The 144,179-nt window shown below is 43.3% G+C and overlaps 5 protein-coding genes across 6 annotated transcripts in view; 3 read left to right on the top strand and 2 right to left on the bottom strand.

The window, feature by feature from the left end:
* LOC311124501 (epidermal growth factor receptor kinase substrate 8-like protein 1) overlaps positions 1-7,933 on the top strand; it is a 25,410-nt gene extending 17,477 nt beyond the window's left edge. Inside the window, exons 13-15 of one of the 2 annotated variants that reach the window (XM_084198639.1) lie at positions 2,451-2,616; positions 3,771-3,903; positions 5,904-7,933. In XM_084198639.1, the coding sequence (XP_084054765.1) occupies positions 2,451-2,616; positions 3,771-3,903; positions 5,904-5,990 (386 nt within the window). In that variant the 3' untranslated portion in view covers positions 5,991-7,933. The remainder of the gene's footprint in view (positions 1-2,450; positions 2,617-3,770; positions 3,904-5,903) is intronic. The other variant, XM_084198638.1, reaches the window with a different exon arrangement.
* Positions 7,934-8,960: 1,027 nt separating this feature from the next.
* LOC311124513 (NLR family CARD domain-containing protein 3-like) lies at positions 8,961-32,390 on the top strand (the record flags this gene model as incomplete). The annotated part of the gene is made up of 10 exons (XM_084198645.1): positions 8,961-9,057; positions 9,657-9,800; positions 10,386-10,502; positions 17,750-17,820; positions 18,232-20,020; positions 20,279-20,452; positions 21,706-21,879; positions 23,965-24,138; positions 31,231-31,404; positions 32,201-32,390. Exons 1-10 carry the CDS (start codon positions 9,053-9,055, stop codon positions 32,388-32,390), a joined length of 3,012 nt encoding a protein of 1,003 aa, XP_084054771.1. The 5' UTR covers positions 8,961-9,052.
* A 1,869-nt stretch (positions 32,391-34,259) lies between these two features.
* On the top strand, positions 34,260-38,106 carry LOC311124512 (neoverrucotoxin subunit beta-like; the record flags this gene model as incomplete). Its single annotated transcript, XM_084198644.1, has 6 exons — positions 34,260-34,316; positions 35,087-35,260; positions 36,680-36,853; positions 37,022-37,068; positions 37,553-37,920; positions 38,080-38,106. The coding sequence occupies exons 1-6, from the start codon at positions 34,270-34,272 to the stop codon at positions 38,104-38,106; spliced, it is 837 nt and encodes a 278-aa protein (XP_084054770.1). The 5' UTR covers positions 34,260-34,269.
* A 15,066-nt stretch (positions 38,107-53,172) lies between these two features.
* LOC311124504 (uncharacterized protein) lies at positions 53,173-108,189 on the bottom strand. Its single transcript, XM_084198641.1, has 11 exons — positions 107,618-108,189; positions 85,014-85,130; positions 82,979-83,077; positions 65,767-66,002; positions 63,780-65,601; positions 63,385-63,558; positions 60,012-60,185; positions 58,185-58,358; positions 55,771-55,944; positions 54,965-55,011; positions 53,173-54,195 (listed from the first exon to the last, which is right to left on the bottom strand). The coding sequence occupies exons 1-11, from the start codon at positions 107,788-107,790 to the stop codon at positions 53,618-53,620; spliced, it is 3,768 nt and encodes a 1,255-aa protein (XP_084054767.1). The 5' UTR covers positions 107,791-108,189; the 3' UTR covers positions 53,173-53,617.
* On the bottom strand, positions 93,623-103,859 carry LOC311124503 (NLR family CARD domain-containing protein 3-like). Its single transcript, XM_084198640.1, has 7 exons — positions 103,589-103,859; positions 101,487-103,275; positions 101,048-101,221; positions 98,406-98,579; positions 97,405-97,578; positions 97,107-97,153; positions 93,623-96,650 (listed from the first exon to the last, which is right to left on the bottom strand). The coding sequence occupies exons 1-7, from the start codon at positions 103,797-103,799 to the stop codon at positions 96,097-96,099; spliced, it is 3,123 nt and encodes a 1,040-aa protein (XP_084054766.1). The 5' UTR covers positions 103,800-103,859; the 3' UTR covers positions 93,623-96,096.
* Positions 108,190-144,179: the final 35,990 nt, after the last annotated feature.

Below are 144,179 nucleotides of genomic sequence, written 5' to 3'. Positions count from 1 at the left end.
ATGGCTATTTAACAGTCTGATGGCCTTGAGATAGAAGCTGTTTTTCATAATGTAACTGCTATAACAAAGATATGACTGTCTTCTAGACATAATGTAACTGCTATAACAAACTGTCTGTTCTCTGTCTTCTAGACATAATGTAACTGCTATAACAAACTGTCTGTTCTCTGTCTTCTAGACATAATGTAACTGATATAACAAACTGTCTGTTCTCTGTCTTCTAGACATAATGTAACTGATATAACAAACTGTTCTCTGTCTCCACCACAACTCAGTATTGATGTGCAGTTCACTAACAATTAGATTTTACTGTGAAGAGACAGAATCATTAGATCATTTGTTTTGGTTCTGTCCATTTCTAGCTTGTTTTTGGACAAAAGTCCAGGAATGGCTAAAGGATTGCAAAATTTACCTGGAGCTAACCTTGCAGATAGCATTACTGGGTGATCTGAAAAGTCATAGTCAATCGATCAATAATATAATAATACTTTTAGCAAAATTATTTATTTTTAATTCACAATCTGTAGAAGCAATGAGAATAGAAATATTCAGAACTTTTGTAAAACATCACAGTACAGTTGAAATATATATGGCAAATAGAAATCCTATATGGATGGTGTTAAGAGATAGATGGGAGGTGTTGAATGGAGTTGAAGGATGGGACTAATAACAAATAACAACAAATATTAACAAGATAACTAATAATGTAAGCATACTGTGTCCATAATAAGTATATAGGTTGTATGTTGGGAGCTTTTGGGAAAGAGCACAGTTAGAAAGATATGGCATATAGAAGCAAACCGGATGGACATCATGAAAATGATCGGAGAGGTTGAGAGTAGAAGAAGTTCAGGAGCAAAAACAAATAAAATAGAATTATTGTAAAATTGACTGTGTCCATAAAATGTAGATAGTAAGTATAAGCTGGAAGTAGAGGCCTAAGCATTGTTGTTCACTAATTTACCCCAAGTAGGGAAAGGATGGCGGGGTTGAAAAGTAATAAAGGGGAGTATATATATAAAAAACATGGGGGATTGGAAGTGATGCAGAAAATTACATTGATGGAAGTTACAATCTATCTGCAATATTAAGCTGATCTACCACCCCCCCCCCCCCCCCCCCCCCCCCAAAAAAAAAAAAATGACTCGTTCATTTAACTATTTCGTTTGGCCTGCTAGTGCTGACCACAATGAGTGCTCAGCGGCTCCAGAGACGTACTCCGACCACCAACTGTCTGGCATATGTCGCAGGGAAATAGATCATGAGTATAGAGAAGAAAAATACATGTTTAGAACTGATCATTGATCTCATGGTGCAAGAATGAAGGTAAATAATTGATTATTGAATGGTATGATGGACACAGCTTTGTAGAACCAAAACATACACAGCCTCTGCTCAACAAACCAAAACTTTTGGGGGGCTGCAGTTTATGAACCACATTGTGCTTATCACCCTCAAGACAGTCAAGCAATGCATTCCGCCAAGAGTAGTTCACAATCTAGTCCAAGAGTTGTTCACAATCTAGTCTGGTTGCAGCCACAACTAGACCTTGTTTCAAATGGATCAATCATGTTTTTATTTGTATGCCTGGCAGTCAATAAATGTAGATGGTTTAAACCTTTGACATGTCTCAGTCACACAGCTCCAATGAGCCCCTTATGGTGAACGACATGTGAACGAGAGAGGCTTGTAGAATCATTACTCTTTTGAGTTTTCAGTTCATCGTTCGCTGGTAGGGGGTTCCTGCATGCTTTGGGCATTACTGACTCAAATGAACGAAATTAGTCGAAAGATTTGTTCTTTTGACTGAATGAGTCTAAAAGATCAGAGTCAGTAAAAAGAGCCAAACTTTCCATCACTACAACTCGCTGGCTGGAGGCGGGACTTACAACTAGCAGGTGGAAGAGAATATCTCTGATTGGGTAGAAACGTAGGGGTGATTGAATGATGAGCTGTCAGACATTCTAGCTAAAGGGACAAACTAGGGTTGGATAGGGAAATACTAAATCTGAATGTGTGGCCGTTTTAACAATCATACCAGGATAGTCCACAATGGCACCCTATTCCCTATATAGTGTACTACTCATTTTATTACCATTCAATACCAAAAATAGTGCACTATAAAGGGAATAGGGTGCCATTTGTGATCCACACTAGCACTCCTCTTATCAGGAACTCTCTGTGTTTTCTGTTCATAGCACTGCAGACTGTCTGGGTACTTCTAAAGGTTTAGTGGTTGTCTTATACCTGCATGTACTGTATCCTGATAATATATACCCACTCTAGATCCCTCTGGATAAAAGGGCTTCAATGACTACAATGTAAAGGCAATGTAATGCCTAACCCTAAAGCTGTGTAATCCAAGTCAATGTAGTCAATGTGATGCCTAAACCTAAAGCTGTGTAGTCAATGTGTGTGTGTGTGTGTGTGTGACCCCTGTGTGACCCCAGGCTTCATGGTGAATGATGAGCTCCTCCAGCAGCTGGCCAACAGCAGGGCGGGGTCCATCCGTCCCCTGGTGATCCCCCGCACCACAGACACCTCGGCCCCCCTGGACTACCAGTCCCCTCCTGCTGAGGTAGAGGGCTGGCTGAGAGGGAAGGGCTTCACTGAGCCGTGAGTGGTGTAGTGGAGCTAGTTCAGTCAACTACAGTATACTTCATATACACTATACTTATGTCTATCCTTTCTAGCATGGCCATTATGAAGACCACCTTGCCTTACTCTGCCCTATCTCTCTCTCTCTATTTAGGACAGTAACACTTCTGACCACCTTACTCTGCCCTATCTCTCTCTCTCTATTCAGGACAGTAACACTTCTGACCACCTTACTCTGCCCTATCTCTCTCTCTATTCAGGACAGTAACACTTCTGACCACCTTACTCTGCCCTATCTCTCTCTATTCAGGACAGTAACACTTCTGACCACCTTACTCGGCCCTATCTCTCTCTCTCTATTCAGGACAGTAACACTTCTGACCACCTTACTCGGCCCTATCTCTCTCTCTCTATTCAGGACAGTAACACTTCTGACCACCTTACTCTGCCCTATCTCTCTCTCTCTATTCAGGACAGTAACACTTCTGACCACCTTACTCTGCCCTATCTCTCTCTCTCTATTCAGTACAGTAACACTTCTGACCACCTTACTCTGCCCTATCTCTCTCTCTCTATTCAGGACAGTAACACTTCTGACCACCTTACTCTGCCCTATCTCTCTCTCTCTATTCAGGACAGTAACACTTCTGACCACCTTACTCTGCCCTATCTCTCTCTCTCTATTCAGGACAGTAACACTTCTGACCACCTTACTCTGCCCTATCTCTCTCTCTCTATTCAGGACAGTAACACTTCTGACCACCTTACTCTGCCCTATCTCTCTCTCTATTCAGGACAGTAACACTTCTGACCACCTTACTCTGCCCTATCTCTCTCTCTCTATTCAGGACAGTAACACTTCTGACCACCTTACTCTGCCCTATCTCTCTCTCTCTATTCAGGAAAGTAACACTTCTGACCACCTTACTCTTCCCTATCTCTCTCTCTCTATTCAGGACAGTAACACTTCTGACCACCTTACTCTGCCCTATCTCTCTCTCTCTATTCAGGACAGTAACACTTCTGACCACCTTACTCTGCCCTATCTCTCTCTCTCTATTCAGGACAGTAACACTTCTGATCACCTTACTCTGCCCTATCTCTCTCTCTCTCTATTCAGGACAGTAACACTTCTAACCACCTTACTCTGCCCTATCTCTCTCTCCATTCAGGACAGTTACACTGCTGGGGAGACTCACTGGTGCTGAGCTCTTTGCCCTGAGTAAAGAGGACCTGCGTATGTTTTCACCAGAGGAGGGTGCCAGAGTGTACAGCCAGATGATGGTGCAGAAGGCTTTACTGGAGGTACAAGCAACCCCATTGACTGGCCACCCTATTGATTGGCAACCCCATTAACTAGCAACCACATTGACTGACAACCCCATTGACTGGCAACCCCATTGACTTGAAGCCCCATTGACTGGTAACCCCATACACTGGCAACCCCATTGACTGGTAACCCCATTGACTGGTAACCCCATTGACTGGCAACCCCATTTACTGGCAACCCTATTGACTGGCAACCCCATTCTCACCTGATTTACGCACCATTCTCACCCCATTCTCACCCCATTCTTTCCCCGATTCAACCCTATTCTCATCACATCTCCTGACTTATAGTGTTGTATCAAAACACATCACTTCCTCAGTACTCTTATTTCTCCTCTCCCTCTGTCTTCCTTCTCTTCTGGTTGACACAACTCTCACATTATAGATAGATCCTTGGTTCCCATCCTCTTCCCTCTCTCCTTCTCTCCCTCTCTCTCCTCTTCTCTCTCTCCTTCTCTCCCTCTCTCTCCTCTTCCCTCTCTCTCCTCTTCCCTCTCTCCTTCTCTCCCTCTCTCTCCTCTTCCCTCTCTCCTTCTCTCCCTCTCTCCTCTTCCCTCTCTCCTTCTCTCCCTCTCTCCTTCTCTCCCTCTCTCTCCTCTTCCCTCTCTCCTTCTCTCCCTCTCTCTCCTCTTCCCTCTATCCTTCTCTCCCTCTCTCCTCTTCCCTCTCTCCTTCTCTCCCTCTCTCTCCTCTTCCCTCTCTCATTCTCTCCCTCTCTCTCCTCTTCCCTATTATGTGTGACTACAGGGAGTCTCTGGGAGTTTCTGGGTGCAGATGCAGCAATACTTCTAATGATGGACTTGTGTTAGATGTGTGCACACATTACATTTACATTTTCGTCATTTAGCAGACGCTCTTATCCAGAGCAACTTACAAATTGGTGCATTTACCTTATGATAGCCAGTGGGACAACCACTTTACAATATATATATATATTATTATTTTGTTGGGGGGGGGGGGGGGGGGGGGGTAGAAGGATTACTTTTATCCTATCCCAGGTATTCCTTAAAGAGGTGGGGTTTCAAGTGTCTCCGGAAGGTGGTGAGTGACACATGAATCTCATACAATATATTGTTGGATGGACAAGGTTGTTTAAAACGTTAGTTATGTTAAAATGACTTTCTGTTTTATTGAATGAAGGGAGTGAAGGGAGTAATGTTCCAGTTCTGAATCTAACCAATATATTGTAGGGACCTTAACCCAACACCTAGAAAACTTGGTCAAGAGGTTCGGAACTCTTGGTGTAATGGTTAGGGCGTTGGCTTGACAGTTGCTGGACCAGGGTTTGAGTCCCGGTTAGGGCTACCACTGGGTCTGGGACTACATGTCAGCAGGGGGATGGCGCAAGGAAGGCGTCTCCATCAGAGACGCGTGTACACATGAGGGACTTGGTAAAGAGAAGCGTGGGGACACACTCTCCAGAAGGAAGGGGGTAATGACCGTTACACCAAGAGGTCCGAAACCCTCTTGACGAGGTCGCTAGGTGTTGGCTTGACAGTCGCTGGACTTGGGTTGGAGTCCCAGTCTGGACTACCCCCTGAGTTCACTACAATATCACATCACATACTGTCTCACTGAAAGTCAGAGTAGTTCACTCACATTTCATAATTTCACCAACCAGTAGTGACTTGTACTTTGCTACAGACAACATAGGCTAACGTTAGCAAAGTAACTCTACCAGCTCCCTAACGTTAGCAAAGTAACTCTACTAGCTCCCTAACATTAGCAAAGTAACTCTACCAGCTCCCTAACGTTAGCAAAGTAACTCTACTAGCTCCCTAACGTTAGCAAAGTAACTCTACTAGCTCCCTAACGTTAGCAAAGTAACTCTACTAGCTCCCTAACATTAGCAAAGTAACTCTACTAGCTCCCTAACGTTAGCAAAGTAACTCTACTAGCTCCCTAACGTTAGCTAAGTAACTCTACTAGCTCCATAACAGACTGTATTTCCTCCTTTCTTTCTCCATTTCTATTAGGATGTCCGCAAATCCACAGAGCTGGAGGCAATGATGGAGAAACAGAAGCAGAAGGTGGACTTCCAGCTGGAGAGCAGGAGGCTGTGAACAACAACAAGCTATACACATGTATAACACTGATACACAGATATCACTAGTTGATGGACGCCAACACAATAACTTCACTGTCACTGATTAAGAGGACACACAAACTCACTAACATTGTCTGTATGGATACTCTGATACAGAGATTTACCTTTTAAAGGGATAGTTCACCCAAACTACAAAATGACTTGGTTTCCTTAAGGCGTCCACATGCTTCCCAGCTGAAACAGTTCAGAAGAGCTTGTGCATATATTATGATTACATTTTGTGACATTTTTGTTAGTTTTGGACTTCGGTGAGGTTTTCTTCGCCTGTTCGGGAAAATATTCATTGAGAAATACTGCACCAAAAATCTTAGTTAGATGTAAAATTGCGCAACTAAGATCTCCTCTGAAAAAATCTCAAAATTAATGACAGATTTCTTGAGTTACAGTATCTTAGATTAATTCTGACTATTTTGAGGAAGTGTATACTGGCTACGGCGTCTCAAAGTGGACAAACAGTACTATTGCCGCTTTTGTCTAGTTTTTCAAGTGAATGTCTTTTAATGGAGTATGCACACTCGTTCAGTGCGGCTAGACGAGTTCAGAAAACTGAAGCATGCTGACACCTTTACCCTGTAAGCAGTCTATGAACAAGGCAAGACAGCTATCCATGCTTTGGTTTTGTTTACTTGGCCATAGTCTCTAAATGCTAACTTCTTAGCATTTTTATCAAAGAAACAGGATGGCAATAGTCAAAACCAAGTCAATATCCCCAAATATTAGCATTTTATGTGTTTCATGGGGAAACTATCCATTTAGATTTGCCTTATTATTCTGTCTCACATAAGCTGCAAGACACTATTGCTCCTTTAAAATAATATTTATTTGATTTTGTTACATATCATGCTCCTTAACACTAGAAGCGCCTTTCCTTTCAGCCTATAAGAACCCACTAGAGAACATGGAGAACGTTTCCTGGAGTCCATTTAGCATATGTATCAGATGCAAATCAACCCTCAAGGTGGTCAAACATAAGAACCAAGGCTTGATAAATAGTGCATAAACTATTGTAAAAGGATTAATTGCATGAAGAAATATTTGTGGAAATATATCCATGAAAAAATATAACAACGATAGTTATTTGTTTAGATAGAGTAAAGGATATGTTTTGTATAATTCTACAAAGTCCTAGTGAAAAACGAAGGCCTAAAGCCAATTTTCAACACTTCCAGCCAATAATGCATCAACATTTTAACAGTCTAATAAATACATTTAATATATGCTTTCGGAAGAATAATACTTTGGTTGTGTTTATAAAGGTCTTAGGTAACATTAGAAAACTAAAAAACTTGTATTTCAAAGAACATAATAGCATTTTCATCAGTTTATGTTACTCTAGGCTATTAGTAAGTTGGGTTCAGTAGTTTATGTTACTCTAGGCTATAAGTAAGACATGTTCATTAGTTTATGTTACTCTAGGCTATAAGTAAGACATGTTCATTAGTTTATGTTACTCTAGGCTATAAGTAAGACATGTTCATTAGTTTATGTTACTCTAGGCTATAAGTAAAAACGAAAAACCACTAGTTCAAGTCCATTAAAATGAAGTCCATTATAATTTAGTTTAGGCAGGTCTAAAGAAACATTTAGGAAATAAGAAAATGTATTTAAAAGGAAACAGAATAGCAGGTTTTACATGTATTATGTTACTAGTCTTTGCTTAGTATCCAGAGCAATGCTGCCGCAGGAGTGGTCATGTGCTGAACATATGGACAGCACAGCTATTCTTGGAAACTGCAAAATATGTTCCTTCTGATACTATATATAAATCAAAAAGTTTTACCTGCATGTGACTCTGAAGGAGGATTTGATAAAGTGATGCTCCTTTCCCTGCATCTGTCAATTACAAGATGCACCCATCTCTTCATGTACAGTTTGACAACTGATAAACTGTCACTCATCAGACTATTGTCAATGTAATCTGGTCTATAGGCTAACTCTTATTATGTGTGAAATTAGTTTAGGTTTAGGTGTAGTTTGATTGGCCGGCTGTGCAGGTCATAGTTTGTTTCCCCTTGCTCATCAACTTTGATAGAGTCAAGGATATGTTTTGCATTATTCTAAAGGCCTACTGCAACACATAACATGTTTTAGTTGACCTTACAATACACGTGATTAGTAACAGAGTTATAGTAAATAAAACAGTCCTGTAACAGCTTTTTACAAAGTAAAACGTAAAAGGGAATGGTATCACGGTCAAATTATTAACATGAGCACCAACGCTGGTAATAGGCATAACACAAACTCCTCATTACAGTGTTGTTGTTCAACATTAAATCTACCTCTTCACCCTGGATACCAGTCCATACATTGGCTGTAAAAGTGGGAAAGAACAGACAAGCATATAACTGTAGCTATGTGGTCTTTACTTGAGTGTGTTTCAGCAGGGTGAGGTCAGACAGATGCTTCCCCAAGTCAGTGTTTTTCTGAACTCATAAAATCCTTTACACAATCTGATGGGATGGATGTTCAACCCCATTAAAATGACCATAGGGTATATATAAGTTACGGAATTATTATGGTGGATCAAACTGCACAGGTAGCCTACTTTTTGAAGTGATTTGTTTGACAATCAGATTAAAGCATCATCACACAACAGATAAATGAAACAGCCTGCGTACACCTCGAAAAACAACAGTAAACGGATAAGATGTTTACATGCCACAGTATCCCGTCTAAGATCAGCATTTTCCAGGCATCTTATCCTGGTTTCTCATAACCAGGATACAAGCTTTTTTGGGTTATTGTAAACGGGATATGATGTTTATATGGTTCAACTCAAAAACGGAATACTTGAGTATCGGAATGATAATGGGATATTGCGGTGTGCATGTAAACATGGTCACTGTTGTAAAGTCTAGTTACAGCAGGTGTTTACTGCCATCTAGTGGAATATATCAATAAAACACTTTATCAGGGTGGGGAGAAGGCTGAGCTGAAACAGAAAGTAGAATTGTTATTTTGTACAGGATCCATTTTGAGACGACAGAGCAGAAAACACTATATGGAGAAAAGTAAAAAATGAAGTAAGTATTTCTAAGTATTTCTGAACAAGTTATCAAGCGTGACCATGGTCACAATTCTATCGGAATTGCTGATCAGATGTTAGAATGCATTAGGCGGACGGTAACAGTCAGTCAGATTAGGCTAGCATAGGCCTATTCAGTTCATATCCATATTATTAATATTTGATTCAGGTGATTGAAATTACGACCCCCATCCTCAGCAGGCTACTGGGCAACAGAAGCACTTTTTACCTTGAAATCGCCTTGCTATTCATGTTAAATAAATTAATCTGACAATTTGAACTAAACCAGCTGCTAAATCGTTGACTTTACATCTAGCCTACATCTTGTCTAGGCTGCTGTAGGCTATCTGAAAGTAGATGTAGGCCTATCAGGGCTATCAGGTTGCTATTTTTTTGGGCTCGTTTTCAGGCCTTGTGGGCGAGTTTTGAGTAGCCTTGGGCTACAAAAAGTCATTGCATTAAATCACCGGACTGTTTGGATGTGGCTGTTAGTAAACGTTTTATTTCTAAGAGATAATGAATAAAATACAACAATAGACATTCAATAATTAGTTAACACTGTGTTAACCACAACCAACATGCTACATCTCTGTTTAGGGGTCAGTGCTCTAAAATTGGTCTTTCTGGGGAGAGAGAGGGGGGAGGCCCTGCCTCTAAAATGAGTCTCTCTGGGGAGAGAGAGGGGGGAGGCCCTGCCTCTAAAATGAGTCTCTCTGGGGAACATGACACCAAAGCTAAGAGGTGAGATGACAATATTGTTTAAGAATTTATATTCCAAAATGCTATATACTCTTTTTTTTCACATTTGTGTTTTTTCATCAGAAATGATTGCTTAATATAACTGTTCTGGATTTTAGATGTGTATGAAAATTTTTTTGTTGTTGTTGCACAACGCTATATATCCATTGTTTAGTTGGAATGGAATGTTCGTATCCTGTATATTTGACTGTGATATGTGGTTGTCTCACCTGGCTACCTTAAGATGAATGCATTTACAGATTACATCTTAATTTGACCCAGTTTCTCACAGCAGGAAAATAATCCTGCAGAAACAGCAATTATTATGTGGATCATAATTAAGGGACATTTTTTGTAGGGGTTGATCCATTTTTCATCAGGGCAACATTTCTAAGTGTAAATTACCCACTTTAGAAGCCTTCATAAAGCCTTGTAGTGGTTTAATAATTTATTTAACAAATAAAAGCTAATTTACCAATCATTTCTGAAAATGGATATATAGTGTTTTGGAATGAAACTCTTCTTATGTTTCCCAATCTGAGCTCAGAGTAAATGAGCAATCGAATGTTTGTCTCTGTTGTGTTGAAGCTCAATCAAGCAGGAGAGACCAGCCTCTCCTGTACCCAGCTGTGTGTCCATGAAGAGTGACAAGTCGATGCATCATCCTATAGTGTTTAGAGAGGGAGACTTTTCTAGTGAACAGAGGTAAGAAGAACTCATGGGTCATGGTCAGTGAGTTACAGTTTTTTACAATCACTTTGGCACTAATTTCAGAACCTTGACGTCATTTTTCAAAACTCTAGACACAAAACTCACAACCAATGATCAAAATGCACATTTTTCAAAACTCTAACACTTTTTTCAATTGCTTGGATACAATACACATAAAACTAAGATCATTTGTTCATTTAACAAAAATCACCTGTTCAATATGACACAACTTAACATCAAAGTACTACTATTTCAAAAGGCAATTCACACATTACATTTCAGATGAGTGTCTATTCATTTCATTACAATTATCCAACTATCAATTGATACAACTGCTCAAAATGATAAGTAACTGTTGCATTACTCTTAATGCATAGTTGTATGGAAACAGACAAAAAATATTCCATGATCATGAAAGTTTCAAGATAACGAGATTCATTGTCACCAATTAGCGTGGAGCATGAACCAATTAGACTACATTATCTATGGATGTAATATTATATCTATCATCATTCTTTATCAGACACCGTTTCTATGGTCCCATGTACCACCTTTTCAGACTATTTACAGTATTGACAGTACTGCACTGTATGGATGAAGGCCCTTGTAATTGCTTGTCCAATTCTGCCAACTTGTTACTGATGATTGAGTTCACATTATGGAACGAGTATATAAAGAATTGATTGGGATCCACTTGCAACAATATAGCGATACGTACTGTAACATGGAGCCGGCAGGTGATCCAGGTCACAATAGAGGTCATGCAGTGGTGGGAGGAAGACGAGGAAGACGTGTTGGTCAAAGGAATGGCAGGGGACAAGCATCCCTTCTGAGAGGTGGTCGTGGGCCTCGTTTGAGAGGTGTGGGGGAACGTGGTAGAGGACAAGGCCACGGACCAAGACAGCGGCAGCAACAGCAAAGAGTGTCCAATGAAATCAGAGCAAGCATGGTTTCAGGCCCATGCACAATTTACCACCCTGTATTTACCCCCATACTTTCCTTTCCTTAACCCGATTGAGGAATTTTTCTCCACATGGAGATGGAAGGTTTATGATAGGCGCCCTCATGAACAAGTCACTTTTCTCCAGGCCATGGATGACACATGCAATGACATCACGGCAGACCAGTGTCAGGCCTGGATTCGCCATGCCCGAAGGTTTTTTCCAAGATGTTTGGCTGTCACGCCCTGGCTCTGGGACTCTTATATGTTGAGCCAGGGTGTGTAGATTCTATGTGTTTGTGTTCTGTGTTTAAGATCTAGTTCATGTGTTTCTATGTTGGCCGGGTGGTTCTCAATCAGAGGCAACGTGAATCAGCTGTTGCTTGTTGTCTCTGATTGGGAACCATACTTAGGCAGCCGTTTGGCACTTGTGTTTTGTTACCAAGGACTTCACGTATCGTTTTGTTGTTTTTGTTAGTGTGGTTAATATTTAAATAAAGTATGTTCGCATTCCACGCTGCGCATTGGTCCGCTTCATTTGACGATCGTGACAGAAGATCCCACCTATACTGGACCAAGCAGCGTGTTTCGGAGCTAACGCCGGGTAAGGAGATGGAGAAGTTGGCGATGGCCCAGGTGGGCCAATGGTGGTCCTGGGAGGACATGTTTGAGGGCAGAGGATCATGGGCAAAGGTTAAAGCCTTGGCGAGAGAGGAGGTACGGCGCCAACAGTGTCGTCGTCGGACAGGCGAGAGGCAACCCCAATACATTTTTAGGGGGGGGGCACATGGCATGGACGACGGGGCTGCTGGAGGCAGATAAGGGGCGAGTTTGTGGACGAGGAGAGAAGGCCACCGGGTTACGGAAGCCATTGGTGATTAGAGGGAGGGAAAGTGTAGAGGCACGGCGAGAGGTACTGAAGTGTGTTGCCAGTCCGGTCCGGCCTGTTCCTGATCCCCGTATAAGGCCAGTGGTTTGTGTTCCCAGTGCGGTCCGGCCTGTTCCTGTCCCTCGCACCAAGCCTGTGATGCGCGTCGCCAGCCCGGTCCGGCCTGTTCCTGCCCCTCGCACCAAGCCAATGGTGCGTGTCGCCAGCCCGGGCCCGGCCTGTTCCTGCTCACCGCACCAAGCCAATGGTGCGCGTCGCCAGCCCGGCCCGGCCTGTTCCTGCTCCCCGCACCAAGCCAATGGTGCGCGTCGCCAGCCCGGCCCGGCCTGTTCCTGCTCCCCGCACCAAGCCTGTGGTGCGCATCGTCAGCCCGGTCCGGCCCGTTCCTGCTCCCCGCACCAAGCCAGGGGTGCGCGTCGTCAGCCCGGTCCGGCCCATTCCTGCTCCCCGCACCAAGCCTGTGGTGCGCATCGTCAGCCCGGTCCGGCCCGTTCCTGCTCCGCGCACCAAGCCTGTGGTGCGCGTCGTCAGTCTGGCACAGCCCGTGCCCGTTTCACCGGTGCCTGGTCAGGTACCGGTCAGCTGCTCCACACCGGAGCCTAAGCAATCCGCTCCACCGATGTCCAGTCCAGCTCCAGCCAGCGGGGCCAGACCAGACCAGGGGCACTACGGGGGGGGGGTTATTAGAGGGTGGTGGTCACGCCCGGAGCCGGATCCGCCTCCGAGGAGGAATGCCCACCCGGCCCTCCCCTGTTCGGTTTATGTTTGGCGCGGTCGCAGTCCGCACCTTTGGGGGGGGGGGTACTGTCACGCCCTGGCTCTGGGACTCTTATATGTTGAGCCAGGGTGTGTAGATTCTATGTGTTTGTGTTCTGTGTTTAAGATCTAGTTCATGTGTTTCTATGTTGGCCGGGGTGGTTCTCAATCAGAGGCAACGTGAATCAGCTGTTGCTTGTTGTCTCTGATTGGGAACCATACTTAGGCAGCCGTTTGGCACTTGTGTTTTGTTACCAAGGACTTCACGTATCGTTTTGTTGTTTTTGTTAGTGTGGTTAATATTTAAATAAAGTATGTTCGCATTCCACGCTGCGCATTGGTCCGCTTCATTTGACGATCGTGACAGAAGATCCCACCTATACTGGACCAAGCAGCGTGTTTCGGAGCTAACGCCGGGTAAGGAGATGGAGAAGTTGGCGATGGCCCAGGTGGGCCAATGGTGGTCCTGGGAGGACATGTTTGAGGGCAGAGGATCATGGGCAAAGGTTAAAGCCTTGGCGAGAGAGGAGGTACGGCGCCAACAGTGTCGTCGTCGGACAGGCGAGAGGCAACCCCAATACATTTTTAGGGGGGGGGCACATGGCATGGACGACGGGGCTGCTGGAGGCAGATAAGGGGCGAGTTTGTGGACGAGGAGAGAAGGCCACCGGGTTACGGAAGCCATTGGTGATTAGAGGGAGGGAAAGTGTAGAGGCACGGCGAGAGGTACTGAAGTGTGTTGCCAGTCCGGTCCGGCCTGTTCCTGATCCCCGTATAAGGCCAGTGGTTTGTGTTCCCAGTGCGGTCCGGCCTGTTCCTGTCCCTCGCACCAAGCCTGTGATGCGCGTCGCCAGCCCGGTCCGGCCTGTTCCTGCCCCTCGCACCAAGCCAATGGTGCGTGTCGCCAGCCCGGGCCCGGCCTGTTCCTGCTCACCGCACCAAGCCAATGGTGCGCGTCGCCAGCCCGGCCCGGCCTGTTCCTGCTCCCCGCACCAAGCCAATGGTGCGCGTCGCCAGCCCGGCCCGGCCTGTTCCTGCTCCCCGCACCAAGCCTGTGGTGCGCATCGTCAGCCCGGTCCGGCCCGTTCCTGCTCCCCGCACCAAGCCAGGGGTGCGCGTCGTCAGCCCGGTCCGGCCCATTCCTGCTCCCCGCACCAAGCCTGTGGTGCGCATCGTCAGCCCGGTCCGGCCCGTTCCTGCTCCGCGCACCAAGCCTGTGGTGCGCGTCGTCAGTCTGGCACAGCCCGTGCCCGTTTCACCGGTGCCTGGTCAGGTACCGGTCAGCTGCTCCACACCGGAGCCTAAGCAATCCGCTCCACCGATGTCCAGTCCAGCTCCAGCCAGCGGGGCCAGACCAGACCAGGGGCACTACGGGGGGGGGGTTATTAGAGGGTGGTGGTCACGCCCGGAGCCGGATCCGCCTCCGAGGAGGAATGCCCACCCGGCCCTCCCCTGTTCGGTTTATGTTTGGCGCGGTCGCAGTCCGCACCTTTGGGGGGGGGGGTACTGTCACGCCCTGGCTCTGGGACTCTTATATGTTGAGCCAGGGTGTGTAGATTCTATGTGTTTGTGTTCTGTGTTTAAGATCTAGTTCATGTGTTTCTATGTTGGCCGGGGTGGTTCTCAATCAGAGGCAACGTGAATCAGCTGTTGCTTGTTGTCTCTGATTGGGGACCATACTTAGGCAGCCGTTTGGCACTTGTGTTTTGTGGGATCTTGTTCCGTGTTGGTTTGTGGCTGTTACCAAGGACTTCACGTATCGTTTTGTTGTTTTTGTTAGTGTGGTTAATATTTAAATAAAGTATGTTCCCATTCCACGCTGCGCATTGGTCCGCTTCATTTGACGATCGTGACATTGGCTAATGAAAACATCCATTGTGATGTAGATGAGAACCTGTGGCCAAATCCACAAGACAGAGTTTATGAAAATGTAGAAGTACAGTAATCACTCCTATGTTTTGCTTTTTACAGTACAAGCAAGCAAGTTGAGGAACACTGCATTTGATGTTTTACAGTACTGTATCGTTTTTCATCAACATATTTCAGATTTTGTTCAATGATTCCACTGTGTCTGTAGTATTCTCTCTACTACAGCAGTACTTTTACAGGGATGTATTTACATGTAGTACCATAATGAAACATGTATCACCTATTTTGTACTACAATATCTAATGATTGTACGAACAATGACACAGTGAAACTATCGGTTGCTTGTGTGTGGGTGATCTAAATTAACGTTTCATTGGTATTTCACAATACATTTGTTTTTTGAACCAATGATTGTGCAAGTCAGGGGCGGTGTGTTCATTAGGGCGATATGGGCGACGCACTGCCAAACGGGAAAAGGAAGGGATTTTTTTTCTAATCAATTATATCACGGCAACAGTAGTTTTCAGTGTTCTAATATAGACGTCTGATCTGCCACTAAATGTCCAATCAGGCTAAAGTCGTGCTTCAAATGGCCCCGCCCCTTTTGGGGCGATTTCAGTCAGGTTGAAAATCGCCCAGGAGTCTCTCATAGACTATCATGTAAAATATATATTTTTTCAAATATCAGAGCTTTCAATACAATCTCTATGGGTTCCGGGAGGGCTTGCACTTACGCGCTTTCGTCATACGTAACATAAGTAACCATGAACATAACTAAGAAAAGAGCGGGTAACAGCGTCAATCAATTCACGTACAACTGTCAAGATGGCTAGCTTTGCGAGGCAAAGATGAAACTGAGGGCTCCACCAACCCTGGTATTTTTCTTGGACTTGTCAACTTTGTGGCACAATTAGATGAGGTGTTTGATGACCATCTTTAAAATGCTAAAGTTTTCAAGGGCACATCAAAGACCATTCAAAACGAGCTACTGGAGTGTATGCTAGCGGTCATGAGGGAACATATTGTGGAGGAGGTGAAGTCGGCGAACTTCGTAGCTATCCAAGCTGACGAGACCACGGACGTTTCTACACAGACACAGCTGGTGCTTGTGCTGAGGTACATAGATAGCAACCACAAAGTGCAGGAGTGCTTTTTTGAGTTCCTTCCCATCTCGGAATCAACCTCAGTCTCAATCGCCAGTGTGCTTTTGGAGAGACTGAACGGTCTGTTTGCCGACGACAAGAAAGTCAAACTCATTGCGCAAGCTTACGATGGAGCCAGTGTGATGAGGTGAGAGAAGGCTGGTGTGCAGCAAAAGGTGCGTGATCATTTCAAGAATGCCCATTACGTGCATTGCTATGCGCATCAGCTGAATTTGATCATGCAGCAAGCTAGCTAGAACAGTTTCAGTACAAGTAATGTAGCCTCTCTCTCTCTTTGTCCCTCCCTGTCTGTCTCTTTAACACACACACACCCAAATCAGTTCACAGTTGATGTTGTTTAAAATAGTTATTTTTCATTTTTAAAAAAAGTAAAAAATAAATAAAAAATCTGTTCATGTTCATTTTTACAAATCTATACAATTGGCCAGAATATGGTTGTTCATATTTACAAATCTATACAATTGGCCAGAATATGGTTGTTCATTTTTACAAAGCCATACAGATAGCTGTGTTTACCTTTTCTAGAAAAAAATTTCAAATTCTGTTTTCAGGCAAAATGTCTATCACTGTTCATTTTCACAAATCTATACAAGAGGGCAGAATATGGAAGTCTATAAAAATTTCTTATTACCAATAACTTGCATCAATGTTTTCAGTAGCCTCTATCAAAAGCTCCTGCTTGCTTGTTGTGAATTCATGCTCAGGTGCACATATTTCCAATTCAACCATGAGGCCTTTTTGAAGCAAGTAATGTGTATATAAGTATTGACTTATATGCTGCCCCTGTCTTCATGTTGTTGCTGGACATATCTTTTTTAAAATGTGTGTAGGTCACCTAAATCATCAGAAAAATTGCCCCCCCTGAGAATTTTTTCAGGAGCCGCCACTGGTGCAAGTGCAAGATTTCTTTAAAGAAATGAATGCACAATGCAATGTTTTGAACATTGGACAGCCTGTGTTACAAGTGATGACCGTTTTGAGTTTTGTGTCTAGAGTTTTGAAAAATTACATCAAGGTTCTGAAATTAGTGCCAAAGTGATTGTAAAAAACTGTAAACAACACTGTCTCTAGTCATTTCTCCTCTCCCATTTTCCCATTTATATTCATAATCCATAGGCTAATCCTTTTTTCCATTTTCATAATCCTAAAACAATATTAAACAAACACAACATTCCCTGTGTGTGCGTCTGTGTGTGTGTGTGTGTGTGTTTGTGCGTGTTTGTGTGTGTGTGTGCGTGTGGGTGTGTGTGCGTGTGTGTGTGTGTATCTGTGTTTTTGTGTGTGTGCATGTGTCTGTGTGTGTGTGCGTGTGCGTGTGTCTGTGTGTGTGTGTTTGTGTGTCTGTGTGTCTGTCTGTCTGTGTGTGTGTCTGTCTGTCTGTCTGTGTGTCTGTCTGTATGTGTGTGTGTCTGTCTGTCTGTCTGTCTGTCTGTCTGTCTGTCTGTCTGTCTGTCTGTCTGTCTGTCTGTCTGTCTGTCTGTCTGTCTGTCTGTCTGTCTGTCTGTCTGTCTGTGTGTGTGTGTGTGTGTGTGTGTGTGTGTGTGTGTGTGTGTGTGTGTGTGTGTGTGTGTGTGTGTGTGTGTGTGTGTGTGTGTGTGTGTGTGTGTGTACTCTCCATGTTCAGTGATCCTGTTATGAACATGGACGTCCTGAGGAAAATGAACCAGAAGGAGCTTGCTGACACACTGGAGAAAAGTAAGAGCTGTCTGCATCATATTGAATGCTGTTTTATAACAAACATTTAATAGCTGTAGCTAAAGTACAGCTAAAGTAGCTGTGTAACTCAATGATATGGTAGCAGCCTTAACACAACACCTAGTGACCTCGTCAAGTAGCAGCAGGGTTGTGTTAGTGAGAGAGAGAGAGAGAGAGAGAGAGAGAGAGAGAGAGAGAGAGAGAGAGAGAGAGACAAAACATTAATAATACCATCAATAATACCAATAATAATATAATCAGTCACACCAATGCATTATCGAACAATTTATACATTTATACAGTCAGTTAAGAGAATAAATTATTATAATGTAAAACCTTATAACACTGTCCTACAATACTGCAGGCATTAAAACAGACCTAATATGAATATCCTCAATATCCTTCATTCAGATGAGCTTGCTGTGATTTGCCAACTTAAACTCAAATCTAATCTAAAGAAGAATTTTCAATGTGTATTTGAGGGGATCGCTAAACAAGGAAACCCAACACTTCTCAATAACATCTACACGGAGCTCTACATCACAGAGGGTGGAACAGGAGAGGTCAATAATGAACATGAGCTGAGACAGATTGAGACAACAACCAGGAAACAAGCAAGACCAGAGACTGCAATCAAATGTAACGACATCTTCAAACCCTTAACTGGACAAGACAAACTTATCAGAACTGTGCTGACAAAGGGAGTCGCTGGCATTGGAAAAACAGTCTCTGTGCAGAAGTTTATTCTGGACTGGGCTGAAGGAAAAGCAAATCAGGATGTCCAATTTGTATTTTCATTCCCTTTTCGGGAGCTGAATTTGATGAAAGGGGAAAAACACACTTTGATTGAACTTCTCAATCACTTCTCAATGGAAACCAAAGAATCAAGAATCTCCAACTACGACAAGTACAAAGTTCTGTTCATCTTTGATGGTCTGGATGAGTGCCGACTGCCCCTAGACTTCCAGAAGAACAAGATATGTTGTGACGTCACAAAGTCAACCTCAGTGGATGTTCTGCTGACAAATCTCATCAAGGGAAATCTGCTTCCCTCTGCTCTCTTCTGGATAACTACCCGACCTGCAGCAGCCAATAAGATCCCTTCAGTGTGTGTTGACCAGGTGACAGAGGTACGAGGGTTCAATGACCCACAGAAGGAAGAGTATTTCAGGAAGAGATTCAGTGATGAGGACATGGCCAGCAGAATCATCTCACATATAAAGACATCAAGGAGCCTCCACATCATGTGCCACATTCCAGTCTTCTGTTTGATTTCTGCAATAGTCCTAGAACACATGCTGAAACATAAGAGAGAAGAGATGCCCAAGACTCTGACTGAGATGTACACACACCTTGTGGAGTTTCATACCAAACAGAAGAATGAAAAGTATCTTGGGAAAGAAGAGACAGGTCCACACTGGAATAAAGAGAGCATTCTGTCACTGGGAAAACTGACTTTTCAACAGCTTGTGAAAGGCAATCTGATTTTCTATGAAGAAGACCTGAAAGAGGCTGGCATTGATGTCAATGAAGCCTCATTGTACTCAGGATTGTGCACACAGCTCTTTAAAGAGGAATGTGGGCTGTACCAGGACAAGGTGTACTGCTTCGTGCATCTGAGCATTCAGGAGTTTCTGGCTGCTGTATATGTGTTCCTTTCATTCATCAACAACAATGAGAATCTAGTTGCCAATCCTCAATCAACGTCCAGAAACTTTTATGCGCTGTTCAGAGGCAAGCCTGAAGTTACTTTCTACAAGAGAGCTGTGGATAAAGCCTTACAAAGTGAGACAGGAAACTTGTACCTTTTCCTCCGCTTCCTTCTGGGCCTCTCACTGGAGTCCAATCAGAAGCACTTACGAGGTCTACTGACAAAGACAGGCAGCTCACAGAGCCATGAAGAAACAGTCAAGTACATCAAGAAGAAAATCAGGGAGAATCCCTCTCCAGAGAGGTGTATCAATCTGTTCCACTGTCTGAATGAACTGAATGACCATTCTCTAGTGGAGGAGATCCAAAGCTACCTGAGCTCAGGAAGTCTCTCAGAAGCCAAACTGTCACCTGCACAGTGGTCAGCTCTGGTCTTTGTGTTGCTGACTTCAGAAAATGAGCTGGATGTGTTTGACCTGAAGAAATACTCCAGATCAGAGGAAGGTCTTCTGAGGCTGCTGCCAGTGGTCAAATCCTCTAGAGCTGCTCTGTGAGTACATACAATGAAATTGAAGTACTAATCATCAGGAAGAAATATTCAGTTTGGAGAAAAATATATATTATTGAAAAACATATTGAATCAATGCATGTGATTAGAATTACAATATGACCATACAATTCTAGGAGACGGAAGATGAGTCTATATGTTGTTTAGGAGAATAAACCAAATGCATCTGCCATTGTCCTTCTACACTACTGGTGTTAAATTAACAGTGTGTTTGTGACATCATGATGATCTCTCTGTCAGGCTGTCAGACTGTGGAGTCACAGAGAAAGGCTGTGCTTCTCTAGTCTCAGCTCTGAAGTCAAACCCCTCACATCTGAGAGAGCTGGATCTGAGTAACAATAACCTGAAGGATTCAGGAGTGAAGCTGCTCTCTGCTGGACTGGGGAATCCCCACTGTAAACTGGAGACTCTGAGGTCAGTATTTCTGTAGTTGGTCAACAAGTGATAACTGTTCACCAGATCCACATGTGTTTACCAGGCACACATAGTCCACACCATATGTGTTTGGACAGTGAAGCTAACAGTTTTAAATTTGGCGCTATGCTCCAGCATTTTGGATTTAATATAGAATGTTTCATATTAGGCGACAGTACAGAATCTCACCTTTTATTTGAGGGTATTCATACATATCTGTTTCACCATTTATAAATACATTCTGAATTGTGAATAATGATGATTGAAAAAGTTAAAAAGAAATAAAGATCATACCCCCAAAATGCCAACCTCTCCTGTTATTGGTAATGGTAACATGTTTTGTTGTAGCCTCTGTAACTTTCTCACTCATTATTATTCATCATTCATTCATGATTTTCTTAATCTTGGCATATTTATTAATTTAGTTGTGTTTAGAAACATGTTATCTACTCAATTAGAAATACAATTATTCCAGTCATCCACCATTCAGTTATTATTGGGCAAAACATAACCCAAAACACAACCAAAATATACTGCAAATGCATCAATGTCACATCATATAAAACATTTGATCTCAAATCTAAAATGCTGGATTATAGAGCCACATTTAAAATGTTGGCTTCACAGCCAAAATAGATATGGTGTGGACTGTATACTCAATACAATCTAAATCGGATACCCCACTGTCTGTCTTTTGACTGATACTGGTTTTTAAACTGGTCTGGTCAGTCTACTCAAATATTTGTACTATATATTTTTGTCTCTACAAGCAGTACTTCGATAATTTGTCATTTTTAAAAATGATACATCAATTTATGAATAGATACAGTGGGTTTCATGTCATTGGTATATCTGAAAATATTACCATTGTATTTTTACCACCAAAGAATAGCAGTGTAATTTGAAATGATTTTACCCTTTGCAGCCTGTCATGGTGTCTAGTCACAGAGGAAGGCTGTGCTTATAATATAATTTGCCATTTAGCAGACGCTTTTATCCAAAGCGACTTACAGTCATGCGTGCATACATTCTTTTTTTTTTGTGTGAATGGGTGGTCCCGGGGATTGAACCCACTACCTTGGCATTACAAGCGCTGTGCTCTACCAGCTGATCCAAACATACAGAGGACATTCTCTGGTCTCAGCTCTGAGGTCAAACCCCACACTTTATTTGTGCACGGTAACAGTGTAAACAGGGAAAGCGTAACATTTTAATACAACCTGTCTGTCATTGTATTTCTTCTGTGTTGGCAGACTAACTGGCTGTGAACTCACAGACACATCCTGTGAAGTGTTCGCCTCAGCTCTCAGTTCAAACCCCTCACACCTGAGAGAGCTGGACCTGAGTAACAATGACCTGAAGGATTCAGGAGTGAAGCTGCTCTCTGCTGTACTGGGGAATCCCCACTGTAAACTGGAGACTCTGAGGTCAGTATTCATGTAGTTGGTCAACAAGTGAGAACTGTTCACTAGATCCACGTGTTTACCAGGCACACATAGTCCAAACCATATGTGTTTGGACAGTGAAGCTTACAGTTTTCAATTTGGCGCTATGCTCCAGCATTTTGGATGTAACTGAGTCAGGTTTGTAGGCCTCCTTGCTCGCACACGCGTTTTCAGTTCTGCCCACACATTTTCTGTATGATTGAGGTCAGGGCTTTGTGATGGCCACTCAAATACCTTTACTTTGTTGTCCTTAAGCCATTTTGCCACAACTTTGAAGTATGCTTGGGGTCATTGTCCATTTGGAAGACCCATTTGCGACCAAGCTTTAACTTCCTGACTGATGTCTTGAGATGTTGCTTCAATATATCCACATAATTTTCCTTCCTCATGATGCCATCTATTTTGTGAAGTGCACCAGACCCTCCTGCAGCAAAGCACCCCCACAGCATAATGCTGCCACCCATGTGCTTCATGTCAGTAGCTGAGTGTAGATGCGGTGTGGAAATCAAGCGCAGGAAACACGGGCGTTCGTGAACAGACTTTAGTAAACAAAAGCAGCACCAAACAGGCGAACAGCCAACCCAACCTGGAGGCAAAATACAAATTACGCACAATAAACACAGTGCGTAAAATGACGATAGCGCACACAGTGCGGACTGTCGAAAAACAACAAAACACGAGAGTAATACGGAGAGCAACAGCTTGACAATAAACAATACCACATAACACCTGGCCCCACACACGAAAACTAAATAGGCAACCAAATCAAACACTAACAAGGGACAGGTGTACAAACAGACAAAACCAAACAAACATGAAACATCGAACGGTGGCAGCTAGTACTCCGGGGACGACGACCGCCGAAGCCTGCCCGAACAAGGAGGAGGAGCAGCCTCGGCCGAAACCGTGACACTTCACGGTTGGGATGGTGTTCTTTGGCTTGCAAGCATCCCCCTTTTTCCTCAAAACATAACGATGGTCATTATGGCCAAACAGTTCTATTTCTGTTTCATCAGACCAGAGGACATTTCTCCAAAAAGTACGATCTTTGTCCCCATGTGCAGTTGCAAACCGTAGTCTGGCTTTTTTATGGCGGTTTTGGAGCAGTGGCTTCTTCCTTGCTGAGCGGCCTTTCAGGTTATGTCGATATAGGACTCGCTTTACTGTGGATATAGATCCTTTTGTACCTGTTTCCTCCAGCATCTTCACAAGGTCCTTTGCGGTTGTTCTGGGATTGATTTGCACTTTTCGCACCAAAGTATGTTCATCTCGAGGAGACAGAACGCGTCTCCTTCCTGAGCGGTATGACGGCTGCGTGGTCCCATGGTGTTTATACTTGCGTACTATTGTTTGTACAGATGAACGTGGTACCTTCAGGCATTTGGAAATTGCTCCCAAAGATGAACCAGACTTGTGGAGGTCTACATTTTTTTTCTGAGGTCTTGGCTGATTTCTTTTGATTTTCCCATGATGTCAAGCAAAGAGGCACTGAATTTGAAGGTAGGCCTTGAAATACATCCACAGGTACACCTCCAATTGACTCAAAAATGTACATTTTTCTTCTAAAGCCATGACATCATTTTCTGGAATTTTCCAAGCTGTTTAAAGGCACAGTCAACTTAGTGTATGTAAACTTCTGACCCACTGGAATTGTGATACAGTGAATTATAAGTGAAATAATCTGTCTGTAAACAATTGTTGGAAGAATTACTTGTGTCATGCACAAAGTAGATGTCCTAACCGACTTGCCAAAACTATAGTTTGTTAACAAGAAATTTGTGGAGTGGTTGAAAAACAAGTTTTAATGACTCCAACCTAAGTGTGTGTAAACTTCCAACTTCAACTGTATCTGACAATGTGGAAAAAATATACTGGAACTGTATTTTCACCACCAACGAATAACAGTGTAATTTGAAATGATTTTAGAGGAAGACTGTGCTTCTCTGGTCTCAGCTCTGAGGTCCAACCCCACACATTATTTGTGCACGGGAACAGTGTAAACAGGGAAAGCTAAGCGTAACATTTTAATACAACCTGTCTGTCATTGTATTTCTTCTGTGTTGGCAGACTTACTGGCTGTAAACTCACAGACACATCCTGTGAAGTGTTAGCCTCAGTTTTCAGTTCAAACCCCTCACACCTGAGAGAGGTGGATCTGAGTAACAATGACCTGAAGGATTCAGGAGTGAAGCTTCTCCCTGCTGGACTGGGGGATCCCCACTGTAAACTGGAGACTCTGAGGTCAGTATTCCTGTAGTTGGTCAACAAGTGATAACTGTTCACCAGATCCACATGTGTTTACCAGGCACACATAGTCCACACCATGTGTGTTTGGACAGTGAACAGTTTTAAATTTGGCGCTATGCTCCAGCATTTTGGATTTAATATAGAATGTTTCATATTAGGCGACAGTACAGAATCTCACCTTTTATTTGAGGGTATTCATACATATCTGTTTCACCATTTATAAATAAATTGTGAATTCTGAATAATGATGATTGAAAAAGTTAAAAAGAAATAAAGATCATACCCCTAAAATGCCAACCTCTCCTGTTATTGGTAATAGTAACATGTTTTGTTGTAGCCTCTGTAACTTTCTCACTCATTATTATTCATCATTCATTCATGATTTTCTTAATCATGGCATCATCAGGATATATTCAGTAGTGTTTAGAAACATGATATCTACTCATTTAGAAGGAAAATTACTCCAGTCATCATCCACCATTCAGTTATTATTGGGCAAAACATAACCTAAAACACAACCAAACAAACTGCAAATGCATCAATGTCAACTCATATGAAACATTTGATCTCAAATCTAAAATGCTGGAGTATAGAGCCAAATTTAACATGTTGGCTTCACTGTCAAAATAGATATTGTGAACTGTAGACTCATTACAATCTAAATCAAATACCTCACTGTCTGTTTTTTGACTGATACTGCTTTTTAACCTCTACGGGATCAGTGTCCCATATACGGGACGGTTGAGATAACGTGCACTAAAGTGATTATCATGACTGTTGTAAGTAACAGCAAACTTTCCAGGACATAGGCATATCTTATATGGGCAGAAAGCTTAAATTCTTGTTAATCTAACTGCACTGTCCAATTTACAGTAGCTATTACAGTGAAAAAATACCATGCTATTGTTTGAGGAGAGTGCACAACAACAAAAAATGTATCACGGAAAGTGGTTTGATACATTCACTTCTGAAGGTAGATAATGTACTTACATTCAGTAATCTTGCTCTGATTTGTCATCCTAAGGGTCCCAGAGATAAAATGTAGCATAGTCTTGTTTGATAAAATCCATTTTATATTCAAATGTAGGAACTGGGTTCTACAGTTTGAACCCCTGCTGTCTCTGGCTCCACACCCACCCCGACCGGCCATCTAGATCAAATCAAATCAAATCAAATTGTATTTGTCACATACACGTGTTTAGCAGATGTTATAGCGGGTGTGTTGAAATGCTTGTGCTTCTAGCTCCGACAGTGCAGTAATATCTAACAAGTAAAATCTAACAATTTCACAACATATACCTAATACACACAAAACTAGTAAGGAATGGAATTTAAGAAAATATACATATAGGGACAAGCAATGACAGAGCGGCATGGACTAAAATACAGTAGAATATTATAGAATAAGATGCAGTATATACATATGAGATGAGTAGTGCAAGATATGTAAACATTATTAAAGTGACTAGTGTTCCATTTCTTAAAGTGGCCAGTGATTTCAATAGGCAGCAGCAGCCTCTAATGTGTCTGTATGTGGGCAGCAGCCTCTCTGTGCTAGTGATGGCTATTTAACAGTCTGATGTCCTTGAGATAGAAGCTGTTTTTCATTCTCTCGGTCCCAGCTTTGATGCACCTGTACTGACTTTGCCTTCTGGATGATAGCGGGGTGAACAGGCAGTGGTTTGGGTGGTTGATGTCCTTGATGATCTTTTTGGCCTTCCTGTGACATTGGGTGCTGTATGTGTCTTGGAGGGCGGGTGGTTTGCCCCCGATAATGCGTTCGGCAGACCACACCACCCTCTGGAGAGCCCTGCGGTTGTGGGCGGTGCAGTTGCCGTACCAGGTGATGATACAGCCCGACAGGATGCTCTCAATTGTGCATCTGTAAAAGCTTGTGAGGGTTTTAGGTGCCAAGCCAAATTTCTTCAGACTCCTGAGGTTGAAGAGGCTCTGTTGCGCCTTCTTCACCACACTGTCTGCGTGGGTGGACCATTTCAGTTTGTCGGTGATGTGTACGCAAAGGAACTTGAAGCTTTCCACCTTCTCCACTGCGGTCCCGTCGATGTGGATAGGGGGGTGCACCCTCTGCTGTTTCCTGAAGTCCACGATCATCTCCTTTGTTTTGTTGACGTTGAGTGAGAGGTTATTTTCCTGGCAACACACTCCCAGAGCCCTCACCTCCTCCCTGTAGGCGGTCTCGTCATTGTTGGTAATCAAGCCTACTACTGTTGTGTCGTCTGCAAACTTGATGATTGAGTTGGAGGCATGCTTGGCCACGTAGTCATGGGTGAACAGGGAGTACAGGAGGGAGCTGAGCACGCACCCTTGTGGGGCCCCAGTGTTGAGGATCAGCGAAGTGGAGATGTTGTTTCCTACCTTCACCAACTGGGGGCAGCCCGTCAGGAAGTCCAGGACCCAGTTGCACAGGGCGGGGTTCAGACCCAGGGCCTCAAGCTTGATGATGAGCTTGGAGGGTACTATGGTGTTGAATGCTGAGCTATAGTCAATGAACAGCATTCTTACATACAGTGGGGAAAAAAGTATTTAGTCAGCCACCAATTGTGCAAGTTCTCCCACTTAAAAAGATGAGAGAGGCCTGTAATTTTCATCATAGGTACACGTCAACTATGACAGACAAATTGAGAAAAAAAATCCAGAAAATCACATTGTAGGATTTTTAATGAATTTATTAGCAAATTATGGTGGAAAATAAGTATTTGGTCACCTACAAACAAGCAAGATTTCTGTCTCTCACAGACCTGTAACTTCTTCTTTAAGAGGCTCCTCTGTCCTCCACTCGTTACCTGTATTAATGGCACCTGTTTGAACTTGTTATCAGTATAAAAGACACCTGTCCACAACCCCAAACAGTCACACTCCAAACTCCACTATGGCCAAGACCAAAGAGCTGTCAAAGGACACCAGAAACAAAATTGTAGACCTGCACCAGGCTGGGAAGACTGAATCTGCAATAGGTAAGCAGCTTGGTTTGAAGAAATCAACTATGGGAGCAATTATTAGGAAATGGAAGACATACAAGACCACTGATAATCTCCCTCGATCTGGGGCTCCACGCAAGATCTCACCCCGTGGGGTCAAAATGATCACAAGAACGGTGAGCAAAAATCCCAGAACCACACGGGGGGACCTAGTGAATGACCTGCAGAGAGCTGGGACCAAAGTAACAAAGCCTACCATCAGTAACACACTACGCCGCCAGGGACTCAAATCTTGCAGTGCCAGACGTGTCCCCCTGCTTAAGCCAGTACATGTCCAGGCCCGTCTGAAGTTTGCTATAGTGCATTTGGATGATCCAGAAGAGGATTGGGAGAATGTCATATGGTCAGATGAAACCAAAATATAACTTTTTGGTAAAGACTCAACTCGTCGTGTTTGGAGGACAAAGAATGCTGAGTTGCATCCAAAGAACACCATACCTACTGTGAAGCATGGGGGTGGAAACATCATGCTTTGGGGCTGTTTTTCTGCAAAGGGACCAGGACGACTGATCCATGTAAAGGAAAGAATGAATGGGGCCATGTATCGTGAGATTGAGTGAAAACCTCCTTCCATCAGCAAGGGCATTGAAGATGAAACGTGGCTGGGTCTTTCAGCATGACAATGATCCCAAACACACCGCCCGGGCAACGAAGGAGTGGCTTCGTAAGAAGCATTTCAAGGTCCTGGAGTGGCCTAGCCAGTCTCCAGATCTCAACCCCATAGAAAATCTTTGGAGGGAGTTGAAAGTCTGTGTTGCCCAGCGACAGCCCCAAAACATCACTGCTCTAGAGGAGATCTGCATGGAGGAATGGGCCAAAATACCAGCAACAGTGTGTGAAAACCTTGTGAAGACTTACAGAAAACGTTTGACCTGTGTCATTGCCATTAAAGGGTATATAACAAAGTATTGAGAAACTTTTGTTATTGACCAAATACTTATTTTCCACCATAATTTGCAAATAAATTCATTAAAAATCCTACAATGTGATTTTCTGGATTTTCTTTCCTCCTTTTGTCTGTCATAGTTGACGTGTACCTATGATGAAAATTACAGGCCTCTCTCATCTTTTCAAGTGGGAGAACTTGCACAATTGGTGGCTGACTAAATACTTTTTTCCCCACTGAAGGTAATCCTCTTGTCCAGATGGGATAGGGCAGTGTGCAGTGTGATGGCGATTGCATCGTCTGTGGATCTATTAGGGCGGTAAGCAAATTGAAGTGGGTCTAGGGTGACAGGTAAGGTGATATGATCCTTGACTAGTCTCTCAAAGCACTTCATGATGACAGAGGTGAGTGCTACAGGGCGATAGTCATTTAGTTCAGTTACCTTTGCTTTCTTGGGTAAAGGAACAATGGTGGCCATCTTGAAGCATGTGGGAACAGCAGACTGGGAAAGGGAGAGATTGAATATGTCCATAAACACACCAGCCAGCTGGTCTGCGCATGCTCTGAGGACACGGCTAGGGATGACGTCTGGGCCGGCAGCCTTGCGGGGGTTAACATGCTTAAATGTCTTAATCACTTCGGCCACGGAGAAGGAGAGGCCACAGTCCTTGGTAGTGGGCCTCGTCAGTGGCACTGTGTTATCCTCAAAGCGGGCGAAGAAGGTGTTTAGCTTGTCTGGACCGAGACGTCGGTGTCGGCGATGTGGCTGGTTTTCCTTTTGTAGTCCGTGATTGTCTGTAGACCCTGCCACATACGTCTCGTGTCTGAGCCGTTGAATTGCGACTCCACTTTGTCTCTATACTGATGTTTTGCCAGTTGAATTGCCTTGCGGAGTGAGTAGCTACACTGTTTGTATTCTGCCATATTCCCAGTCACCTTGCCATGGTTGAATGTGGTGGTTCGCGCTTTCAGATTGGTGCGAATGCTGCCATCTATCCACGGTTTCTGGTTAGGGTAGGTTTGAATAGTCACAGTGGGCACAACATCACCTATACACTTCCTGATAAACTCAGTCACCGGTTCAGTGTATTCGTCTAAATTATTTTCGGAAGCTACCCGGAACATATCCCAGTCCGCGTGATCAAAACAATCTTGAAGCGTGGATTCCGATTGGTCAGACAAGCGTTGAATAGTCCTTAGCATGGGTATTTCCTGTTTGAGTTTCTGCCTATAGGAAGGGAGGAGCAAAGTGGTGGTCAGATTTGCCGGATGGAGGGCGTGGGAGGGCCTTATAACCATCCCGGAAGTTCGAATAGCAATGGTCAAGGATTTTGGCAGCGCGAGTACAACAGTCAATATTTTGATAGAACTTCGGCAGCCTAGTCCTCAAATTTGCTTTGTTAAAATCCCCGGCTACAATAAATGCAGCCTCCGGATATGTGGTTTCCAGTTTGCATAAAGTCCAGTGAAGTTCTTTGAGGGCCGTCGTGGTATCGGCTTGAGGGGGGATATACACGGCTGTGACTTTAACCGAATAAAATTATCTTGGGAGATAATACGGTCGGCATTTGATTGTGAGATATTCTAGGTCGGGTGAACAAAAGGACTCAAGTTCCTGTATGTTACTACAATTACACCATGAGTCATTAATCATGAAACACACACCTCCGCCCTTCTGCTTCCCGGAGAGATATTTATTCCTGTATGCGCGATGAATTGAGAACTCCTCTGGCTGCACCGATTTTGACAGAATATCCCAAGAGAGCCATGTTTCCGTTAAACAAAGTATGTTACAGGCCTTGATGTCTCTCTGGAAAGAAATCCTTGCCCGGAGTTCGTCGATCTTGTTAACCAAAGACTGAACATTAGCAAGTAGTATACTTGGAAGCGGTGGGTGGTGTACCCGCCTCCTAAGTCGAACCAGCAGGCCGCTCCGAGTGCCTCTCCTCCTCCGGCGATGTTTTGGGTCAGCCGCTGGAATTAGTTATGTTGCCCTGGGGAGAGCAAACAAAGGATCTGCTTTGGGAAAGTCGTATTCCTGGTTGTAATGCTGGTGAGTTACTGCCGCTCTGATATCCAATAGTTTTCCCCGGCTGTATGTAATGATACAAAACACTTTCTGAGCTAATAATGTAAAAAATAATACATAAAAAAACAAAATACTGCAAAGTTTCCTAAGAGCTAGTCGCGAGGCTGCCATCTTCGTCGGCGCCAGATGTGTGAAAGTTAGTGTATAAGCTAATGATCCATCATGTATGACATTCCTGGGAGTGTGTAAACTTACATTTTGTATTACCTTATCATTTATGTATGTTCTCTATAGTTATGTACTTGAAAATGTATCAATTGACCAATTCGGCACATTTGGGCAGACTTGATACAAAATAGCGCTAGCTGTGCTAGCTGTGCCACTAGAGATCCTGGTTCAAATCCAGGCTCTGTCGTAGCCGTCCGCCACCGGGAGACCCGTGTAGGGGAGGGAATGGCCGGCAGTGATGTAGCTCAGTTGGTAGAGCATGGCGTTTGCAACGCCAGGGTTGTGGGTTCAATTCCCACGGGGGGCCAGTATGAAAAAAGTAAAATAATGTATGCACTCACTAACTGTAAGTCGCTCTGGATAAGAGTGTCTGCTAAATGACTAAAATGTAAGGTAAATGTAGTCCAGTATTGCAATGCTTCACTGGATAAATCTGAAATGTTACACACTGCTGCCCTCTAGTGGCCAGAATCTAAATTGTGCCTAAACTGCAATATTATGTTGTGGCCTTTCTCTTGCATTTCAAAGATGATGGATTACAAAAAAAAATATTAAAAAACGCATGTCTAATGTGTTATATTGTCCTACATTAATTTCACATTTCCACAAAATTCTAAGTGTTTCCTTTCAAATGGTATAAAGAATATGCATATCCTTGCTTCAGGTCCTGAGCTACAGGCAGTTAGATTTGGGTATGTCATTTTAGGCCAAAATTGGAAAAAAAAGGGTCCGATACTTAAGAGGTTAAACTGGTCTGGTCAGTCTACTCAAATATTTGTGCTTTACATTTTTCTCTCTACAAGCAATACTTTTATAATTTGTCCTTTTTAATAATGATAAGTCCATTTATGAATATATATGGCAGGTTTCAGCACACTGATATATCTGAAAATGCGGAAAAAATATACTGCCAGTGTAATTTGAAATTATTTTACTCTTTGCAGGCTGTCAGGCTGTCTAGTCACAGGGGAAGGCTGTGCTTCTCTGGTCTCAGCTCTGAGGTCAAACCCCTCACACCTGAGAGAGCTGGATCTGAGTAACAATGACCTGAAGGATTCAGGAGTGAAGCTGCTCTCTGCTGGACTGGGGAATCCCCACTGTAAACTGGAGACTCTGAGGTCAGTATTCTTGTAGTTGGTCAACAAGTGATAACTGTTCACCAGATCCACATGTGTTTACCAGGCACACATAGTCCACAGCATGTGTTTGAACAGTGAAGCTTACAGTTTTGAGATTTGAGAGATTTGAGATTGTTTCATATTAGGCGACAGTTCAGAATGTCACCTTTTATTTGAGGGTAATGGTGAGAGGTTAGCATGTTTTGTTGTAGCCTCTGTAACTTTCTCACTCATTATTATTCATGATTCATTCTTGATCTTTCTCAATCATGGCACCATCAGGATTAATTTAGTTGTGTTTAGAAACATGTTATCTACTCACTTAGAAAGAAAATGACTCCAGTCATCATCCACCGTTCAGTTAGTATTGTGCAAAACATAACCCAAAACACAACCAAAACAAACTGCAAATGCATCAATTTCACCTCATATGAAACATTTGATCTCAAGTTGAAAATATTGGATTATAGAGCCACATTTAAAATGTTGGCTTCACTGTCAAAATAGTTATGGTGTGGACTGTATACTCAATACAATCTAAATCTGATACCTCACTGTCTGTCTTTTGACTGATACTGCTTTTTAAACTGGTCTGGTCAGTCTACTCAAATATTTGTACTATATATTTTTCTCTCTACAAGCAATACTTTGATAATTTGTCATTTTTAATCATGATAAATCCATTTATGAATATATATATGGCAGGTTTCACCACACTGATATATCTGAAAATGTGCCACTATTTTCACCACCAAAGAATAGCAGTGTGGTTTTAAAATGATCTTACTTTTTGCAGGCTGTCAGGCTGTCTAGTCACAGAGGAAGGCTGTGCTTCTCTGGTCTCAGCTCTGAGGTCAAACCCCTCACACCTGAGAGAGCTGGATCTGAGTAACAATGACCTGAATGATTCAGGAGTGAAGCTGCTCTCTGATGGACTGGGGAATCCCCACTGTAAACTGGAGACTCTGAGGTCAGTATTCCTGTAGTTGGTCAACAAGTGATAACTGTTCACCAGATCCACATGTGTTTACCAGGCACACATAGTCCACACCATATGTGTTTGGACAATGAAGCTTACAGTTTTAAATTTGGCGCTATGCTCCAGCATTTTTGATTGGAGATTGTTTCATATTAGGCTACAGTACATAATGTCACCTATTATTTGAGGGTATTTTCATACATATCTGTTTTACCGTTTAGAAATGAAAGCACTTCATATATCTAGTTCTCCCATTTGAAGAGCTCATACTTATTAGGACAAATTAACTTATAGTGTATTAAAGTAGTCAAAAGTTTAGTATTTGGTCCCATATTCCTTGCCTGTAGTGATTACATCAAGCTTGTGAATCTACAAACTTGTTGTTTGCATTTGCAGTTTGTCTTGGTTGTGTTTTAGATGAAGTTTTTCCCAATAGTAACTGAATGGTGAATAATGTCCTGCTTCATTTTGGAGTCGCTTTACTTGTATTGTAAGTAAGAATAGAAGATGTTTCTGAACACTTCTACATTCATTTGGATGCTACCATGATTATGAATAATCATGAATGAATCGTGAATGATGATGAATGAGAACGTTACAGAGGCACAAGGATCATACCCCCTCTGTTATTGGTAATGGTGAGAGGTTAGCATGTTTTGTTGTAGCCTCTAACTTTCTCACTCATTATTATTCATGATTCATTCATGATTTTTTATTAATCGTTGCATCATTAGGATTCATTTAATGTTTTTTAGAAACATGTTATCTGCTCACTTAGACAGAAGATGAATCCAGTCATCATCCACCATTCAGTTACTATTGGGCAAAACATAACCCAAAACACAACCAAAACAAACGGCAAATGCATCAATTTCACCTCATATGAAACATTTGATCTCAAGTTGAAAATGCTGGATTATAGAGCCACATTTAAAATGTTGGCTTCACTGTCAAAATAGTTATGGTGTGGACTGTATACTCAATACAATCTAAATCTGATACCTCACTGTCTGTCTTTTGACTGATACTGCTTTTTAAACTGGTCTGGTCAGTCTACTCAAATATTTGTACTATACATTTTTCTCTCTACAAACAATACTTTGATAATTTGTCATTTTTAATCATGATAAATCCATGTATGAATATAAATGGCAGGTTTCAGCACACTGATATATCTGAAAATGTGGAAAAAATATACTGCCACTATTTTCACCACCAAAGAATAGCAGTGTGGTTTTAAAATGATCTTACTTTTTGCAGGCTGTCAGGCTGTCTAGTCACAGAGGAAGGCTGTGCTTCTCTGGTCTCAGCTCTGAGGTCAAACCCCTCACACCTGAGAGAGCTGGATCTGAGTAACAATGACCTGAAGGATTCAGGAGTGAAGCTGCTCTCTGATGGACTGGGGAATCCCCACTGTAAACTGGAGACTCTGAGGTCAGTATTCCTGTAGTTGGTCAACAAGTGATAACTGTTCACCAGATCCACATGTGTTTACCAGGCACACATAGTCCACACCATATGTGTTTGGACAATGAAGCTTACAGTTTTAAATTTGGCGCTATGCTCCAGCATTTTTGATTGGAGATTGTTTCATATTAGGCTACAGTACATAATGTCACCTATTATTTGAGGGTATTTTCATACATATCTGTTTTACCGTTTAGAAATGAAAGCACTTCATATATCTAGTTCTCCCATTTGAAGAGCTCATACTTATTAGGACAAATTCACTTATAGTGTATTAAAGTAGTCAAAAGTTTAGTATTTGGTCCCATATTCCTTGCCTATAGTGATTACATCAAGCTTGTGAATCTACAAACTTGTTGTTTGCATTTGCAGTTTGTTTTGGTTGTGTTTTAGATGAAGTTTTTCCCAATAGTAACTGAATGGTGAATAATGTCCTGCTTCATTTTGGAGTCGCTTTACTTGTATTGTAAGTAAGAATAGAAGATGTTTCTGAACACTTCTACATTCATTTGGATGCTACCATGATTATGAATAATCATGAATGAATCGTGAATGATGATGAATGAGAACGTTACAGAGGCACAAGGATCATACCCCCTCTGTTATTGGTAATGGTGAGAGGTTAGCATGTTTTGTTGTAGCCTCTAACTTTCTCACTCATTATTATTCATGATTCATTCATGATTTTTTATTAATCGTTGCATCATTAGGATTCATTTAATGTTTTTTAGAAACATGTTATCTGCTCACTTAGACAGAAGATGAATCCAGTCATCATCCACCATTCAGTTACTATTGGGCAAAACATAACCCAAAACACAACCAAAACAAACGGCAAATGCATCAATTTCACCTCATATGAAACATTTGATCTCAAGTTGAAAATGCTGGATTATAGAGCCACATTTAAAATGTTGGCTTCACTGTCAAAATAGTTATGGTGTGGACTGTATACTCAATACAATCTAAATCTGATACCTCACTGTCTGTCTTTTGACTGATACTGCTTTTTAAACTGGTCTGGTCAGTCTACTCAAATATTTGTACTATACATTTTTCTCTCTACAAACAATACTTTGATAATTTGTCATTTTTAATCATGATAAATCCATGTATGAATATATATGGCAGGTTTCAGCACACTGATATATCTGAAAATGTGGAAAAAATATACTGCCACTATTTTCACCACCAAAGAATAGCAGTGTGGTTTTAAAATGATCTTACTTTTTGCAGGCTGTCAGGCTGTCTAGTCACAGAGGAAGGCTGTGCTTCTCTGGTCTCAGCTCTGAGGTCAAACCCCTCACACCTGAGAGAGCTGGATCTGAGTAACAATGACCTGAAGGATTCAGGAGTGAAGCTGCTCTCTGATGGACTGGGGAATCCCCACTGTAAACTGGAGACTCTGAGGTCAGTATTCCTGTAGTTGGTCAACAAGTGATAACTGTTCACCAGATCCACATGTGTTTACCAGGCACACATAGTCCACACCATATGTGTTTGGAAAATGAAGCTTACAGTTTTAAATTTGGCGCTATGCTCCAGCATTTTTGATTGGAGATTGTTTCATATTAGGCTACAGTACATAATGTCACCTATTATTTGAGGGTATTTTCATACATATCTGTTTTACCGTTTAGAAATGAAAGTACTTCATATATCTAGTTCTCCCATTTGAAGAGCTCATACTTATTAGGACAAATTCACTTATAGTGTATTAAAGTAGTCAAAAGTTTAGTATTTGGTCCCATATTCCTTGCCTATAGTGATTACATCAAGCTTGTGAATCTACAAACTTGTTGTTTGCATTTGCAGTTTGTTTTGGTTGTGTTTTAGATGAAGTTTTTCCCAATAGTAACTGAATGGTGAATAATGTCCTGCTTCATTTTGGAGTCGCTTTACTTGTATTGTAAGTAAGAATAGAAGATGTTTCTGAACACTTCTACATTCATTTGGATGCTACCATGATTATGAATAATCATGAATGAATCGTGAATGATGATGAATGAGAACGTTACAGAGGCACAAGGATCATACCCCCTCTGTTATTGGTAATGGTGAGAGGTTAGCATGTTTTGTTGTAGCCTCTAACTTTCTCACTCATTATTATTCATGATTCATTCATGATTTTTTATTAATCGTTGCATCATTAGGATTCATTTAATGTTTTTTAGAAACATGTTATCTGCTCACTTAGACAGAAGATGAATCCAGTCATCATCCACCATTCAGTTACTATTGGGCAAAACATAACCCAAAACACAACCAAAACAAGGTTGATGTAGTCATTATGAGCAACATGGGACCAAATACTAAAAGTTGACTATTTTAATGCATAATAAGTGAATTGGTCAGAATACAGACTACATACATGAAGTGCTTTAATTGTTTTAAACGGTGAAACAGATATGTATGAAAATACCCTAAAATAAAAGGTGACATTATATTCTGTCACCTCATATGATCTCAAATCCAAAATGCTGGAATATAGAGCCACATTTAAAATGTTAGCTTCACTGTCAAAATAGATATGGTGTGGACTGTATACTCAATACAATCGAAATCTGATACCCCACTGTCTGTCTTTTGACTGATACTGCTTTTTGAACTGGTCTGGTCAGTCTACTCAAATATTTGTACTATATATTTTTCTCTCTACAAGCAGTACTTTGATAATTTGTCATTTTTAATAATGATACATACATTTATGAATAGATATGGCAGGTTTCAGGACACTGATATAACTGAAAATGTGTTTAAAAAATATTGCCACTATTTTCACCACCAAAGAATAGCAGTGTGATTTGAATATGATTTTACTCTTTGCAGGCTGTCATGGTGTCTAGTCAAAGAGGAAGGCTGTGCTTCTCTGGTCTCAGCTCTGAGGTCAAACCCATCACACCTGAGAGAGCTGGACCTGAGCTACAATCACCCAAGAGACTCAGGAGTCAGACTGCTCTCTGCTGGACTGGATGATCCACACTGCAGACTGGAGAAACTCAAGTATGTAGAGGGTTTACGTCAATGTTCATATCAGACATGTTTGAGTTATCAGGCTAGTTTTGACAAACATTCTTATCACCCCTTAGACAAAGTTATATGTGTGTGTGTGCGTGTGTGAGTTCACGTGTATCACTCAATGACTGTCTGTTCTTCTGCTTACCGCTACAGTGTGGAACATGGTGGAGAGTACACAATGAAACCTGGACTTAGAAAATGTGAGTGTTGACTGCTGTGAAGAATATGACTGAGAATAAGTCTTAATTCAAGTGAAGTCAAAGTCAAAGACCACTATCATTACTTACTTGGTCATATTAAATATAAGCTGTAGTTTTACAGAAGGAGAAATCAGGGACATCAAAGTTTAGAACGAGTTGCTTTGACAATGTGTGTGTCTGTGTATGTGTGTGGCATGTTCGTGTTACATAAGAAATGTGAGTGTGTGTGTTCATGCATACAGGTGTGAGTGTGTGTGTGTGTGTGTGTGTGTGTGTGTGTGTGTGTGTGTGTAATTAATGGGAATAAGTGTGTTTTATATTACCATACAGTATCACATATGATAATTCAACAAGTTTCAAGTTACCTTAACTTCTCCTTTAGATACCTAGAAACATCTTCATTAAATGAATTAGTGAAAAGTGAGTTAACATTCTAATGTGAATGATGATGATTTTTAATATTGTGTCTGGTTTCCTCCATCAGATGCCTGTGATCTCACACTGGACCCAAACACAGCAAACAGACACCTCTCTCTGTCTCAGGAGAAGAGAAAGGTGACACGTAGGACAGAGGAGCAGCCATATCCTGATCAACCAGAGAGATTTAAAGTCTGGGAGCAGGTGCTGTGTAGAGAGGGTCTGACTGGGCGCTGTTACTGGGAGGTAGAGTGGAATGGAGAGGCTGTTGTAGGAGTGACATATAATGGAATCAGGAGGAGAGGAAAGGGTAAGGACTGTGGGCTTGGATACAATGACAAGTCCTGGAGTCTGTTCTGCTCTGACAAAAGTTACTCTGCCAGGCACAATAAAAATGTCACTACCATAGACGTCTCCTCCTCCAGCTCCCACAGAGTAGGAGTGTATCTGGACTGGCCAGCCGGCACTCTGTCCTTCTACAGAGTCTCCTCTGACACACTGACCCACCTGTACACATTCCACACCACATTCACTGAGCCCCTCTATCCAGGGTTTAGGTTTTGGTATGATGACTCCTCAGTGTCCCTGTGTCAGGTGGTCCCTGTGTCAAACACAACATGATGTTTCACTCTAATCATGTGTTTTATGTTTGATCAGAATATGATATTTAAATACATGGAGTAACACACAGACACACCAGTTTGGGCCAGTTTATTCCTGTAAATAATAACCATGGTAACTCTGTGTATGTCTCCTTCCGTGATCCTGCACCCTGTGAGAACGGTTCAGATGCACCACACACACACACTGGACACCTACACACACTGGACACACACACACACACACACACACACACACACACACACACACACACACACACACACTGGACACACACACTGGACACACACACACACACACACACACACACACACACTGGACACACACACACACACACTGGAAACATACACACACTGGACACACACACACACACACTGGACACACACACTTGACACACACAAACACACACTGGACACACACACACACACAGGACACACACTCACACACACACTGGAAACACACACACACACACACACACACAGACACACACACACACACACACACACACACACTGGACACACACACACACACACACACACACTGGAGACAGATTCACACATACTGGACACACAGACACACACACACACACACACACACACACACACATTCACACACACTGGACACACACACAAACACACACTCTCCAGTGTGTGTGTGTGTCTAGTGTGTCTAGTGTGTTTGTGTGTCCAGTGTGTGTGTGTGTGTGTGTGTGTGTGTCCAGTGTGTGTGTCTGTGTGTCCAGTGTGTCTGTGTGTCCAGTGTGTGTGTGTCCAGTGTGTGTGTGTGTGTGTCAAATGAAATGAAATCAAATGTTATTTGTCATGTGCGCCAAATACAACAGGTGTAGACCTTACCGTGAAATGCTTACTTACAAGCCCTTAACCAACAATGCAGTTCAAGACAGAGTTAAGAAAATATTTACCAAATAATAAATAGTAACACAATAAAATAACAATAATGAGGCTATATACAGGGGGTACCGGTACCGAGTCAATGTCCGGGGGTACAGGTTAGTCGAGGTAACATACATGTAGATAGGGGTAAAGTGACTATGCATAGATAATAAACAGCGAGTAGCAGCAGTGTAAAAACAAATGGGGGGGGGGGGGGGGGGGGGGGTCAATGTAAATAGTCTGGGTGGCCATATGAATGTCCAACAGAGCTGTTGCCAGAGATTTGAATGTTCATTTCTCTAAGCCGCCTTGAACGTTGTTTTAAAGAATTTGGCAGTACATCCAACCAGACAAAAACCGCAGACCACGTGTATGGTGTCATGTGGGCGGGGGATTGCTGGTGTCAACGTTGTGAACAGAGTGCCCCATGGTGGCGGTGAGGTTATGGAATGGGTAGGCATAAGCTACGGACAACGAACACAAGTGCATTTTATCGATGGCAATTTGAATGCACAGAGATACTTGATGAGATCCCATAGTCATGCCATTCATCCGCCGCCATCACCTCATGTTTCAGCATGATAATGCACGGCCCGATGTCGCAAGGATCTGTACACAATTCCTGGAAGCTGAAAAAACCCTGTTATTCAATGGCCTGAGTACTCACCAGACATGTCACCCATTGAGCATGTTTGGGATGCTCTGGATAGACCTGTACGACAGCGTGTTCCAATTCCCGCCAATATACAGCAACTTTGCACAACCATTGAAGAGGAGTGGGACAACATTCCACAGGCCACAATCAACAGCCTGATCAACTCTATGCGAAGGAGACGTGTCGCGCTGCATGAAGCAAATGGTGGTGACACCAGATACTGACTGGTTTTCTGATCCACTCCCCTACCTTTTTTAAAAAGGAATCTGCGACCAACAGATGCATATCTGTATTCCCAGTCGTGAAATCCATTGATTAGGGCCTAATTAATTTATTTCAGTTGACTGATTTTCTTATATGAACTGTAACTCAGTAAATTTGTTGAAATTGTTGCATGTTGTGTTTATATTTTTGTTCAGTATAATAAAGAAGAGCAGTTCTAAATGTTTGATATGATGTTAGTCACACTAAGTCATTCCATTCTTTCACTAAAGCTCTAATGTAACTTTTTATTGACAGATGCCTCATTTCCATGTGTTGGATTTTGATGAAAGGAAATCCCATATAGTCTACTGGACAGGACTTTGCTATGGCATCTTCTGTTTGGGTGTCTCAGGTCAGGTCTGAGCCATGATCAGAATGTGTCTCTGTGTCTATTTCCAGTCCTGCTATTTCTACCTGTCCTGATCTAGTGTTTCACCCCTGACCTCCTCACACTGTCTCACTGTCCATGTCTGCTTTTAGCTCCCACCTCTACCTCACTGTGTTATATTGGACCTTATGCTTGTTATGTCAGTTATCAAACATACTGACCTTTCTGACCCTATCCCATGCCCCTACTTTCTAGAACTAAACATTTAAATTCCTCTATTAGTTATGTTTAGTGTCCATTTATTTATGTATTTGTTGTATATTGGGGTTGTGCCGCAGAGCATCATGGGGGTTTGTATGTGTTGAGATGATCACGTTCCAGATAAATGGTTGAACTGATTCCTGTTTCCTGTCTCATCATCATTTAATTGTTATACAGACGTGGTTATGAAACCCACGAGACATAACAACAGATTGGTGATGAGTAAGTCTGAATCTACAGGAACTATTCTGTCTGGAAGAAGTCAGACAGAACAGGTAATAAGACGTATGTGGATATTGTGGAGATACTTAAAGGACATTTTTCACCTGAACCACTAGTTAATGCTGAAAGGTTCAGGTTACACAGGAGAAGAGGGAGAATCTGTTACAATGTTTGCTGCTGCATTAAAGAAACTATCAGAACACTGAGTTTAATGCTGTTCTAAATGACATCATTAGAGACAGACTAGTATGTTGGCTACGGAGTGAAGCTACACAAAAGAGACTGTTGACTGAAAGTAATCTGACCTTGGTAAAGGACATTGAAATCAGTGTGTCCATGGAACTAGCTGCTAAAGAGGCTCACCAGTTGAGTTCATCAGGAACTTAGTGGGTTCATCTAACAATCCTAATCACCAGTTGATACATTTGAATCTCATACACAGGATATACCTTCCACCTAGAAAACATAATTTTATACAAATCATAACCTCTCCTCTGTGTGATCTATGTAATCAAGGTGCCGTTTGGCTCCTTTATGCATATACATACAGTGGGGAGAACAAGTATCTGATACACTGCTGATTTTGCAGGTTTTCCTACTTACAAAGCATGTAGAGGTCTGTAATTTTATCATAGGTACACTTCAACTGTGAGAGACGGAATCTAAAACAAAAATCCATAAAATCACATTGTATGATTTTTAAGTAATTAATTGGCATTTTATTGCATGACATAAGTATTTGATCACCTACCAACCAGTAAGAATTCCGGCTCTCACAGACCTGTTAGTTTTTCTTTAAGAAGCCCTCCTGTTCTCCATTCATTACCTGTATTAACTGCACCTGTTTGAACTCGTTACCTGTATAAAAGATACCTGTCCACACACTCAATCAAACAGACTCCAACCTCTCCACAATGGCCAAGACCAGAGAGCTGTGTAAGGACATCAGGGATAAAATTGTAGACCTGCACAAGGCTGGGATGGGCTACAGGACAATAGGCACGCAGCTTGGTGAGAAGGCAACAACTGTTGGCGCAATTATTAGAAAATGGAAGAAGTTCAAGATGATGGTCAATCACCCTCGGTCTGGGGCTCCATGCAAGATCTCACCTCGTGGGGCATCAATGATCATGAGGAAGGTGAGGGATCAGCCCAGAACTACACGGCAGGACCTGGTCAATGACCTGAAGAGAGCTGGGACCACAGTCTCAAAGAAAACCATTAGTAACACACTACACCGTTATGGATTAAAATCCTGCAGCGCACGCAAGGTCCCCCTGCTCAAGCCAGCGCATGTCCAGGCCCGTCTGAAGTTTGCCAATGACCATCTGGATGATCCAGAGGAGGAATGGGAGAAGGTCATGTGGTCTGATAAGACAAAAATAGAGCTTTTTGGTCTAAACTCAACCCCAAGAACACCATCCCAACCGTGAAGCATGGAGGTGGAAACATCATTCTTTGGGGATGCTTTTCTGCAAAGGGGACAGGACGACTGTACCGTATTGAGGGAAGGATGGATGGGGCCATGTATCGCGAGATCTTGGCCAACAACCTCCTTCCCTCAGTAAGAGCATTGAAGATGTGTCGTAGCTGGGTCTTCCAGCATGACAACGACCTGAAACACACAGCCAGGGCAACTAAGGAGTGGCTCCGTAAGAAGCATCTCAAGGTCTAAATACTTATTTCCCTCATTAAAATGCAAATCAATTTATAACATTTTTGACATGCGTTTTTCTGGATTTTTTTGTTGTTATTCTGTCTCTCACTGTTCAAATAAACCTACCATTAAAATTATAGACTGATCATGTCTTTGTCAGTGGGCAAACGTACAAAATCAGCAGGGGATCAAATACTTTTTTCCCTCACCTTATGTGTATGTATGTACAGTTTAAGTCTGAGGTTTACATACTCGTTAGCCAAATACATTTAAACTCCGTTTTTCACAATTCCTGACATTTAATCCTAGTAAAAATTCCCTTTCTTAGGTCAGTTAGGATCACCACTTTATTTTAAGAATGTGAAATGTCAGAATAATAGTAGAGAGAATTATTTATTTTCTGCATTTCTTTCTTTCATCACATTCCCCAGTGGGTCAGAAGTTTACACTCAATTAGTATTTGGTAGCATTGCCTTTAAATTGTTTAACTTGGGTCAAACGTTTCGGGTAGCCTTCCACAAGCTTCCCACAATAAGTTGGGAGAATTTTGGCCCATTCCTCCTGACAGAGCTGGTGTAAGTGAGTCAGGTTTGTGGTCTGGGCTTTGTGATGGCCACTCAAATACCTTTACTTTGTTGTCCTTAAGCCATTTTGGCACAACTTTGGAAGTATGCTTGGGGTCATTGTCCATTTGGAAGACCCATTTGCGACCAAGCTTTAACTTCCTGACTGATATCTTGAGATGTTGCTTCAGTAGTTCCACATAATTTTTCTTCCTCATGATGCCATCTATTTTGTGAAGTGCACCAGTCCCTCCTGCAGCAAAGCACCCCCACAGCATGATGCTGCCACCCCCGTGCTTCACGGTTGGGATGGTGTTCTTTGGCTTGCAAGTTTACCCCTTTTACCTCCAAACATAACGATGATCATTATGGCCAAACAGTTATATTTTTGTTTAATCAGACCAGAGGACATTTCTCCAAAAAGTACGATCTTTGTCCCCATGTGCATTGCAAACCGTAGCCTGGCTTTTTTATGGCGGTTTTGGAGCAGTGGCTTCTTCCTTGCTGAGCGGCCTTTCAGGTTGTGTCGATATAGGACTCGTTTTACTATGGATATAGATATTTTGTACCTGTTTCCTTCAGCATCTTGACAAGGTCCTTTGCTGTTGTTCTGGGATTGATTTGCACTTTTCGCACCAAAGTACGTTCATCTCTAGGAGACAGAATGCGTCTCCTTCCTGAGCGGTATGACGGCTAAGTGGTCCCATGGTGTTTATACTTGCGTACTATTGTTTGTACAGATGAACGTGGTACCTTCAGGCGTTTGGAAATTGCTCCCAAGGATGAACCAGACAATTTTTCTGAGGTCTTGGCTGATTTCTTTTGATTTTCCCATGATGTCAAGCAAAGAGGCACTGAGTTTGAAGGTAGGCCTTGAAATACATCCACAGGTACACCTCCAATTGACTCAAATGATGTAAATTATCCTATCAAAAGTTTTTAAAGCCATGACATCATTTTCTGGAATTTACCAAGCTGTTTAAAGGCACAGTGAACTTAGTGACCAACTGGAATTGTGATACAGTGAAATATAAATCAAATAATCTGTCTGTAAACAATTGTTGGAAAAATTACTGATGCACAAAGTAGATGTCCTAACCGACTTGCCAAAACTATAGTTTGTTAACAAGAAATGTGTGGAGTGTTTGAAAAACAAGTTTTAATGACTCCAACCTAAGTGTATGTAAACTTCTGACTTCAACTGTATACGTGTTTATTTTAGGCTTCGTCCTCGTCGTTGTTCATGACATACCTTGTGTTGGGTGGAGAAAATAAAACCCCTATTACGTATTCCTGCGCCTGTCTTCAAATCCTTATACAACATGACAAGAATAAGTTCATTAGAGTTACCAGCCTCAGAAATTGCAGCCCAAATAAATGCTTCACAGAGTTCAAGTAACAGACACATCTCAACATCAACTGTTCAGAGGGGACTGTGTGAATCAGGCCTTAATGGTCGTATTGCTGCAAAGAAACCACTATTAAAGGATACCAATAAGAAGATGAGACATGCTTGGGTCAAGAAACACGAGCAATGGCCATTAGACCGGTGGAAATTTGATCTTTGGTCTGGAGTCCAAATTGAAGATTTTTGGTTCCAACCGCCATGTCTTTGTGAGACGCGGTGTGGGTGAATGGATGATCTCTGCATGTGTATTATCCACTGTAAAGCATGGAGGAGGTGGTGTTATGGTGTGGGGGTGCTTTGCTGGTGACACTGTCTGTGATTTATTTAGAATTCAAGGCACACTTAACCAGCATAGCTACCACAACATTCTGCAGCGATACGCCATCCCATCTGGTTTGGGCTTAGTGGGACTATCATTTGTTTTTCAACAGAACAATGACCCAACACACCTCCAGGTTGTGTAAGGGCTATTTGACCAAGAAGGAGAGTGATGGAGTGCTGCATTAGATGACCTGGTCTCCACAATCCCCCGACCTCAACCCGATTGAGATGGTTTGGGATGAGTCGAACGGCATAGTGAAGGAAAAGCAGCCAACAAGTGCTCAGCATATGTGGGAACTCCTTCAAGACTGTTGGAAAAGCATTCCAGGTGAAGCTGGTTGAGAGAATGCCAAGAGCGTGCCAAGCTGTCATCAAGGCAAAGGGTGGCTATTTGAAGAATCTCACATTTTGATTTGTTTAACACTTTTGGGTTACTACATGATTCCATATGTGTTATTTCATAGTTATGATGTCTTCACTATTATTATACAATGTAAAGAATAGTAAAAATAAAGTAAAACCCTTGAATGAGTAGGTGTGTCCAAACTTTTGACTGGTACCTTATATACTGTATATTATATATACATCACATGCAACTCATAATAAGACTAAGCAATTAGCCTATTCAATAGCAATTAGCATTTTACATTAATTATCTTTATATGACTGCATAAGATCAATAGCAATATGCAAGGACACTATAGTTAAACCATGTGCAATCGAGTATTGTGCATTTGTCCTTTCATTGTGTTCCTGGACCATTTGCAGCTCCAGGTGTCAGAGAGCAGAGAAATTAGTGCCAAGCCTACATCACCATCATCACCATCACCATCATCACCATCACCATCACCATCACCATCACCATCACCAATACCATAATCATCATCCCACCTTGAATAAAAGTATAGGAACAGTCTCTTTATGTTCCTGGATTAGAGGGCATTGATCCACTTTTTACATTTTCAGGAAGATCCATGGACCAGTCACTGTTCATAGACAGACAGCTGGGTACTGGAGACTGATCTCTGAGTCTGGTTGGAGCATCAGGAATTATCAAGTGGATTTCCACAATGCATGTTTAGTTATTAAACCCCATAGTATTTCATACAGTAATGATGATCAGTAGTATGAGAAAGCACCCTGGATCATTATTAAACACCATAGTATTTCATACAGTCATGATGATCAGTAGTATGAGAAAGCACCCTGGATCATTCGATCATGTCAGACATTTCCCTCTATTTCTCCCCACATGGAACTGCTGATGTAAAAGGGCTTTATAAATAAATGATTGATATAACGTTGAACTCCCAACCAGGCTGCAGTCTGTTACATTCTCACATTCTCCACAAATCTTTGAGGATTTCCCATTTTATAATGTATCATGTATAGCAGTAGCCTTACTTTGGGTCAAAGGGCATTGGTCCACTGATAACATGCTTACAGGAGCTCTGGTCGGGTGAGATGTGTCGAGTAAAGCTTAAACCATGTATTTAGATTGTAGGTAGGTATTGTAGTTAGGTATTGTAGGTAGTTTATCTAGGTAGTTATTGTAGGTTATTGTAGGTAATTATTGTAGGTAAGTATTGTATTCGGCTGAGCCCGGTGAAGCACGAGGCTAGCTAACCCACCTGGACCAATAAAGCTAGCTAGCTAGCGGGTAGCTACTGGTAACTATTAGCAACTGTGGATAGTTGTTTCCAATGTTATTTCACGCTTAAGAGTACCTGTAATTATGCCAGCTAGCTACCTACCATTCAGCTGTTTTTCTAACCTCATTATCTGAAGCGTTAACGTTAGGTAGTTAGTAGCTACTGTACTCGAAATATAGCTAGCTTGTTGCTACCTGGATAGCTAACTAAACAATAGCTGGAACAACCTAGCTGCAATATTTGGAGACACTTTCTCTCCATTGGGACAGACGCGAACTGGCTGAATCGATTCAGTGGCTAGCTTTGCACTTAACTGGCTAACAGTAGCTACTAAGGGTAAGTTATAACCTACATTTATTTTTGTTTTGTTTTTACATACTGGTAACAAGAGTCGTTCAAGGGAATTCGGGACATGGGTGACTAGTCAACATTAGCTTGGCTCTCTCTGTGTGTTTCATGCCGTCGGAGGAGGGGTGGTTCATTGGCAGAGAGCAATGGCTAGCTAGTATGCTAACTATTCTAGCTAACTAACTGGTTGAATAAGTTGACGACGTACTCACTCAAACTGTCAATACTAACCCAAAACTTTACACAACGTTAGACACGGACACGAATAATCTGTTTGGCGTGTGTCACGCCCTGGCTCTGGGGACTCTAGTATGTTGAGCCAGGGTGTGAGTTTTCATTTGTGTTCGTTCTAGTATTGTGTTTCTATGTTGGCCAGTGTGGTTCTCAATCAGAGGCAACGTGAATCAGCTGTTGCTTGTTGTCTCTGATTGGGAACCATACTTAGTCAGCCTGTTTCCCACAGTATGGTGTGGGATCTTGTTCCTTTTGGTTTGTGTTTGTACCGTAGGACTTCACATATCGTTTGTTGTTTTGTTCGTGTAACATTAATAAAAAGCATGTTCGCATTCCACGCTGCGCCTTGGTCCTCTGTATACGACGATCGTGACAGAAGATCCCACCAGAACTGGACCAAGCAGCGGGTCCAGGAGCCATCGCCAGGGAAATCTCTAGCAGATATCCAGCGCCTCCTCGACTGGGTCAAGCCGTGTGAGCAAGAGAGGTCCATTCCTGCACTCCGCACCAAGTCAGTGGTGCGCTTCGTCAGCCCGGTCCGGCCCGCTCCTGCTCCCCGCACCAAGCCAATGGTGCGCGTCGCCAGCCCGGCCCGGCCTGTTCCTGCTCCCCGCACCAAGCCAATGGTGCGCGTCGCCAGCCCGGCCTGTTCCTGCTCCCCGCACCAAGCCTATGGTGCGCGTCGCCGGCCCGGCCCGGCCTGTTCCTGCTCCCCGCACCAAGCCAATGGTGCGCGTCGCCTGCCCGGCCCGGCCTGTTCCTGCTCCCCGCACCAAGCCTATGGTGCGCGTCGCCAGCCCGGCCCGGCCTGTTCCTGCTCCCCGCACCAGGCCAATGGTGCGCGTCGCCAGTCCGGTCCGGCCCGCTCCTGCTCCCCACACCAAGCCAATGGTGCGCGTCGCCAGCCCGGTCCGGCCCGCTCCTGCTCCCCGCACCAAGCCTATGGTGAGCGTCGCCAGCTCGGTCCGGCCCGTTCCTGCTCCCCACACCAAGCCAGTGGTGTGCGTCATCAGTCCGGCAGGCACCGGTCAGCTGCTTCACGCCGGAGCTAGAGCAATCCGCTCCACCAGTGTGCAGTCCAGCTCCGGCCAGCGGGGCCAGACCGGACCAGGGGTACTTTGGGGGGTTGGAGAGGGAGTGGGGATCAGGCCCGGAGTCGGATCCGCCGCCAAGGCGGAGTGCCCACCCGGTCCCTCCCCTGTGGTGTTTGGTTGGCGCGGCCGGAGTCCGCGCCTTTGGGGGGGGGTACTGTCACGCCCTGGCTCTGGGGACTCTAGTATGTTGAGCCAGGGTGTGAGTTTTCATTTGTGTTCGTTCTAGTATTGTGTTTCTATGTTGGCCAGTGTGGTTCTCAATCAGAGGCAACGTGAATCAGCTGTTGCTTGTTGTCTCTGATTGGGCACCATACTTAGTCAGCCTGTTTCCCACAGTATGGTGTGGGATCTTGATCCTTTTGGTTTGTGTTTGTACCGTAGGACTTCACGTATCGTTTGTTGTTTTGTTCGTGTAACATTAATAAAAAGCATGTTCGCATTCCACGCTGTGCCTTGGTCCTCTGTATACGACGATCGTGACAGCGTGTTAACACACTGGTTTGTTGTAACCGAGTATTGGTGCTAAACTATGGCTATGGCGTCATAGGATTCGGTGCCCTGGACGGTTTTCACGGAAGAATACTGTACCAAGTTAGCTAGCTGAATAAACTAAGTTAGAGTCTATTCCTAGAAAACATTGAACCGCTGTAGTTTACAACAATTATAATTTCAAAAGTGGAAGTTGGGAGAGTTATATTTGAGTGTTTTAGTGAAACGTGAGGGAGGCCCCGCTCTCTTGCTTTCCCAGATGTTTAGTTCATTTCATTCCGATCTCCTTTTCATTATTGTAGCCTTTTTCTGTAGCCTGTCAACTATGTGTCTGTCTATCCCTGTTCTCTCCTCTCTGCACAGGCCATACAAATGCTTCACACCGTGTGGCTGCTGCCGCTCTAACCTGGTGGTCCCTGCGCGCACGACCCACGTGGAGTTCCAGGTCTCTGGCAGCCTCTGGAACTGCCGTTCTGCGGCCAACAAGGCAGAGTTAATCTCAGCCTATGCTACCCTCCAGTCCCTCGACTTCTTGGCGCTGACGGAAACATGGATTACCACAGAAAACACTGCTACTCCTACTGCTCTTTCCTCGTCTGACCATGTGTTCTCGCATACCCCGAGAGCATCTGGTCAGCGCGACGGTGGCACAGGAATCCTCATCTCTCCCAAGTGGACATTCTCTCTTTTTCCCCTGATCCATCTGTCTATCTCCTCATTTGAATTCCATGCTGTCACAGTCACTAGCCCATTCAAGCTTAACATCCTTGTCATTTATCGCCCTCCAGGTTCCCTTAGAGAGTTCATCAATGAGCTTGACGCCTTGATAAGGTCCTTTCCTGAGGATGGCTCACCTCTCACAGTTCTGAGTGACTTTAACCTCCCTACGTCTGCCTTTGACTCAATTCTCTCTGCCTCCTTCTTTCCACTCCTTTCCTCTTTTGACCCCCCCCCCCCCCCCCCTACTCACAAGGCAGGCAATACGCTTGACCTCATCTTTACTAGATGCTGTTCTTCTACTAATCTCACTGCAACTCCCCTCCAAGTCTCCGACCACTACTTTGTATCCTTTTCTCTCTCGCTCTCCTCCAACACTACTCACTCTGCCCCTACTCCGATGGTAATGTGCCATCGCAACCTTCGCTCTCTCTCTACCGCTACTCTCTCCTCTTCCATCCTATAATCTCTTCCCTCTGCTAAATCCTTCTCCCTCCGATCTCCTGATTCTGCCTCCTCAACCCTCCTCTCCTCCCCTTCTGCATCTTTTGACTCTCTATGTCCCCTATCCTCCCGGCAGGCTCGGTTCTCCCCTCCAGCTCCGTGGCTTGACGACTCATTGCGAGCTCACAGAAGAGGGCTCCGGGCAGCCGAGCGGAAATGGAGGAAAACTAGACTCCCTGCGGACCTGTTATCTTTTCACTCCCTCCTCTCTACATTCTCTTCCTCTGTTTCCGCTGCTAAAGCCACTTTCTACCACTCTAAATTTCAAGCCTCTGCCTCTAACCCTAGGAAGCTCTTTGCCACCTTCTCCTCCCTGCTGAATCCCCCTCCTCCTCCCCCTCCCTCATCCCTCTCTGTGGATGTCTTCGTCAACCATTTTGAAAATAAGTTTTTTTATTTATTAAGTCAAATGACACCGCTGGTCCTGCTCACACTTCCCTACCCTATGCTTTGACTTCTTTCTCCCCTCTCTCTCCAAATGAAATCTTGCGACTTGTGACAGCCGGCCGCCCAACAACATGCCCGCTTGACCCTATCCCCTCCTCTCTTCTTCAGACCATTTCCAGAGACCTTCTCCCTTACCTCACCTCGCTCATCAACTCATCCTTGACCGCTGGCCATGTCCCTTCCGTCTTCAAGAGAGCGAGAGTTGCACCCCTCCTCAAAAAACCTACACTCGATCCCTCCGATGTCAACAACTACAGACCAGTATCCCTTCTTTCTTTTCTCTCCAAAACTCTTGAGCATGCCGTCTCTAGCCAACTCTCCTGCTATCTCTCTCAGAATGACCTTCTTGATCCAAACCAGTCAGGTTTCAAGACTGGTCATTCAACTGAGACTGCTCTTCTCTGTGTCACGGAGGCTCTCTGCACTGCTAAAGCTAACTCTCTCTCCTCTGCTCTTATCCTTCTAGACCTATCCGCTGCCTTTGATACTGTGAACCATCAGATCCTCCTCTCCACCCTCTCCGAGTTGGGCATCTCCGGCGCTGCTCACTCTTGGATTGCGTCCTACCTGACAGGTCGCTCCTACCAGTTGGCGTGGCGATAATCTGTCTCCGCACCACGTGTTCTCACCACTGGTGTCCCCCAGGGCTCAGTTCTAGGCCCTCTCCTATTCTCTCTATACACCAAGTCACTTGGCTCTGTCATATCCTCACATGGTCTCTCCTATCATTGCTACGCAGACGACACACAATTCATTTTCTCCTTTCCCCCTTCTGATAACCAGGTAGCGAATCGCATCTCTGCATGTCTGGCAGACATATCAGTGTGGATGTCGGATCACCACCTCAAGCTGAACCTCGGCAAGACGGAGCTGCTCTTCCTTCCGGGGAAGGACTGCCCGCTCCATGATCTCGCCATCACGGTTGACAACTCCATTGTGTCCTCCTCCCAGAGTGCAAAGAACCTTGGCGTGACCCTGGACAATACCCTGTCGTTCTCCGCTAACATCAAAGCGGTGACTCGATCCTGCAGGATCATGCTCTACAACATTCGCAGAGTACGACCCTACCTTACACAGAAAGCGGCACAGGTCCTAATCCAGGCACTTGTCATCTCCTTCTGGATTACTGCAACTCGCTGTTGGCTGGGCTCCCTGCCTGTGCCATTAAACCCCTTCAACTTATCCAGAACGCTGCAGCCCGTCTGGTGTTCAACCTTCCCAAGTTCTCTCATGTCACCCCGCTCCTCCGCACACTCCACTGGCTTCCAGTTGAGGCTTGCATCTACTACAAGACCATGGTGCTTGCCTACGGAGCTGTGAGGGGAACGGCACCTCCTTACCTTCAGGCTCTGATCAGACCCTACAAACGAGGGCACTACGTTCATCCACCTCTGGCCTGCTAGCTCCCCTACCTCTACAGAAGCACAGTTCCCGCTCAGCCCAGTCAAAGCTATTCGCTGCTCTGGCACCCCAATGGTGGAACAAGCTCCCCTACGACGCCAGGACAGCGGAGTCACTGACCACCTTCCGGAGACACTTGAAACCCTACCTCTTTAAGGAATACCTGGAATAGTATAAAGTAATCCTTCTTCCCCCACCCCCCATAAAAAAAAAGAAAAAAAAGAAAAAAGGTGGCTGTCCCACTGGCTATCATAAGTTGAATGTACCAATTTGTAAGTCACTCTGGATAAGAGCGTCTGCTAAATGATGTAAATGTAAATGAGAGGAGAGGATTGTCCATGGACCAGTCATAGACAGACAGCTGGGTACTGGAGACTGCTCTCTGGGTCTGGGGGTTGGCAGTGCCCCCCTCCTCTCTCTCCTCAGAGACACTCATCTTAGGGGTATGTTGTAACCTCCAGAATTACATCGCTAGAAAGAGTCACACACATTATTTGGGGGGCAAACACTTCCTTGATCAATCATATACTTACTAGTGTTTAATAGTCTATATAAAGATATGCACTACTACACAGACTGACACATCATAACTCCATTAAACACCCATCAAACAATAACACAAGTTGTCCCTGACTTCAGACTCTCTCTGCTCTGTCTGTTACATTATTGTTCTGAAATACAATACTTTACTGTCTTCTCCCCAGTTTAGAGTTTATAGAATATCCTGCTCTGTCCTCTCTCCAGTTTAGAGTTTATAGGATATCCTGCTCTATCGTCTCCCGTTTAGAGTTTATAGGATATCCTGCTCTGTACCCTCGCCAGTTTAGAGTTTATATGATATCCTGCTCTGTCCTCTCTCCAGTTTAGAGTTTATAGGATATCCTGCTCTGTCCTCTCTCCAGTTTAGAGTTTATAGAATATCCTGCTCTGTCCTCTCTCCAGTTTAGAGTTGATAGGATATCCTGCTCTGTCCTCTCTCCAGTTTAGAGTTTATAGGATATCCTGCTCTGTCCTCTCTCCAGTTTCGAGTTTATAGAATATCCTGCTCTGTCCTCTCTCCAGTTGAGAGTTCATAGGATATCCTGCTCTGTCCTCTCTCCAGTTTAGAGTTTATATGATATCCTGCTCTGTCATCTCTCCAGTTAAGAGTTTATAGGATATCCTACTCTGTCCTCTCTCCAGTTTAGAGTTTATAGGATATCCTGCTCTGTCCTCTCTCCAGTTTCGAGTTTATAGGATATCCTGCTCTGTCCTCTCTCCAGTTTAGAGTTTATAGAAAATCCTTCTCTGTCCTCTCTCCAGTTGAGAGTTTATAGGATATCCTGCTCTGTCCTCTCTCCAGTTTAGAGTTTATAGGATATCCTGCTCTGTCCTCTCTCCAGTTTAGAGTTTATAGGATATCCTGCTCTGTCATCTCTCCAGTTAAGAGTTTATAGGATATCCTGCTCTGTCCTCTCAAAATGCATCCTGTCTGGAAAAGAACAAATATACTTTCAGTTTCAGGTATGCTTTCTCCACACCATGAGGATGAACCATTAACGGTGGAGCTAAACGTTTTCTTTACTGACAACTGGGGTTAGAGACAGACAGAGACTGAGAGAGACACAGACATCAGATAACAGTTTTCTTTACTGACAACTAGGGTTAGAGACAGACAGAGACTGAGAGAAACACAGACATAAAATACTCATGATCTTTGACCTCCCATCATTTCAAGCTTTTTTCACAGAAATCGCATGGTAACACTTTACATGGCATATTATAGGCATTAAATTATAGGCATCAAATCTGACACATGTACATTTCATTCAGTGGAATTGAGTTCATACAGAAACAAGATGGTTGTGTCAAGAATTTGACAAATAAACATTCTACAGACAACAATATTTACAAACACCAAGAAGCCCAATAACAACCAGATCAATGATTTGTAAATGAAAACAGTTTTTACAACACAGTGTGGTGATTCATTCTATTAATGAATGACTCTAGTTGACAATGACTGTCAACTTCAATGGTGTGTATTCATGAATATTTACAATCATATGTTTACACACTAGAGAGCTATTCTAGATTGTTGCTCCAGTGTGTTTGACACAGAGACCACCTGACACAGGGACACTGAGCTGTCAAACCAAAGCCTGAACCCTGGATAGAGGGGCTCAGTGAATGTGGTGTGGAATGTGTACAGGTGGGTCAGTGTGTCAGAGGAGACTCTGTAGAAGGACAGAGTGCCGGCTGGCCAGTCCAGATACACTCCTACTCTGTGGGAGCTGGAGGAGGAGACGTCTATGGGAGTGGGATTTCCATTGTGCCAAACCATGTAACTGTTATCAGAGCAGTCCAGAGTCCAGGACTTGTCATTGTATCCAATCACAAAGTCATTACCCCTTCCTCTCCTGCTGATTCCTGTATATGTCACTCCTATGTAAGCCCCTATTCCACTCCACTCTGCCTCCCAGTAACAGCGCTCAGTCAGACCCTCTCTACACAGCACCTGTTTACAGTCCTCAAATCTCTCTGTGTGATCAGGATACGGCTGCTTCTCTCTCCTACATGTCACCTTTCTGTTCTCCTCAGACAGAGAGAGGTATCTGTTTACTGTGTTTGGGTCCATTGTGAGATCACAGGCATCTGATGGGGAAGACCAGGTATATTACAAATCATCTTCATATCACATCAGAATGTTAATGTTTCTAGTTATTAAAGGACCACATCAGAATGTTAATGTTTCTAGTTATTAAAGGACCACATCAGAATGTTAATGTTTCTAGTTATTAAAGGACCACATCAGAATGTTAATGTTTCTAGTTATTAAAGGACCACATCAGAATGTTAATGTTTCTAGTTATTAAAGGACCACATCAGAATGTTAATGTTTCTAGTTATTAAAGGACCACATCAGAATGTTAATGTTTCTAGTTATTAAAGGACCACATCAGAATGTTAATGTTTCTAGTTATTAAAGGACCACATCAGAATGTTAATGTTTCTAGTTATTAAAGGACCACATCAGAATGTTAATGTTTCTAGTTATTAAAGGACCACATCAGAATGTTAATGTTTCTAGGTATTAAAGGACCACATCAGAATGTTAATGTTTCTAGGTATTAAAGGGCCACATCAGAATGTTAATGTTTCTAGTTATTAAAGGGCCACATCAGAATGTTAATGTTTGTAGGCATTAAAGGACCAAGGAAAGGTTATATAAGACTTGCTGAATGATCATATATTCTACTGAATGGTAATATAAAACACACACAGCAAAATATAACCACAGAGTGAAGTCCTATTAGTGTAACCACACATAGATAGCTCACTTATCAAGCAAGCTCTTCTTTGAGTCAACTTGAATTTAGACTGAGTAATAACAGGCTAATTCTGAACAGTAGTCAAAACTCACATTCTCTAAGCCATGGTTTGATTGTGTTCACTCCTCCAGGTTTAACGCTGTAAGAGGAGCAGGAGAACAGACAGTAAATGTACACACTGGTTCTCTCTCTCTCTCTCTCTCTCTCTCTCTCTCTCTCTCTCTCTCTCTCTCTCTCTCTCTCTCTCTCTCTCTCTCTCTCTCTCTCTCTCTCTCTCTCTCTCTCTCTCTCTCTCTCTCTCTCTCTCTCTCTCTCTCACACACACACACACACACACACACAGTCAATGGTGTGTCTTGTTTACAGTCAATTTAAATTAACATACCTAACCTGATAACTATCAGTTATCATAACTAACCTGATAACTATCAGTTATCATAACTAACCTGATATCTATCAGTTATCATAACTAACCTGATAACTATCAATTATGATAACTAACTTGTTAACTATCAATTATGATAACTAACTTGATAACTATCAATTATCATAACTAATCTGATAACTACCAATTATCATAACTGCCCTGATAACTATCAATTATCATACCTAACCTGATAACTATCAATCATCATACCTAACCTGATAACTATCGTTATCATAACTAACATGATAACTATCAAGTATAATAACTAACCTGATAACTATCAATTATCATAACTAGCCTGACAACTATCAATTATCATAACTAACCTGATAACTATCAATTATCATAACTAACCTGATAACCATAAATTATCATAACTAACCTGATAAGTATAAATTATCATAACTAACCCAAACGCAGAACAATTTCTTACAGTATGTCACTCATCAACAGATTGACACATGTACATACTTGAGTTTCTCCAGTCTGCAGAGTGGATCCTCCAGTCCAGCAGAGAGCATTCTGACTCCTGAGACTCCTGGGTGATTGTAGCTCAGGTCCAGCTCTCTCAGGTGTGAGGGGTTTGACCTCAGAGCTGACACCAGAGAAGCACAGCCTTCCTCTGTGACTAGACAGCCTGACAGCCTGCAAAGAGAAAAATAATTTTGAAAAGAAAGAGTGGCAGCTGTATACTGTATATTTTGCAACTTTCAGAAATAGTTCTGTCCCCTGCCAAATCCATCCATAAACTGATTTATCTTTACAATATCTTATGTAGAGATTGAGAACATTTTACACATTTTCAAAAAGTAAATGGCTTCATATACTATATAATATATGGCTCCATATACTATACTGTATAATGTATGGCTCCATATACTATACCGTATAATGTATGGCTCCATATACTATGTAATGTATGGCTCCATATACTATACTGTATAATGTATGGCTCCATATACTATATAATGTATGGCTCCATATAATATGTAATGTATGGCTCCATATACTATACTGTATAGTGTATGGCTTCATATACTATATAATGTATGGCTTCATATACTATACTGTATAATGTATGGCTTCATATACTATATAATGTATGGCTCCATATACTATACTGTATAATGTATGGCTCCATATACTATATAATGTATGGCTCCATATATTATGTAATGTATGGCTCCATATACTATACTGTATAATGTATGGCTCCATATACTATACTGTATAATGTATGGCTCCATATACTATAACGTATAATGTATGGCTTCATATACTATACTGTATAATGTATAATGTATGGCTCCATATACTATACTGCATAATGTATGACTCCATATACTATACTGATAATGTAAGGCTCCATATACTATACAGGAAAATGTATGGCTTCATATACTATAATGCGTAATGTATGGCTCCATATACTATACTGTATAATGTATGGCTCCATATACTATACCGTATAATGTATGGCTTCATATACTATACTGTATAATGTATAATGTATGGCTCCATATACTATACTGCATAATTTATGACTCCATATACTATACTGATAATGTAAGGCTCCATATACTATACAGGAAAATGTATGGCTTCATATACTATAATGCGTAATGTATGGCTCCATATACTATACTGTATAATGTATAATGTATGGCTCTATATACTATACTGTATAATGTATGGCTCCATATACTATACCGTATAATGTATGGCTCCATATACTATGTAATGTATGGCTCCATATACTATACTGTATAATGTATGGCTCCATATACTATATAATGTATGGCTCCATATACTATGTAATGTATGGCTCCATATACTATACTGTATAGTGTATGGCTTCATATACTATATAATGTATGGCTTCATATACTATACTGTATAATGTATGGCTTCATATACTATATAATGTATGGCTCCATATACTATACTGTATAATGTATGGCTCCATATACTATATAATGTATGGCTCCATATACTATGTAATGTATGGCTCCATATACTATACTGTATAATGTATGGCTCCATATACTATAACGTATAATGTATGGCTTCATATACTATACTGTATAATGTATAATGTATGGCTCCATATACTATACTGCATAATGTATGACTCCATATACTATACTGATAATGTAAGGCTCCATATACTATACAGGAAAATGTATGGCTTCATATACTATAATGCGTAATGTATGGCTCCATATACTATACTGTATAATGTATGGCTCCATATACTATACCGTATAATGTATGGCTTCATATACTATACTGTATAATGTATAATGTATGGCTCCATATACTATACTGCATAATTTATGACTCCATATACTATACTGATAATGTAAGGCTCCATATACTATACAGGAAAATGTATGGCTTCATATACTATAATGCGTAATGTATGGCTCCATATACTATACTGTATAATGTATAATGTATGGCTCTATATACTATACTGTATAATGTATGGCTCCATATACTATACAGCATAATGTATGGCTTCATATACTATATAATGTATGGCTCTATATACTATACTGTGTAATGTATAATGTATGGCTCTATATACTAAACTGCATAATGTATGGCTCCATATACTATACTGTATAATGTATGGCTTCATATACTATATAATGTATGGCTCTATATACTATACTGTATAATGTATGGCTTCATATACTATATAATGTATGTCTCTATATACTATACTGCATAATGTATGGCTCCATATACTATACTGCATAATGTATGTAGGTCAGATGGTGAGGTATCAGATTGGCATTGTATTGTGTATTTTGGCCCTTTGTTAACATGTAGATCTGGTGAAAAGTTATCACTTGTTGACCAACTACAGAAATACTGACCTCAGAGTCTCCAGTTTACAGTGGGGATTCCCCAGTCCATCAGAGAGCAGCTTCACTCCTGAATCCTTCAGGTCATTGTTACTCAGATCCAACTCTCTCAGGTGTGAGGGGTTTGACCTCAGAGCTGAGCCAAGAGAAGCACAGCCTTCCTCTGTGACTTCACAGAGTGACAACCTGCAGAGAGTTTAACATGATTTCAAAATCACACCGCAATTCTTTGGCGGTGAAAAGAGAGAGTGGCAGCTGTATATATTTATATTCAGTGGGGTCCTGAATTATTGATAAAGATGAGCAAAAAATACAATAAAATAAATAATACAAATACTGAGCTACACTACACATGACCAAAAATATGTGGACACCTGCTCATCGAACATCTAATTCCAAAATCATGGGCATTAATATGGAGTGGGCCCCCCTTTGCTGCTATAACAGCCTCTACTCTTCTGGGAAGGCTTTCCACTAGATGTTGGAACAATGCTGTGGGGATCTTTCCATTCAGCCACAAGAGCATTAGTGAGGTCGGGCACTGATGTTGGGCAGTTAGGCATGGCTCGCAGTCTGCGTTCCAATTCCTCCTAAAGGTATTCGATGGGGTTGATGTCAGGGTTCTGTGCAGGTCAGTCAAGTTCTTCCACACCGATCTTGACAAACCATTTCTGTTTTGACCTCGCTTTGTACACGGGGGCATTGTCATATTGAAACAGGAAAGGGCCTTCCCCAAACTGTTGCCACAAAGTTGGAAGCACAGAATCGTCTAAAATGTCGTTGTATGCATCAGCATTAATATTTCCCTTCACTGGAACTAAGGGGCCTGAACCATGAAAACAGCCCCAGACCATTATTCCTCCTCCACCAAACTTTACAGTTGGCACTGTGCATTCAGGCTGGTAGCGTTCTCCTGACATACGCCAAACCCAGATTCGTCAGTCAGACTGCCAGATGATGAAGCGTGATTCATCACTCCAGAGAACGAGTTTCCACTGCTCCAGAGTCCAATGGCGGCCAGCTTTACACCACTCCAGCCGACACTTGGCATCGCGCATGGTGATCTTAGGCTACTCGGCCATGGAAACCCAATTCATGAAGCTCCCGACGGACAGTTCTTGTGCTGACGTTCCTTACAGAGGCAGTTTGGAACTCGGTAGTGAGTGTTGCAACTGAGGACAGACCATTTTTAAACGTTACGCGCTTCAGCATTCGTCAGTCCCGTTCTGTGAGCTTGTTTGGCCTACCACTTCGCGGCTGAGTCGTCGTTACTTCTAGACGTTTCCACTTCACAATAACAGCACTTACAGTTGACCGGGGCAGCTCTAGCAGGGCCAAAATTTGATGAACTGACTTTTTGGCATCCTATGACGGTGCCACGTTGAAAGTCACTGAGCTATTCAGTAAGGCCATTCTACTGCCAATGTTTGTCTGTGGAGATTGGCTGTGTGCTCGATTTAATACACCTGTCAGCAACAGGTGTGGCTTAAATAGCCAAATCCACTAATTTGAAGGGGTGTCCACATACTTTTGTATATATAGAGTATATTGTACGCTACATATTTCTTTTTTACAAATTAGATAATTCTATACTAAAGCCATTTTTTTGTTTCTTTTTACAATTTTAATTGAAAACAATCACTGTAAGGTACTTAACCGGAGATGATTTGATATTGAGATAAAAATGGCTGCATTGGACATTTAAAACTGTAGAGTTTAAGCAAAGTCTACATATACTGAGGTGTCAGATTTACATTGTATTGAGTATAATGCTGAGTTTGTTAACACTCAGATCTGGTGAATAGTTATCCCTTAATGACAAAACACAGGAACACTGACCTCAGAGTCTCCAGTTGACATTGTGGATTCCCCAGTCCAGCAGAGAGCACCTTCACTCCTGAATCCTTCAGGTCATTGTTACTCAGATCCAGCTGTCTCAGATGTGAGGAGTTTGAACTGAGAGCTGAGGCCAACACTTCACAGGATGTGTCTGTGAGTTTACAGCCAGTGAGTCTGTCAACACAGAGTAAATACCATGAGAGACAGGTTGTATTGTAATCCGTGATGTAGTGGTAAAAAAAATGGTGGGTGTTGGGTAAATGCTGATTGCTGTTAACAGAAAATAAAGTAAAGCTCCCCATATACTTCAATGCATTTTCAGACAAAAGATGCATACATGCTCACACAAAATGAAAAAGATGCGTAAACCGCATTTACATGCTTTATAATGCTTAGCTTACACTATTACCCAGACACAACTAAAGTGCATACATGGCTCAATGCATTTTCTAATCGGTTCGTATTAAAATTTCTTCAAGAGTTTTCAGCTGATAGAAAATCTAGTCAGCCAATAACCTTGTTTCCATCCAACTATTTTTATTCAAGTAAAGTACATTTCTGATAAAACAGTCATGCCACGCCGGGCAAAAACTGATTGATTCAAAGGGGTGACATTCGCAAAAAGTCATCAAAGTAAGGGCATTTTGTATTTTTGAACCCAACATTTCACCTAAATCCAAAGACATGGTGACATTTGTTATTCATTTCACGTTAAATTCACAGTCAACCAAATGTGACCGACCGGCTCGATTCGGTCTTATGTAGCAAAATTTGAAGTGCTGTTTTTTACATCGGATAAAAGTAGACTCAGAGCAAGAACATGGTATATCACACACTACAGTTGAGGAACAATTGGAAAGTAATTCTGTTTTGAAAGATGATAAACTTGTAACCTCACTTTTGAGAAAATGGACCTTCAATGTTTTGGTACCTACTGGAGAGCTTTTCTTTGTCTACACCCATTCAGCATCGTTCACACCCTTTTAAGCTTTAGCCACACCCATCTCTTTAAGGATTCAAGTGTGAGGCTATGTACTAAACAACCAAAGATTTCACACTATGGCTGGTTTTATAATACGGGTGTGTTCGTAAATTTAATCTGGAGTACCAGAGCGTGCTCCGGGCATTCGTAAATTCAGAGCGTTTTGCTCTCGGAGCGATCAGAGCGCACACTGGACGCCCTGGACGAAAAGTAGGGTTGATCCGAGTGGTCTGACCAAACAACAGCAGAAAAGCACGAAAGCTAACTGGCTAACGTTGGCTAGCTTGCTAGCTACTTCCAGACACAAATGAGAGAACAGTTCATTTTACTCGCCCTAGCAGAGCTGGTTAGGCTGTTTTCATGCGTTGTTAACTGCAACTGTGCTGCTGGCAACAATTTAATTACGCTTTTTTGCCAAAGTTTACTGACACCGCCCATATTCAACAGGTGTTGAGCATTCGTAAATTCATCATTTATTCTGCGCTCTGGCACACTCAGACGAGAGTGCTCTGAAATCGGAGTAGATAGAAGGAGCGAATTTACCAGTACACTACCAGTCAAAAGTTTTAGAGCACCTACTCATTCAAAGGTTTTTCTTTATTTTTACTATTTTCTACATTGTAGAATAATAGTGAAGACATGAAAACTATGAAATAACACATATGGAATCATGTAGTAACCAAAAAAGTGTTAAACAAATCTAAATAGATTTTATATTTCAGATTCTTCAAATATCCACCATTTGCCTTGATAACAGCTTTGCACACTCTTGGCATTGTCTCAATCAGCTTCACCTGGAATGCTTTACCAACAGTCTTGAAGGAGTTCCCACATATACTGAGCACTTGTTGGCTGCTTTTCCTTCACTCTGCGGTCTGACTCATCCCAAACCATCTCAATTGGGTTGAGGTCGGGGGATTGTGGAGGCCAGGTCATCTGAAGCAGCACTCCATCACTCTCCTTCTTGGTCAAATAGCCCTTACACAGCCTGGAGGTGTGTTGGGTCATTGTCCTGTTGAAAAACAAATGATTGTCCCACTAAGCCCAAACCAGATGGGATGGCGTATCGCTGCATTATGCTTAAGCAAAGCACCCCCACACCATAACACTTCCTCCTCCATGCTTCACGGTGAGAAATACACATGCGGAGATCATCCATTCACCCACACCGCGTCTCACAAAGACACAGTGGTTTGAACCAAAAATCTCCAATTTGGAATTCAGACCAAAGGACAGATTTCCACCGGTCTAATGTCCATTGCTCGTGTTTCTTGGCCCAAGGAAGTCTCTTCTTTTTCTTGGTGTCCTTTAGTAGTGGTTTCTTGGCAGCAATTCGACCATGAAGGCCTGATTCACACAGTCTCCTCTGAACAGTTGATGTTGAGATGTGTCTGTTACTTGAACTCAGTGAAGCATTTTTTTGGGATGCAATTTCTGAGGCTGGTAACTCTAATGAACTTATCCTCTGCAGCAGAGGTAACTCTGGGTCTTCCATTCCTGTGGTGGTCCTCATGAGAGCCAGTTTCTTCATAGCGCTTGATGGTTTTTGCGACTGCCTTGAAGAAACTTTCAAAGTTCTTGACATTTTCCGTATTGACTGACCTTCATGTCTTAAAGTAATGATGGACTGTCATTTCTCTTTGCTTATTTGAGCTGTTCTTGCCATAATATGGACTTGGTCTTTTACCAAATAGGGCTATCTTCTGTATACCCCCCTCAAACGCATTAAGAAGGGAAGAAATTCCACAAATGAACGTTTAAGAAGGCACACCTGTTAATTGAAATGCATTCCAGGTGACTACCTCATGAAGCTGGTTGAGAGAATGTCAGGAGTGTGCAAAGCTGTCATCAAGGCAAAGGGTGGCTATTTGAATAATCTCAAATATAAAATATATTTTGTTGTTTAACACTTTTTTGGTTACTACATTGACACAATGATCGATGCTTGGCTGCCAATTGACAAATATAAATGATATTGCTCTAATCTCATCATGAACCCTCTGCACTGTATCTGTGAGCTGTTGGCTAGAGTGCATGTGCCAAGACCAGTGGGAAAATGTTATGTTATCGCTAGACTTTGTGGCAAAACCATCGACAGAATAAAACATTTGATGGAAACTAAAATAACTTCAGTTTTTTATTTGGTAAATGAAAAGTTATACCACAAGGTGCAATTTTCTAGGGAAAGAAAATTGGTCTGCTAGATTCTAAAGAAAATATTATTCCCTACTGCAATGGTAACAAACTCTAAACCGAAGAGCTATCCCAGCAACCCATGCTGTTTCAACCCAGAGCCACAGCACCCGCTATCAAAATAAAAGACACTCAATTAAGGTCCCACACTCTTATTAGAAACACATGGATTTTCTCATCAACTACAGGAATACTGACCTTAGAGTCTCCAGTTTACAGTGGGGATTTCCCAGTCCAGCATAGAGCAGCTTCACTCCTGAATCCTTCAGGTCATTGTTACTCAGATCCAGCTCTCTCAGATATGAGGAGTTTGAGCTGAGAACTGAGGCCAACACTTCACAGGATGTGTCTGTGAGTTTACAGCCAGTGAGTCTGTCAACACAGAGTAAATACCTTGAGAGACAGGTTGTATTATAACGTTACGCTTAGCTTCCCCTGCTTACACTGTTACCCCTGCCCGACTAATATGTACGCAGTGCATTACTTTCTGATCAGTTTGTATTACAATATGTTCAAGAGTTTCAGATGATATAACTTTAGTCAGCTAATGAAAATACTGCTGTTCCTACATACAGTAAAGTTGGAGTACTTACAGAGCCTTTCTGCGGCACCTCACAGCTGGGAGCAGTCTCCTACGACCCTCCTGTGTTGTCTTGTATTCTTTCAGGTCAAACACATCCAGAACCTCCTCTGATATCTGCAGCATGTAGGCCAGCGCTGAACACTGAGCAAGTGTGAGGTTTACAGATCTTTTCTCTGACCTCAAGTACTCTTGGATTTCCTCCTGTACTGAATGGTCTTTCATCTCTATCAGACAGTGGAAGAGATTGATCCACCTCTCAGGGGAGATGTTCTTCCTCTGCATCACCTTAAGGGATCGGATTGTTTTCTGGATGCTCTCTGGACTGCTTTCTGTCTGTGTCACCAGACCTCGTAGGAGTTTCTGATTGGACTCCAGTGACATGCCATGAAGGAAGCGGACAAAGAGGTCCAGGTGTCCGTTCTTGCTCTCCAAGGCTTTATCCACGGTACTCTTCAGCAGCTCATGCAAGGTTAGCTCTTCAGACGCAGCTCTAGACTTTCTCTTGAGGAAGGGCTTCAGTGCATCCATGTTCTTGGTTGTGTAACAATGGTACATGTAGACAGCTGAGAGAAACTCCTGAATGCTCAGATGCACAAAGCAGTACACCACTCTCTGAAAAAACACAGACTCTCTCTGAAGTAACACAGACTCTTCTTTAAAGATTTGTGTGCACACTCCTGAGTACACTGACGCTTCTTTGACATCAATGCCGTACTCTCTCAGGTCTTCTTCATAGAACATGAGATTACCCTTCTCCAGATTTTCAAATGCCAGCTTCCCCAGCTTCAGAAGAACTTCCTTATGCGACTCCATGAGCTCCTCTTGATCCATCTCATCTCTTCCATGATACTTCTGGTTCTTCAGGTTGGTCTGAATGAGCACGAAGTGTGTGAACATCTCAGTCAGAGTCGTGGGCATCTCTCTCCTCTTGTCTGTGCTCAACATGTGTTCAAGGACTATTGCAGAAATCCAACAGAAAACTGGCATGTGGCACATGATGTGGAGGCTCCTTGATGTCTTTATGTGTGAGATGATTTTGCTGGCCAGGTCCTCATCACTGAATCTCTTCCTGAAGTAGTCCTCCTTCTGTGGGTCATTGAACCCTCGTACCTCTGTCACCTGGTCAACACACTGAAGGGGGATCTGATTAGTTGCTGCTGGTCGGGAGGTTATCCAAAGGAGAGCAGAGGGAAGCAGATTCCCCTTGATGAGGTTTGTCAGCAGAACATCTACAGATGATGTCTGTGTGACATCAGACACCATTTTATTGCACTGGAAATCCAATGGAAGTCTGCTTTCATCCAAACCATCAAAGATGAACATAGCTTTACAGGCAGTGAGTTTCTTTGCATTGCCTATGTTTAGTTTCGTGTGGAAGTCAATTAAAAGTCTGAGAAGACTGTACTGGAGATCTTTGATCAAGTTCAGCTCCCGGAAAGGAAGCACAAATATGATTTCCACATCTTGGTTTGCCTTCCCTTCAGCCCAGTCAAGGATGAACTTCTGGACAGAGACTGTTTTTCCGATGCCAGCGATGCCCTTCGTCAGCACAGTTCTGATGCTTCTCTCTTGGCCAGGTAAGGGTTTAAAGATGTCATTGCAGTGGATTGCTGTGTCATGTGAGGTTGGTGTCCTGGGTGCTGTCTCTAGCTGCCAAACCTCATGTTCATTGTTAACCCCTTCGCTCTTTCCTTCTGTGATGTAGAGCTCTGTGTAAATCCTATTGAGGGGAGTTTGATTTCCTGCTTTTTTAATGCCTTCTATCACACATTCATACCTCCTTTTCAGACTGTCTTTATGGTTTACTATAGCTCTCTGCAGGCTGTCATCCACTACAAGGGAAGAGTCAAAAGGATGTCTATCAGACACATTCATTGACAGGATGAAAAGTGGGCCTTCCACAACTACAGTAACTTATACTATCTCATCTTATTGTAGTTAACTACTTTAAATCATATTGTGGTATTGACTTAGCACACGTGTACAAGTAGTCTTACTGATTTCAGAGCCTCTTGCATCATTGGGTTCACTCAGGTGCTGTAGAACAGGATGTGTTCTGGATCTCTTTCTACACTGAGGACAGTCATAGTCTCCTGAAGGAGCAGGTTTCTCCCAGTATCTGGTGATGCACTGTCTGCAGAACCTGTGTCCACAGGTGATAGAGACTGGATCCCTCAGCACCTGCTGACACACTGCACACCTGGACTGATCCTCTGGCAGAGTAGACCATCCACTACAGAGATAAAGGAGAGAGAGAGAGAGAGACTTGTAGATGTTAATACTGATCCTCTAACAGAGTAAACCATCCACTACAGAGGTAAATAACTACACTGCCTGTAGTTATTGTAGGTTACTTTTGTATTCGGCGGTGCCGGATGTAGCACGAAGCTAGCTAGCTAACTCACCTCCTGGATTAGCTGGCGAGTTGCTATTAGCAACGGTTGCAACTAAAAACAATATCCTTTTAGCCAGCTACATTCGTTCGCAGCGACGCCGTTTTTCAAACAAAGTCAACACAGTAGCCATTGCTAGCCAGCCAACACTACCAGCAGGCTGTGGTAGCTAAATACAATATCTTTGTGCTAGCTACCCAACGTTTAATCGTTGCTGCGTTATGAAAGGTAAGCTTGGCTTCTTATATGGTGTTGAGTTAAGCTTAAACCATGTATTTAGATTGTAGGTAGGTATTGTAGTTTGGTATTATAGGTAGCTTACTCAGGTAGTTATTGAAGGTTATTGTAGGTAATTATTGTAGGTAAGGACTGTATTCGGCGGACTCCGGCGAAGCACGAGGCTAGCCTACCCACTACTTGGACCAACAAAGCTAGCTAGCTAGCGGGTAGCTACTGGTAACTTTTTGCAACTATGGTTAATTGTTTCCAATGTTATTTCATGCTTAAGAGTACCTGTGATTGAGCCAGCTAGCTGCTACCATTCAGCTGTTTTTCTAACCTCATCCGAGGCATTAACGTTAGGTGGTTGGTAGCTGCTGTACTTAATTACAGCTACTGATAACAGTCTGCTGTAGTTTACAACAATTCTAATTTCTAAAGTGGAAGTTGGGAGAGTTTTACTCGGGTGGTTCAGTGAAACAATTATAGTTTCTGAAGTGGAAGTTGGGAGAGTTATATATATATTTTTTTTTGGTGAGGGAGGCCTGCTCTCTCCTTTCCCTGATGTTTAGTTCATTTCATCCCGATCTCCTCTGCATTATTGTAGCCATCTGCTGCAGCCTGTCAACTATGCCTCTGCCTATCCCTGTTCTCTCCTCTCCGCACAGGCTACACAAACGCCTCACACCGCGTGGCTGCTGCCTCTCTAACCTGGTGGTCCCTGCACGCACCACACACCTGGAGTTCCAGGTCTCAGGCAGCCTCTGGAACTGCCGTTCTGCCGCCAACAAGGCTGACTTCATCCCAGCCTATGCCACCCTCCAGTCCCTCGACTTCCTGGCACTGACGGAAACATGGATTACCACTGAAAACACTGCTACTCCTACTGCTCTCTCCTCGTCTGACCATGTGTTCTCGCATACCCCGAGAGCATCTGGTCAGAGGGGTGGTGGCACAGGAATCCTCATCTCTCCCAAGTGGTCATTCTCAATTTTTCCCCTAACCCATCTGTCTATCTCCTCATTTGAATTCCACGCTGTCACAGTCACTAGCCCATTTAAGCTTAATATCCTTGTCATCTATCGCCCTCCAGGTTCCCTTGGAGAGTTCATCAATGAGCTTGACGCCTTGATAAGTTCCTTTCCTGAGGATGGCTCACCCTCCCCACGTCTACATTTGACTCATTTCTCTCTGCCTCCTTCTTTCCACTCCTCTCCTCTTTTGACCTCACCCTCTCACCATCCCCCCCACTCACAAGGCAGGCAATACGCTTGACTTCATCTTTACTAGATGTTGCTCTTCTACTAATCTCACTGCAACTCCCCTCCATGTCTCCGACCACTACTTTGTATCCTTTTCTCTCTCGCTCTCCTCCAACACTACTCACTCTGCCCCTACACAGATGGTAACGCGCCGCCGCAACCTTCGCTCTCTCTCTCCCACTACTCTCTCCTCTTCCATCCTATCATCTCTTCCCTCTGCTCAATCCTTCTCCCTCCAATCTCCTGATTCTGCCTCCTCAACCCTCCTCTCCTCCCTTTCTGCATCCTTTGACTCCCTGTGTCCCCTATCCTCCCGGCCGGCTCGGTCCTCCCCTCCAGCTCTGTGGCTTGATGACTCATTGCGAGCTCACAGAACAGAGCTCCGGGCAGCTGAGCGGAAATGGAAGAAAACTAAACTCCCTGCCGACCTGGCATCTTTTCACTCCCTCCTCTCTACATTTTCTTCATCTGTTTCTGCTGCTAAGGCCACTTTCTACCACTCTAAATTCCAAGCATCTGCCTCTAACCCTAGGAAGCTCTTTGCCACATTCTCCTCACTGCTGAATCCTCCCCCCCCCCCCCCCCCCTCCTCCCTCTCTGTGGATGACTTTGTCAACCACTTTGAAAAGAAGGTTGACGACATCCGATCCTCGTTTGTTAAGTCTAATGACACTGCTGGTCCTGCTCACACTGCCCTACCCTATGCTTTGACTTCTTTCTCCCCTCTCTCTCCAGATAAAATCTTGCGACTAGTGACTGCAGGCCGCCCAACAACCTGCCCGCTTGACCCCATCCCCTCCTCTCTTCTCCAGACCATCTCCGGTGACCTTTTCCCCTACCTCACCTCGCTGATCAACTCATCCTTGACCGCTGGCCATGTCCCTTCCGTCTTCAAGAGAGCGAGAGTTGCACCCCTTCTCAAAAAACCAACACTCGATCCCACTGATGTCAACAACTACAGACCAGTATCCCTTCTTTCTTTTCTTTCCAAAACTATTGAGCGTGCCGTCTTTAGCCAACTCTCTTGCTATCTCTCTCAGAATGACCTTCTTGATCCAAACCAGTCAGGTTTCAGGACTGGTCATTCAACTGAGACTGCTCTTCTCTGTGTCACGGAGGCTCTCCGCACTGCTAAAGCTAACTCTCTCTCCTCTGCTCTTGTCCTTCTAGACCTGTCTGCTGCCTTTGATACAGTGAACCATCAGATCCTCCTCTCCACCCTCTCCGAGCTGGGCATCTCCGGCGCGGCTCACTCCTGGATTGCGTCCTACCTGACCGGTCGCTCCTACCAAGTGGCGTGGCGAGAAGCTGTCTCCGCACCACGTGCTCTCACCACTGGTGTCCCCCAGGGCTCAGTTCTAGGCCCTCTCCTTTTCTCCCTATACACCAAGTCACTTGGCTCTGTCATATCCTCACATGGCCTCTCCTATCATTGCTACGCTGACGATACACAACTAATCTTCTCCTTTCCCCCTTCTGATAACCAGGTGGCGAATCGCATCTCTGCATGTCTGGCCGACATATCAGTATGGATGACGGATCACCACCTCAAGCTGAACCCTGGCAAGACGGAGCTGCTCTTCCTCCCGGGGAAGGACTGCCCGTTCCATGATCTCGCCATCACGGTTGACAACTCCGTTGTGTCCTCCTCCCAGAGTGCGAAGAGCCTTGGCGTGACCCTGGACAACACCCTGTCGTTCTCCGCCAACATCAAGGCGGTGACCCGATCCTGCAGGTTCATGCTCTACAACATTCGGAGAGCACGACCCTGCCTAACACAGGAAGCGGCACAGGTCCTAATCCAGGCACTTGTCATCTCCCGTCTGGATTACTGCAACTCGCTGTTGGCTGGGCTCCCTGCCTGTGCCATTAAACCCCTACAACTCATCCAGAATGCCGCAGCCCGTCTGGTGTTCAACCTTCCCAAGTTCTCTCACGTCACCCCCCTCCTCCGCACACTCCACTGGCTTCCAGTTGAAGCTCGTATCCGTTACAAGACCATGGTGCTTGCCTATGGAGCAGTGAGGGGAACGGCACCTCCGTACCTTCAGGCTCTGATCAGTCCCTACACCCAGGCGAGGGCATTGCGTTCATCCACCTCTGGCCTGCTGGCTCCCCTTCCTCTGCGGAAGCATAGTTCCCGCTCAGCCCAGTCAAAGCTGTTCGCTGCTCTGGCACCCCAATGGTGGAACAAGCTCCCTCACGACGCCAGGACAGCGGAGTCACTCACCACCTTCCGGAGACATTTGAAACCCCACCTCTTTAAGGAACACCTGGGATAGGATAAAGTAATCCTTCTACCCCCCCCCCCCCCCCGCACCACTGGCTTGGTGCGGGGAGCAGGAACAGGCCGGACCGGGCTGACGACGCGCACCACAGGCTTGGTGCGGGGAGCAGGAACAGGCCGGACCGGGCTGACGACGCGCACCACAGGCTTGGTGCGGGGAGCAGGAACAGGCCGGGCCGGGCTGGCGACGCGCACCACAGGCTTGGTGCGGGGAGCAGGAACAGGCCGGGCCGGGCTGGCGACGCGCACCACAGGCTTGGTGCGAGGGGCAGGAACAGGCCGGGCCGGGCTGGCGACGCACACCACAGGCTTGGTGCGGGGAGCAGGAACAGGCCGGGCCGGGCTGGCGATGCGCAACACAGGCTTGGTGCGAGGGGCAGGAACAGGCCGGGCCGGGCTGGCGACGCGCACCACAGGCTTGGTGCGAGGGGCAGGAACAGGCCGGGCCGGGCTGGCGACGCGCACCACAGGCTTGGTGCGGGGAGCAGGAACAGGCCGGGCCGGGCTGGCGACGCGCACCACAGGCTTGGTGCGGGGAGCAGGAACAGGCCGGGCCGGGCTGGCGATGCGCACCACAGGCTTGATGCGAGAGGCAGGAACAGGCCGGACCGGGCTGTGGAGACGGACTGGAGGTCTGGAGTGAAGAGCTGACACAACCCGTCCTGGCTGAATGCCTATTTTTACACACTCTGTGTGAGGCATCAGCACAGGACGTACAGGGCTGTGTACTCGTACTGGCACTACAGCACGTGGCACTGGCGCAGGATATCCGGGACCGAGGAAGGGTACTGGAGGCCACGAGCGTTGAGCCGGCACACTCCGTCCTGGCTGCATGCCCACCTTAGCACGACACGTGCGTGGTGCTAGCACAGGACGTACAGGACTGTGCCGGACCACTCGTGGCACAGTACGCAGCTCCGCATACCTCGGAACCTGCCCAGTCTCACGCTGCCTAGCCTGAGTACGGGGAGTTGGCTCTGCTCTGCCTCTAGGCTCCGTCAACCTCCCTTCCAGCCCCCCAAACCCGGTGGCCTCCTCTCCTAATCCACAAACCAGCCTGTAGCTGCCTCCAGCAGCCCCGTCGTCCATGCCGTGTGCCCCCCCCCAAAAAAAAATATTGGGGTTGCCTCTCGCCTGTCCGACGACGGCCCGGTTGGCGCCGCTGCTCCTCTCTATGGCGCGCCTCCACCGTCTCCTCCCACGGACGGCGATCCATTCCGGCCTGGATTTCCTCCCAAGTCCAGGATCCCTGCCCGTCCAAGATCTCCTCCCAAGTCCAGGCTGTCTGCTCCTGGACATGCTGCTTGGTCCTGTTATGGTGGGATCTTCTGTCACGGTCGTTATAAGCAACGGACCAAGGCGAAGCGTGATATGCGTACATCTTTTAATGCGTACTTTGCACAATACAACAACACAACAAAACGAAACGTGAAGTCCTCGGTCATACAACACAAACCTAAACGGAACAAGATCCCACAAATGATAAGTGCACAACAGGCTGCCTAAGTATGGTTCCCAATCAGAGACAACGAGAATCAGCTGCCCCTGATTGGGAACCACCCTGGCCAACATAGAAAACACGAACTAGAACACAACATAGAAAATAACACATAGAAACTCCACATATACTCTAACACCCTGGCTCAACATATAAGAGTCCCCAGAGCCAGGGCGTGACAGTTGTAGATATCTTCAAAAGTATATAATGTCCACACTAAGAGAAGAGGGCTCCTCAAGGGTTCTTTGGGAAGGGTGATGGAAATAAATGAATTTGAAATGCATTAGGAGGTTCCAGCAATGAGGTACCACTACCCAAGCCACCACACACGTACCTACTAGCTAGCTAACTGTGGGCAAATTGTTTTGACACTCTGCAATTCTTTGTTAATGCGAACTAGTGCTAGCTAGCTAGCTAGTCACAAGTTATGGCAAAATAAAGTTCACTCATGTATCTTTTTCAAAAAGCCACAGATGGAGAGTAAAGACACAACACCTGCTCCACTACCTCCATTGTCCAAGCCCAATCTTTCAGAGTCGTTTGTCAGCCCATGTGGAGGCTAGCATGGATACTGCTTCAACTTCCACAGCTCAGCTAGCTCACCATTGCCCAGCCCCGCCCCGTCATGATGAGCATGTCATCACCAGACCAAAAAGGTGAGGGTTCCCCACTACAGTGATCAATTGAAAATCGCGGTTTCTCATGGAAGTGGTACGGCCAGGATTTATTGGCTGGAATACAGTTCGGCAAGGGACGCTGTTTTTCTGTAAAATGTGTGTACCAGGGATGGGCAACTTTGATGGGGGTGGGGGCCACAAACACTCTGAACTCATCATGGAGGGCCGCAGTGGCTCGTGGGTCTGCTTACCCACATCCATCCTCACACCTTGCGAGCAAAACATTTTAGCGCCTCCCCTCTTGACAGCGAAGATAAAAAAGTTTTAGAGTTAATTTCCTGCAATTTTACACACGGGATGTAAAGAATATTTACAAAAAAGTGCAAAAAATGTGCTAATAAATACAAGGAAATAGTAACACAATAAAATAACAATAACAAGGCTATATATGACTCGTTTCAGGAAACTAGGCATATGTTGCAGGTCACGACTTCACAGGAGAGGCATTTTAACGTATATACATATTTTTTTATCAAAATGCTGTTTTTGGGCAGAAATACCTTCTGGAACATTTGAACGTTCATGTGCCTTAATAACAAACTTGTATGCCATCTGTAAATACGAATAAAGTTGTTCAATCACGAGCCTAGTTGGTTTAGCCACAGAAAAAGACAGGAACCTTCCCGCTAGCCATGATTGGCTGAGATAATGAATGGGCTGGACATGCCGAGAGATGAGTTTCAGATTGGTCTGCCGTGTAGCATCTTCTATCTATAAAATGAGCTGCTCGTTATGTGTAGATAATCCTTTCTACTGCAGTTTTTTTTAAGGCAACCGTGGCATCCGTGACAGAGAGGGAGAAAGATCTGATGATTCTTATGGCATTGCACACGACACGGTCAGTGTGCAATGCCATAGAGTGACTTGACACAATGGGTCAAGCAAGCTGTACAAACAAAACGGAAACAACACAGGACGTCTTATTTAATGAAAGGGGTTGCAGTCTGCCGTGAAGTGTTCATCCATGTATAGGGGTAAGAGTCTAGCTACAGTTTCAGATATTATATGTTCCTAATTTTGTCAGAAAGTTGTTTTCATTGCAAGTTAAAGCTTACTGTTAGCTAGCTAGCTAATGTTAGATGACTGGCTCGCTAGCTAACATTACGTGTATGACCTGTGTAGTAATATTATCTCAGAAAGCCATTTGCATTGCTAGTTATAGCCTAATGTTAACTAGCTAACATTGAACCTATTTGGTTAACTTTAGCTAGCTATGACAATCGGTTTTTGTATTGCTAGTACTCTATGGATTGGGATTATGGTCCATTCTTAAACTATCTAGCTAGCTACATGTCTAAACAAAGACTCCACTTTGCCAGATGATTACATGACACATCAGGTTAGCCAGGTGTGTCTGACGGTGATTACGGCAATCTATTGTATAATATTGCTACAATATTTGTATCTGGAATTTGTCTTTCAGCATCAGTAGAACACGCCTGACTCTCCTCCACCAGTCATACAAGGAGAATGGTCTAATGCCTCCCATCAAAAAGAGAGCTGGCCCAAGCAGGTTACACCTGAAGCATGAGGACTTGCAGTGAGTGGTTAACTTCATCAACATCTACGCAGAGGATAATGCAATAGTATTACCAGGACGCCACCCAGGACACAAACACTTTGGTGGAAAGCTGCTGCCATCTCATGTGACAAAAGCAGCAGTGTGGTGTCTCTACAAGGAATCAATGACAACACTTAGCATGTAAAACATAAACAACATGTTTTGATTGTTTAATTTACCTCCAACATGATTGGCACAAATTTTATTGATCTCACATTATTTCTGTATTTTCCAGAGGTACATGTAGTCGGGCTGTCTTCCTTCAGGAATCTGTGGAGAAAATTGCTGCCCCATATCTCAAGCACTAAGCCACGGACAGACCTGTGCTGGCAGCGCCAGAGGAATAACTATCAGGTCTTCAGATCTGCCAATCTGCCAGAAGCTGTTAAGTCAGCCAAACTGAAGAAGCAGGAGCAGCATCTCCTGCTTGTTCAGAGTGAGGGTCTGTCTACCAGAAGATGGTTGCTGACTGCAAGACCACCTGTCAAGACCTGCAGTTTTCTCTGGGAGGCCCTACTGAACCAGAAAGCAACGACATCAGGATGCATTACAGCTTTGATTTTGCTCAACAAGTAAGCAACATTTCCTCCTTTATACTGATTAAGGAGATAGATAGATACATACAGTACCAGTCAGTACTACTCATTCAAGAGTTTTTCTTAATTTTAACTATTTTAATAATAGTGAAGACATCAAAACTATGAAATAACACATATGGAATCATGTAGTAACCCAAAAAGTGTTAAACAAATCAAATATATTTTAGCCACCCTTTGCCTTGATGACAGCTTTAAACACTCTTGGCATTCTCTCAACCAGCTTCATGAGATAGTCACCTGGAATGCATTTCAATTAACAGGTGTGCCTTGTTAAAAGTTAATTTGTGGAATTTCTTTCCTTCTTAATGTGTTTGTGCCAATCAGTTGTGTTGTGACAAAGTAGGGGTGGTATACAGAAGATAGCCCTATTTGGTAAAAGACCAAGTCCATATTATGGCAAGAACAGCTCAAATAAGCAAAGAGAAACGACAGTCCATCATTACTTTAAGATATAAAGGTCAGTCGATCCGGAAAATGTCAAGAACTTTGAAAGTTTCTTCAAGTGCAGTGGCAAAAACCATCAAGCGCTATGATTAAACTGGCTTTCATGAGGACCGCCACAGGAAAGGAAGACCCAGAGTTACCTCTGCTGCAGAGGATAAGTTCATTAGAGTTAACTGCACCTCAGAAATTGCAGCCCAAATAAATGCTTCACAGAGTTCAAGTAACAGATACATCTCAACATCAACTGTTCAGAGGAGACTGCAAGAATCAGGCCTTCATGGTTGAATTGCTGCAAAGAAACCACTACAAAAGGACACCAATAAGACTTGCTTGGGCCAAGAAACACGAGCAATGGACATTAGACCGGTGGAAATCTGTCCTTTGGTCTCATGAGTCAAAATGTGAGATTTTTGGTTCCAACCGCCGTGTCTTTGTGAGACTCAGAGTAGGTGAACGGATTATCTCTGCATGTGTGGTTCCCACCGTGAAGCATGGAGGAGGAGGTGTGATGGTGTGGGGGTGCTTTGCTGGTGACACTGTCTGTGATTTATTTAGAATTCAAGGCACACTTAACCAGCATGGCTACCACAGCAATCTGCAGCGATACGCCATCCCATCTGGTTTGCGCTTAGTGGGACTATCATTTGTTTTTTAACAGGACAATGACCCGACCCACCTCCAGGCTGTGTAAGGGCTATTTTACCAAGAAAGAGAGTGATGGGAGTACTGCATCAGATGACCTGGCCTCCACAATCACCCGACCTCAACCCATTTGAGATGGTTTGGGATGAGTTGGACTGCAGAGTGAAGGAAAACCAGCCAACAAGTGCTCAGCATATGTGGGAACTCCTTCAAGACTGTTGGAAAAGCATTCCAGGTGAAGCCGGTTGAGAGAATGCCAAGAGTGTGTAAAGCTGTCATCAAGGAAAAGGGTGGTTACTTTGAAGAATCTAAAATATAGTTTGATCTTTTTAAACACTTTTATTGTGACGACGTGATTCCATATGTGTTATTTCATAGTTTTGATTTCTTCACTATTATTCCACAATGTAAAAAATAGTAAAAATGAAGAAAAACCCTTGAATGAGTAGGTGTTCATTCTTTGGACTGGTACTGTCTATATATATATATGGGAAGCAGGTGAATACCTTTCACTGAGCTGTGTAAAGACAGACTGGGTGAGACAATTCATTTTAATTTATCTTAATGTTATTTTGTTGTTGTGTGCAGGTGCACTATCCTTATGACTCTATGCAGCCAGGTCCCATCTACTTTTTCATTCCTTGCAAGTGTGTCTTGTTTGGTGTCTGCTGTGAATGAATACCACAACAAGTCAACTACTTGATTGATGAAGGCATGTCATCCAGCAAAGGCAGCAGCGCAGTCATCAACTACATGCACAATTTCTCCACCAACTACGGGGTTGGGGAAACGTGTGGAGCTGAATTGTGAAAACTGCAGTGGCAAAAACAAGAACAAGATCGTGCCTGGCGGACCATGCACAAGCTCCACCACAGCCTGGACCTTCACTTCCTGATCACAGGCCACACCAAGTTTAACCCCGACTGGTGCTTCGGCCTCATCAAGCAGCGCTTCAGAAACACCAGAGTGAACACTTTGTCCGAGATTGCTGGTGTTGTGAAGGACAGCACTGTGACAAGGGTCAACATCCCACAGCTGGTTGGACTGGAGGATGGTACGGTGCTGGTGGAAAGATATGGCTGGCAACAGCACCTGACTCCGTAGTTCAGGCCGCTGCCACAAATCAAGCAGCACTTCAGGTGAATATCATTTTCATTGCATTGTATGAGGTTATTTGTCTTATCTAAACTTGGAAGGTGAATTGATGTTATGCAAGGTTGTAATGTCTTCTCAATTTATTTTGTTATTTCCTGTTTTACAGCTTCGATGCTCTGGAGCCTGGTATTGTCGCCAAGGAGCGTTCAGACTCAGTTGGGACCAGGTTTCAGCTGCTGCGCAACGCTGACATCCTTCCTCCCATAGATGGTCTGCCTGTACAAGCACCACTTGCACTGGACACAGCTAGACAAACTTATATTGTTGAGAAAATCTGGGAGTTTTGCGACGAAGAGGCTATGGACATCACATGCCCTGCACCAAAGTCAAGGGCAGGACAGATGGATTAAGAGGGTGTGAACAATGCTGAATGGGTGTAGACGAAGAAGAGCTCTCCAGTAGGTGTACCAAAACATTTAAGGGCCATTTTCTCAAAAGTTTATCAACTTTCAAAGCAAAATTACTTTCCCATTGTTCTTCAAATGCAGTGTATGGTATACCATTTTGTAGCTCTGTGTCCCTGCTTTTATCAAATGAAAAAAAACACAATTTCCAATTTTGCTACAAAAGACCGAATCAAGGCGGTCGGTCACATGCCTTCGGAAAGTATTCAGACCCCTTGACTTTTTACACATTTTGTTACATTACAGCCTTATTCTAAAATGGATTTAAAATACAAAATCCTCAGCAATATACACACTATACCCCATAATGACAAAGCGAAAACAGGTTTTTAGAACTTTTTACAAATGTATTACAAATAAAAAACTGAAATACCTTCTTTACATAATTATTCAGACCCTTTGCTATGAGACTCGAAATTGAGCTCAGGTGCATCCTAGTTCCATTGATCATCCTTGAGATGTTTCTACAACTTGATTGGAGTCCACCTGTGGTAAATTCAATTGAATGGACATGATTTGGAAAGGCAAACACCTGTCTATAAAAGGTTCCACAGTTGACAGTGCATGTCAGAGCAATAACCAAGCCATGAGGTCGAAGGAATTGTCCGTAGAGCTCCGAGACAGGATTGTGTCGAGGCACAAGGGTACAAAAACATTTCTGCAGCATTGAAGGTCCCCAAGAACACAGTGACCTCCATCATTCTAATATGGAAGAAGTTTGGAACCACCAATACTCTTCCTAGAGCTGGCCGTGTGGCCAAACTGAGCAATCAAGGGAGAAGGGCCTTGGTCAGGGAGATGACCAAAAACCCGATGGTCACTCTGACAGAGCTCCAGAGTTCCTCTGGACAACCATCACTCCACCAATCAGACCTTTATGGTAGAGTGGCCAGATGGAAGCCACTCCTCAGCAAAAGGCACATGAAAGCCCACTTGGAGTTTGCCAAAATGCACCTAAAAACAAGATTCTCTGGTCTGATGAAACCAAGATTGAACTCTTTGGCCTGAATGCCAAGCATTTTTTTACATTTTAGTCATTTAGCAGACGCTCTTATCCAGAGCGACTTACAGTCAGTGGTACATTATTATTTTTTATTTATTATTATTCATACTGGACCCCCGTGGGAAACGAACCCACAACCCTGTCGTCGCAAACACCATGCTCTACCAACTGAGCCACATCTCTGCCGGCCATTCCCTCCCCTACCCTGGGCCAATTGTGCGCCGTCCCATGGGTCTCCCGGTCGCGGCCGGCTACGACAGAGCCTGGATTCAAACCAGGATCTATAGTGGCACAGCTAGCACTGCGATGCAGTGCCTTAGACCACTGCGCCACTCGGGAGATTGTCACCTCTGGAGGAAACCTGGCACCATCCCTACAGTGAAGCATGGTGGTGCAGCATCATGCTGTGGGGATGTTTTTCAACGGCAAGGACTGGAAGACTAGTCAGGATCGAGGCAAAGATGAACGGAGCGAAGTACAGAGAGATCCTTGATGAAAACCTGCTCCAGAGCGCTCAGGACCTCAGACTGGGGCGAAGGTTTACCTTCCAACAGCACAACGACCCTGAGCACACAGCCAAGACAACGCAGGAGTGGCTTCGGGACAAATCTCTGAATGTCCTTGAGTGGCCCAGCCACCGATCGAACATCTCTGGAGAGACCTGAAAATAGCTGTGTACCAACTCTCCCCATCCAACTTGACAGAGCTTGAGAGGATCTGCAGAGAAGAATGGGAGAAACTCCCCAAATACAGGTGTGTCAAGCTTGTAGTGTCATACCCAAGAAGACTTGAGGCTGTAATCGCTGCCAAAGGTGCTTCAACAAAGTACTGAGTAAAGGGTCTGAATACTTATGTAAATGTCATATTTCAGTTTTTTAAAAATACATTTGCAAACATTTCTAAAAACCTGTTTTGGTTCTGTCTTTATGGGGTATTGTGTGTAGATTGATGAGGGAAAAAACAATTTAGAATAAGGCTGTTGCAACACTCACTACCGAGGTCCAAACTGTCTCTGGAAGCAACGTCAGCACAAGAATTGTTCATCGGGAGCTTCATGAAATGGGTTTCCATGGACGAGCAGCCACACAAAAGCCTAAGATCACCATTCTCAATGCCAAACGTCGGCTGGAGTGGTGTAAAGCTTGCCGCCATTGGACTCTGGAGCAATTCCAGAAAATTATGTCATGGCTTTAGAAGCTTCTGATAGGCTAATTGACATAATTTGAGTCAATTGGAGGTGTACCTGTAGATGTATTTCAATGCCTATCTTCAAACTCAGTGCCTCTTTGCTTGACATCATGGGAAAATCTAAAGAAATAGCCAAGACCTCAGAATTTTTTTTGTAGACCTCCACAAGTCTGGTTCATCCTTGGGAGCAATTTCCAAATGCCTGAATGTACCATGTTCATCTGTACAAACAATAGTACGCAAGTATAGAAACCATGGGACGACGAAGCCATCATACCGCACAGGAAGGAGACGCGTTCTGTCTCCTAGAGATGAACATACTTTGTTGCGAAAAGTGCAAATCAATCCCAGAACAACAGCAAAGGACCTTGTGAAGATGCTGGAGGAAACAGGTACAAAAGTATCTATATCTACAGTAAAACGAGTCCTATATCGACATAACCTGAAAGGCCGCTCAGCAAGGAAGAAGCAACTGCTCCAAAACCGCCATAAAAAAGCCAGACTACAGTTTGCAACTGCACATGGGGACAAAGATCGTACTTTTTGGAGAAATGTCCTCTGGTCTGATGAAACAAAAATAGAACTGTTTGGCCATAATGACCATCATTATGTTTGGAGGAAAAAGGGGGTTGCTTGCAATCCGAAAAACACCATCCCAACCGTGAAGCACAGGGGGTAGCAGCATCATGCTGTAGGGGTGCTTTGCTGCAGGAGGAACTGGTGCACTTCACAAAATAGATGGCATCATGAGGAAGGAAAATTAGGTGGATACAGTGGGGAAAAAAAGTATTTAGTCAGCCACCAATTGTGCAAGTTCTCCCACTTCAAAAGATGAGAGAGGCCTGTAATTTTCATCATAGGTACACGTCAACTATGACAGACAAAATGAGAATTTTTTTTCCAGAAAATCACATTGTAGGATTTTTAATGAATTTATTTGCAAATTATGGTGGAAAATAAATATTTGGTCAATAACAAAAGTTTCTCAATACTTTGTTATATACCCTTTGTTGGCAATGACACATGTCAAACGTTTTCTGTAAGTCTTCACAAGGTTTTCACACACTGTTGCTGGTATTTTGGCCCATTCCTCCATGCAGATCTCCTCTAGAGCAGTGATGTTTTGGGGCTGTCGCTGGGCAACAAGGACTTTCAACTCCCTCCAAAGATTTTCTATGGGATTGAGATCTGGAGACTGGCTAGGCCACTCCAGGACCTTGAAATGCTTCTTACGAAGCCACTCCTTCATTGCCCGGGCGGTGTGTTTGGGATCATTGTCATGCTGAAAGACCCAGCCATGTTTCATCTTCAATGCCCTTGCTGATGGAAGGAGGTTTTCACTCAAAATCTCACGATACATGGCCCCATTCATTCTTTCCTTTACACGGATCAGTCGACCTGGTCCCTTTGCAGAAAAACAGCCCCAAAGCATGATGTTTCCACCCCCATGCTTCACAGTAGGTATGGTGTTCTTTGGATGCAACTCAGCATTCTTTGTCCTCCAAACACGACGAGTTGAGTTTTTACCAAAAAGTTATATTTTGGTTTCATCTGACCATATGACATTCTCCCAATCCTCTTCTGGATCATCCAAATGCACTCTAGCAAACTTCAGACGGGCCTGGACATGTACTGACTTAAGCAGGGGGACACGTCTTGCACTGCAGGATTTGAGTCCCTGGCGGCGTAGTGTGTTACTGATGGTAGGCTTTGTTACTTTGGTCCCAGCTCTCTGCAGGTCATTCACTATGTCCCCCTGTGTGGTTCTGGGATTTTTGCTCACCGTTCTTGTGATCATTTTGACCCCACGTGGTGAGATCTTCCGTGGAGCCCCAGATCGATGGAGATTATCAGTGGTCTTGTATGTCTTCCATTTCCTAATAATTGCTCCCACAGTTGATTTCTTCAAAACAAGCTGCTTACCTATTGCAGATTCAGTCTTCCCAGCCTGGTGCAGGTCTACAATTTTGTATCTGGTGTCCTTTGACAGCTCTTTGGTCTTGGCTATAGTGGAGTTTGGAGTGTGACTGTTTGAGGTTGTGGACAGGTGTCTTTTATACTGATAACAAGTTCAAACAGGTGCCATTAATACAGGTAACGAGTGGAGGACAGAGGAGCCTCTTAAAGAAGAAGTTACAGGTCTGTGAGAGCCAGAAATCTTGCTTGTTTGTAGGTGACCAAATACTTATTTTCCACCATAATTTGCAAATAAATTCATAAAAAATCCTACAATGTGATTTTCTGGATTTTTTTTCTCTCCAATTTGTCTGTCATAGTTGACGTGTACCTGTGATGAAAATTACAGGCCTCTCTCATCTTTTTAAGTGGGAGAACTTGCACAATTGGTGGCTGACTAAATACTTTTTTCCCCCACTGTATATTGAAGCAACATCTCAAGATATCAGTCAGGAAGTTAAAGATTGGTCGCAAATGGGTCTTCCAAATGGACAATGACCCCAAGCATTCTTCCAAAGTTGTGGCAAAATGGCTTAAGGACAACAAAGTCAAGGCATTGGAGTGGCCATCACAAAGCCCTGACCTCAATCCTATAGGAAATTTGTGGGCAGAACTGAAAAAGCGTGTGCGAGCAAGGAGGCCTACAAACCTGACTCAGTTACACCAGCTCTGTCAGGAGGAATGGGCCAAAATTCACCCAACTTATTGTGGGAAGCTTGTGGAAGGCTACCCAAAACAATTTAAAAGCAATGCTACCAAATACTAATTGAGTGTATGTAAACTTCTGACCCACTGGGAATGTGATGAAATAAATAAAAGCTGAAATAAATCATTCTCTCTACTATTATTCTGACATTTCACATTCTTAAAATATAGTGGTGATCCTAACTGACCTAAGACAGGGAATTTTTACTGGGATTAAATGTCAGGAATTGTGAAAAACTGAGTTTAAATGTATTTGGCTAAGGTTTATGTAATCTTCCGACTTCAAGTCCGCTTCTAACAACCATCAGAATTGATTTAAAAAAAAGTTTATGCCTGCCAACATATTAGGCAATATTTAAGAGTAGGCAAAGTGATCATGTCATGCAAAAATTCTATGAAATGTTTAACATTGCAACAAGTACAGTCAGCGGGCCGCGGACCCCCTGCAGTACCTCCGCGGACCCCTGACTGAGAACCCCTGATTTAGCAGATGCTCTTATTCAGAGCGACTTACAGCAAGTGCATTCATCTGAAGATAGCTAGGTGAGACAACCACATATCACAGTCCATAGCTGCTGGTAGTAGGGGTGCTGAGGACACTGCAGCACCCCTGAAAAATCGGAATAATAAAAAAATTAAAATAAACAATTTGTTTAGAAAATTATATTTCTTCACAAAAGTAGTGCACTGGGGCTTTACCAGTCCTGTATTAGCGTGGACCCCAAAAAATACCCCCCGCTGCTAAACAATGGATATATACAGTTTTGCAAAAAAAGTAATATATATTACATTTACATTTACATTTTAGTCATTTAGCAGACGCTCTTATCCAGAGCGACTTACAGTTAGTGAGTGCATACATTATATATTTTTATTTTTCATACCCCCCGTGGGAATCGAACCCACAACCCTGGCGTTGCAAACGCCATGCTCTACCAACTGAGCTACATCCCTGCGGGCCATTTCCTCCCCTACCCTGGACGACGCTGGGCCAATTGTGCGCCGCCCCATGGGTCTCCCGGTCGCGGCCGGCTACGACAGAGCCTGGATTCGAACCACTCAGGAATATATTATTCATACACATAAATCTATGAATTAAATTCATAGTATAATATTATTTTACACTCATGAAGGTACCCAGAAACAATCATTTCTGATGAAAAATCACAAAAATCACAAACTCTTCATAAATTATTAAACTAAATTGTCATCTCACCTCTTAGCTTTGGTGTCATGTTCCCCAGAGACAGTCATTTTAGAGGCATGGCCCCCCTCCTCTCTCCCCCCAGAGAGACTAATTTTAGAGCACTGAGCCCTAAACAGAGATCCAGCATGTTGGTTGTGGTTAACACAGTGACAACTAATTCTTGGATACAATTGTTCTCAGTTATTCATTATCTCTTTGAGAAATAAAACATTTACTAACAGACACATCCAAAAAGTCAGGTGATTTAACACAATCACATGAACATGTATGACTGATATTTTTCACTTATTCTCCATGTAGTGGAGCTAATAACAATACTACTACTACTACTACTACTACTACTACTACTACTACTACTACTACTACTACTACTACTACTACTACTACTAATAATAATAATAATAATAATAATAATAATGATAATAATAACAATAATTATAATGTAGTACTCTGTCTTAATAATTTTACTCATTCTCTGTGTGTTGATTAGTTCAACAGTAGTGCTGAGACAGTGCTTTTTGAGATCGGTTCAGTTTTGGATCGATTATTAAAAAATGAGTCATGGTTTTCGTCTTCGACTATTTGGGTTGAATGCTGTAACAACACAGAATAAAACAATTAATAAACGTCCCATGATGATAGTGACTGCCCATTACTGCTTATCACTTATTAACCATAATGTATTCACATTACTTTACTTAAAATATTTAAGTTGGTGTGTATGTTACATTAGTTTTATTTTATTACTTTATTATTTAATTCCAAGTCATCATCTCATCTCTATAGAGCTGCTGCCTATGCTGTCTGACAAAATCACTATTTTGTAGTTCTTCAAAGTAAATAAGGCATAATTTTATGACCGCTAAATACCAACTATCAATCACTTAGATCATGTATTTCAGGTTGTCGCGAAGCAACAGCTGCTCTCTAGCCCCTCACGATCGTACATTCTTCTGCCTCTTCCGTAGCAGGCGTAAAAGAAACAGAGACCAGATAAGTAGATGCGCAATGGATTTTGGTCATTGTAGTTAATTATCACATTTTATGCGCTAAACTATGTAGAATATTGGCCTGTTAGAAACTACAACTACCTTTCCTCTCCTTTGATTCTACTGAGGAGAGGTATTTGTGTGTACAAATGTACCTAGCTCTGGTATAAACTTTTAGAACAAGTAAAACTTCATGTAATTTTGATAGAATGTATTCCAACATTGTTGTGTTGCTAGCAAACCTTTTGTGATCAAATATTATTCTGCTGAAAGAGTTTTCTACCGAGTGGTGCGATGTTAGGCTAGCTAGCTACCGGACATGCTAGCAGGCTGTCGGTAACGTAGGTTCCCTCATGCAGGCACTTACTCACTTTTCCTCACGTTAGCTGTGCACTGTGTGCAGCATTGAGAAGCTCACCATTCATTGTATTGCATGTATTTAATCCAATCCAGGTATGTAGTTCTTCAGTTGTATTGTTATGTCTACCGCTTTTATATGTGGCTAGTTTGTCACTGTTTATAGTATAGCCAGGTGGTCTTTTCTAATGTGAAGTGTTCGACACACACATGTATTTATTTTTATAATGCAGAGCTTTTATCGCAACTAGAACATTATTACTTTGGATAATGGTATTATTTCTAATAAATATGTGGATCCCTTGAATGTACAGTATCTCAGTCTGTTCTGATTTGACTGAGGAGAGGTGTACACTGTGCAGCATTGAGAAGCTCAACATTCATTGTATTTCATTTATTTAATCCAATCCAGATAAATAAAAGACCAGAAACCGGCAACTAGTGTCCAGAGTCCTGTTCGTTACCAATACACCAGAACTCAGAAAAGTAGCCTAACCAGCTACATACAGTATGCATTCTCATTTCGACCAAAGCCAACACTGCTATGAGAGGCCAAAAAGAGCTCTATTTTCATGTCATCTGACCCAAGCACCGGTTCCAATCCAAGTGCCAATGCCATTTATCAAACTCCAGGTGTTTATATTTGTTAGATGACATGAAAATATAGCTCTTTGGCCAGGCTACAAGGTTCTTCTTACCTTTGTTCAGTAGAAAAGTCTCCTTCTCTAAACTCTATAGGTTGACGCATTGACTGGTCACTCTTCATGGACACACAGCTGGGTACAGGGGAAGCTGGTCTCTCCTGCTTGATTGGACTTCAACACAACAGAGATAAACATTTCATCTCTCATTTACTCTAAACTCAGATGGGGAAACATAAGAAGAGTTTTATTCCAAAACGCTATATATACAGTCCCAGTCAAAAGTTTGGACACACCTACTCTTTCAAGGCTTTTTCTTTATTTTTTACTATTTTCTACATTGTAGAATAGTGAAGACATCAACACTATGAAATAACACATATAGAATCATGTAGTAACCAAAAAAGTGTTAAACAAATGAAAATATATTTTAGATTTTAGATTCTTCAAAGTAGCCACTCTTAGCCTTGATGACAGATTTGCACACTCTTGGCATTCTCTCAACCAACTTCATGAGGAATGCTTTTCCAACCGTCTTGAAGGAGTTCCCACATATGCTGAGCACTTGTTGGCTCCTTTTCCTTCACTCTGCAGTCCAACTCATCCCAAACCATCTCAATTGGGTTAAGGTCGTGTGATTGTGGAGGCCAGGTCATCTGATGCAGCACTCCATCACTCTCCTTCTTGGTCAAATAGCCCTTACACAGCCTGGAGGTGTGTTTTGGGTCATTGTCCTGTTGAAAAACAAATGATAGTCCCACTAAGCGCAAACCAGATGGGATGGCGTATTGCTTCAGAATGTTGTGGTAGCCATGCTGGTTAAGTGTGCCTTGAATTCTAAATAAATCACAGACAGTGTCACCAGCAAAGCACCATCACACCTCCTCCTCCATGCTTCACGTGGGAACCACACATGCAGAGATCATCCATTCACCTACTCTGTGTCACAATGACACGGCGATTGGAACCAAAAATCTCAAATTTGGACTCATTAGACCAAAGGACAGATTTCCGCCGGTCTAATGACCATTGCTTGTGTTTCTTGGCCCAAGCAAGTCTCTTATTATTATTTATTTGCAGCAATTCGACCATGAAGGCCTGATTCACACAGTCTCCTCTGAACAGTTGATGTTGAGATATGTCTGTTACTTGAACTCTGTGAAGCATTTATTTGGGCTGCAATCTGAGGTGCAGTTAACTCTAATGAACTTATCCTCTGCATCAGAGGTAACTCTGGGTCTTCCTTTCCTGTGGCGGTCCTCATGAGAGCCAGTTTCATCATAGCGATTGATGGTTTTTGCGACTGCACTTGAAGAAACTTTCAAAGTTCTTGAAATGTTCCAGATTGACTGACCTTCATGTCTTAAAGTAATGATGGACTGTTGTTTCTCTTTGCTTATTTGAGCTGTTCTTGCCATAATATGGACTTCGTCTTTTACCACCTATGGCTATCTTCTGCATACCACCCCTACCTTGTCACAACACAACTGATTGTCTCAAATGCATTAAGAAGGAAAGATATTCCACAAATTAACTTTTAACAAGGCACACCTGTTAATTGAAATGAATTCCAGGTGACTACCTCATGAAGCTGCTTGAGAGAATGCCAAGAATGTGCAAAGCTGTCATCAAGGCAAAGGGTGGCTACTTTGAAGAATCTAAGAACACTTTTTTGGATACTACATGATTCTATATGTGTTATTTCATAGTTTTGATGTCTTCACTATTCTACAATGTAGAAAATAGTAAAAATAAAGAAAATCCCTTGAAAGAGTAGGTGTGTCCAAACTTTTGACTGGTGCTGTATATACGGTATATTTTTTTGAAATGTTGGTCAATTAGCTTTTATTGTTTAAAACCTCTTAAATGTTAAGTACCCTATTTGGGGGACTTCGGGCGGTTCTGGACTGGTTCTGGACTGACATTTCAGTGTACAAAGCGCTATGTTAATGTCGTAGGGTCCCGGGTCTTATAGTGCAAGAAATCCCCATCTCTCTGCACTCCGTTCTTACTCTACCTGCCAAGACGACTTGATGTGTCAGGTTTCAGTCCTAGATTTGCATAGGAAGTGACGTGTCACATTTTCCGGCCTATCCAGACAAAGGAAATATTTCCTGAATCTGTCAAACTCAAAGCTGCGCTTGAAATAGCACATATGAAACTGAAGAATCTAGCGGATGCAACCATACTAGTTTCACCTCGCTGTGATATTCTCAGCCGGATTTTTAATTTCATAGAATTTAACTACTATAAGACCACTTTCTCTTGATCACAGATGGACGAAAATCACTTCGTGTTTACATCTGAAGTTGTAACGAGTCTGCACACATTTGAATGGTGTCTGGCCGCTCAGTGGATGTTTACGAGAAATTGTGGATAAAATATATTATAAAAAAATCTTAGAACAGTAATATTTTATACACACATGAAGGTAGCCGTAAGAAATAATTTCTGATGAAAAAACACAAATGTGAAAAAAGTTTGGATGTAGCGTTTTTGGAAATAAACTCTTAATAAATTCTTAAAGAAAATTGTCCTCTCACCTCTTAGCTTTGGTGTCATGTTCCCCAATCAGACTAATTTTAGAGGCAGGGCCCCCCTCCACTCTCTCTCCAGAGAGACTCATTTTAGAGCACTGAGCCCTAAACAGAGATCCAGCATGTTGGTTGTGGTTAACACAGTGACAACTAATTCTTCAATGTCTATTGTTCTATTTTATTAATTACATCTACTAGAAATAAAACATTTACTAACAGTCAGGTGATTTAATGCAATGTCATGAACATGTAGTCGTGACTGATATTTTTCACCTCTTCTCCGTAATAATAATAATGATAATAATAATAATAATAACAATAATAATATAATAATAATAATGTCTCACTTTCTCTTGTAATAATTTCACTCATTCTAGTGTGTTGCTTTGTTAATCAGTTCTGCTATTATTATGCTATTATTGAATTTAATTCATAATATCAATGTTAAGAAAAGTACGTTCAGGTTTCATATCAAATTACACAGGAAGTAGGAGCTCATTGTAATTTTGAAAACATCAAATGTTCTGATATTCTGAAAGATGATTTAGAACTATGATACATTAACATTTTTACAAATTGTAAAATAAGCACGATATACGAATCCTATAATAAGAGATATGAAAAATATGTTTTTGAATTTGACTTGCCTACGCCCAGTTAGCGCCATTTTGTATGATTGAACTGTCACGTACCTGTCCCAGGTGAAATGGACTGTTAGTTCTGAGTGTTTTACTGTCATTCTCTATACTATAATAACACCATATATTTAATTTCCCTACACACTTTACAATAATCCCTTGGAAGATTCTTACCTTGTAGCCTGTATTCACAAACAGAACATGTCAAGTCATTGAGATATTTTCCGTTGTGCTGAGAGAGCACCTTCCTGATGACAAGTGGCTCTGTATCTATGTTCTAGGTACAGTTGATCTTTGGATGCAATAATATCTGGTCAAAGTCTAGTGGCAAAACACCATAGTATAGCATAAACATAACAGTGGTTTAACCTTTGGCCAGTAAAGGCCATGGCATACTATAAAATGTTGAATCATTATGATGGATCCAGTTTCAACATATCTCTAACTTTAAAGTATGCAGTGGGGTCCCAAATTAAATACACCCTTGATAAAGATTAGCAAAAATGACTGTATAAAATAAAGAATTCAAATACTGAGCTATATTGTATGCAAAAAAAAAGAGAAAGAGGTTTTGTTTAACAAGTAATACTTTTTTTCTCAAAAAGGTAGGGGTCAAACTTGACACTCCCTTTCAATACCTCCCTTGCGAAGATAACGGCACTGAGCCTTTTTCTAAAATGTTTTATGAGTTGGAGAACACATTATGAGTGATCTGAGACCATTCCTCCATACAGAATCCTTCCAAATGACCAACTACAGGAAGGTAAAGGTACAACTAAACACACAATAAAGAAACAAATCTCCCTAACTGACAGGAGGCTTGAATCTTAGTCATTTACCCACCGGCCTCTTACTACTATCCCAATTTATACATTCTACCAACATCATACATAACTAATCCCTGGTAGGATCCTTACTACTATCCCAATTTATACATTCTACCAACATCACACATAAATAATCCCTGGTACGATCCTTATCTTGCAGCCTGAATTCAAAACCAGAACATGTCAAATCACTGAGATGTTCCTTTGTGCTGAGAAAGAAACTGTGGGAAAGGTTTATTCACCTTCCCAATGTCAAGTGACTTTGTGTAATTTTTGTTACTGATTAATTTAACATCTGGTAAAGTCTAGTGACATTGACCCCATGTAAGGATAATCAGAAAACCAGTTGAACCTGTTTAGGAGAAAAGCCATGGGTTTACAACATGGCTGTGTAGCTACTGCTAGAGGTCTCATGGATGGAATGGCATTTATATCTTTCATCATTTCATCATTAATAAACATTATTAAAAAAAAAATCTGGTGTTTCTATGTGAAACGGTTTTGTTATATTTCAGTCTTCAGTGATGTAGATAAAGTGTCATATTGGGATGCAATCTCAAAATGGAATACATTTTACTCTATATCTGACATGGTACAGGTGTCTTCTTTTTTTAAAGCCCATAACCTTGTGTGTGAGGTGTATACATTCGTTTCAAAGTAGGTTTGTTTAAGACTACCAAGAAACACTCTGTGTGACCCTGATTTAGCCCACTGCAGTACAAGGTTAATCATTAAAAACAATACCATATGAACAACTTGCATTCTCCAGGACCAGTGATTCAAGTCTGAGACTCCATCCCAAATGGCACCCTATTCCCTCCATAGTGCACTACTTTTGACCAGGACCCATTGGGCTGTGTAGTGCACTATAGGGAATAGGGTACCATTTGAGGAGGCAACCTGAGTGTTATCCAGTCTTCTCTCTCTCTCTGCCTGTGAAGTCACAATGATGCAGTCAAGCTTCATTTCAAAATACACCTGAACACCACAGCACATCCTCTCACGACAGACTCAATAGACTCCTGAAAGACACAGGACATCCTCTCATGACAGACTCAATAGACTCCTGAAAGAAACAGGACATCAGGGTTTCTACTGGGTTCGTTTTGTTACCATGAATGTAAGAATGACAAACTAATAAAACTGTGCCCTCTAGTGGTAGGTGGTGATAATATGTCCAGTCTCTCTCTCTCTCTTCACTCCTCTCTCCGTCTCCCCCTCTACAGTCTCCACACTCCACTCTCTCTCTCACAAACATAAACGCTGACCTGTCCAATGAGACAAACTCATTAAATAATCCCACAGTACCCAAACACAAACACACACACTCTCTCTCTCTCTCTCTCTCTCTCTCTCTCTCTCTCTCTCTCTCTCTCTCTCTCTCTCTCTCTCTCTCTCTCTCTCTCTCTCTCTCTCTCTCTCTCTCTCTCTCTCTCTCTCTCTCTCTCTCTCTCTCTCTCTCTCTCTCTCTCTCTCTCTCTCTCTCTCTCTCTCTCTCTCTCTCTCTCTCTCTCTCTCTCTCTCTCTCTCTCTCTCTCTCTCTCATTAGGAGTCCAGCCAGACTGTTAGGTTAATGGACTATGGAAACCTACTGAGAATCTGCCATACAGAATCTGCTACAAATTAACATTTAAAAACAAATAATAATAATACATTAAAATACATTAAACACATATTTCCATTTCTGTTGTTCTTTCGCTGTTTGCAGGACTAGAAATAGGGTTCAATCAGGTCAATACAGCCAGATAATTAATTATATATCCTCAACCTTAGACTCATGTCTCCCGAGTGGCGCAGTGGTCTAAGGCTGTGCCACTAGAGATCCTGGTTCGGATCCAGGCTGTTGTAGCCGACTGGGAGACCCATGGGGCGGCGCATAATTGGCCCTGCCGTGACCGGGAGACCCATGGGGCGGTGCATAATTGTCCCTGCGTCGTCCAGGGTAGGGGAGGGAATGGCCGGCAGGGATGTAGCTCAGTTGGTAGGGCATGGCGTTTGCAACGCCAGGGTTGTGGGTTCAATTCCCTAAAATAATGTATGCACTCACTAACTGTAAGTCGCTCTGGATAAGAGCGTCTGCGAAATGACTAAAATGTCCATCCACATGCTGGCTTCAACCCAACTCTATCCTTAACCCTAACCAAACCCTAGCTCCAAGCAATAGCACTGTGGCAAGGACTTATGCCAAGTTGTTTGGATGAATAGTGATCTGCATGATTTCTAACAAGCAACTCTACTCTACTACAAAGTTCATATTCAATGTGAAAAAAACAACTTGTTCCTTACTTTTTATTTTTAGAAACCACTATTCAGACCTTGTTTTTTCTTTACCACATTTAAATGTACCCCTTGACTTCTGTTGAAACATTTAGTGTGTGTATCTTCTTGCCGAGTTTCCAGCAGAAGGGATCCAGGTGGGTACCCGAAGTTCAACTGAACATGATTGTTTACAGGTTTGATGCCAGGAACAACTAGTGAAGATACAGACACACAGGAGCTTTCATTGGTTCTATGGTTGGTTCAACTAGATATGTATTCTGTACCTCATTATAGATCCATCTGTGGTTGGTTCAGTTAGATATGTATTATGTACCTCATTATAGATCCATCTGTGGTTGGTTCAGCTAGATATGTATTCTGTACCTCATTATAGGCCCATCTGTGGTTGGTTCACCTAGATATGTATTCTGTATCTCTTTATAGACCCATCTATGGTTGGTTCAGCTAGATATGTATTCTGTATCTCTTTATAGACCCATCTACGGTTGGTTCAGCTAGATATGTATTCTGTATCTCTTTATAGACCCATCTATGGTTGGTTCAGCTAGATATGTATTCTGTACCTCATTATAGACCCATCTGTGGTTGGTTCAGCTAGATATGTATTCTGTACCTTTTTATAGACCCATCTGTCAGCATTGTAAACAATATCAAGTCTACACACACAGTTTGTGATACCACAACTGTCTCACAACAGTTCCTCTTCATTACAGCCCCACCCTGTGGTTAACATCAGTATTGCAGCTGTGTCAATCAGGCCAGTTTGGAGTGGATGAATGAAATATTCTTTCAAGGGTTTTTATTTATATGAATTTTGACCAAAAAGCTGCAAAATCGTCTTTGTACAGAAAGGGCACACGTACAAGACCCAAGTCACTAGCATTGTTAAAATCATTTAATAACACCAACAACCAGGCTATACAGTAGAAGAACGGCAGAGACAAAACACCATTTTCATTTCAGAATCCTAGTAGACAATACAGTAGTTGCTATTTGGCATATCACACAGATTTAAACAAGTATTGCTTATTGGTTCATTAACACAATTATAATGTGTTGGTTCCTAAACATATCCCCATTTTCCTTCAATAAAACTGTTGTTGTTTATGAATTAACTTTGTCTGAAGGAGTTGACTAGCCTGATGGCCAGTCTGTTCTTGCTTTCTTGCCAACTCTTTATGGAATTGTCATATTTGGCTTGGCAATGACAAGCTAGGAGTTGACACTACACTATAATAAAACAAAATAAACATTTAAAAGGTTTTTCAAATGTTGGCTTTTTCCCTAAAAGCTGATATGACAGCTGTATCTCTATGGCACGGAGGAGAAAAAAAACAAAACAAAAACAAGCACTCTAACAATAAACTGAGCTCAACAACATTAAACAGCAGACATTATGTACAGTGAGGGAAAAAAGTATTTGATCCGCTGCTGATTTTGTACGTTTGCCCACTGACAAAGAAATGATCAGTCTATAATTTTAATGGTAGGTTTATTTGAACAGTGAGAGACAGAATAACAACAAAAAAATCAAGAAAAACACATGTCAAAAATGTTATAAATTGATTTGCATTTTAATGAGGGAAATAAGTATTTGACCTCTTGTCACGCCCTGACCTGGAGAGACTGTTATTATTTGGGTAGTTTGGTCAGGGTGTGAAAGTCTATGTTTGTAGTTCTATGTTGGCCTGGTGTGGTTCCCAATCAGAGGCAGCTGTCGCTCGTTGTCTCTGATTGGGGATCATACTTAGGCAGCCAGTTTTCCTGCCTGGGTTGTGGGATCTTGTTTGTGTTTCGGTGTGGTTGGCTTGTTTGTGTATAGCCTTTCGATGTCATGGTTCGTTGCCTTTTGTTGTATATTTTCATGAAACTGTCAAATTTTTCCATCAATTCCAATAATTGTTCATTTCTCAATAAGCTCCTGATTGTCACTCACTTCAATATTGTCCTCAACAACAGCAATATTTTCCAGTCACGTGATCTTCATTCACTTCACTCATTGACGTTTCCTCCTAAGTTCATTTAGCAGTTGTAATTCCTAAGTTCATCTTCATAAATTAATAAATGTCCTTTCCTTTAATCACGCTGTTTTCCCGCTCCGACGTCCGTCTCGAGTCCTTTTCTGCCGTCCATGACGATGTTAACTCTCTTTCTTAGCTAGCTCGACTATGCACTTGCTTCTGCTAGCAAAACACTGTGCTAACATTAGCCTATACTGTACCACAGAAAATAACAGTTTTAAACAGTTGTAAAAACCCACTTCATCCAGACAGAATAGTTCCTGTAGATTCAGACTTACTCATCACCAATCTGTTGTTATGTCTCGTGGGTTTCATAACCACTTCTGTATAACAATTCAATAATGATGAGACAGGAGACAGGAATCAGTTCAACCATTTATCTGGAACGTGATCATCTTAACACATACAAACCCCCATGATGCTCTGTGGCACAACCCCAATATACAACAAATACATAAATAAATAAGTAAATGGACACTAAACAAAACTAATACGGAATTTAAATGTTCAGTTCTAGAAAGTAGGGCCATGGGATAGGGTCAGAAAGGTCAGTATGTTTGATAACTGGTTACAGAGGTGACATAACAAGCATACGGTCCAATATAACACAGTGAGGTAGAGGTGGGAGCTAAAAGCAGACATGGACAGTGAGATGGTGTGAAGAGGTCAGGGGTGAAACACTACATCAGGACAGGTAGAAATGGCAGGGCTGGAAATAGACACAGAGACACATTCTGATCATGGCTCAGACCTGACATGAGACACCCAAACAGAAGATGCCATAGCAAAGTCCTGTCCAGTAGGCTATATGGGATTTCCTTTAATCAGAATCCAAAACATGGAAATGAGGCATCTTTTAATAAAAAGTTACATTAGAGCTTTAGTGAAAGGATGAAATGACTTAGTGTGACTAACATCATATCAAACATTTAGAACTGCTCTTCTTTATTATACTGAACAAAAATATAAATGCAACATGCAACAATTTCAAAGATTTTACTGAGTTACAGTTCATATAAGGAAATCAGTCAATTGAAATAAATTCATTAGGCCCTAATCTACGGATTTCACATGACTGGGAATACAGATATGCATCTGTTGGTCACAGATACCTTAATAAAAAAGTAGGACTGTGGATCAGAAAACCAGTCAGTATCTGGAGTGACCACCATTTGCCTCATGCAGCGCGACATGTCTCCTTCATATAGAGTTGATCAGGCTGTTGATTGTGGCCTGTGGAATGTTGTCCCACTCCTCTTCAATGGCTGTGCAAAGTTGCAGGATATTGGCGGGAGCTGGAACACGCTGTCGTACACGTCTATCCAGAGCATCCCAAACATGCTCAATGGTTGACATGTCTGGTGAGTACTCAGGCCATGGAATAACCGTTTTTTTCCCCAGCTTCCAGGAATTGTGTACAGATCCTTGAGACATCGGGCTTTGCATTATCATGCTGAAACATGAGGTGATGGGGGTGGATGAATGGCACGACAATGGGATCTCATCACAGTATCTCTGTGCATTCAAATTGCCATCGATAAAGTGCACTTGTGTTCGTTGTTCGTAGCTTATGCCTGCCAATACCATAACCACACCGCCACCATTGAGCACTCTGTTCACAACGTTGATATCAGTTAACCGCTTGCCCACAGACGCCATTCTTGTGGTCTGCGGTTTTTAGGCCGGTTGGACGTACTGCCAAATTTTCGAAAACAACGTTCAAGGCGGCTTAGAGAAGTTAACATTAAATTCTCTAGCAACAGCTCTGTTGGACGTTCCTGCAGTCAGCATGCCAATTGCACGCTCCCTCAAAACTTGAGACATCTCTGGCAATGTGTTATGTGACAAAACTGCACATTTTAGATTGGCCTTTTATTGTCCCCAGCACAAGGTGTACCTTTTGTAATGATCATGCTGTTTAATCAGCTTCTTGAAATGCCACTCCTGTCAGGTGGATGGATTATCTTGGCAAAGGGGAAATGCTCTCTAACAGGGATGTAAAACGTATAAGCATTTTGTGCGTATGGCACATTTCTGGGAACTTTTATTTCAGCTCATGAAACATGGGACCAAAATTTTACATGTTTGCCTTTATATTTTTGTTCAATGTATTTACAGGAATAAACTGGCCCAAACTGGTGTGTTCAATGTGTGTGTCCAGTGTGTGTGTGTGTCCAGTGTGTGTGTGTCCAGTGTGTGTGTGTCCAGTGTGTGTGTGACCAGTGTGTGTGTGTGTGTGTGTGTGTGTGTGTGTGTGTGTGTGTGTGTGTGTGTATGTGTCCAGTGTGTGTGTGTTTGTGTGTGTGTGTGTGTGTGTCCAGTGTGTGTGTGTGTCCAGTGTGTGTGTGTGTGTGTCCAGTGTGTGTGTCTATTGTGTGTGTGTCCAGTGTGTGTGTATGTGTCCAGTGTGTGTGTGTCCAGTGTGTGTATGTGTGTGTCCAGTGTGTGTGTGTGTCCAGTGTGTGTGTGTGTGTCCAGTGTGTGTGTGTCCAGTGTGTGTCCAGTGTATGTGTGTCCAGTGTGTGTGTGTGTGTGTGTCCAGTGTGTGTGTGTTTCTAGTGTGTGTGTGTGTGTGTCCGTGTGTGTGTGTGTGTGTGTGTCCAGTGTGTGTGTGTGTGTGTGTATGTGTGTGTGTGTGTGTGTCCAGTGTGTGTGTGGTGCATCTGAACCGTTCTCACAGGGCGCAGGATCACGGAAAGAGACAGACACAGTTACACAGAGTTACCATGGTTATTATTTACAGGAATAAACTGGCCCAAACTGGTGTGTGTGTGTTACTCCATGTATTTAAATATCATATTCTGATCAAACATAAAACACATGATTAGTGTGAAACATCATGTTGTGTTTGACACAGGGACCACCTGACACAGGGACACTGAGGAGTCAAACCAAACATAAAACCCTGGATAGAGGGGCTCAGTGAATGTGGTGTAGAATGTGTACAGGTGGGTCAGTGCGTCAAAGGAGACTCTGTAGAAGGACAGAGTGCCGGCTGGCCAGTCCAGATACACTCCTACTCTGTGGGAGCTGGAGGAGGGGACGTCTATGGTAGTGAACTTATTATTGTGAAAGGCTCTGTAACTGTTGTCAGAACAGAACAGACCCCAGGAATTCTCATTGTATCCAATCCCACAGTCATTACCCCCTCCTCTCCTGCTGATTCCTTTATATGTCACTCCTATATCAGCCCCATTCCCACTCCACTCTACCTCCCAGTAACAGCGCCCAGTCAGACCCTCTCTACACAGCACCTGATACCAGACCTCAAATCTCTCTGGATGATCAGGATACGGCTGCTCCACTCTCCTACATATCACCTTTCTGTTCTCCTCAGACAGAGAGAGGTGTCTGTGTGCTGTGTTTAGGTCCAGTGTGAGATCACAGGCATCTGATGGATAAAACCAGACTCAATATTAGAAATCATCATCATTCACATTAGAATGTTAACTCACTTTTCACTAATTCATTTAATGTAGATGTTTCTAGGTATCAAAAGGAGAAGTTAAGGTAACTTGAGACTTGTTGAATGATCATATGTTATACTATATGGTAATATAAAACACACTTATTCCCATGAATTACACGTACACACACACACACCTGTATGCATGCATGAACACACACACACATTTCTTATGTAACATGAACACGCCACACACATACACAGAATAACAAATTGTCAAAGCAACACTTTCTAAACGTTGGTGTTCCTGATTTCTACTTCTGTAGAACTACAGCTTATATTTAATATGACCAAGTAAGTAATGATGGTGGTCTTTGACTTTGACTTCACTTGAATTAAGACTTATTCTTAGTCATATTCTTCACAGCAGTCAACACTCACATTTTCTATGCCCAGGTTTCATTGTGTACTCTCCACCATGTTCCACACTGTAGCGGTAAGCAGAAGAACAGACAGTCATTGAGTGATGCACGTGAACTCTCTCTCTCACACACACACACACACACACACACACACACACACACACACACACACACACACACACACACACACACACACACACACACACACACACAATAACCATATAACTTTGTCCAAGTGTTGGTAAGAATGGTTGTCTTAACTAGCCTGATAACTCCAACATGTCTGATATGAACATTGATATAAACCCTCTACATACTTGAGTTTCTCCAGTCTGCAGTGTGGATCCCCCAGTCCAGCAGAGAGCAGTCTGACTCCTGAGTCTCCTGGGTGATTGTAGCTCAGATCCAGCTCTCTCAGGTGACAGGGGAAGGACCTCAGAGCTGAGACCAGAAACGCACAGCCTTCCTCTGTGACTAGACAGCGTGACAGCCTGCAAAGAGTAAAATCATTTTTAAATCATACTGCTATTTTTCGGTGGTGAAAATAGTGACAGTATATTTTTTCCAACATTTTCAGATATATCACTGTCCTGAATATATTCATAAATTAAGGTATGATTAGAAATAACAAATGATCAAAGCATTGCTTGTAGAGAGAAAAATATAAAGTACAAATATTTGAGTAGACTGACCAGACCAGTTTAAAAAGCAGTATCAGTCAAAAGACAGACAGTGAGGTATCAGATTTAGATTGTATTGAGTATACAGTCCACAACTGTTTCATATGAGGTGAGATTATATAATGTCACCTTTTATTTGAGGGTATTTTAATACAATTATTTTTCACCATTTAGAAAAATAAAAGGAATGTATGTATCTTGTCCCCCGATTTGAAGAAGTCATAAGTATTCTGACCAATTCACTTATAGTGTATTAAAGTAGTCAAAAGTATAGTATTTGGTCCCATATTCATTGAACGCAATGACTCCATCAAGCCTGTGACTGCCATGACTGAGAAAGATCATGAATGAATCACTAATAATAATGAGTGAGAGAGTTACAGAGGCTACAAAAAACATGCTAATACCATTAACCTCAAATAAAAGGTGACATTCTGTACTGTCACCTAATGTGAAACTTTTTATCTCAAATCCAAAATGCTGGAGCGTAGCACCAAATTTAAAAGGTTCACTGTCCAAACATATATGGTGTAGATTATCTGTGCCTGGTAAACACATGTGGATCTGGTGAACAGTTATCACTTGTTTTTTTATTTTTTTATTTTTATCACTTGTTGACCAACTACATGAATACTGACCTCAGAGTCTCCAGTTTACAGTGGGGATTCTCCAGTCCAGCAGAGAGAAGCTTCACTCCTGAATCCTTCAGGTCATTGTTACTCAGATCCAGCTCTCTCAGGTGTGAGGGGTTTGACCTCAGAGCTGAGACCAGAGAAGCACAGCCTTCCTCTGTGACTTGACAGCGTGACAGCCTGCAAAGATTGAAATCAAATTAAAACCACACTGCTATTCTTTGGTGGTGAAAATAGTGGCAGTATACAGTGGGGGAAAAAAGTATTTAGTCAGCCACCAATTGTGCAAGTTCTCCCACTTAAAAAGATGAGATAGGCCTGTAATTTTCATCATAGGTACATGTCAACTATGACAGACAAATTGAGAAAATCTTTTCCAGAAAATCACATTGTAGGATTTTTAATGAATTTATTTGCAAATTATGGTGGAAAATAAGTATTTGGTCACCTACAAACAAGCAAGATTTCTGGCTCTCACAGACCTGTAACTTCTTCTTTAAGAGGCTCCTCTGTCCTCCATTCGTTACCTGTATTAATGGCACCTGTTTGAACTTGTTATCAGTATAAAAGACACCTGTCCACAACCTCAAACAGTCACACTCCAAACTCCACTATGGCCAAGACCAAAGAGCTGTCAAAGGACACCAGAAACAAAATTGTAGACCTGCACCAGGCTGGAAAGACTGAATCTGCAATAGGTAAGCAGCTTGGTTTGAAGAAATCAACTGTGGGAGCAATTATTAGGGAATGGAAGATATACAAGACCACTGATAATCTCCCTCGATCTGGGGCTCCACGCAAGATCTCACCCCATGGGGTCAAAATGATCACAAGAACGGTGAGCAAAAATCCCAGAACCACACAGGGGGACCTAGTGAATGACCTGCAGAGAGCTGGGACCAAAGTAACAAAGCCTACCATCAGTAACACACTACGCCGCCAGGGACTCAAATCCTGCAGTGCCAGATGTGTCCTCCTGCTTAAGCCAGTACATGTCCAGGCCCGTCTGAAGTTTGCTAGAGTGCATTTGGATGATCCAGAAGAGGATTGGGAGAATGTCATATGGTCAGATGAAACCAAAATATAACTTTTTGGTAAAAACTCAACTCGTTGTGTTTGGAGGACAAAGAATGCTGAGTTGCATCCAAAGAACACCATACCTACTGTGAAGCATGGGGGTGGAAACATCATCTTTGGGGCTGTTTTTCTGCAAAGGGACCAGGACGACTGATCCGTGTAAAGGAAAGAATGAATGGGGCCATGTATCGTGAGATTTTGAGTGAAAACCTCCTTCCATCAGCAAGGGCATTGAAGATGAAACGTGGCTGGGTCTTTCAGCATGACAATGATCCCAAACACACCGCCCGGGCAACGAAGGAGTGGCTTCGTAAGAAGCATTTCAAGGTCCTGGAGTGGCCTAGCCAGTCTCCAGATCTCAACCCCATAGAAAATCTTTGGAGGGAGTTGAAAGTCTGTGTTGCCCAGCGACAGCCCCAAAACATCACTGCTCTAGAGGAGATCTGCATGGAGGAATGGGCCAAAATACCAGCAACAGTGTGTGAAAACCTTGTGAAGACTTACAGAAAACGTTTGACCTGTGTCATTGCCAACAAAGGGTATATAACAAAGTATTGAGAAACTTTTGTTATTGACCAAATACTTATTTTCCACCATAATTTGCAAATAAATAAATAAAAAATCCTACAATGTGATTTTCTGGATTTTTTTTTCTCATTTTGTCTGTCATAGTTGACGTGTACCTATGACGAAATTTACAGGCCTCTCTCATCTTTTTAAGTGGGAGAACTTGCACAATTGGTGGCTGACTAAATACTTTTTTTCCCCACTGTATATCAGTGTCCTGAAACCTACCATATATATTCATAAACTAATGAATGCATCATTATTACAAATGACAAATTATTGAAGTATTTTTTGTAGATAGAAACGTATATAGCACAAATATTTGAGTAGACTGACCAGACCAGTTTAAAAAGTAGAATCAGTCAAAAGACAGACAGTGAGGTTTCAGATTTAGATTGTATTGTGTATACAGTCCACACCATATCTATTTTGACAGTGAAGCTAACATTTTAAATGTTGCTCTATACTCCAGTATTTGTGATTTCAGATCAAATGTTTCATATGAGGTGACAGTATATAATGTCACCTTTTATTTGAGGGTATTTTTATACATATCTCTTTCACTGTTTAGAATAATAAAAGCACTTAATGTATCTAGACCCCTATTTGAAGAAGTCATAAGTATTCTGACCAATTCACTTATAGTGTATTAAAGTAGTCAAAAGTATAGTATATGGTCCCATATTCTTTGACCGCAATGACTACATCAAGCCATGATTAAGAAAAATCATGAATGAATCATGAATAATAATGAGTGAGCGAGTTACAGAGGCTACAACAAAACATGCTAACCTCTCACCATTAACTTCAAATAAAAGGTGACATTATGTACTGTCACCTAATATGAAACATATCTAAAATCCAAAATGCTGGAGCTTAGCACCAAATTTAAAACTTTAAGCCTCACTGTCTAATCACATATGGTGTGGACTATGTGTGCCTGGTAAACACATGTGGATCTGGTGAACAGTTATCACTTGTTGACCAACTACAGAAATACTGACCTCAGAGTCTCCAGTTTACAGTGGGGATTCCCCAGTCCAGCAGAGAGAAGCTTCACTCCTGAATCCTTCAGGTCATTGTTACACAGATCCAGAACTCTCAGATGTGAGGGGTTTGACTTCAGAGCTGAGACCAGAGAAGCACAGCCTTTCTCTGTGACTCCACAGCCTGACAGCCTGACAGAGAGATCATCATGATTTCACAAACAAACTGTTAATTTAACAGCAATAGTTTAGAAGGACAATGGCAGAGGCATTTGGTTTATTCTGTCAAACAACATTTAGATTCATCTTCTGTCTCCTAGAATTGTAGGGTCTAATCTTTATACTAATGTGAATATCAATACATTGATTCAATACATAATTCAATAACACATATTTTTCTCTAAACTGAATATTTCTTCCTGATGATTAGTACTTAAATGTCATTTTATGTACTCACAGAGCAGCTCTGGAGGCTTTGACCACTGGCAGCAGCCTCAGAAGACCTTCCTCTGATCTGGAGTATTTCTTCAGGTCAAACACATCCAGCTCCTTTTCTGAAGTCAGCAACACAAAGACCAGAGCTGACCACTGTGCAGGTGACAGTTTGGCTTCTGAGAGACTTCCTGAGCTCAGGTAGCTTTGGATCTCTTCCACTAGAGAATGGTCATTCAGTTCATTCAGACAGTGGAACAGATTGATGCACCTCTCTGGAGAGGGATTCTCCCTGATCTTCTCCTTGATGTACTTGACTGTTTCTTCATGGCTCTGTGAGCTGCTTCTTGTCTTTGTCAGTAGACCTCGTAAGTGCTTCTGATTGGACTCCATTGAGAGGCCCAGAAGGAAGCGGAGGAAAAGGTCCAGGTTTCCTGTCTCAGTTTGTAAAGCTTTATCCACAGCACTCTTGTAGACAGTAACTTCAGGCTTCAGCGCAAAATAGTTACTGGACGTTAATTGCGGTTCGGCCATTAGATTCTCATTGTTGTTGATGAATGAGAGGAACACATATACAGCAGCCAGAAACTCCTGAATGCTCAGATGCACGAAGCAGTACACCTTGTCCTGGTACAGCCCAGATTCCTCTTTAAAGAGCTGTGTGCACAATCCTGAGTACACCAGGGCTTCATTGACATCAATGCCAACCTCTTTCAGGTCTTCTTCATAGAAAATCAGATTGCCTTTCACAAGCTGTTGAAAAGCCAGTTTTCCCAGTGACAGAATGCTCTCTTTATTCCAGTGTGGACCTGTCTCTTCTTTCCCAAGATACTTGTCATTCTTCTTTATGGTATGAAAGACCACAAGGTGTGTGTACATCCCAGTCAGAGTCTTGGGCATCTCTTCTCTCTTATGTTTCAGCATGTGTTCAAGGACTATTGCAGAAATCCAACAGAAGACTGGAATGTGGCACATGATGTGGAGGCTCCTTGATGTCTTTATGTGTGAGATGATTCTGCTGGCCAGGTCTTGATCACTGAATCTCTTCCTGAAGTACTCCTCCTTCTGTGGGTCATTGAACCCTCGTACCTCTGTCACCTGGTCAACACACCCTGAAGGGATCTTATTGGCTGCTGCAGGTCGGGTAGTTATCCAGAGGAGAGCAGAGGGAAGCAGATTTCCTTTGATGAGATTTGTCAGCAGAACATCCACTGAGGTTGACTTTGTGACGTCATAACAGATCTTGTTCTTCTGGAAGTCTAGGGGCAGTTGGCACTCATCCAGACCATCAAAGATGAACAGAACTTTGTACTTGTCGTAGTTGGAGATTCTTGATTCTTTGGTTTCCATTGAGAAGTGATTGAGAAGTTCAATCAAAGTGTGTTTTTCCCCTTTCATCAAATTCAGCTCCCGAAAAGGGAATGAAAATACAAATTGGACATCCTGATTTGCTTTCCCTTCAGCCCAGTCCAGAATGAACTTCTGCACAGAGACTGTTTTTCCAATGCCAGCGACTCCCTTTGTCAGCACAGATCTGATAAGTTTGTCTTGTCCAGTTAAGGGTTTGAAGATGTCGTTACATTTGATTGCCATCTCTGGTCTTGCTTGTTTCCTGGCTGTCGTCTCAATCTGTCTCAGCTCATGTTCATTATTGACCTCTCCATTTCCACCCTCTGTGATGTAGAGCTCTGTGTAGATCTTATTGAGAAGTGTTGGGTTTCCTTGTTTAGCGATCCCCTCAAATACACATTGAAATTTCTTCTTTAGATGAGATTTGAGTTCACGTTGGCAAATGACATCAAGCTCATCTGAATCTAGACATAACACAGAGGATATTAATATTACGTCTGTTTTAATGCCTACAGTATTGTAGGACTGTGTTATAATGTTGTACATATTAATAATGTATTCTCTTAACTGACTGTATAAATGTTTAAATGTTTTCATAATGCATTACACACTGGTTTGACTGATTATATTATTATTGGTATTATTAATGTTGTCTCCCTGTCTCTCCTATCTCTCTCTCTCTCTTTTATCTGTCTAAATTAATCAACATGTACTTTAGCTACAGCGTTTAAATGTTTGTTATAAAACACCATTCAACATGAGGCAAACAGCTCTTACTTTTCTCCAGTGTGTCAGCAAGCTCCTTCTGGTTCATTTTCCTCAGGACGTGCAGTGTGATCTTCAGAGCCCCCTCTCTGGCACTGCTCTCCTGCTTCTCATCTTCAGCATCCACCACTTCCTTATCCTGCTTCTGACACTCAAAGCCTTGTGGGAGATCTGGACTAAGAATCCTCTTGAACCTCTTCAGCTCGTTCTTCACAAATGTCATAATATTCTCTTCAAGCAACTGAAATAAATAAAGTAAATAAGTTAAGCAAGAGACTAAATGCTTTCTCATTAACACATTAATGAATGATTGACAGATCAACTTTACTTGAGGTAAACAAAAACAAATGTACATAACAGGACCACATACACTGAATATGGAGGCCAGGTCTGTTTGATGACTCTGGGAAGACTGACCACTGAGAATCTCTGACTCCGATCTCTCCTGTTGGTGTCTGTGGACAAAACATGAGATTACATTTCCTCATCCAGGGAGTTCTAATAGCAGGTGGAGGGGAAACATGTTGCCAGCCTCCATCACGTATTAAGACCAAAGGATTACAAACTATCTTATGATGATTTATCACAGAAAAGTGTTTACTGTAATTGAATGTCCAGTGATTACAACAATAACAAAACATTTTTGTCAAAGCTTTTAAGGTAATTTGCAAGCACAATGTAGCCCGTTTGACTGCAGTAAGGTTATTCTACTGGCAGAATATTCCTCTACTGTCACGCCCTGGCTCTGGGGACACTGTTATGTTGAGCCAGGGTGTGTAGTTCTATGTATTCTATTGCTATGTTGGGAGTTCTAGTTTGTATTTCTATGTTGGCCTGAGTGACTCCCAATCAGAGGCAACGAGTGTCAGCTGGTGCTGGTTGTCTCTGATTGGGAGCCATATTTAAACTGTGTCTTTCCCTTTGTGTTTGTGGGTTTTTGTTTCTAGTCTGTTTATGGTAGACCGTGAACTGTCACGTATCATTTGTTGTTTTGATCGTGTCTCGGAATAAAGAGTATGTTTGCCTGCAACGCTGCACCTTGGTCCTCATCTGTTCCTGACGATCGTGACAGAAAAACCCACCACTTCTGGACCAAGCAGCGAGTCGAGGAGCCATCGCCAGGGAAATCCCTAGCAGATCTCCGTGGCAGCCTCGACTGGGTCAAGCCGAGTGAAGAGCAGAGAGAGTGGACTTGGGAACAATGGAGGAAGAGCTTCGACTGGGTCAAGCCAATTGAGGAGCTGAATAGCGGGAGTTGGGGGCAGAAGAGCGAGAGTTGGACGAGAACTATAGAGGCCTGGCCCACGGGGAGGAGAGACCCCCAGAAAATTTTTAGGGGGGGGCTCACGACGTCGGGGCAGCAGGAGGCCGCGATAGAGCGGTCCAGCGGGTTGGCAGAGGAGGCCGCCAAGTTACGGGGGCCACTGGTAGAAGAGGGGATGGAAGGTGTAGAGGCACGGCGAGAGGTACTGGGGTGTGTTACCAGTCCGGTCCGGCCCGTTCCAGATCCCGGTTTAGGGCCAGTGGTGTGTGTCCCCAGTACGGTCCGGTCTGTTCCTGCTCCCCGCACCAAGTCAGTGGTGCGCTTCGTCAGCCCGGCTCGGCCCGTTCCTGCTCCCCGCACCAAGTCAGTGGTGCGCTTCGTCAGCCCGGCTCGGCCCGTTCCTGCTCCCCGCACCAAGTCAGTGGTGTGCTTCGTCAGCCCGGCTCGGCCCGTTCCTGCTCCCCGCACCAAGTCAGTGGTGCGCTTCGTCAGCCCGGCTCGGCCCGTTCCTGCTCCCCGCACCAAGTCAGTGGTGCGCTTCGTCAGCCCGGCTCGGCCCGTTCCTGCTCCCCGCACCAAGTCAGTGGTGCGCTTCGTCAGCCCGGCTCGGCCCGTTCCTGCCCCCCGCACCAAGTCAGTGGTGCGCTTCGTCAGCCCGGCTCGGCCCGTTCCTGCTCCCCGCACCAAGTCAGTGGTGCGCTTCGTCAGCCCGGCTCGGCCCGTTCCTGCTCCCCACACCAAGCCAGTGGTGCGTTTCGTCAGCCCGGTTCGGCTCACTCCTGCTCCTCACACCAAGCCAGTGGTGTGCGTTGTCAGTCCAGCACGGCCCGTGCCTGTTCTCCACACCAAGCCAGTGGTGGGCGTCGTCAGTCCGGCACGGCCCGTGCCTGTTCCACTGGTGCCTGGTTCGGCACTGGTCAGATGTTTTACGCCGGAGCTAGAGCAATCCGCTCCATCAGTGTGCAGTCCAGCTCCGGCCAGCGGGGCCAGACCGGACCAGGGGTACTTTGGGGGGTTGGAGAGGGAGTGGGGATCAGGCCCGGAGCCGGATCCGCCGCCAAGGCGGAGTGCCCACCCGGTCCCTCCCCTGTGGTATTTAGTTGGCGCGGTCGGAGTCCGCGCCTTTAGGGGGGGGTACTGTCACGCCCTGGCTCTGGGGACACTGTTATGTTGAGCCAGGGTGTGTAGTTCTATGTATTCTATTGCTATGTTGGGAGTTCTAGTTTGTATTTCTATGTTGGCCTGAGTGACTCCCAATCAGAGGCAACGAGTGTCAGCTGGTGCTGGTTGTCTCTGATTGGGAGCCATATTTAAACTGTGTCTTTCCCTTTGTGTTGGTGGGTTTTTGTTTCTAGTCTGTTTATGGTAGACCGTGAACTGTCACGTATCATTTGTTGTTTTGATCGTGTCTCGGAATAAAGAGTATGTTTGCCTGCAACGCTGCGCCTTGGTCCTCATCTGTTCCTGACGATCGTGACATCTACTGAGAGACCAGAGATGTAGCAGCCAGATAGAACCCATTCCATGCAGCAACATGCTGTAGAAATAACCTGATCCCTTTTATCACTGTTCAGGAATCTGACTGGGCAGCACTCCCTGGCATGAGTACCAGACCTTCACACACACATACACGCACACACACACAAACACACGGAGGGAATGTTGTGTTTGTTTAATATTGTTTCAGGACTATGAAAATTGAAAAAAGGATTTGCCTATGTAGTTGAGGTAATAATGTGGCTACAAGGAGTACCAGTACTGAGTCAATGTGCAGGGGTACCAGGTAGTTGAGGTAACTGAGGTGTAGGTAGGGGTAAAAGTGACTAGGCAATCAGGATAGAGATTACATCTCCTCATCCAGGGAGTGCACACACACACACAGGGAGGGAATGTTGTGTTTGTTTAATATTGTTTTAGGACTATATTAAATGGAAAAAATGGTTAACCTATGGATTATGAAAACAACAAAAATAAATGGGAAAATGGGAGAGGAGAAATTACTAGAGACAGTGTTGTTTAACTCACTGACCACATGACCCATGAGTTTTTCTTACATTTGTTCAGTAGAAAAGTCTCCCGCTCTAAACTGTTCAGGTTGTTTCATAGACCAGTCACTCTTCATGGACACACAGCTGGGTACAGGGGAGGCTGGTCTCTTCCGCTTGATTGGACTTCAACACAACAGAGACAAACATTACATCTCTCATCTACTTTGAGCTCAGATGGGGAAACATAAGAAGAGTTTCATTCCAAAACACTATATATCCATTTTCAGAAATGTTGGTAAATTAGCTTTTATTGTTTAATGAAATTATTAAACCACTACAAGACCTTATAAATGCTTCTAAAGTGTGTAATTTCCACTTAAAAATGTCAGACTTGATTTGCCCTAATGAGAAATGGATCAACCCCTACAAAAAATATCCCCATTACCCACATAATAATGCACATTTGCTGTTGCTGCAGTATTATTTTCCAACTGTGAGAAACTAGGTCAAATTCAAATGTAATCTGTAAATGCATTAATTTTAAGGTAGCTAGATGAGACAACCACATATCACAGTCAAATATACAGGATACAAACATTCCAATCCAGCTAAACAATGGATATAGCGTTTTGCATAAAAACACATTTTCGTACTCATCTAAAATCTAGAACAGTTATATTGAATGTACCCATAAGCAATCATTTCTGATGAAAAAACTCAAACGTTTTATTGGTATCTTCCACTAGATGTCAGTAAACAGTACATTCTTAAACAATATTGTCATCTCACCTCTTAGCTTTGGTGTCATGTTCCCCAGAGAGACTCATTTTAGAGGCAGGGTCCCCCTCCTCTCTCTCCCCAGAGAGACTCATCTTAGAGGCAGGGCCCCCCTCCTCTCTCTCCCCAGAGAGACTCATCTTAGAGGCAGGGCCCCCCTCCGCTCTCTCCCCAGAGAGACTCATTTGAGCAATGACCCTTAAACAGAGATCCAGCATGTTGGTTGTGGTTAACACAGTGACAACTAATTATTGAATGTCAATTGTTATCTTTTAGTCATTATCTCTTAGAAATATAACATTTACTAACATACACATCCAAACAGTCAGGTGATTTAATGCAATACATTTTTCTAGCCCAATGATTACTCAAAACCCGCCCACAATGCCTGAAAACTAGCACAAAAACATAGCCCCTGATAGGCCTACATCTTATTTCAGATAGCCTACAGTAACCTGGCAAGATGTAAGCTGAAATATTTAGCAGTTTGCTGAGTTCAAATTTACAGATTCATTTATTTAACATGAATAGCAAGGCGATTTTGAGGTAAGAAGTGCTTCTGTTGCTCAGTAGGCTGCTGGAATAGGCTACTGAGGATGGGGGTCGTAATTTCAATCACTGAATCAAATATGAATAATATGGATATGAACTGAATAGGCCCATGCTTGTCAACAACAGCCAGGTTGTTTTTATACCTGTAGCCTGATCTGACTGACTGTTACCTTCAATCTAATGCATTCTAACATCAGATCAGCAATTGAGATAGAACTGTGACCATGGTGACACTTTAACTTCCAATTGAATTAACTAAACATTAAAAATTACATAATAACACAAGGCTACATTAACAATAAATTGAAGTTATAGGCTATTTATTAAATATGTTTGCCAGCTCCAGGTAGGCTACAGTAGCCTACACAGGCATACAAATTAATAGGCTATTTAATGGCCAACAGATGTATCATTCTCCACATTTAACATCAGTTTCATTATGGAGTTTTTCTCATAACAGAAGCACATGAGGGAGTTCCATAACTTTCATTTCAAATTTCCACTCGCGAGAACCAAGAACTCAGCATGCGTAAAAACCTTCGCATGATATGGTTTTCCATAAGAAAAGTCGACATTAGAATGCAGTTTAAACCACCCCCGAGTGAATTTATCTAACGTGCTCTGGAGTGCCTCAAGTAGTTTTCCTGAGCTTATTTCTTGATGCGCATCAGTTCTAGAGCGTTCATATGTTTTATGGAAAAAGGTTTGTAATATAGGTGTCTCCATAACGACAATCTAAATAGCCTACCTTATAACACTTTGAAAACTGCTGTCTGTCAGCAACTAAGCTCAAGTAGAAGTTCTATTAACTAGTAATATCTAATTCCAGGTATTCATTCACGTACTCTGTCCTTTAGAATAGACTTCACAACAGTATGTGTTCAGGTTCTTGGTCCTGGTGACTCCTGGGCCCTTATTCATTAAGGCAGTGTCTCAGAGGAGGAGTGCTGATCTGGGATCAGGTCCCCCCTGTCCATCTAATCTGTTTCATTATGATCTAAAAGGCTAAACTGATCCTAGATCAGCACTCTATGAATACTGTCACAGGTGACTCCTCAAGGTGAGGCTCATGATTTATAAGTGATATCCTTTTTAATCTTTACTGATATTGTCTTTATCTAAACCAAGGCAGTTTGAGTTACTAGCAATGAAATTGCAACTGTCAGCTGCTGTAAACCTATGTGATTGGATGTTATAGACCCCCATCTGAACAGTTTCTTTCCCCATGCTGTGGACCTCACCAACTGGCCATCTGGCCCATAGAGACTAAAGGACTATGCGCTCTATGCTGCACACCGCATCAACAGGGATGTAGTGGAAGGTTAACCCACGTAAACGCACTTATACACCTTTTTATTTGTAAAATAGCGTTTACTCAACTCTGTATTTTGTTAATGATCGTTAACCCACTTATTACTCGTTCCCAGTGTTAAACCTAACTTCCATCGCGGAAACCAGGCCCAGGTTGGTCAGCATGATACAAAATCATATCTCAAGCCTACTCTGTCTATTGAATGTCTGACTGACGACCTAACTTTATAATAGTTCTATGTAGCCTAGATTTACCAGAGTCTGCCCATCTTTCCTTCAAATCAACACATTTATCTGACTTCTAATGTGGACGAGAAATGTGCGCCAGTTTCAATAGGCATATTGTAACTGCGTAAGCTACACACTTACTTTCACTTTAATATGAGGAAATCACAACTTCTGGCATCACTGGTGTACGGGATAATAATATGACAGAACCCTGTGAGTTTGTGATCCTTCTAATAAGTAGTAATAATGTCATTCAAGGTATTTATTCTCTTACTCTGTCCTTTAGAATATATTATTGTTCAGAAATACTTTATTTTTTACTTCTCTCAATATAGTCTTCTCCTTTGTCGTCTCAGTAACAGTAACCAGAGGGTGGCGCTAACAGTCAGTTGTCTGCAACAGCAGTAACTCATGACATTGTACCGAATCTTGCTTCATTTTTTTTCTCTTACATTATTTTAGCTAAACCAATCATTTACTTGAAACCAGGTTTAGTTGTGTTTTTTTCTCAAATGTGAATTTCTGTAGGCCTATAATAATTGTAAACAGGCCTACAAACCCAAAATGTTTTAATTTGAAAATTTTCATCTGTATGCCTCAGATATTAAACTGTCTAAAAATATTTGATGATTAGTTGAATCAGGTGTGTAAATGCTGGGCAAGAACAAAAGGATTGAGAAACCCTAAGATAAACATCAAACCATATCATTTAAAAGCTCCTCCACCATCTTTACCAGACGTTTGACTGATAACATGTAGGCCTACTGATTAGTTTCCACTTTGAAAACTGCTGTCTGTCAGCAACTAAGCTCAAGTAGCAGTTCTACTAACTAGTAATATGTCATTACAGGTATTCATTCTCTTACTCTGTCCTTTAGAATAGATTATTGTTCAGAAATACTTACTTTATTTTATACTTCTCTCCATATAGTGCTTTCTGCTCTGTCGTCTCAAAATGGATCCTGTACAAAATAACAAATTTACTTTCTGTTTCAGCTCAGCCGCCTCCCCACACTGATAATGGTGTTTTATTGGTATCTTCCACTAGATGGCAGTAAACACCTGCTGTAACTAGACTTCACAACAGTATGTGTTCGGTTTCTTGGTCCTGGTGACTCCTGGGCCCTTATTCATAAAGGCAGTTTCCCAGAGGAGGAGTGCTGATCTAGGATCAGGTCCCCCCTGTCCATTTAATCTGTTTCATTATGATCTAAAAGGAAAAACTGATCCCAGATCAGTACTCCTACTCTTTATGAATACTGTCACAGGTGACTCCTCAAGATGAGGTTCATGATACATAAGTTATATTCTTTAAGAATCAATGAATATCATTAAATGAACTGCTTTTCCATCAACATATCTGTGAGGTCTTAACTTAAAGGTACTATATAGACCTTATTGTCATTTTAATGGGGTTGAACATTCATCCCATCAGATCGTGTAAAGGATTTTATGAGTTCAGAAAAATACTGACTTGAAAGATCTCTCTGACCTCACCCTGCTGAAACACACTCAAGGAAAGACCACACAGCTTCAGTTAAAGATGCACTATTCAGAAATCATTCTGCCATTTCCTGGTTGCTAAAATGTTAATAGTTATCCCAATTTCAGTTTATGTTACAAAACAAGCAAGTCCAGTGTAGAGAATCATTGTACCATGTACACCACCAAGTCAGAACAGTAGGCTAATTTATGAGGGGGAAAAGGACCAAATTATTAGGTTGAGGCACATGGGCTACTAACAGCTTACTACACAACATACACTTTGTATTACTTAGCTATAGTATACATACAGTGGGGAAAAAAAGTATTTAGTCAGCCACCAATTGTGCAAGTTCTCCCACTTAAAAAGATGAGAGAGGCCTGTAATTTTCATCATAGGTACACGTCAACTATGACAGACAAATTGAGATTTTTTTTCTCCAGAAAATCACATTGTAGCATTTTTTTGCAAATTATGGTGGAAAATAAGTATTTGGTCACCTACAAACAAGCAAGATTTCTGGCTCTGACAGACCTGTAACTTCTTCTTTAAGAGGCTCCTCTGTCCTCCACTCGTTACCTGTATTAATGGCACCTGTTTGAACTTGTTATCAGTATAAAAGACACAACCTCAAACAGTCACACTCCAAACTCCACTATGGCCAAGACCAAAGAGCTGTCAAAGGACACCAGAAACAAAATTGTAGACCTGCACCAGGCTGGGAAGACTGCATCTGCAATAGGTAAGCAGCTTGGTTTGAAGAAATCAACTGTGGGAGCAATTATTAGGAAATGGAAGACATACAAGACCACTGATAATCTCCCTCGATCTGGGGCTCCACGCAAGATCTCACCCCGTGGGGTCAAAATGATCACAAGAACGGTGAGCAAAAATCCCAGAACCACACAGGGGGACCTAGTGAATGACCTGCAGAGAGCTGGGACCAAAGTAACAAAGCCTACCATCAGTAACACACTACGCCGCCAGGGACTCAAATCCTGCAGTGCCAGACGTGTCCCCCTGCTTAAGCCAGTACATGTCCAGGCCCGTCTGAAGTTTTCTAGAGTGCATTTGGATGATCCAGAAGAAGATTGGGAGAATGTCATATGGTCAGATGAAACCAAAATAGAACTTTTTGGTAAAAACTCAACTCGTCGTGTTTGGAGGACAAAGAATGCTGAGTTGCATCCAAAGAACACCATACCTACTGTGAAGCATGGGGGTGGAAACATCATGCTTTGGGGCTGTTTTTCTGCAAAGGGACCAGGACAGGGACCAGGACGACTGATCTGTGTAAAGGAAAGACTGAATGGGGGCCATGTATCGTGAGATTTTGAGTGAAAACCTCCTTCCATCAGCAAGGGCATTGAAGATGAAACGTGGCTGGGTCTTTCAGCATGACAATGATCCCAAACACACCGCCCGGGCAACGAAGGAGTGGCTTCGTAAGAAGCATTTCAAGGCCCTGGAGTGGCCTAGCCAGTCTCCAGATCTCAACCCCATAGAAAATCTTTGGAGGGAGTTGAAAGTCCGTGTTGCCCAGCGACAGCCCCAAAACATCACTGCTCTAGAGGAGATCTGCATGGAGGAATGGGCCAAAATACCAGCAACAGTGTGTGAAAACCTTGTGAAGACTTACAGAAAATGTTTGACCTGTGTCATTGCCAACAAAGGGTATATAACAAAGTATTGAGAAACTTTTGTTATTGACCAAATACTTATTTTCTACCATAATTTGCAAATAAATTCATTAAAAATCCTACAATGTGATTTTCTGGATTTTTTTTTCTCATTTTGTCTGTCATAGTTGACATGTACCTATGATGAAAATTACAGGCCTCTCTCATCTTTTTAAGTGGGAGAACTTGCACAATTGGTGGCTGACTAAATACTTTTTTCCCCCACTGTATGTCATGCAATAAAATGCAAATTAATTACTTAAAAATCATACAATGTGATTTTCTGGATTTTTGTTTTAGATTCCGTCTCTCACAGTTGAAGTGTACCTATGATAACAATTACAGACCTCTACATGCTTTGTAAGTAGGAAAACCTGCAAAATCGGCAGTGTATCAAATACTTGTTCTCCCCACTGCACATACCAGATGTAAGGCAGCACTAATTTCTCTGTTTGTTTTGAATCCGTTTTAACCCATTCAGCCTCTGCTTATCCTCTCAGTATATCACCATTGGCTTTGGTGTTCTGGAGAGGTGATTGGTGGAGGTAAAGATGAATATTCGTGCAATATATAAATCAATAGAAAAATTGTTATTTTTTAGCCATAGGACAAGACTTGAAGTTAGAAGAGACTTATAGCTTATAGTTTTCATTTTTATGCGGTCTGGTAATTAGTTCCACACTTCAGGAGCTTGGCCAAAGGAAGAGAATGCTCTATCAGTCTTTTCCACAGAACACCTGGAATATTAAGAACCCCTGGAAGAGAACCCTAGAACCTTAGAAGTCAAGTAAAGTTACTATAAAAATAAGATATTGAGACCATTTTTATTATATATTTTATTATGGTTTGACCTTTCATCAGTGTTCTCATGCCAAACTGTACACTTTATTTTGTATTCTCTTTTTTGGAGGGATAATTCCCTCCCAGTTGTATCACAACCACTCTCAATCTCACTCCAGCTACAGCTGATCTATCAAACACACTGCTCTCCATCTCAGCTGTGATTGGCTCGTTATATTGATGTGTAGAACAACTTCACCTCCACCTAGCTTTCTCTCTGCACTGTAAAAACAACAACAACACGTACTCAACCTTTTATCCATCTTGGTTAGTCCATGACCATCAGCTAGAGAAGCTGATGGAGCTGGAAAGCCTGATGGTCATGGTGCTAGAGAGGCTGACGGTCATTTACATTTACATTTAGGTCAATTAGCAGACGCTCTTATCCAGAGCGACTTACAGTTAGTGAGTGCATACATTTTTCATACTGGCCCCCCGTGGGAAACGAACCCACAACCCTGGCGTTGCAAGCGCCATGCTCTACCAACTGAGCTACAGGACAGCCATGCCTAATGGTCATGGAGCTGGAGAGGCTGACGGGTAAGGAATTGTTTTTACACCGTGATCATCTTTCACTTTTAGCAGATGTCTGTTTCAGTCTCTTTTACATCAAAACAATGTGTTAGATTAACAGATGTCTGTATCAGTCTCTTTTAAACATAGTTTTGTTCAGGGAATATGTATATTCTCATACAAGGGGGTGGATCTAGAATCCATATACTGTAAGATATACAATATATTCAATATACTGTAGTCCAGGAGATGGATCTGGAATCCATTTACTGTAAGATGTGCATCCCTTGGGGTCGCCAGGACCGAGTTTAGGAAACTCTGCTGTAGACAGAAGGTGAAAGACTAAACCCTTAGCTTGTTTGATCAACAGGTATGTGATGTCAGTTAAAGACTAAACCGTTAGCTTGTTTGATCAACAGGTATGTGATGTCAGTTAAAGACTAAACCGTTAGCTTGTTTGATCAACAGGTATGTGATGTCAGCTGTAAGGTATTTACAGCAGTATATCATTGTGGCTGGTGGATGGGGTAATAATAGTGTGTGTGTGTGTGTGTGTGTGTGTGTGTGTGTGTGTGTGTGTGTGTGTGTGTGTGTGTGTGTGTGTGTGTGTGTGTGTGTGTGTGTGTGTGTGTGTGTGTGCGTGTGCGTGTGTGTGTGCGTGTGCGAATGTGTGCGTGTATGTGTGTGTGAAGGTCTGGTACTCGTGCCAGGGAGTGCTGCCCAGTCAGATTCCTGAACAGTGATAAAAGGGATCAGGTTATTTCTACAGCATCTGGCTGCATGGAATGGGTTCTATCTGGCTGCTACATCTCTGGTCTCTCAGTAGAGGAATATTCTGCCAGTAGAATAACATTACTGCAGTCAAACGGGCTTCATTGTGCTTGCAAATTACCTTAAAAGCTTTGACAAAAAAGCTTGTTGTTGTAATCACTGGACATTCAATTACAGTAAACACTTTTCTATGATAAATCATCATCAGATAGTTTGTAAAACTTTGGTCTTAATAAGTGATGGAGGCTGACAACATGTTTCCCTTCTGCCTGCTATTAGAAGTGATGGAGGCTGGCAACATGTTTCCCTTCTGCCTGCTATTAGAAGTGATGGAGGCTGGCAACATGTTTCCCCTCCACCTGCTATTAGAAGTGATGGAGGCTGGCAACATGTTTCCCCTCCACCTGCTATTAGAAGTGATGGAGGCTGGCAACATGTTTCCCCTCCACCTGCTATTAGAAGTGATGGAGGCTGGCAACATGTTTCCCTTCCACCTGCTATTAGAAGTGATGGAGGCTGGCAACATGTTTCCCTTCCACCTGCTACTTCAATAGAGAGAGACTGTGTTTCACTGATAAATGGTCTGTTTAATTGAGTCTCTGTTATGAACAAATCTTTTGGTTCCAGTCAGTGCTTTGTCAAAAATATTTTACTGTCAACATTCAACTGTTCTTCCTGGGGAACCCACACTGACCCAGAGAGACCATTGGTCTGTAATATTCCAATAAATCAATGTTGTTCTCTGGTGAGATGCAGTTGAATCCCAACATTCTCTTATTTTTCTCTCTCCAAATGTTCCTACATTTGTTTATAACATTTCAGAGTCTAAAAACACAGAAGACAAACGGTATATCTCACAGGAGTCATGGATCTCTTCTCACTACTCCATGATGGCTCTCTGCTATGCAGGGGCTTATTCCCCCATCTCCAGACCCAGCTGGCTCAGGCCCCGGGCTGGCCCTTACTGGGCTGGCTGGCGACAGACTGGCCTCTCCTCTCCTCAGCCCAGCACCAAAGGGAACGAATTTCTGTTTTTCTGGGATGGTAATGTTTGGATTGAAGCACAGGTTATATCAAGATCGTTAGAAGGTCTAGTATGTAATCTACTTCCTGTATGTGTAGAGTGTCTTTGATAGAGGTCAGGCAGAACAGACACAGTCACTAGTATGTCATCTACTTCCTGTATGTGTAGAGTCTCTTATGTAGCACACTTCAAGCAGTATGTTCTATACATCCATTGATATTGAATAGATATTGTGTTCTAATAGCTTGTTATCTTCAAGACATGAACAGCCAGTGGTATAGTACAGTATAGTCTACCTTCTGTATCTGAGTGGTGAATGAACATTCCCATGTCATCTCCAGCAGATAAAAGCCAGACTAACCCAGGTGCTGGACAACTGGAAGTTTGCCATCATCAACCAGGTGAAGGACCTGCTGATCAACGATCACGCCTCCGTCCTTCCAGAATACGTCAGGTAGGTGACATCATCACCACGTGTCAGAAAGAGAGAGAGAGAGAGAGAGAGAGAGAGTGAGAGTGACGGTTGTGTGAGAGAGAAGAGAGAGAGAGCAGGAAAGAGAGCGAGAAGTTCATGGTTATAGTAGAGCGAGAACTTTAAATTTTTTGCTTTACTATGAATGATTTGTTGACCTAACTTTTAGCTCATAGCTTGTAATCACAAAGCATCTCAGAGTAGCAAGAAGTGCTGATCTTGGATAGGTTTTAGATCATAATGAATAATATTATACTGAAGAAAAATATGAGCACAACATCAAATCAAATCAAATCAAACCAAATGTTATTGGTCACATGCGCCGAATACAACAGGTGCAGACATTACAGTGAAATGCTTACTTACAGCCCTTAACCAACAGTGCATTTATTTTAAACAAAAAAAGTAAGAATAAAACAACAACAAAAAAAGTGTTGAGAAAAAAAAGAGCAGAAGTAAAATAAAGTGACAGTAGGGAGGCTATATATACAGGGGGGTACCGTTGCAGATTCAATGTGCGGGGGCACCGGCTAGTTGAGGTAGTTGAGGTAATATGTACAGTGGGGAAAAAAAGTATTTAGTCAGCCAACAATTGTGCAAGTTCTCCCACTTAAAAAGATGAGAGAGGCCTGTAATTTTCATCATAGGTACACGTCAACTATGACAGACAAATTGAGAAAAAAGAATCCAGAAAATCACATTGTAGGATTTTTTATGAATTTATTTGCAAATTATGGTGGAAAATAAGTATTTGGTCAATAACAAAAGTTTCTCAATACTTTGTTATTTACCCCTTGTTGGCAATGACACAGGTCAAACGTTTTCTGTAAGTCTTCACAAGGTTTTCACACACTGTTGCTGGTATTTTGGCCCATTCCTCCATGCAGATCTCCTCTAGAGCAGTGATGTTTTGGGGCTGTCGCTGGGCAACACAGACTTTCAACTCCCTCCAAAGATTTTCTATGGGGTTGAGATCTGGAGACTGGCTAGGCCACTCCAGGACCTTGAAATGCTTCTTACGAAGCCACTCCTTCGTTGCCCGGGCGGTGTGTTTGGGATCATTGTCATGCTAAAAGACCCAGCCATGTTTCATCTTCAATGCCCTTGCTGATGGAAGGAGGTTTTCACTCAAAATCTCACGATACATGGCCCCATTCATTCTTTCCTTTACACGGATCAGTCGTCCTGGTCCCTTTGCAGAAAAACAGCCCCAAAGCATGATGTTTCCACCCCCATGCTTCACAGTAGGTATGGTGTTCTTTGGATGCAACTCAGCATTCTTTGTCCTCCAAACACGATGAGTTGAGTTTTTACCTAAAAGTTATATTTTGGTTTCATCTGACCATATGACATTCTCCCAATCCTCTTCTGGATCATCCAAATGCACTCTAGCAAACTTCAGACGGGCCTGGACATGTACTGGCTTAAGCAGGGGGACACGTCTGGCACTGCAGGATTTGAGTCCCTGGCGGCGTAGTGTGTTACTGATGGTAGGCTTTGTTACTTTGGTCCCAGCTCTCTGCAGGTCATTCACTAGGTCCCCCCGTGTGGTTCTGCGATGTTTGCTCACCGTTCTTGTGATCATTTTGACCCCACGGGGTGAGATCTTGCGTGGAGCCCCAGATCGAGGGAGATTATCAGTGGTCTTGTATGTCTTCCATTTCCTAATAATTGCTCCCACAGTTGATTTCTTCAAACCAAGCTGCTTACCTATTGCAGATTCAGTCTTCCCAGCCTGGTGCAGGTCTACAATTTTGTTTCTGGTGTCCGTTGACAGCTCTTTGGTCTTGACCATAGTGGAGTTTGAAGTGTGACTGTTTGAGGTTGTGGACAGGTGTCTTTTATACTGATAACAAGTTCAAACAGGTGCCATTAATACAGGTAACGAGTGGAGGACAGAGGAGCCTCTTAAAGAAGAAGTTACAGGTCTGTGAGAGCCAGAAATCTTGCTTGTTTGTAGGTGACCAAATACTTATTTTCCACCATAATTTGAAAATAAATTCATTAAAAATCCTACAATGTGATTTTCTGGAATTTTTTTTCTCAATTTGTCTGTCATAGTTGACGTGTACCTATGATGAAAGTGACAGGCCTCTCTCATCTTTTTAAATGGGAGAACTTGCACAATTGGTGGCTGACTAAATACTTTTTTTCCCCACTGTACATGTGGGTAGAGTTAAAGTGACTATGCATAAATACTTAACAGAGTAGCAGCAGCTTAAAAAGGATGGGGTGGGGGGGCAGTGCAAATAGTCAGGGTAGCCATGATTAGCTGTTCAGGAGTCTTATGGCTTGGGGGTAGAAGCTGTTGAGAAGTCTTTTGGACCTAGACTTGGCACTCCGGTACCGCTTGCCGTGCGGTAGCAGAGAGAACAGTCTATGACTAGGGTGGCTGGAGTCTTTGACAATTTTGAGGGCCTTCCTCTGACACCGCCTGGTATAGAGGTCCTGGATGGCAGGAAGCTTTGCCCCAGTGATGTACTGGGCCGTACGCACTACCCTCTGTAGTGCCTTGCGGTCGGAGGCCAAGCAGTTGCCATACCAGGCGGTGATGCAACCAGTCAGGATGCTCTCGATGGTGCAGCTGTAGAATTTTTTGAGGATCTGAGGACCCATGCCAAATCTTTTTAGTCTCCTGAGGGGGAATAGGCTTTGTCATGCCCTCTTCACGACTGTCTTGGTGTGTTTGGACCATGATAGTTCGTTGGTGATGTGGACACCAAGGAACTTGAAGCTCTCAACCTGTTCCACTACAGCCCCGTCGATGAGAATGGGGGCGTGCTCAGTCCTCTTTTTTTTCCTGTAGTCCACAATCATCTCCTTTGTCTTGGTCACGTTGAGGGAGAGGTTGTTGTCCTGGCACCACACGGCCAGATCTCTGACCTCCTCCCTATAGGCTGTCTCATCGTTGTCGGTGATCAGGCCTACCACTGTTGTGTCGTCAGCAAACTTAATGATGGTGTTGGAGTCGTGCCTGGCCATGCAGTCATGGGTGAACAGAGAGTACAGGAGGGGACTGAGCACGCACCCCTGAGGGGCCCCCGTGTTGAGGATCAGTGTGGCAGATGTGTTGTTACCTACCCTTACCACCTGGGGGCGGCCCATCAGGAAGTCCAGGATCCAGTTGCAGAGAGAGGTGTTTAGTCCCAGGATCCTTAGCTTAGTGATGAGCTTAGAGGGCACTATGGTGTTGAATGCTGAGCTGTAGTCAATGAATAGCATTCTCACGTAGGTGTTCCTCTTGTCCAGGTGGGAAAGGGCAGTGTGGAGTGCGATAGAGATTGCATCATCTGTGGATCTGTTGGGGCGGTATGCAAATTGGAGTGGGTCTAGGGTTTCTGGGATAATGCTGTTGATGTGAGCCATGACCAGTCTTTCAAAGCACTTCATGGCTACAGACGTCAGTGCTACTGGTCGGTAGTCATTTAGGCAGGTTATCTTAGAGTCCTTGGGCACGGGGACTATGGTGGTCTGCTTGAAACATGTTGGTATTACAGACTCAGTCAGGGACATGTTGAAAATGTCAGTGAAGACACTTGCCAGTTGGTCAGCACATGCTCGGAGTACACATCCTGGTAATCCGTCTGGCCCTGTGGCCTTGTGAATGTTGACCTGCTTAAAAGTCTTACTCACATCGGCTACGGAGAGCGTGATCACATAGTCATCCGGAACAGCTGGTGCTCTCATGCATGCTTCAGTGTTGCTTGCCTCGAAGCGAGCATAGAAGTGGTTTAGCTCGTCTGGTAGGCTTGTGTCACTGGGCAGCTCGCGGCTGTGCTTCCCTTTGTAGTCTGTAATAGTTTTCAAGCCCTGCCACATCCGACGAGCGTCAGAGCCAGTGTAGTATGATTCAATCTTAGACCTGTATTGACTCTTTGCCTGTTTGATGGTTCGTCGGAGGTCATAGCGGGATTTCTTATAAGCGTCCGGGTTAGAGTCCCGTTCCTTGAAAGCGGCAGCTCTACCCTTTAGCTCAGTGCGGATGTTTCCTGTAATCCATGGCTTCTGGTTGGGGTATGTACGTACGGTCACTGTGGGGACGACATCATCGATGCACTTATTGATGAAGCCAGTGACTGATGTGGTGTACTCCTCAATGCTGTCTGAAGAATCCCGGAACATGTTCCAGTCTGTGCTAGCAAAACAGTCCTGTAGCTTAGCATCTGCGTCATCTGACCACTTTTTTATTAACCGAGTCACTGGTGCTTCCTGCTTTAGTTTTTGCTTATAAGCAGGAATCAGGAGGATAGAGTTATGGTCAGATTTGCCAAATGGAGGGCGAGGGAGAGCTTTGTATGTGTCTCTGTGTGTGGAGTAAAGGTGGTCTAGAGTTTTTTTCCCTCTGGTTGCACATTTAACATGCTGGTAGAAATTAGGTAGAACGGATTTAAGTTTCCCTGCATTAAAGTCCCCGGCCACTAGGAGCGCTGCATCTGGATGAGCGTTTTCCTGTTGATTAATGGCCTTGTACAACTCATTCAGTGCAATCTTAATGCCAGCATTGGTTTGTGGTGGTAAATAGACAGCTATGAAAAATATAGATGAAAACTCTCTTGGTAAATAGTGTGGTCTACAGCTTGTCATAAGATACTCTACCTCAGGCGAGCAAAACCTCGAGACTTCCTTAGTATTTGATTTTGTGCACCAGCTGTTGTTTACAAATATACACAGACCGCCACCCCTTGTCTTACCGGAGTCAGCCGTTCTGTCCTGCCGATGTAGCGTATAGCCTGCTAGCTGAATGTTATCATTGTTGTCGTTCAGCCACGACTCCGTGAAACATAAGATATTACAGTTTTTAATGTCCCGTTGGTAGGATAACCGTAATCTTAAATCGTCCACTTTATTTTCAAAAGATTGAACGTTGGCTAATAGGATTGATGGAAGAGGCAGTTTACTCGCTCGCCGTCGGATCCTTACAAGGCACCCCGATCTACGTCCGCGATATCTCTGTCTCTTCCTCACGCGAATGACGGGGATTTGGGCATTGTCGGGTGTCTGTATGATATCCTTCGCGGCCGCCTCGTTGAAGAAAAAATCTTCGTCCAATACGAGGTGAGTAATCGCTGTCCTGATATCCAGAAGCTATTTTTGGTTATAAGAGACGATGGCAGAAACATTATGTACAAAATAAATTACAAATAACGCGGAAAAACACACATAATGGTACAATTGGTTAGAGGGCTGTAAAACGGCAGCCATCTTCTCCGGCGCTGTTCTATTTCAATTTCAACGATTTTACTGAGTTACATTTCATGTAAGGAAATCAGTCAATTGAAATAAATGAATTAGACCCTAATCTATGGTTTTCACATGACTGGGCGAAGGTGCAGCCATGAATGGGCCTGGGAGGGCATAGTCCCACCAACTGGGGAGCCAGGCCCAGCCTAGCACGCAATGATTACATCAAGCTTGTGACTCTAAAAACGTGTTGGATGCATTTGCTGTTTGTTTTGGTTGTGTTTTCAGATCATTTTGATCCTCACCAAGGAGAGAGTCATGACATATCCTATACTAGGTCTACACAGGGACAACATAATGATGAGTTACTCAGGATGTGTCCCAATGGCACCCTATTCCCTTTAAAGTGTACAACATTTGACTCAGGAGCTTGAGGTAGTCACCTCATATAAGTACTTGGGGTATGGCTAGACGGTACACTGTCCTTTTCTCAGCACATAACAAAGCTGAAGGCTAAGGTTAAATGTAGACTTGGTTTCCTCTATCGTAATCACTCCTCTTTTGTCCAAGCTGCCAAACAAACCCTGATTCAGATTACCATCCTACACATGCTAGATTACAGAGAATCTATACTCCTCTGTAAACTGTTCATCTCTGTATACCCGTCACAAGAACAACTGGTTGATGCTTATTTATAAACGCTCATAGGCCTCACTCCCCCTTATCTGAGATACCTACTGCAGCCCTCATCCTCCACATACAACACCCGTTCTGCCAGTCACATTCTGTTAAAGGTCCCCAAAGCACACACATCCCTGGGTCGCTCCTCTTTCAGTTCGCTGCAGCTAGCAACTGGAAGGAGCTGCAAAAAACACTCAAACTGGACAGTTTTATCTCCATCTCTTCATTCAAAGCAATCATGAACACTCTTACTGACAGTTGTGGCTGCTTTGCGTGATGTATTCTTGTCTATACCTTCTTGCCTTTGTGCTGTTGTCTGTGCCCAATAATGTTTGTACCATGGTTTGTTGCTACCATGTTGTGCTGTTGTCATGTTGTGTTGCTGCCATAATATGTTGTTGTCTTAGGTCTCTTTTTATGTAGTGTTGTGGTGTCTCTCTTGTCGTGTTGTGTGTTTTGTCCTATATTTTTATTTTTAATCCCAGCCCCCATCCCCGCAGGAGGACTTTTGCCTTTTGGTAGGCCGTCATTGCAAATAAAATGAAAATTGTAGAGTTTCTCCCATTCTTCTCTGCAAATCCTCTCAAGCTCTGTCAGTTTGGATGGGTAGTGTCGCTGCACTGCTATTCTCAGGTCTCACCAGGGATGTTCGATCGGATTCAAGTCTGGGCTCTGGCTGGCCCACTCAAGGACATTCAGGGACTTGTCCCGAATTCACTCCTGCGTTGTATTGGCTGTGTACTTAGCTTACCTCCTCTAGCAGGAGGTAAGATTGGCTTCTCATATGGTGTTGAGTAAAGCTTAAACCATGTATTTAGATCGTAGGTAGGTAGCTTATTTAGGTAGTTATTGTAGGTTTCCGTAGGCAATTATTGTAGGTAAGTATTGTTTACGTATTGTTTAAGTATTGTTACGGCGGAGCCCGGCGAAGCACGAGGCTAGCTAGCTAGCGGGTAGCTACTGGTAACGTTTATTGGTTATTATCTGTTTAGTGCAATGGTGGAGAGTGGTTTCCAATGTTAATGTGCTAGCTAATGTGCTAGCTAGCTAGCCAACGTTTAATTTGTTTTGCTGCGTTATGAAAGGAACTTGACACGGACATGAATGATCTGTTTTGTGTGTTAACACACTCTTGGTATGCTAGCTAGCTAGCGGGTAGCTACTGGTAACGTTTATTGGTACTTATCTGTTTAGTGCAACGGTGGAGAGTTGTTTCCAATGTTAATGTGCTAGCTAACCAACGCTTAATTTTTTGCTGCGTTACGAAAGAAACTAGACACGGACATGAATTATCTGTTTAGTGTGTTAACACACTCTTGGTGGTTTGTTGTAACCAAGTATTGGTGCTAAACTGTGTGTTATTGGATGCTAGCATGCTAGTTAGCTATGGCGTCATAGCTAGGCATCGTGGGCTGTTGTGGTTAGTTACTGTGGGTTGGCATTGTTGTTCGGCGGTGCCGGGGGTAGCACGAAGCTAGCTAACTAGCCGTTCTTCAAACAAGGTCAACACAGTGGCCATTGCTAGCTAGCCAACAGACACGGACACAAATTATCTGCTTAGTGTGTTAACACACTATTGGTGGTTTGTTGTGACCAAGTGTTGGCGCTAAACTGTGTGTTTTTGGATGCAAGTGTTGGTGCTAAACTGTGTGTTTTTGGATGCTAGCATGCTAGTTAGCTATGGTGTCATAGTTAGCTAGCTGAATAAAGTGGGTTGAGTCTATTCCTTTAAACATTGAACCGCTGTGGTTCACAACAATTCTGATTTCTAAAGGTGGAAGTTGGTAGAGTTTTTGTTCGGGTGGTTCAGTGAAACAATTATAGTTGTTAGAAGTAGAAGTTTTTGGTGAGGGAGGCCCTGCTCTCTACTGTCCCAGATGTTTAGTTCATTTCATTCCGATCTCCTCTGCATTATTGTAGCCATTTGCTACAGCCTGTCAACTATGCCTCTGCCTATCCCTGTTCTCTCCTCTCTGCACAGGCTACACAAACGCCCCACACCGCGTGGCTGCTGCCTCTCTAACCTGGTGGTCCCTACACGCACCCCACACCTGGAGTTCCAGGTCTCAGGCAGCCTCTGGAACTGCCGTTCTGCTGCCAACAAAGCTGACTTCATCCCAGCCTATGCTAATCTCCAGTCCCTCGACTTCCTGGCGCTGACGGAAACATGGATTACCACTGAAAACACTGCTACTCCTACTGCTCTCTCCTCGTCTGACCATGTGTTCTCGCATACCCCGAGAGCATCTGGTCAGAGGGGTGGTGGCACAGGAATCCTCATCTCTCCCAAGTGGACATTCTCAATTTTTCCCCTAACCCATCTGTCTATCTCCTCATTTGAATTCCATGCTGTCACAGTCACTAGCCCATTTAAGCTTAATATCCTTGTCATCTATCGCCCTCCAGGTTCCCTTGGAGAGTTCATCAATGAGCTTGACGCCTTGATAAGTTCCTTTCCTGAGGATGGCTCACCCCTCACAGTTTTGGGGGATTTCAACCTCCCTATGTCCACATTTGACTCATTTCTCTCTGCCTCCTTCTTTCCACTTCTCTCCTCTTTTGACCTCACCCTCTCACCGTCCCCCCCTACTCACAAGGCAGGCAATACGCTTGACCTCATCTTTACTAGATGCTGCTCTTCTACTAATCTCACTGCAACTCCCCTCCATGTCTCCGACCACTACTTTGTTTCCTTTTCTCTCTCGCTCTCCTCCCACACTACTCACTCTGCCCCTACACAGATGGTAATGCGCCGCCGCAACCTTCGCTCTCTCTCTCCCACTACTCTCTCCTCTTCCATCCTATCATCTCTTCCCTCTGCTCAATCCTTCTCCCTCCAATCTCCTGATTCTGCCTCCTCAACCCTCCTCTCCTCCCTTTCTGCATCCTTTGACTCTCTGTGTCCCCTATCCCCCCGGCCGGCTCGGTCCTCCCCTCCAGCTCCGTGGCTTGATGACTCATTGCGAGCTCACAGAACAGAGCTCCGGGCAGCGGAGCGGAAATGGAAGAAAACTAAACTCCCTGCCGACCTGGCATCTTTTCACTCCCTCCTCTCTACATTTTCTTCATCTGTTTCTGCTGCTAAGGCCACTTTCTACCACTCTAAATTCCAAGCATCTGCCTCTAACCCTAGGAAGCTCTTTGCCACATTTTCCTCCCTCCTGAATCCTCCCCCCCCCCCGCCCCCCCCTCCTCTCTCTCTGTGGATGACTTCGTCAACCACTTTGAAAAGAAGGTTGACGACATTCGATCCTCGTTTGTTAAGTCTAATGACACTGCTGGTCCTACTCACACTGCCCTACCCTATGCTTTGACTTCTTTCTCCCCTCTCTCTCCAGATAAAATCCTGCGACTTGTGACTGCAGGCCGCCCAACAACCTGCCCGCTTGACCCCATCCCCTCCTCTCTTCTCCAGACCATCTCCGGTGACCTTCTCCCCTACCTCACCTCGCTGATCAACTCATCCTTGACCGCTGGCCATGTCCCTTCCGTCTTCAAGAGAGCGAGAGTTGCTCCCCTTCTCAAGAAACCAACACTCGATCCCACTGATGTCAACAACTACAGACCAGTATCCCTTCTTTCTTTTCTTTCCAAAACTATTGAGCGTGCCGTCTTTAGCCAACTCTCTTGCTATCTCTCTCAGAATGACCTTCTTGATCCAAACCAGTCAGGTTTCAGGACTGGTCATTCAACTGAGACTGCTCTACTCTGTGTCACGGAGGCTCTCCGCACTGCTAAAGCTAACTCTCTCTCCTCTGCTCTTGTCCTTCTAGACCTGTCTGCTGCCTTTGATACTGTGAACCATCAGATCCTCCTCTCCACCCTCTCCGAGCTGGGCATCTCCGGCGCGGCTCACTCCTGGATTGCGTCCTACCTGACCGGTCGCTCCTACCAAGTGGCGTGGTGAGAAGCTGTCTCCGCACCACGTGCTCTCACCACTGGTGTCCCCCAGGGCTCAGTTCTAGGCCCTCTCCTTTTCTCCCTATACACCAAGTCACTTGGCTCTGTCATATCCTCACATGGCCTCTCCTATCATTGCTACGCTGACGATACACAACTAATCTTCTCCTTTCCCCCTTCTGATAACCAGGTGGCGAATCGCATCTCTGCATGTCTGGCAGACATATCAGTATGGATGACGGATCACCACCTCAAGCTGAACCCTGGCAAGACGGAGCTGCTCTTCCTCCCGGGGAAGGACTGCCCGTTCCATGATCTCGCCATCACGGTTGACAACTCCGCTGTGTCCTCCTCCCAGAGTGCGAAGAGCCTAGGCGTGACCCTGGACAACACCCTGTCGTTCTCCGCCAACATCAAGGCGGTGACCCGCTCCTGCAGGTTCATGCTCTACAACATTCGGAGAGTACGACCCTGCCTTACACAGGAAGCGGCACAGGTCCTAATCCAGGCACTTGTCATCTCCCGTCTGGACTACTGCAACTCGCTGTTGGCTGGCCTCCCTGCCTGTGCCATTAAACCCATACAACTCATCCAGAATGCCGCAGCCCGTCTGGTGTTCAACCTTCCCAAGTTCTCTCACGTCACCCCCCTCCTCCGCACACTCCACTGGCTTCCAGTTGAAGCTCGCATCCGCTACAAGACCATGGTGCTTGCCTATGGAGCAGTGAGGGGAACGGCACCTCTGTACCTTCGGGCTCTGATCAGTCCCTACACCCAAACGAGGGCATTGCGTTCATCCACCTCTGGCCTGCTGGCTCCCCTTCCTCTGCGGAAGCATAGTTCCCGCTCAGCCCAGTCAAAACTGTTCGCTGCTCTGGCACCCCAATGGTGGAACAAGCTCCCTCACGACGCCAGGACAGCGGAGTCACTCACCACCTTCCGGAGACATTTGAAACCCCACCTCTTTAAGGAATACCTGGGATAGGATAAAGTAATCCTTATACCCCCCCCCCAAAATTGTAAAGTGGTTATCCCACTGGCTATAGGGTGAACGCACCAATTGGTGAGTCGCTCTGGATAAGAGCGTCTGCTAAATGACGTAAATGTGCCCCTGAGCAAGGCACTTAACCCTAATTGCTCCTGTAAGTCGCTCTGGATAAGAGCGTCTGCTAAATGACTAAAATGTAAATGTAAATGTTGTTGTCCTATTCGAAGGTGAGCCTTTGCCCCAGTCTGAGGTCCTGAGTGCTTTAGAGCAGGTTTTCATCAAGGATCTCTCTTAACTTTGCTCTGTTCATCTTTCCCTCGATCCAGACTAGTCTCCCAGTCCCTGCCCCTGAAAAACATTCCCACAGCATGATGCTGCCACCACCATGCTTCACCATAGGGATGGTGCCAGCTTTCCTCCAGAGGTGACGCTTGGCATTCAGGCCAAAGAGTTCAATCTTGGTTTCGTCAGACCAGAGAATCTTGTTTCTCATGGTCTGAAAGTCCTTTAGGTGCATTTTGTAGAACTGCAAGTGGGCTGTCATGTGCCTTTTACTGAGGAGTGGCTGCCGTCTGTGCCTCGACAATATCCTGTATCGTAGCTCCACTGACAATTTCTTCGACCTCATTTGTTGGTTTTGCATGTCAGAGCAAAAACCAAGCCGGCCGCCCGGCCAAACTTAGCAATCGGGGGAGAAGAGCCTTGGTCAGGGAGGTGACCAAGAACCCGATGGTCAATCTAAAAGAGCTCCTGCCCGGTCAACTGTAAGTGCTGTTATTGTGAAATGGAAACGTCTAGGACATGGGTTTCCATGGCCGAGCAGCCGCACACAAGCATAATATCACCATGCGTAATGCCAAGCATCGGCTGGAGTGGTGTAAAGCTCACCGCTATTGGACTCTGGAGCAGTGGAAGCGATTTCTCTGGAGTGATGAATCACGCTTCACCATCTGGCAGTCCGACGGACGAATCTGTGTTTGGCGGACACCGGGAGAACGCTACCTTCCCCAATGCATAGTGCCAACTGTACATTTTGGTGGAGGAGAAATAATGGTCTGGGGCTGTTTTTCATGGTTCGGGCTAGATCCCTTAGTTCCAGTGAAGAGAAGTCTTAACACTACAGCATACAATGACATTCTAGACGATTCTGTGCTTCTAAATGTCAAGAATGCTGAGTGTGGATGTGGTGCGAGAAATCAAGCGCAGGAACAAGGGCGTTCGTCAACAGACTTTAGTGATCCAAAAATATAACTCCAAACAGGTAACTGGCCAACCCAACCGGGAGGCATGAACAATTACGCACACACACAACAGTGCATAAAATAGTAGAAACGCGCACGCAGTGCGGACTCTCAAAAAACAAACAACATGAGAGGAAAACCCACCAACAGCTAACAGCTGACATAACAATCACACATAACACCTGACCCAACACACGATAACTAAATAGGAAACAAAATCAAACACTAACAAGGGACAGGTGTACAAACAGACAAAACCAAACAAACATGAAACATCGAATGGTGGCAGCTAGTACTCAGGGGACGACGACCGCCGAAGCCTGCCCGAACAAGGAGGAGGAGCAGCCTCGGCCGAAACCGTGACAGTAAATATGTGGCAACGGTTTGGGGAAGGCCCTTTCCAGTTTCAGCATGACAATGCCGCCATGCACAAAGTGAGGTCCATACAGAAATGTTTTGTCAAGATCGGAGTGAAAGAACTTGACTGGCCTGCACAGAGCCCTGACCTCAACCCCACCGAACATCTTTGGGATGAATTGGATCGCCGACAACGAGTCAGGCCTAATCGCCCAACATCAGCGCCGACCTCACAAATGTTATTGTGGCTGAATGGAAGCATGTCCTTGCAGCAATGCTCCAACATCTAGTGGAAAGCCTTCCAAGAGGGGAGGCTGTTATAGCAGCAAATGGGGGACCAACTCCAAATTAATGCCCATGATTTTGGAATGAGATGTTTGACAAGCAGGTGTCCACATTCTTTTAGTCATGTGGTGTATTACCACCTATGGCTGCAAATATTGAGTTGGCTTATTCTTATACTTACCCAATACAAATGTACTAAATCACAGATTTGGCACATCATTGCGCACGTTAGGCTATACATCATGAAATATATTGAGTCAAATTACAGACCATAGTCTACAAGTAGCAAAATAGAACTAAATTGTTTGAAAATGAAATGTATTTCAATATGATTGAAATAGTCCTATAGCCTACTGTTTAGATTTTGTTCCACTCCTCTTTGCAGATCTTCTCCAAGTCATTAAGGTTTCGAGGCTGACGTTTGGCAACTCGAACCTTCAGCTCCCTCCACAGATTTTCTATGGGATTAAGATCTGGAGACTGGCTAGGCCACTCCAGGACCTTAATGTGCTTCTTCTTGAGCCACTCCTTTGTTGCCTTGGCCGTGTGTTTTGGGTCATTATCATGCTGGAATACCCATCCACGACCCATTTTCAATGCCCTGGCTGAGGGAAGGTTTGACTGTACATGGCCCCGTCCATCGTCCATCGCAGTGAAGTTGTCCTGTCCCTTTAGCAGAAAAACACCCCCAAAGCATAATGTTTCCACCTCCATGTTTGACGGTGGGGATGGTGTTCTTGGGGTCATAGGCAGCATTCCTCCTCCTCCAAACACGGCGAGCTGAGTTGATGCCAAAGAGCTCCATTTTGGTCTCATCTGACCACAACACTTTCACCCAGTTCTCCTCTGAATCATTCAGATGTTCATTGGCAAACTTCAGACGGGCATGTATATGTGCTTTCTTGAGCAGGGGGACCTTGCAGGCGCTGCAGGATTTCAGTCCTTCACGGCGTAGTGTGTTACCAATTGTTTTCTTGGTGACTATGGTCCCAGCTGCCTTGAGATCATTGACAAGATTCTCCCGTGTAGTTCTGGGCTGATTCCTCACCGTTCTCATGATCATTGCAACTCCACGAGGTGAGATCTTGCATGGAGCCCCAGGCCGAGGGAGATTGACAGTTATTTTGTGTTTCTTCCATTTGCAAATAATCGCACCAACTGTTGTCACCTTCTCACCAAGCTGCTTGGCGATGGTCTTGTAGCCCATTCCAGCCTTGTGTAGGTCTACAATATTGTCCCTGACATCCTTGGAGAGAGTTTTGGAATCTGATTGATTGCTTCTGTGGACAGGTGTCTTTTATACAGGTAACGAGCTGAGATTAGGAGCACACTCTTAAAGGGAGTGCTCCTAATCTCAGCTTGTTACCTGTATGTATAAAAGACACCTGGGAGCCAGAAATCTTTCTGATTGAGAGGGGGTCAAATACTTATTTTCCTCATTAAAATGCAAATCAATTTATAAAAATGTTGACATGCGTTTTTCTGGATTTCTTTTGTTGTTATTCTGTCTCTCACTGTTCAAATAGACCTACCATTAAAATTATAGACTGATCATTTCTTTGTCAGTGGGCAAACGTACAAAATCAGCAGGGGATCAAATACTTTTTTCCCTCACTGTATATAGTGGTAGTAGTAGTGTCTAGTCCTGATAGAGAGATAAGACCTGGGTTCTATCAGGTGGTCTATATACAGTGAGCTCCATAATTCATTGGACAGTGACAATTTTTTTGTTATTTTGGTTCTGTACTCTAGCACTTTGAGTTTGAAAGGATACAATGAAAATGAGGGTGAAGTGCAGACTGTCAGCTTTAATTTGAGGGTATTTTCATACATATCGGATGAACCGTTTAGAAATTATAGAAGCTTATGTACATGGTCCCCCCCATTTTCAGGCATAAAAAAACATTGGACAGCTTAACATAATGTAGAATATTTGGTTGCATATCCTTTGCATGCAATGACTGCTTGAAGTCTGCGATGCATCGACATCACCAGACGATGGGTATCTTCCCTGGTGATGCTCTGCCAGGCCTGTACTGCAGCCATCTTCAGTTCCTGCTTGTTTCTGGGACTTATTTCCTTCAGTCTCCTCTTCAGCATGTTAAATGCATGTTCAATTGGATTCAGATCCGGTGATTGACTCGGCCAGTCAAGGATTTTCCACTTTTTGGCCATCAAAAACCCCTTCATTGCTCTAGCAATATGTTTAGGGTCATTGTCTTATTGCATGATGAAGTGCCGTCCAATGAGTTTGGAGGCATTTGGTTTTATCTGAGCAGATAAAATACTTCTGTAGACTTCAGAATTCATTGTTCTACTTCTGTCTGCAGTCACATCATCGATGAAGACAAGTGAGCCTGTTCCATTGGCAGCCATACAGGCCCAAGCCATAACACCCCCTCCACCATGTTTCACGGATGAGGTGGTATGCTTTGGATCAGCTGGTAGAGCACAGTGCTTGTAATGCCAAGGTAGTGGGTTCGATCCCCGGGACCACCCATACCCCCCCAAAAAATGTATGCACGCATGACTGTAAGTCGCTTTGGATAAAAGCGTCTGCTAAATGGCATATTATATTATATTATCATGGGCATTTCTTTTTTTTCTCCACACTTTCCTCTTTCCATCACTCTGGTACATGTTAATCTTTGTCTCATCTGTCCACAATACTTTTTTCCAGAACTCTTGGGGCTCTTTTAGGTGCTTTTTAGCAAACTGTAATCTCGCCTTTCTGTTCTTCAGGCTTATTAGTGGTTTGCATCTTGTAGTGTACCCTCTGTAGTCCTGCTGGTGTAGTCTTCTACGTATGGTAGACTTTGACACATCTACACCTGCATCCAGGACAGTGTTTTTGATCTGTTGGGCTGTTGTCAGGGGGGTTTTCTTCACCATAGAGAGTATTCTCCGGTCATCCACTACATTGGTCTTCCTCGGTCTACCTGGTCTTTTGACATAATTGAGTTCACCTGTTGTTTTTTTCTTGTTAATGATGAACCAAACTGTTGACTTGGGCATGGCAAGGGTTTTTGCAATGTTCCTGATTGATTGATTTTCATTTCTGAGCCTTATGACGGCCAGCTTCATTTGCATCGACACTGCTGTCTTCCTCATGTTGTCACACCCCTACAACAACCTCCAAAGGCAATAGCAAAGTCTAGAATAAATACTATTCATCAACAGCTCTCCTGCATTCACTAACGACACAAATTAATACACCTGCCTAACGACACACATCTGTGAAGCCAATTTAACAAATACTTGTAGTACCTTAAAATGGGGGGACCATGTACAAAAGGTGCTGTCATTTCTAAACGGTCCATCCGATATGTATGAAAATACCCACAAATGAAAGCTGACAGTCTGCACTTCACCCTCATTGTCATTGTATCCTTTCAAACTCAAAGTACTAGAGTACAGAACCAAAATAACAAAAACAAAATCACTGTCCAATGAATTATGGAGCTCACTGTATATAGTGGCAGTAGTAGTGGCTAGTACTGATAGAGAGATAAGACCTGGGTTCTATCAGGTGGTCTATATACAGTGGGGGAAAAAAGTATTTAGTCAGCCACCAATTGTGCAAGTTCTCCCACTTAAAAAGATGAGAGAGGCCTGTAATTTTCATCATAGGTACACGTCAACTATGACAGACAAAAGGAGGAAAAAAAATCCAGGAAATCACATTGTAGGATTTTTAATGAATTCATTTGCAAATTATGGTGGAAAATAAGTATTTGGTCAATAACAAAAGTTTCTCAATACTTTGTTATATACCCTTTGTTGGCAATGACACAGGTCAAACGTTTTCTGTAAGTCTTCACAAGGTTTTCACACACTGTTGCTGGTATTTTGGCCCATTCCTCCATGCAGATCTCCTCTAGAGCAGTGATGTTTTGGGGCTGTCGCTGGGCAACACGGACTTTCAACTCCCTCCAAAGATTTTCTATGGGGTTGAGATCTGGAGACTGGCTAGGCCACTCCAGGACCTTGAAATGCTTCTTACGAAGCCACTCCTTCGTTGCCCGGGCGGTGTGTTTGGGATCATTGTCATGCTGAAAGACCCAGCCACGTTTCATCTTCATTGCCCTTGCTGATGGAAGGAGGTTTTCACTCAAAATCTCACGATACATGGCCCCATTCATTCTTTCCTTTACACGGATCAGTCGTCCTGGTCCCTTTGCAGAAAAACAGCCCCAAAGCATGATGTTTCCACCCCCATGCTTCACAGTAGGTATGGTGTTCTTTGGATGCAACTCAGCATTCTTTGTCCTCCAAACACGACGAGTTGAGTTTTTACCAAAAAGTTATATTTTGGTTTCATCTGACCATATGACATTCTCCCAATCCTCTACTGCATCATCCAAATGCACTCTAGCAAACTTCAGACAGGCCTGGACATGTACTGGCTTAAGCAGGGGGACACGTCTGGCACTGCAGGATTTGAGTCCCTGGCGGCGTAGTGTGTTACTGATGGTAGGCTTTGTTACTTTGGTCCCAGCTCTCTGCAGGTCATTCACTAGGTCCCCCCGTGTGGTTCTGGGATTTTTGCTCACCGTTCTTGTGATCATTTTGACCCCACAGGGTGAGATCTTGCGTGGAGCCCCAGATCGAGGGAGATTATCAGTGGTCTTGTATGTCTTCCATTTCCTAATAATTGCTCCCACAGTTGATTTCTTCAAACCAAGCTGCTTACCTATTGCAGATTCAGTCTTCCCAGCCTGGTGCAGGTCTACAATTTTGTTTCTGGTGTCCTTTGACAGCTCTTTGGTCTTGGCCATAGTGGAGTTTGGAGTGTGACTGTTTGAGGTTGTGGACAGGTGTCTTTTATACTGATAACAAGTTCAAACAGGTGCCATTAATACAGGTAACGAGTGGAGGACAGAGGAGCCTCTTAAAGAAGAAGTTACAGGTCTGTGAGAGCCAGAAATCTTGCTTGTTTGTAGTTGACCAAATACTTATTTTCCACCATAATTTGCAAATAAATTCATTAAAAATCCTACAATGTGATTTTCTGGATTTTTTTCCCTCAATTTGTCTGTCATAGTTGACGTGTACCTATGATGAAAATTACAGGCCTCTCTCATCTTTTTAAGTGGGAGAACTTGCACAATTGGTGGCTGACTAAATACTTTTTTCCCCCACTGTATATACAGTGGGGAGAACAAGTATTTGATACACTGCCGATTTTGCAGGTTTTCCTACTTACAAAGCATGTAGAGGTCTGTAATTTTTATCATAGGTACACTTCAACTGTGAGAGACGGAATCTAAAACAAAAATCCAGAAAATCACATTGTATGATTTTTAAGTTATTCATTTGCATTTTATTGCATGACATAAGTATTTGATACATCAGAAAAGCAGAACTTAATATTTGGTACAGAAACCTTTGTTTGCAATTACAGCGATCATACGTTTCCTGTAGGTCTTGACCAGGTTTGCACACACTGCAGCAGGGATTTTGGCCCACTCCTCCATACAGACCTTCTCCAGATCCTTCAGGTTTAGGGGCTGTCGCTGGGCAATACAGACTTTCAGCTCTCTCCAAAGATTTTCTATTGGGTTCAGGTCTGGAGACTGGCTAGGCCACTCCAGGACCTTGAGATGCTTCTTACGGAGCCACTCCTTAGTTGCCCTGGCTGTGTGTTTCGGGTCGTTGTCATGCTGGAAGACCCAGCCACGACCCATCTTCAATGCTCTTACTGAGGGAAGGAGGTTGTTGGCCAAGATCTCGCGATACATGGCCCCATCCATCCTCCCCTCAATACAGTGCAGTCGTCCTGTCCCCTTTGCAGAAAAGCATCCCCAAAGAATGATGTTTCCACCACCATGCTTCACGGTTGGGATGGTGTTCTTGGGGTTGTACTCATCCTTCTTCTTCCTCCAAACACGGCGAGTGGAGTTTAGACCAAAAAGCTCTATTTTTGTCTCATCAGACCACATGACCTTCTCCCATTCCTCCTCTGGATCATCCAGATGGTCATTGGCAAACTTCAGATGGGCCTGGACATGCGCTGGCTTGAGCAGGGGGACCTTGCGTGCGCTGCAGGATTTTAATCCATGACGGCGTATTGTGTTACTAATGGTTTTCTTTGAGACTGTGGTCCCAGCTCTCTTCAGGTCTTTGACCAGGTCCTGCCGTGTAGTTCTGGGCTGATCCCTCACCTTCCTCATGATCATTGATGCCCCACGAGGTGAGATCTTGCATGGAGCCCCAGACCGAGGGTGTTTGACCGTCATCTTCAACTTCTTCCATTTTCTAATAATTGCGCCAACAGTTGTTGCCTTCTCACCAAGCTGCTTGCCTATTGTCCTGTAGCCCATCCCAGCCTTGTGCAGGTCTACAATTTTATCCCTGATGTCCTTACACAGCTCTCTGGTCTTGGCCATTGTGGAGAGGTTGGAGTCTGTTTGATTGAGTGTGTGGACAGGTGTCTTTTATACAGGTAACGAGTTCAAACCGGTGCAGTTAATACAGGTAATGAGTGGAGAACTGGAGGGCTTCTTAAAGAAAAACTAACAGGTCTGTGAGAGCCGGAATTCTTACTGGTTGGTAGGTGATCAAATACTTATGTCATGCAATAGAATGCAAATTAATTACTTAAAAATCATACAATGTGATTTTCTGGATTTTTGGATTTTTAGATTCCGTCTCTCACAGTTGAAGTGTACCTATGATAAAAATTACAGACCTCTACATGCTTTGTAAGTAGGAAAACCTGCAAAATCGGCAGTGTATCAAATACTTGTTCTCCCCACTGTAGTGGTAGTAGTAGTGGCTAGTCCTGATAGAGGGATAAAACCTGGGTTCTATCAGGGGGTCTATATATATATAGTGGTAGTAGTAGTGGCTAGTCCTGATAGAGGGATAAAACCTGGGTTCTATCAGGTGGTCTATATATATAGTGGTAGTAGTAGTGGCTGGTCCTGATAGAGGGATAAGACCTGGGTTCTATCAGGTGGTCTATATATATAGTGGTAGTAGTAGTAGTGGCTGGTCCTGATAGAGAGATAAGACCTGGGTTCTATCAGGTGGTCTATATATATAGTGTCAGTAGTAGTAGGCAGGGGGGTGTATATGGTCGCATATAGGCCTTCAGGACACTGTATGTGTATCACAATGAGTCAGCATGTCCATGAACGATACAGTGGGAAGATATACCATACGACTGGATATGTACCATGGATAGAATAATGTGATGCCTCCACCTTACAAGCATAAACACTTGAAAGGTTACAACTAGCTTATTAGGAAACTATATGATATAACCACACAATAATTTTTTAAAATCAAATTTAGTGGAATTTATTAAAACTAAAGATTAAAATGTAAAAGTAAAAAGTTAAGGACATTTATCACAAAGGACACAATGAACCACCAGGCGACCATAGAATAATTTTGGACCTATAAAACCCTGAGATGAACTGTAAACCAGAATAATATTAAATCCTCAAAATGAGAAAAGGATTAGAATAAGACTGACACTCAGTGGTCAGTTTACTGGGTACCAGTGTTTCATCTGCAGTCATTTAACTTTGGCACTGCCTCACTACAAAATCATTGCTGCCACGCTTCTTTGTGGCCGACGTGAGTAACACATTTAAGCGTGTTAACCCTCACAAGGCTGCCGGCCCAGACAGCATCCCTAGCTGCGTCCTCAGAGCATGTGCAGACCAGCTGGCTGGAGTGTTTACGGACATATTCAATCTCTCTCTATCCCAGTCTGTTGTCCCCACATGCTTCAAGATGTCCACCATTGTTCCTGTACCTAAGAAAGCAAAGGTAACTGAACTAAATTACTTCTGTCATCATGAAGTGCTTTGAGAGACTAGTCAAGGATCATATCACCTCTAGACCCACTTCAATTTGCTTACCGCCCCAATAGATCCACAGACGATGCAATCGCAATTGCACTGCACACTGCCCTATCCCATCTGGACAAGAGGAATACCGATGTAAGAATGCTGTTCATTGACTATAGCTCAGCATTCAACACCATAGTACCCTCCAAGCTCATCATTAAGCTTGAGGCCCTGGGTCTGAACCCCGCCCTGTGCAACTGGGTCCTGGACTTCCTGACGGGCCGCCCCCAGGTGGTGAAGGTAGAAACAACACTTCCACTTCGCTGATCCTCAACACTGGGGCCACTCAAGGATGAGTGCTCAGCCCCCTCCTGTATTCCCTGTTCACCCATGACTGCGTGGCCATGCACGCCTCCAACTCAATCATCAAGTTTGCAGACGACACAACAGAAGTAGGCCTGATTACCAACAATGATGAGACAGCCTACAGGGAGGAGGTGAGGGCCCTGGGAGTGTGGTGCCAGGAAAATAACCTCTCACCCAATGTCAACAAAACAAAGGAGCTGATCATAGACTTCAGGAAACAGCAGAGGGATTACCCCCCTATTCTCATTGACGGGACCGCAGTGGAGAAGGTGGAAAGCTTCAAGTTCCTCGGCATACAAATCACTGACAAACTGAAATGGTCCACCCTCTCCTACCTCAGGAGGCTGAAGAAATGTGGCTTGGCACCTAAAACCCTCACAAACTTTTATAGATGCACAATTGAGAGCATCCAGTCGGGCTGTATCACCGCCTGGTACGGCAACTGCACCGCCCACAACCGCAGGGCTCTCCAGAGGGTGGTGCAGTCTGCCCAACACATCACCGGGGTCACACTGCCTGCCCTCCAGGACACATACAGCACCCGATGTCACAGGAAGTCCAAAAAGATCATCAAGGACAACAACCACCCGAGCCACTGCCTGTTCACCCCACTATCCTCCAGAAGGTGAGGTCAGTACAGGTGCATCAAAGCTGGGACCGAGAGACTGAAAAACAGCTTCTATCTCAAGGCCATCAGACTGTTAAATAGCCATCACTAGCACATTAAAGGCTGCTGGCCATATACATAGACTTTAAAACACTGGCCACTTTAATAATGGAACACTAGTCACTTTAATAATGTTTACATATTTTGCATTACTCATCTCATATGTATATACTGTATTCTATCACATTCTACTGAATCTTAGTCTATGCCGTTCTGACATTGTTTGTCCAAATATTTATATATTCTTAATTCCATTCCTTTGCTTTAGATTGTGTGTGTTGTTAGATATTACTTGTTAGATATTACTGCACTGTTGGAGCTAGAAACACAAGCATTTCGCTACACCCGCAATAACATCTGCTAAACACGTGTATGTGACAAATACAATTTGATTTGATTTTTTAAGTAGAATTGAATGAAATGCATTTATAAAAATGTCAAATTTTCCCCAGACCCTAGGCTACTAAAGATGTCTCCATGTGTGCAACTTCTGTAAGTGCCTCTACTATACTGCTCTATGCCACCAGGAAATGCGATGATATGCATGCAATGCTTTGTTATAAAGATGATTTTTTTCTCTAATATGTTCCGGTACCTAACAACTCCCCAGGTCACCCCACTCTAGCGCGTTTTGTTCCGGCACCTCACAATTTACAAATGAAGCACTGGTCAGATCCTATGTCTACCTTCCTTTAACTCTACTCTCCATCTACCTTCCTTTAAAATTAGTCTCCTTCTACCCTCCTTTAACCCTACTCTCCATCGACCTTCCGTTAAAACTAGTCTCCCGAGATTTACTGTCAGGGCCCAGGTCTGGCTGAATCTGTGCAGAAGATCTAGGTGCTGCTGTAGGCCCTTCTTGGTTGGTGACAGAAGCACCAGATCATCAGCAAACAGTACACATTTGACTTCAGATTCTAGTATGGTGGGGCCTGGGTGCTGTGGACTATTCTAGTGCCCTCGCCAATTCGTTGATATATATGTTGAAGAGGGTGGGTCTTAAGCTGCATCCCTGTCTAACCCCACGGCCCTGTGGAAAGAAATGTGTGTGTTTTATGCCAATTTTAACCGCACACCTCTCTTTCTCTCTCTCTCTCTCTCTCTCTCTCGTGGATTCCAATTTGTCAGACCAGCGTTGAATAGTGCAATTCTACTTCATTTTACATGACTGGAGACTTTGGCAGAATCTTTTTTAATACCGCACAAATGATCGAAATGGCAGGCAACTTTGACACTGACAAACTGACAATCTGAGATGAATAAAAATGACCTTGTCTTGAATCCATCAATAGCCTAGGGCTAGGTGTGTGGAGACACATATTGTAGGATACAATATGAGGAGGAAATTATAGTCAAAAAAATATTGTCCAGTTTCACCCAACTCACTTTTACATTTTTAGTCATTTAGCAGACACTCTTATCCAGAGTCTACAGTTAGTGAATGCATACATTATTATATATAAAAAAAAAATCATACTGGCCCAGTTGTGGGAATCAAACCCACAACCTTGGCGTTGCAAACACCATGCTCTACCAACTGAGCTACATCCCTGCCAGCCATTCCCTCCCCTACCCTGTGCCAATTGTGCGCCGCCCCATGGGTCTCCCGGTCACAGCCAGCTACGACAGAGCCTGGATTTGAACCTGGAGCTCTAGTGGCACAGCTAGTACTGCGATGCAATGCCTTAGACCACTGCGCCACTCGGGGAGTTACCTGGTTGGCTTGTTGGTAATGGCCAAAAGCCTATCCCTCTCTATCTCTTTTGTAAAACAATATTTGGAAGTTGATCAAATATTTTGGTAGCCTACAGCATAGAGTCTTCTCTTTTCAGCAGGAGCCATTTGCTTTCCAACCTGTGTTTTCCCTCGATTGTATTTGAAACATTGCGAAAGGCCAGTTTTGTCTGCCAACCCAGTCTCTCATAGTACATAATTAATGAGAGACTGGGTTGCTTCACTGGATGGACGGTAACTTTAGTGTTTAACTTTTTAATATTATTTTCGGGGCGTCCCAAGGTTTTTATTGTTTGTAAAACTTTAGTGGAGAGCTCTTAAACTGTGAGATGTTAGGTAGCTATATACAGTACCTTCAGAAAGTATTTACACCCCTTGTTTTCGATCATTAGCTAGATCCCAAATGTAATATTTTAACTAGTCAGCATCTATTGATACATTTTATGTCCCAAAAAACGTGTGTGTACTTCTCACAGAAACCCCTTCATGTCACAATCCACCCTCCCAAACTTTCCCTGGTTGACAAAACTTTTGCTCAACTAAAAATGTAATCTGTCTCATCACAATTTAATTCACTCCCCCCCAAAGAAATATTGAGGTAGGGTGGTGATTTACCCCAAGTTACCCTACAATTGACCCATGTTAAATTTAGCCCCACCCTCCGCTATGCACTCATGGCAAATTGCAGAGTGGTAACGTTTTTAACCAGGACTTTTCTAAAAAACCCAGGTTTAAAACGGTGCAGTTTGTGCATATTTAGGAATTGAGAAATAAATAAAGTAGGAATGGAAAGCTGGGATCACCCTCGTTTTAACATAGGCCATTTAAACTGCTGTTTTCCCTGCAATTGCAAGAATTGTTGTGCATTGACTGCTTGTCAGAATGCAGGTTTCCCTCCCTATGTCTCTCGTAACTTGAATACGCCTTGAGAGGAATATTTATCTAGCATAGAACACACAACAACAAGCCGACTAGGTAAACAGATCAACTATTCTACTATGGGGTTGGCAGATTTTTATTTTCAGAAGAGGAAAAGTAAATGTGGACTGTTCTAGCATTTTCAAAGTGTGCCTCCACATTAATATTTTTGGGGTGTGGCAGCAATGCTTTTGCAGTGAGGCAGCGCCACAGTTAAATGACTGCAGATGAAACACTGGTACCCAGTAAACTGACCACTGAGTGTCAGTCATATTCTAATCCTTTTCTCATTTTGTGGTTTACAGTTCATCTCAGGGATTTATAGGTCCAGTATTATTCTGGTTTACAGTTCATCTCAGGGTTTTATAGGTCCAGTATTATTCTGGTTTACAGTTAATCTCAGGGATTTATAGGTCCAGTATTATTCTGGTTTACAGTTCATCTCAGGGATTTATAGGTCCAGTATTATTCTGGTTTACAGTTCACCTCAGGGATTTATAGGTCCAGTATTATTCTGGTTTACAGTTCATCTCAGGGTTTTATAGGTCCAGTATTATTCTGGTTTACAGTTCATCTCAGGGTTTTATAGGTCCAGTATTATTCTGTGGATGTCTGGTGGTTCATTGTGTCCTTTGTGATAATTGCAATGTCCTTACGTTTTTAACTTTTACATTCTAATCTATTTTGGACCATTATCTTTAATAAATAAATTCCACTAACTTGGATAAAAAATGTTATTGTGTGGTTATATCATATAGTTTCCTAATAAGCTAGTTGTAACCTTTCAAGTGTTTATGCTTGTAAGGTGGAGGCACCACATTATTCTATCCATGGTACATATCCAGTCGTATGGTATATCTTCCCACTGTATTGTTCATGGACATGCTGACTCATTGTGATACACATACAGTGTCCTGAAGGCCTACATGCGACCATATATACCCCCCTGCCTACTACTACTGACACTATATATATAGACCCCCTGATAGAACCCAGGTCTTATCCCTCTATCAGGACCAGCCACTACTACTACTACCACTATATATATAGACCACCTGATAGAACCCAGGTCTTATCCCTCTATCAGGACTAGCCACTACTACTACCACTATATATATAGACCACCTGATAGAACCCAGGTCTTATCCCTCTATCAGGACTAGCCACTACTACTGCCACTATATATATAGACCCCCTGATAGAACCCAGGTCTTATCTCTCTATCAGGACTAGCCACTACTACTACCACTATATATATAGACTACCTGATAGAACCCAGGTCTTATCTCTCTATCAGTACTAACCACTACTACTGCCACTATATATATATATATAGACCCCATGATAGAACCCAGGTCTTATCTCTCTATCAGTACTAGCCACTACTACTGCCACTATATATATAGACCACCTAATAGTGTCTCCCGAGTGGCGCAGTGGTCTAAGGCACTGCATCGCAGTGCTAGCTGTGCCACTAGAGATCCTGGTTCGAATCCAGGCTCTGTCGTAGCCGGCCGCGACCGGGAGACCCATGGGGCGGCGCACAATTGGCTCAGCGTCGTCCAGGGTAGGGGAGGGAATGGCTGGCAGGGAGGTAGCTCAGTTGGTAGAGCATGGCGTTTGCAATGCCAGGGTTGTGGGTTCGATTCCCACGGGGGGCCAGTATAAAAAAAAATACAAATAAAAAAACAATTCTAAAAAATTATAATGTATGCACTCACTAACTGTAAGTCGCTCTGGATAAGAGCGTCTGCTAAATGACTAAAATGTAAAATGTAATAGAACCCAGGTCTTATCTCTCCATCAGTACTAGCTACTACTACTGCCACTATATATATATATATATATATATATAGACCACCTGATAGAAGCCAGGTCTTGTTTCAATATCAGTACTAGCCTAGTTAAAGTCAGAACAAAGCTGGCTGAAGAAAGAGGGGTCACATAAAGTTAGGTCGTCATCAGACATTCAATTGTCAGAGTAGGTTGAATTAAAATATAAACAGTAGGCTATAGGACTATTTCAATCATATTGAAGTACATTTAATGTTCAAACAATTGAGTTCTATTTTGCTACTTGTATACTATGGTCTGTAATTTGTCTCAATATATTTCATGATGTGTAGCCTAACGTGCGCAATGATGTGCCAAATCTGTGATTTAGTGCATTTGTATTGGGTAAGCATTAGAATAAGCCGCCTCAATGTTTGCAGCCGTAGGTGGTAATACACTACATGACCAAAAGTATGTGGACACCTGCTTGTCAAACATCTCATTCCAATATCATGGGAATTAATTTGGAGTTGGTCCCCCGTTTGCTGCTATAACAGCCTCCCCTCTTGGAAGGCTTTCCACTAGATGTTGGAACATTGCTGCAGGGACTTTTGTGAGGTCGGCGCTGATGTTGGGCGATTTGGCCTGGCTCGTTGTCAGCGATCCAATTCTTCCCAAAGATGTTCGGTGGGGTTGAGGTCAGGGCTCTGTGCAGGCCAGTCAAGTTCTTTCATACTGATCTTGACAAACCATTTCTGTATGGACCTCACTTTGTGCATGGCGGCATTGTCATGCTGAAACAGGAAAGGGCCTTCCCCAAATTGTTGCCACATATTTGGAAGCACAGAATCGTCTAGAATGTTATTGTATGCTGTAGTGTTAAGACTTCTCTTCACTGGAACTAAGGGGTCTAGCCCGAACCATGAAAAACAGCCCCAGACCATTATTCCTCCTCCACCAAAATGTACAGTTGGCACTATGCATTGGGGAAGGTAGAGTTCTCCTGGCATCCGCCAAACCCAGATTCCTCCGTCGGACTGCCAGATGGTGAATCGTGATTCATCACTCCAGAGAAAGCGCTTCCACTGCTCCAGAGTCCAATGGCGGCAAGCTTTACACCACTCCAGCCGATGCTTGACATTGCGCATGGTGATCTTATGCTTGTGTGCGGCTGCTCGGCCATGTAAACCCATGTCCTAGACGTTTCCATTTGACAATAACAGCACTTGCAGTTGACCGGGCAGGAGCTCTTTCAGATTGACCATTGGGTTCTTGGTCACCTCCCTGACCAAGGCTCTTCTCCCCCGATTGCTAAGTTTGGATGGGCGGCCAGCTTGGTTTTTGCTCTGACATGCAAAACCAACCCATGAGGTCGAAGAAATTGTGTGTTGAGCTACGATACAGGATATTGTCGAGGCACAGATCCGAGATGGGTAACAAAAAATTTATGCAGCATTGAAGGTCCTTAGGAACACAGTGGCCTCCATCATTCTTAAATGGAAGAAGTTTGGAAGCACCAAGACTCTTCCTAGAGCTGGCCGCCCGTCCAAACTGTGCAATCTGGGGAGAAGGGCCATGGTCAGTGCGTTGCGGGTCGGTCAGGGCACCGATGGTGAAAATCCCTGGTCAGCGAAGCATCCAGGATGTCCACTGCAGGAACCCAGCACCTCTCCACTGGGCCGTACCCCTCCAAGTCGATGAGGTACTGGAGACGCCCCGCCCGACGCCTCGAATCCAGGACATCGCGGACCGAGCGCACCGGACCTCCCTGTCCAGAGGAGGAGGCAGGGCATCACTGGGACCAGCCT

This window comes from Coregonus lavaretus (genome assembly GCF_964263955.1).
Source record: "Coregonus lavaretus genome assembly, contig: HAP1_SCAFFOLD_387, whole genome shotgun sequence".
Taxonomy (NCBI): domain Eukaryota; kingdom Metazoa; phylum Chordata; class Actinopteri; order Salmoniformes; family Salmonidae; genus Coregonus; species Coregonus lavaretus.
This window is presented reverse-complemented; position numbering and strand designations above follow the sequence as displayed.

Bases quoted from the DNA above. Each gene is read 5' to 3' on its own strand.
- LOC311124503 (XM_084198640.1), bottom strand. From the start codon at position 103,799: ATGACATTTGTGAAGAACGAGCTGAAGAGGTTCAAGAGGATTCTTAGT. The intron at 97,154-97,404 runs GTATGTAGAGGG...TTACCGCTACAG, and splicing joins TGCAGACTGGAGAAACTCAA to TGTGGAACATGGTGGAGAGT. The intron at 96,651-97,106 runs GTGAGTGTTGAC...TTTATCCATCAG, and splicing joins GAAACCTGGGCATAGAAAAT to ATGCCTGTGATCTCACACTG.
- LOC311124504 (XM_084198641.1), bottom strand. From the start codon at position 107,790: ATGAGTCTCTCTGGGGAGAGAGCGGAGGGGGGCCCTGCCTCTAAGATG. The intron at 55,945-58,184 runs GTCAGTATTTCT...TTCTCTTTGCAG, and splicing joins TGTAAACTGGAGACTCTGAG to GCTGTCAGGCTGTCTAGTCA. The intron at 55,012-55,770 runs GTATGTACATGT...CTCCTCTTACAG, and splicing joins TGCAGACTGGAGAAACTCAA to CGTTAAACCTGGAGGAGTGA.